This window comes from Cornus florida, unplaced genomic scaffold (assembly GCF_030987335.1).
Source record: "Cornus florida cultivar Cherokee Brave unplaced genomic scaffold, ASM3098733v1 CherokeeBrave_3.0.0_Hap2_Chr02, whole genome shotgun sequence".
Taxonomy (NCBI): domain Eukaryota; kingdom Viridiplantae; phylum Streptophyta; class Magnoliopsida; order Cornales; family Cornaceae; genus Cornus; species Cornus florida.
The window spans coordinates 1,006,164-1,150,342 of NW_026775572.1; the positions used below are offsets into that span (position 1 = coordinate 1,006,164).

At 34.0% G+C, this 144,179-nt stretch overlaps 12 protein-coding genes and 1 long non-coding RNA gene across 25 annotated transcripts; 7 read left to right on the top strand and 6 right to left on the bottom strand.

Moving 5' to 3' along the window:
• The first annotated feature begins 9,606 nt into the window (after positions 1 to 9,606).
• LOC132290836 (uncharacterized) lies at positions 9,607 to 17,625 on the top strand. 6 transcript variants are annotated; one of them, XM_059790161.1, is made up of 8 exons: positions 9,607 to 9,916; positions 12,272 to 12,552; positions 13,176 to 13,268; positions 13,923 to 14,067; positions 14,191 to 14,301; positions 14,426 to 14,508; positions 14,592 to 14,649; positions 15,047 to 15,311. In XM_059790161.1, exons 2-8 carry the CDS (start codon positions 12,289 to 12,291, stop codon positions 15,208 to 15,210), a joined length of 918 nt encoding a protein of 305 aa, XP_059646144.1. In that variant the 5' UTR covers positions 9,607 to 9,916; positions 12,272 to 12,288; the 3' UTR covers positions 15,211 to 15,311. The 6 variants fall into 6 exon arrangements, with proteins under 6 accessions (XP_059646144.1, XP_059646145.1, XP_059646143.1 ...); XM_059790162.1 differs by having other exon boundaries at positions 12,276 to 12,552; XM_059790160.1 differs by having other exon boundaries at positions 9,607 to 9,885; positions 12,276 to 12,552.
• Positions 17,626 to 19,345: 1,720 nt separating this feature from the next.
• On the bottom strand, positions 19,346 to 46,216 carry LOC132290805 (kinesin-like protein KIN-7O). 3 transcript variants are annotated; one of them, XM_059790153.1, is made up of 33 exons: positions 45,775 to 46,157; positions 45,556 to 45,645; positions 43,664 to 43,782; positions 43,006 to 43,119; positions 42,835 to 42,916; positions 42,434 to 42,501; positions 42,283 to 42,357; positions 41,992 to 42,137; positions 41,808 to 41,910; positions 38,092 to 38,172; positions 37,841 to 37,909; positions 37,680 to 37,739; positions 37,440 to 37,601; positions 32,383 to 32,439; positions 30,762 to 31,001; positions 30,624 to 30,689; positions 30,359 to 30,544; positions 30,118 to 30,222; positions 28,285 to 28,362; positions 28,029 to 28,175; positions 27,787 to 27,900; positions 27,612 to 27,698; positions 27,332 to 27,535; positions 27,065 to 27,253; positions 26,190 to 26,396; positions 25,958 to 26,047; positions 25,723 to 25,863; positions 23,741 to 23,835; positions 22,016 to 22,094; positions 21,747 to 21,911; positions 21,496 to 21,615; positions 21,344 to 21,415; positions 19,346 to 19,900 (listed from the first exon to the last, which is right to left on the bottom strand). In XM_059790153.1, exons 1-33 carry the CDS (start codon positions 45,896 to 45,898, stop codon positions 19,673 to 19,675), a joined length of 3,963 nt encoding a protein of 1,320 aa, XP_059646136.1. In that variant the 5' UTR covers positions 45,899 to 46,157; the 3' UTR covers positions 19,346 to 19,672. The 3 variants fall into 3 exon arrangements, with proteins under 3 accessions (XP_059646136.1, XP_059646129.1, XP_059646140.1); XM_059790146.1 differs by having other exon boundaries at positions 28,276 to 28,362; XM_059790157.1 differs by lacking the exons at positions 19,346 to 19,900; positions 21,344 to 21,415; positions 21,496 to 21,615; positions 21,747 to 21,911; positions 22,016 to 22,094 and adding an exon at positions 23,083 to 23,219 and having other exon boundaries at positions 28,276 to 28,362; positions 45,775 to 46,216.
• A 2,045-nt stretch (positions 46,217 to 48,261) lies between these two features.
• On the bottom strand, positions 48,262 to 52,370 carry LOC132290900 (uncharacterized). The gene is made up of 6 exons (XM_059790165.1): positions 51,935 to 52,370; positions 51,545 to 51,651; positions 50,058 to 50,166; positions 49,679 to 49,840; positions 49,410 to 49,583; positions 48,262 to 48,478 (listed from the first exon to the last, which is right to left on the bottom strand). The coding sequence occupies exons 1-6, from the start codon at positions 52,247 to 52,249 to the stop codon at positions 48,449 to 48,451; spliced, it is 897 nt and encodes a 298-aa protein (XP_059646148.1). The 5' UTR covers positions 52,250 to 52,370; the 3' UTR covers positions 48,262 to 48,448.
• Positions 52,371 to 55,706: 3,336 nt separating this feature from the next.
• Positions 55,707 to 61,061, bottom strand: LOC132290917 (protein STRICTOSIDINE SYNTHASE-LIKE 2). The gene is made up of 3 exons (XM_059790166.1): positions 60,661 to 61,061; positions 58,328 to 58,594; positions 55,707 to 57,125 (listed from the first exon to the last, which is right to left on the bottom strand). The coding sequence occupies exons 1-3, from the start codon at positions 60,963 to 60,965 to the stop codon at positions 56,552 to 56,554; spliced, it is 1,146 nt and encodes a 381-aa protein (XP_059646149.1). The 5' UTR covers positions 60,966 to 61,061; the 3' UTR covers positions 55,707 to 56,551.
• Positions 61,062 to 64,079: 3,018 nt separating this feature from the next.
• On the top strand, positions 64,080 to 76,058 carry LOC132290933 (uncharacterized). 2 transcript variants are annotated; one of them, XM_059790167.1, is made up of 9 exons: positions 64,080 to 64,258; positions 64,410 to 64,480; positions 65,282 to 65,465; positions 67,301 to 67,406; positions 69,342 to 69,524; positions 71,738 to 72,226; positions 72,477 to 72,563; positions 72,638 to 72,718; positions 75,571 to 76,058. In XM_059790167.1, exons 3-8 carry the CDS (start codon positions 65,418 to 65,420, stop codon positions 72,700 to 72,702), a joined length of 978 nt encoding a protein of 325 aa, XP_059646150.1. In that variant the 5' UTR covers positions 64,080 to 64,258; positions 64,410 to 64,480; positions 65,282 to 65,417; the 3' UTR covers positions 72,703 to 72,718; positions 75,571 to 76,058. The 2 variants fall into 2 exon arrangements, with proteins under 2 accessions (XP_059646150.1, XP_059646151.1); XM_059790168.1 differs by lacking the exon at positions 65,282 to 65,465.
• Positions 76,059 to 77,913: 1,855 nt separating this feature from the next.
• On the top strand, positions 77,914 to 82,140 carry LOC132290959 (uncharacterized). 3 transcript variants are annotated; one of them, XM_059790174.1, is made up of 2 exons: positions 77,914 to 78,499; positions 78,800 to 81,729. In XM_059790174.1, exon 1 carries the CDS (start codon positions 78,295 to 78,297, stop codon positions 78,439 to 78,441), a length of 147 nt encoding a protein of 48 aa, XP_059646157.1. In that variant the 5' UTR covers positions 77,914 to 78,294; the 3' UTR covers positions 78,442 to 78,499; positions 78,800 to 81,729. The 3 variants fall into 3 exon arrangements, with proteins under 3 accessions (XP_059646157.1, XP_059646156.1, XP_059646154.1); XM_059790173.1 differs by lacking the exon at positions 78,800 to 81,729 and adding an exon at positions 81,860 to 82,140 and having other exon boundaries at positions 77,916 to 78,499; XM_059790171.1 differs by lacking the exon at positions 78,800 to 81,729 and adding an exon at positions 81,736 to 81,951 and having other exon boundaries at positions 77,919 to 78,499.
• A 7,495-nt stretch (positions 82,141 to 89,635) lies between these two features.
• Positions 89,636 to 94,320, top strand: LOC132290992 (uncharacterized protein At5g39865-like). The gene has a single exon (XM_059790179.1). The coding sequence runs from the start codon at positions 90,021 to 90,023 to the stop codon at positions 91,227 to 91,229; it is 1,209 nt and encodes a 402-aa protein (XP_059646162.1). The 5' UTR covers positions 89,636 to 90,020; the 3' UTR covers positions 91,230 to 94,320.
• Positions 94,321 to 96,077: 1,757 nt separating this feature from the next.
• On the bottom strand, positions 96,078 to 97,447 carry LOC132291007 (uncharacterized). The gene is made up of 2 exons (XM_059790182.1): positions 97,151 to 97,447; positions 96,078 to 96,833 (listed from the first exon to the last, which is right to left on the bottom strand). Exons 1-2 carry the CDS (start codon positions 97,298 to 97,300, stop codon positions 96,189 to 96,191), a joined length of 795 nt encoding a protein of 264 aa, XP_059646165.1. The 5' UTR covers positions 97,301 to 97,447; the 3' UTR covers positions 96,078 to 96,188.
• A 4,526-nt stretch (positions 97,448 to 101,973) lies between these two features.
• LOC132284845 (uncharacterized) lies at positions 101,974 to 102,854 on the bottom strand. The gene is made up of 2 exons (XR_009472381.1): positions 102,604 to 102,854; positions 101,974 to 102,536 (listed from the first exon to the last, which is right to left on the bottom strand). It is a non-coding gene; the product is annotated as an uncharacterized LOC132284845 (long non-coding RNA).
• A 7,262-nt stretch (positions 102,855 to 110,116) lies between these two features.
• LOC132291034 (pyrroline-5-carboxylate reductase) lies at positions 110,117 to 122,375 on the top strand. 3 transcript variants are annotated; one of them, XM_059790196.1, is made up of 7 exons: positions 110,117 to 110,446; positions 110,985 to 111,033; positions 111,805 to 111,896; positions 112,587 to 112,659; positions 118,798 to 118,918; positions 119,164 to 119,269; positions 119,738 to 120,161. In XM_059790196.1, the coding sequence occupies exons 1-7, from the start codon at positions 110,246 to 110,248 to the stop codon at positions 119,783 to 119,785; spliced, it is 690 nt and encodes a 229-aa protein (XP_059646179.1). In that variant the 5' UTR covers positions 110,117 to 110,245; the 3' UTR covers positions 119,786 to 120,161. The 3 variants fall into 3 exon arrangements, with proteins under 3 accessions (XP_059646179.1, XP_059646186.1, XP_059646173.1); XM_059790203.1 differs by having other exon boundaries at positions 119,743 to 120,161; XM_059790190.1 differs by lacking the exon at positions 119,738 to 120,161 and adding an exon at positions 122,069 to 122,375 and having other exon boundaries at positions 110,119 to 110,446.
• A 304-nt stretch (positions 122,376 to 122,679) lies between these two features.
• Positions 122,680 to 124,613, top strand: LOC132291019 (UPF0481 protein At3g47200-like). Its single transcript, XM_059790188.1, has one exon. It carries the CDS (start codon positions 122,935 to 122,937, stop codon positions 124,387 to 124,389), a length of 1,455 nt encoding a protein of 484 aa, XP_059646171.1. The 5' UTR covers positions 122,680 to 122,934; the 3' UTR covers positions 124,390 to 124,613.
• Positions 124,614 to 127,398: 2,785 nt separating this feature from the next.
• Positions 127,399 to 129,379, top strand: LOC132284852 (UPF0481 protein At3g47200-like). The gene has a single exon (XM_059786991.1). The coding sequence runs from the start codon at positions 127,465 to 127,467 to the stop codon at positions 129,031 to 129,033; it is 1,569 nt and encodes a 522-aa protein (XP_059642974.1). The 5' UTR covers positions 127,399 to 127,464; the 3' UTR covers positions 129,034 to 129,379.
• Positions 129,380 to 134,268: 4,889 nt separating this feature from the next.
• On the bottom strand, positions 134,269 to 136,996 carry LOC132291057 (BTB/POZ domain and ankyrin repeat-containing protein NOOT2-like). Its single transcript, XM_059790210.1, has 2 exons — positions 136,271 to 136,996; positions 134,269 to 135,419 (listed from the first exon to the last, which is right to left on the bottom strand). Exons 1-2 carry the CDS (start codon positions 136,748 to 136,750, stop codon positions 134,415 to 134,417), a joined length of 1,485 nt encoding a protein of 494 aa, XP_059646193.1. The 5' UTR covers positions 136,751 to 136,996; the 3' UTR covers positions 134,269 to 134,414.
• Between the last annotated feature and the right edge of the window lie 7,183 nt (positions 136,997 to 144,179).

Sequence of the window (144,179 nt, forward strand, 5' to 3'; positions counted from 1 at the left end):
TTTAGTTCCAAGGTTATAGCTTGGACGTGCAGAGCAGATACAGACACTCACTCCTCCGGGTATGTAGGATTACTTTCTATATTTAGCTTTGGACTTGGTTCAGTTCTTCTCGTTATGATTTGAGATTTCATTAGGAGTCCACTAGATGGATTCCCGATTTGTAAATAAATTAAGGTTTTGGATTATGGGTTTTACAATAATAACCTTTGAGGATTTTGTACTTAGAATTCTTTTAGCTTTAATATTTATTTGTACATTCAGTTTTGTATTCTGTGTTCGTTTTACATATTAATTGTTTGGTATCTCTCGGATCTGTGCTCGGACTTAATTACCCGTGACTCTAAAATCGAGAGGTATCACATTAATTTAAACTATAAAATATAGTAACTTTTAAATGACATTTTTACCCTCAGTATATCACCCCTCACTTTTGTACATGTTAAACCCAGACAACCACCACAATCACAGAACCCAACATATGAAAAAACCAAAAAACTCATGGCAAACGAAACATCGTTTCTCAAACCCACCACCAAACCCACAACAAACGAACAGTCATTATCTCTCAAACCCATCACCAAACCTATGGCCTCTCCCTTAAACCCAGATTTTGCAAAGATTGAGCTTTCATCGGATCCGATTGAAGAATTTCTCGAGATTAATGAAATCCAGTTGGAACACACGGTCTTCGTTGCTAAGAAGTAAGCCTCTTGCTCTGAAGCCAATTTCATTTATGGAAAGATCTATCTGAACTCCACATCCAAATTTCTAGCCTTCTCTGCCCCTAAATCTCTCACCGTCGTTGTTTCTATCAACAGAATCATCGGATATGGTTACCGAATCAGGTGGGAAATTCGAGCACATTAAATCAGGCGTCAACGTCATTGCCGAAGATGAAGACGAACACGCGCGCTTTTTCGAATCATTCTCGCTTAGAAGCGAAGGTTGTGGTGGTGCCAGCGCTGCCTCTGCTGTAACCACCGTCAAAGTCGTACCTGGACGATTTGGGGATATATATATATATACACACACACACAGAGCCCATTTCTCTCTCCTCCACAACCCCTTCACGTACAACCTCTTTCTCTCTTCCAACACCACCTACCATCGCCACCACCGTTGCCTTACCCCTTCTCTCCCTCTCTCTCCACCACTCCACCCCCTACCACTTACCATCGCCGCCGCCACCCACCTTCACATCCACAACCCACGACAGTAATCCCCAATTTGGCATTTAAATCCACGCTCAGCTGGTGCGACAAGCACTCGAAAGGCGAGATTGTGGTGGTCGTCGAGTCCGACAAGAACATCGAGACCTTATACGATTACTTGGTTGCCATCATAGTTGATGAGGGCAACGTCGGAGCCGCCATCACCTTCTTACCTAAACGGAAGACGAAATCGACCAAGCCAAATCGAAGGCATCTAGTTCATTATCGTCATCTAATTCACCGGTGCGATTTATCCTTGATGACAACTATATACATATATATGTGTGAGTGTGTGTGTGTGTGTGCGTGTATTAAAAAGAAAAAAAATGGAAGGATGAAGAGGTGGTGGTTTGGTGGAATTAGTGCCAGCGATGTCGTGAGAAAAGAGGAGGCTGGTGTTGGAACAGCAAGAAGAGGAAGAGAGAGAACAGAGAGATAAGAGAATGTCATAAATGAGTCTGCCCATAATAAATCCAGAGGAAGTTAGAAAGGTAATTTCAACATTCAAATTGGTCAATATAAAAGTCAAAGGGTAACAATGTCAATTCATTACATGTTAAAGACCATTGGGATGTCTTTGTTGACTATATCAAACTTGAGGGAATGTATTTATCCAAACCTCAGGAAATGCCAGTGTACTTTACCTTAAAAATATTAGGATGAACACCACCGCGGCCACCTCAATTATTTAAACAAAAAACAGTGTTGAAATTCATGCACCAATAAACAATAGAAAAAAAAAATAAGTATGAGAAGTGTACCTTTGTCTTTGCGAAGAGCTCTTAGCTTGTATGCACCTCACTCACTCTTTGGTCCACTGACTTTACTAGCAAACACACAAACTGAACTACTGAAGCATATAATGTTACACCACAAGGCCAACAAAATCCAAAGGGGACTTTCATGCATACAATGTTGATATAAACATGAATCGAAAAGTTATCAGGCATCAGGCATTATGATTAAAAGTTGCATATATATATATATATATATATATATATATATATATATATATATATATATATATTACAAAATTATATAATTAATTAGCAGACAAGGATCAATCACAAGGGAAAAAACTTGTTTATATTAAATTGGAATCATGCAGCATAAATTCAAGCAGGATAGAGAGCGAGAAATAGAGGTGTGGTCATCGTCAACTCGGCTGAAATTGTTATAAGACAAAGAGCGAGAAATAGAGCCGCGAAGGAAAGTTGATGCCTGGTGTGATACCCCTCGATTCTAGAGCCACAGGTGATCAAGTCCGAGTACAGATCCGAGGGATATCAGACAATTAATATTTAATCGAATACAGAATACAAAATGAATTTAAAAAATAATAATAAGCTGAAGGAATACTAAATTAAAAAATCCTCAAATATAAATATTTAAACTCTGACAATCCAAACTTCATAAGTTTACAACTCGGGAATCCATCTCCAATGGACCCCTAATAAAAATCCAAACCGAACAAAAATAAATAATTGAAGATAAAAGCACAAATCGAATATCTAGAAAGAAGTCCTACATCGTCGGTAGAATGAAAGATCGTCTCTGCTCAGCTCGAACAAGTTCTAAGACCTCAAACATCCAATACCTGAAAAATAATAAGTGGGTCAGGCCTACTAACAAGTTCTATACTACTACTACCCAAGCAGAGACCCGATACGCGTGTACATCCTGACCAATCCAAGAATAACTAAATAGTCCTTAGATATATATATATATATATAATCACACTACAGGACTCTCACTGGACTACAGGCCCGTCTCAACCTGACTAGTAGGCACCATGCAAAACGCACCTGAGGTGGGCATGACTACCTAGACCTAACAGGGTACACATCCAACCATCATAGCCAGCTATGCATCCCAATGCATATATGCTCCCTAGCCAACGACTCTGAGACTCAGGCTCATATCGTGGCACCATAAAAATATATTTAAAATCCGTTCCAAACCAAAAGTGTCACTCAACTATTTAGTGATCTGACACAAAGTACGGGTATGACTTAACTTTTGTAGTTAATCCATCCCTTAATCCAGAGTAGGTAGGACTTAGCGTTTTTAAGCTAATCCCCCTAGTATGTCACCGTCCCATACCGGTGCATACAAACCATCCATCCAATGTTGATAATACAAATAATGAGATAAAATCAATATCAACCAATCCATAACAAGTATAACACCATCCATCCAACTGTTAATAATACAGATGATATTATAAATATCAATATCCACACATCCATAACAAATACAACAAGAATATATAAATTGCAAGCTTGTCATATATGAACAACACATGATTCTCTAACAGTTTAAGAACGCAGATAATAAGTGTAATCCATTCTTTAATCCCCTATCAACATACTAATATCAATATCAAAATTAACATGCTCGTTTAAACTACTCCATATCATCCAGTTAGTTGATTATACATAATGACTTATAAACATCAACTAATTTCCTGTTAAGCATAACTGACATTATATAAATTATGATGCTTAATCCTATACCACTGTCATATGATTTAAACCTAAAATTCCTAGTTCAAATGCTAATTTTAAAACAAGCAACTTGAATTATCCGCATCACAGTAATATTGATCTCTTTCCTAAGAGTTTCTGGTTGTTCCTTCTTTTAGCTTCTTATGGAAGATTATTGTAATACCCCTAAAATTAAAAAGGATAAAATTGGGATTTAAATTTCATTCTATGTGCATTTTTGTCTATTGATTTTGTAATTGTTGTATTTTGGTTGTTTTATTTAATTATTTGTAAATTGTTACTTGTGTATTTGTATTTCCTTATTTAGTTATATATTTTCTTTATTTGAATTATGGTTTGTTTAGTTATCTGAGTTATTGTATTGTTTGTTTTATTTTAAATTATATTTTAAATGCCTTATTTGGTTAATTATTTAATTGTCTTTAATAAGTGCTTAAGTAGAAGTTGAATTAACAGTTTTCAGTTAGGGTTTCTTGGAGCCGTCATACAAGTATTTAACGTATATGTGACTTAAGTTTATGGGCCGATTCTAGTTTAATTAGGGTTCTGCCTTAGCTCTAGTTTAATTAGGGTTTTCTAAAGGCCTATATATATACGTATATGAGTTTCACTAAGGGTTTTGGAAGAACCCTATTCACGGCACAGTAAAAATAGAACGTAACAGAGAGAGAGTTGAAAGAACAGAGGCAATTGTAAGAGCTACCAAGGACAAGAACAGAGATGGTCAAATGAGGGTTGTGGTGGATTAGATCACACCCATAGGAGGCTTGAAGGAAGTTAGTAGTTGCCGGAAACTTAGAGACGATGCCGGGATTTCATAACTGAAATCACAGGCAAGTTCTTCTTTTTCTCCTTCTCTTTGGCTCGTGTTCTGTGCACCTAGATAATCTCTAAGGATTAATTGGACATTAATTTAACCATGCATGACTATTATATGTTAAGTTTGGTTATCTGTTATCCGTGAAATTTATCTGTAATAATTGTATCATGTATGGTTGCATCGTCTCTGTTTTTAGAGTAAAAAGGTCGTCACTGTTTTAACATGGTATTGAGTTTGACTGCTATAAACGAAGATCTAATTTAATACTAGATGAGATTTAAAACCTTTAAAAATTTATATTAGAGGAAGAACAGAGGGGTTGGAGTGGAACTGTTGTTTCAAATTAATTTCAGTTTAGTTCCTTAAGCATGTTTCAGTTCAGTAGCAAATTTAGTTCAAATTTAAATTCCTGTAATTGATTCCAATGATTGTAATGAACTAATGGGATGCTACTGGGTGTTAATTAGACGCCTAAGTTCAGTTTTAATATCCTACAGAGTGATAGGAATAAGCCGGTGAAGGAGCAGAGAAGCTGAAACGGAGCAGAACGGAAAGAAGGCTCACAAGGGGGAAGAGAGCCAGCTCTGGAATACCAAGAGCCGGCTCCCACCTGATTAGAGCCGGCTCCAAGGTTGTATGGAGCCGGCTCTAGGCTGAAATGGAGCCTGCTCTAATTTTTCCAAGAGTAGGCTCTTTCTCAATTTGACGCATACTGTAATTTTTAGCTACTGTTTGGGCATTTTGGGTTATTGAACAATTTTAGAAATTTAATGGGTTTTTAAATAATTATTTTAACATGTAACTAAGGTCTTGAAATGCATAAAATAGCCTCTTGGTATTAACGGAATTAACTGTGCGCTATTTAGCCACTTTGTGTACGGTTAACGGCTGAAAGGAAATTTATTGTCTAATTTTAATTTGACAATTTAAGGGGCTATAATATAGTTCTAAATTAAAGTTTAAATGTGTGATGGAGTCTTTTGAATAACAATTAGACTTGTAGCTTATTGGGGCTCTGTGCTAACAGATTAAACAGAATATCAGTATACAACTTAGCACGCGGTTACCTGATGGAGAAAATTAAGTTGCTCAAATTAATCTAACAATTTATGGGACTATAATGTGATTTAAAAACTTATTTTTAATGCATGATAGAGTCATTGATATATTAGATGTGATCTACGCATGCTATAGATGCTAGTTGTTGAACCTTTAAACCGTTTCCTGCAAATACATGGTTTAACTCTTGGATTTAAATTGCTGAAACTATAAATAGTCTTCTGTAATTATTTGGGATGGTTTTGGATTGTAAATTGCTATACTGTTATTTATAGGTTGTAATTTACATGGTTTGGATGTTAATTGTGGGATCTTAGATATTATCATACAAGTAATTGGATTATGGTTTTGAACTATAATTGCTGTAGTGTTGTATAAACTATTATGCAATTACCTGGCTTTTGGTTTTAGTTATTAAATTGCTGTACTGTTATTGATAGTCTGTAATTTTTACATGGTTTTGGATTTAAATTGCTGAATAAATATATTCTGTCAATTACATGGATATGGAGGATTGTATGCACCGGTATGAGACGGTGACATACTAGAGGACGGTTTAGCTCAAAACGCCTAAACCTAACCTAATGGATTAAAGGAATGGATTTAAAAATATTGAATCCTAATTGTGTTAAGTCAAATCAACTGCAACTAAGTTGAGTGGCTTCCTGGATTAATGGATGATAGTTAAGTCATATCAACTAAATAAGTTGATAGACTAACTAGCATATTTATTGTATGTCAGTTCAATAAATATTTGAACTACATACCCTGGTTTTGGACAGACTTTATATATATGTTTATGGTACCACGAGATGAGCTTGAGCCTCAGACTCGTTGGTTAGGGTGCGTATATGCAGTGGATGCGTAGCTGGCTATAGTAGGTTGAGGTGTACCCTGTTAGGTCTAGGTCCTCATGCCTACCTTTGGGTGCGTTTTCGCATGTTGCTTTCTATTTAGGTTGAGACCCCTACTGTAGACCAATGAATGTCCCTTAGTGTGGATATATCTATATGTATGGACCAGATAGCTATTGTTGAGATATCTAGGGTGTATCTGCGTATCGAGTCACTGTTTGGATTGTAGTTAGAGAAGAATTTGCATGTGGGCCTGACCCACTCTTATTTTTACAGGTGTTCGTTAGTTCCAGACTTAGAGCTGGATCGTGCTGAGCAGATACAGTCATTCACTCCACCGATGACCAGGATTTTATTTCATGTTTTAGACTTGGGTTTCATTTCCAGTCTTTTGAGTTCAGTGAGATATTTTAGGGGTCCACTAGATGGATTCCCGAGTTGTAGTAGAAATGGAGAAGTTGGGTGTATCAGAATAATTCTTTATAAATAAAATTTTATTCTGAGGTTTTTGGATTATTTTTCTAGTTTCTTTTTAGCAATTTATTTATTCTTATTTTCTTAATTGTATTATGTGTTCGATTATTGTTAATTGGTTTGATATCCTCGGGTAATCGGGTGTGGGCCTGGCCAACCCACATCCAGAAATCCGGGGGTATCACAATTATGAATTACCAGGCCTTCTGAAAATTTAACACAGGTTTAGACCTTTCTGAATACCTTTAGAAACACTCTATTTTCAGCCTAGAATGTCAAGAATTCAATCCCCGTAGCCTAGGTCTCGCAAAAACTTAAAATTGGAAGCAAAAATCAAAGGAGCCGGCGCTGCAAAAGGTGGAGCCGCCTCCACAACAAGGTAGAGCCGGTTCTACCTACCTAAGGTAGAGCCTGCTCTACTCTAATTAGAGCAGGCTCTTCCCCTGTACTTCTTCGTTTCCAATTTCGGCGATGTCCGGCAACTGTATTCCTCAACCCAAGTTTATTATTGATTAAAACTCAGTCCTAGAGTGTTCCAAAGTTAATTAAATTTATTGTTCATTAATCAAAACTAATCGAAACAAGAATTTTTCCAAACAGATTTAAAACAAGCCAAAAACCCAATCGGTAACATACACGATGTTGAACAATTTCCATGCAACCAAAAATTAATTTAACGGTTTACTTCCACCTGGGATTGTATTAACGATGCACAGAAACATCTTCCAGAACTATTTAAACTCATTAGACATTAATCAATTATCATTAGAATAAGAGTTATGCAAAACCGTTTAAAAACGAACAAGTTACAGATACAGAAAACACATACTGTTTTAAAAACAAAAAAAAAAAAAAAACCGTACAAACCAAGTTAAAACAAATTAAATTAAATTTATTTCATCCTGGAATTTAATTAGGGATGCAAAGAACACAGGCCAAAGTGGTAGAGTTAGTATTAGAACTTGCCTGTGAGATTCGGTTCCAAAAATCTCAACGTCTTCCTTCTAAACTTTTCCGGTAACCCCTTTTTGTTTTCCCCTCTTTGTTCTCTCCCAGATTCCTCTACACGTCTCTCTGTTTTCTGTATGCCGTGAATTGGGTTCTCAAACCCTAAACTGAAATCCTACATGTATTTATAGGCCACCTTAAATCTAAGTCCACCTAAACCCTAAACTGAAACTCGGCCCGTAAAACCCAACTAGTTTATAATATCAATGTCGGCTACTTAAGTGTATACCATACATGCAACCAACCCTACAGTCACGTTAGGTTTAGAAAATAATTATATTTAATAAAATAAATACATTTAAACAATTCATCAGTTAAACTTAAATCAATTAAAACAACCCTCTACTTAAGTTAATTAAAACAACCAAATAATTACTATAATTACACTAACTAAAATAGAACAATTTAAATAAGTAAATTCAATTAAACTCACAACAAAGAACCCCAACAAAGAAAACAAGTAAATAATAAACCACAATTAAAGTAATAAAATTAACACATATGCACATCAACAAGTAAAAATGCATTAGAAACAATAAAATAAATATCAGAACTATCCTTTTAAAATTAGGAATATTACACCTAGTGGTTGATGGTCCACACATGACGGCAGTGCGCGTGACGGTTGAGAATTAGGGTTTGCTAATATAAATATATATATACAAAAATGGGTTAAAATCATAAAAACTCTCCTCTACTTTGAAAATCGTGCATAAAACCTCCAACATAATTAAATAGGTCTCTAAACTAACAAATTCATCATTTGACCCCTATATCCATGACCTAGCTGTTAACGCGTTGTGAAATGATAAATTTGACTTTATTATTAATTTTAAATTAAAAATTAAAAATTATTATTATTAAAAATAACAATTTTACCCTCACATTAAATAATTCAAATGACGTGGTTTCACTAAATCAAATCATCTCCTTCTCCTTCTTCCTTATATTTCATGCACAAAACACATATCAACATATATATAATTTATAAGGTATATATATATGGATATTTTTAATAATATAATAATGAATATATATAAGTAAATTCATCACAAAATATGACATTGGGGTCTTTGCAAAAAGCATGACAAATTTTAGATTTATTTGTAATTAGGCCAAACTTTAGAGGAGATTATTATAATTTATCCAAAAAAATCTTTTAAAAAAGATAGAGAACTGAAACGTTTAATTGGGTTGACCCAAAGCATATTTGACAATCTTGACCCATAAATTCTGACTTACATTTGACCCATTTGAAACCCACATAAACGAGGAATAGATTCATGTGAGGCCCAGTGGGGGGCACTTCGGATTTTAAATTTTTTTATATTTAAATCTTAGGTAATTATATAAATATTCCTGTAACTTTATTCTTTGCCCTCACTAAAATTTTAAAATTCTTATTTTCAACTAAAAATCTTGCATAATTATATAAATGCTCTCAAACTTTATCTTTTACTTTCATTGATTTTTTTTTTTTTCTCTCAGCACTCATTATTGTTTAAAATGCTACCGCTAAAATAAATTTCTGAGGGCCTTAGCCCACCCATATGCCAAGTTAATGCCGAGTATTTATTTTTTATGGTTTACGTTTTTTCAAAACATGACAGTATTTTTTTAGGAAAAAAAAAAAAAAAAAAAAACGTACTATATCCATATTTAGGGCTTTGCTTAGGCCCAAACACAAAATTGAGCAGCCAAATTTGTCGGTTATAGGTGCAAACAAATCAGTGGAACTGGTGAACCCGACCCATCAGAACTCTTCCCTCATCTCTCTAACTCTCAGTTCACCCTCAGCCGCCGGCGTCCGTCAACCATCAACCACCAGGACTCAACTTTCCTTCGCCGCTCTATTCGCGATCTCTCTTACAGCTATTTCAGGCGAGTCGACAATCACACCTTCTCTATCCTTCTTGAATTTCTGCTGGTTGAGTCCCATTTAAAGTTAGAAGGTCTTTTCTCCTTCTCTTGTGATTGATCCTTGTGAGTTGCAAATTATAATTTTGTACAAAATAGTTGCTGCTTTTACACATAATATATATATATATATATATATATATATATATTTTCACACCTATAACAGACAAATTTAACGAATCGTGTGCACCCCTTGCCCATATAATCATCGTCTATATCATCACTATGGATTACCACTTTATGGTTTAGGTCTGTTTCTTATCTCTCCTCGTCTAATGCTAAGTTGATACATGATTGAAAAGAAAAGAAACTAATGACTCGAATCTTGCACCATTCTTTTCCCATTCACAAAGCAACTTTGAACTTGGTATTAAAATTTGCTTTTCTTTTTCATTTTTGTTTATGTCAGTTGTCTTAGCAACCAAATAGAAGGTGAGGATTTCAGACAGCCGCATGTTAGCATTCTCGCGATTGAATAAACTAATTCTAAGTCGTAATTAGGAAATTAATTTAGATCAATAATAAGTCTTCAATTGTTTTTCCATACTCAAACTTTGTATGCAAGGTTCTGCCAGTATATGTGTTTGTGTGTATGTATGTGTGCGTGGCTTCAGACAAATGGGAGGAAAAGTAAACAAACTATATTTATGAATTTGAGATTTATTTATATTTAGGGACAGTAAAAGCGTAAATATTCACTGAATTAAGCCCAACACAGCAAACATATGGTTCTAAAGTTACGTTTTCTTCTGTTTTGCTCGATTTTATTTTGATTGGGAATAAATAAAGAAATACTAAATCGTCCCATATTGAATCTGGAATTTTGGTTCTTCCCAGAATTTTTGTTACTTTATAATATATATAAAATGAAACCATAAGTTATACCAATAAAATTGCTTCTTTTAAACTTGACTATAAATGAAAATTTTAATGAAAATAAAAACATCTACGGAAGGCAACAAAGGAATATTTTTATTCGATGGGATGACAGTTTCTCATTCCGAATCTGTAACATCAGAATTTCAATCAAATCACACATCGCAGTATACTATGCCTTCTAATTTTTTAAGAGGTTTATCTAAAAGATTCGTAATATAATTCTTTTTCTTAACAAAAATACGAGTATGGTTTTGTTGCATTTTTGTAAAGTCAGATGCACCTTTACATCAATTTCTCCATGTAAATGCTAATAAAATGTATACAACAAAACCCATCATCTATTAACTTGACTTTCTTAGTCTGGTTTCATATTGCCGTGCCACCCCTCCCCCCCGAATGGGTGGTTTCAAATCCTTTTGGTCAGTCATGGCGATGACACTGTAGTCTGTTACAGAGATGAACTTATTTTATGACATGCCCATTATTGTAGCAGATATGTTTATTAGTAACTTTATATGTTCAATACCCATTTTCTCCCATTTTTGTTACACTATTACTTTTTGGAAACAATTCATTCCTGTCCTTTTGCTTTATTTACTATTATGACAGCAACCAATGTTGTCCTTCCAACGAGGTTCACAAGCTTGCCACCCAACCCCAACCCCAACCCCAACCCCCCACCTTATTTTATGACATGCCTGTTATTGTAGCAGATGTTTATTGGTACCTTTATATGTTCAATACCTATTTTCTCCCATTTTTGTTACACTTTTGCCTTTTGGAAACAATTCATTCCTGTCCTTTTGCTTTTTTTTTTTTTTTTTTTCATAGTTGGTACTCACACACACGTCTCTACTAAGACTTGAACCCCTGACCTCCAAAGTAAGAGGCTGATACTGGTAGGCCATTGGCCCGTTGGTGCTTTATTTACTATTATGACAGCACCAACGTTGTGCTTCCAATGAGGTTCACAAGCTTGAGTATCAGCGTGCTCCATAAATTTGGGCAAGCATGGAAATCTATGCAGTGTTATCAAAGGCCCAAGGCGCACTAAGTAGCTACAGGTCCTTTGGAGCCTAGGCGCAAGGTGAGGTGCGCGCCTGAGTGAAACAAGGCACACAATTGAAAACTTAAATTACTATTAAAGTGTATTCATATTCCATATTAAAGGCGCAAATGTTGTCAAAGGCGCACCTGGGCACACAATAGGCACAAATGTTGTGCCTGTATGAACTTAGAGCCTAGGTGCATGCCTTTAACAACAATGGTTCTATCTATGCAAATACATTATTTTACTTTTCCAGAAGAACTTGTTTAATGGGAACCTACTGATAGTTGTAACTCCTATTCTCCCTTTGACTTTCTTGTGAGGGGTATGCTAGAATTTTAGATCTTTCGTTTCTCCTCTTATTTGTTCTACAGAATTTGACAGAACCTACCACAATTTATTGGTTTCATTTGTTCTTCCCAACGTAAAAAGTAAAAATGATGCATTCTTGCTAATCATCTAATTTTCTTCTTGCAAAACCTTCTAACTTCAAGATAGAAGTGAAACGAGAATGGTACGGCCTTATGGAAAAAAAGGTCATAAGCGAAAGAGAGAGAAGTATGATAAAGAAGAGATAGAACAATTAGTTGAGAAGGACACTGCAGGAACAACTGAAAAATCAAAGACAGCAGGTGCCATTCAGGACGAGGAGAAAGCAGATGAAGTCGTACATGAGCTTGCAGGTATTCCAATTGTCCCATGCGATCAGAACACCAAGACAGGGGTTATTTTCATTCTCGAGAAGGCTTCTTTGGAAGTTGCAAAAGTTGGAAAGGTATGTTGAAATTACTGACTTCTGGCTTACACCCACTCTCTCTCTATATGTGTGTGCGTATGTATGTGTATGTCTTTTTAGGGATTGCAATAGGATGGAGCCGTGTCATTTTCATGTGTCAAGGATTGCTTACTCCACTAGTCAGGGATTGGGTACTCTCCAAACACAATCATTATTAATCTTGTCATTTTTCTGAATCATAAATTGGCTTGTTTACTACACAATAAAGTAATTCTTTTAGGATTTTTCTGGATTTTATCACATGTTCTCAAAAAAAAATATCTTTTTTTTTTGGGTGGCAAAATTGTTAAAATGCCTTATTTTAACGGATTAAATAGGTGCTGGTTGAATTCTTGTCTGCATGATATGAATATTAAACCTATCAGATCATGTTTATGGTATTGACGTCTAAAACACTACTATGATATGTATAATATAGGTGTTAATCATTTCAACCTTTTTATGACCTTGAATCCGTTAAGATTAACTTAAATGTCTAATCCATATTGGGTCCAACTCATGCTCATGGGTCATGTCAAGAATTGCAAGGCTACAAACCCAGTGAGTATGTGCCTCTCTTGGGTGAGTGACCCTAATGCAATTGTCTACTCCTGTTCATACAGAGTTACCAGCTTTTGAACTCGGATGATCATGCTAATTTCCTGAGAAGAAATAACCGGAATCCTGCTGATTACAGGCCTGACATTGCTCATCAGGTAGGTAGATTTTAGAATTACAAGCTTGAGACTGTAATTGAAAAGTTTGGGTGTGCTTGGTTCGTCACTCAAAAAATAGTTTTCTATTTTTAGAGAATTGAAAATCAAAAAAGTGAAAATTAGTTATAAAAAGGCCTGTTTTAAGAGAACTCTAAAAGACAGTCGAGTTTTTTAGAACTGTTTTCTGAGTGACAAACCAAGCAGATCCTTTGGCTGAGAACTGGTTTTGATTCTTTGGCTCTTTTTATATGCTTCACATTGACTTTTATGTCTCGAAAACTAATTTTCCGATTCAAGAGTGCAATAAGTGTCTGTTGTCAACACTTCCTTCCTTGCTTGGTTGATAAATTCTAAATTTTTGTTTTATCTGAGAATCATTTTGAAAATGTTCGTCATTGGTTAAAAAATTTATTATAGCTGTACCTACTTTCTTGTAATTGGGATTTAGGCTTTGTTGAGTTGTCTCTTTGAAAAAAAATGTATTATTAATTGCATAATTTGATTATTAGTAGTCGGGTTTATGGCTCTGTCAGGTTGGGTTGGTTGAAACTATGGAACACTGGTCCTGTAATTTGTTGTAGTTAGTTTTGCAATTAGTACTATCTTTTTTAAAATATTTTTTGTGTTAAGTTTGCTAAATATTGATGTGTTCAGGCTATCCTGACAATTTTAGATAGCCCAGTAAATAAATCTGGGAGGCTACGAGCTTTGTATGTGAGAACAGATAAAGATGTTCTTTTTGAAGTTAAGCCTCATGTTCGTATTCCACGGACATATAAGAGGTTTTCTGGAATCATGTGTAAGTTCTACTGATATCCCAAAGCAATTATTTGTTGCACACTTGCACTGAATCTCAAGTACTTCCCTTTGCCTTTCAGGAACCCTTTTATGCTCTTTATTTACTCTTTTAACAATCCTGCAGTGCAGCTGCTACAAAAACTTAGTATAACTGCTGTTGGTAAGCGTGAAAAGCTTTTACGCGTGATCAAGAAACCTGTAACCCAATATCTACCCATCAACTCTAGGAAAATAGGTTAGTAATCATTTTTCTATATTCTCCCAATAACTTGACTGTAAAATAGTTGAACATTCATTTTTGTGTTCTCTTTTTAATCAATCAGTATCCGAGATAATTAAATTGTTTCCTTGTACGTCAGGCTTCTCACATAGTTCAGAGAAGTTGGTTGATATGAGGGATTATGTAGCTGCTGTTAATGATGATGTGAACCTCGTTTTTGTGGTATGCCCAAACTAATTCGTGCTCTTATATTTATGATATATCCGATTGAGGCTTGGATCTTACATGATTTCATGCATTCACAGGTTGGTGCGATGGCCCATGGGAAAATTGATAAGGAATATGTAGACGACTTTATATCAAGTAAGCTAATTCTGAACTATCTTTTCTCTTTTCTTTCATGAATATTGACATAGATAAATAAGAAGACATGCACAAAAATGTGTATTATATAATTTCTACTCTCTGATGTTTTACCAATGAAGGAATTAGTTCCTCGTGTATTGACTACTAAAGATCAAAATCCTATCCATTACTAACTATATATAGTGTATTATGTTTGGACTGCTTTTGATTGAATTTCATATACATTGTCAATTAATTGCTGGATGTATTTGAAAACACCCATCACTAATATTTTTTGTCCCAAGTAATCTAGTGTCTATTGCACGTCAACAATGTCATGCAGGGAACCCTGTGAATTTAAAATAATGTTCTTAGGGCTTATGGTTGGTATTATTTGTGTTTTTTTTATAATAAGAATCCAATGAAAGAGCTGAGGGGGAGCAACCAAAGTGCATGTGGAGTGCTAAAGTGTACAAGATAGCATGCTGCTTTGTTCCTCATCCTCCAAATGCATCAGAACATGCTAAGAGGAACCATACCCCAAATAGGCTGCACTATCACATGGTTATATCCCTATAACCAGCTAGCAAATGTATCACTAAACAATCTGGAAACACTGGATGCAACGGAAAAAAGAGATTTACCATAAGTCCCTCAAACCGGACAGTTCAATAAAAGATGATTAAATGTGTTTTCAGCTCTACCACACATGCAGCACCATTTCAGAAGGTATTTTCCCTCTTAATCGAATTACATATACGAGACTTTCTCCCAAACAAAGAACGAAATCTTCAATGGAACCTTGGATCCCCAATGCAGTCTGAAGGAAAAGAGGATGCAAGGCTAGCTGCTCAGAGACCGATATCAAGTTTCAACCGCTAAAGCTTTATTCTTCGAGGTCAGTTACCTCAAAGAATTCTACCTGTTCCATCCATATAAAAGATGTCAAAAGTCAATCCATAAACTCCCAACTCATGAGAAATATGGGCTGTGCTCGTTATCAGAGGAGTTAAACAAGATCGTGTCCATGCACTACACAGTCAATAGAACCTATTAGTTGATAGTTTTGAGTAGGCAACTAAACTATCTTATACAAAATTACAAATACTAACCTTAGTATTTTATAGTTGGATGTGTAAGATATTCATTTTTTTTTTTTTTTTTTGGATAAGACCAATATGGAATAGGAAGGTATTTTGGTGTTATCCTAAAAAGTACAATTTGGACCCTGGAGCATGAGAATACAAGCAAGGGAGGAGAGACAGGAGGGGGGTGGGGGGAACTGAAAATTGTTTTAAAATTTGTTCGGTTAACTGTTTTAAGAAAATTTCTATATGAAATGAGTTTAAAAGGTCCAATTTTAGAGGACAAACTTTAAAAAACTGTTCCTCATTTTCAAAGTTTCTAAAGATTATTTTGAGTGAATAGAACCAAACAGGCATTCCAGCACAATGCCTTAGCAGGACTGGATAACAACTGTTAATAATGGTTGATAGTAAACTTGTTTTGTACTATAGGGTTGCTTTCTAAATTGAAAGAAACAAAGGGAGCATGATATTTTAGCTTTATTTTTTATTTTTTGTTGATGTAATTATGGAAAAAGTGAGAAAAATTTATTGAAAACAGTTGTTTTTTAGTACTTTTTTTGCCTATAGTACTTGGACCCATTTCTTGAGGTTGGAGTACTCTTGTTGACACATTATGACCGTCATCCTTGTCTTTTGTCATTCTTTTCTATTACATGTCATCTCTCCTAGAATATTTAACTTTTAAAAATCATTTCTAATGATTTCCTCTCATGTTTGTACCTTCTATACAAATTAGTCTTCCTCTTCTTACCAATGCATTTATAAGTCTTTTTTGTATATGTTCATACCATCTGTAAGTCTACTTTATCCTACTCTTATCACTAATGGGGCACCACTCCTAATTTCTCCTTCGCATTTTGGTTAGTAACCTTATATTTTCTAGTAACTCTTATCAGTCACATTAACATTCTCATTGTCACATGGTTTATTATTATTATTTTTAAAGTCCAAATCCCTACACCATATAAAATAGCTAGTTTGCTTAATAATTCTTCATAAAAGTTTCCTTTTAATTTGTACATTATTATTTTATAGCATAAAACACTGTTAATCTGTCTCCATTTTGTCCACCATGCTCCAATTCTGCTTATTATGTCCCCATTTAAGTTGCCATCCTTTTGTGTTATTGATCATAAATATAAAAAATGGTTACTTTGACTAATCCTTTGTTTTGTAGACTGGTCATTATATTATCAAAATCAACTCTTTACTAACTTCATTCTATATATTCAGTTTGAGTCCACCGAATTTTTAAACTTTTTGATTTTAATGCATTTCTTCCACATTTTTTTTTATTGTCAACTTTTCTTTGGTAAACAACTTGCAGCATGGAACTCGCATTGACACATCATCATGTTGATATGGGATGTGCACCATGAATCAAAATAATATAAAATTGCAGATAACAGACAAATCCAACACTAGACAAGCATGCATTACCTATGGCTTACTCCCTGTAACATAGGTTTTTGCAAAGGCATTCTTATCTATAACTAATTGTTGTTGTAGATGATAGTGCTAAAATATTGCTGATTAAGTTTTTTAATTTTTTTATCTTTCTTATTGCTGCTTCATGTCTGCCATACCCTGGATATAATCATGGATCTTTGTATGTCTTTCTTCCTTTCATCCCATTGATTGCTATTTTTATTCTTGGCTCCCAAATATTGCAGTTTCCGATTATCCACTGAGTGCAGCATACTGTATTTCAAGGGTCTGCAATGCCATGGAGCAGAAATGGAAGATAGTGTAAACTCATCCTTTACCCTCCTTTTAGTCAACGTGATAAATTGTATGATTATATAATCCTTGAATTTGTTATTTATTTTATGTTTTAACCAGCAGCACATGTAGACCAGGCAGAGCATCTTTTGGCATTTTGATTTATGGAATGAGTTTTTCCATCCATGTTTTTCTATATCAATATACAGAAACTATTAAGTTAATCTTTTTTATATATATATAAACAAACTATCTATGCATTATATTAAATTGAAACCTTACTTCATGGTGGTTAAACTGTGGACTATTTTTCCTCACATGGGCCGTGGTTGATGTTTGAAATGGAGTTGTTCGGGTGGTACTGTGGTGTATAAAGCTGATCTATTCAACACCCAAACCATTTGACTGTCCGTCGTCTCTCTAGTCCAGTCTTGTTTCTAGAGGAATTGTTTGATTATTCGCGTTGAGCATATTTTGATTTATTAGTTTGTCCCCATTTTGTGAGGAATACCAACTCCCAATCATGGTAATTTATTGAATGCTAGATTTGTGCTCTGTTTGGTTGGAAGTAAGGATGGAGGAAAGATAGAAAAAACTTTCCATGTTTGATTGGAAGGAAAGAAAGAAAGGGAGGTGCTTCATCCCTTCTACCCCATAATTTTTTCGAAGTTTTTTATCCGTTCAAAATCTGGAGAAAGAAAAGTTAATCTATAAATATGTAATACCAATTTTAACCTTTAGGTATATATATATGTATACACACACACGCACGCATAAAAACTCTCAATCGGAGCATTAGTAAATAGACACCGCCACATGGTGCTGATGACATTCCGACCCTAAAAAGCAAAAAAGAAAAAGACGGCTGATGACATTCCGACCCTAAAAAGAAAAAAAAAGAAACATAGCAAGTTCCTTTATAAGCGTACATTCAAGGACTTGTAACCTGTATACAAGTGAAGTGGAAAAGGTTAAAAGATGACTTGCTTAACCTCCCAAAAAATAAAAATAAAAATAAAAATTACTATAATAGTAATTTTCACTCTTGTAGCTATTCTCCAATTTACATTGTGTCCATGTATGTTTTATAAATAAAATAATGATTATGATCAGTGCAACCAAATAGTCAAAGTTGGATGCATGAATTAGATGTTTTTTTTTCTCCCAACGCAAAGTGCTTGTTTTGTTATTGAGCCTCTTGATATTTGTGGTTTAATGGAAAAAGTTATTTTGTAAAGGGCAACAAATATTTGGCGATGGAGTTGAAGACGAGTGAGCAATCAGATATTCTACCATCACAAGGAGGCTAACAGAATATAGAGGCAGATTTTGACACCTCATTTGAGTCCAAGCTAGCAAATTATTCATCAATTTTGACACCTCATTCGAGTCCAAGCTAGCAAATTATTCATCAAAATTATCCATCAACACTGTCCCATCATCGTAGCTGAAATACAAATGATATATGAAGCAAGCCTACATGCATGCATATGAACTTAACTAAAAATCAAACTGGTACTGCCAAAATTAAGCTGCAACCCAAGCAAGAAGAGAATGGTTCAACATTGGTTTGAGAATTGCACCCCTCACATAGTAATTACACGCTGGGTGTAGCAATACATCATCATCTAAATGCATAATTCTATTAGCAATACCAATTACAGCAAATTTGAATTTGTCACAGCCACAGCCACAGCCACAGCCACACCAAGTAGGCAAAGCAAATATAGAACGAGCTCAATCCCGCAAAGCTCTTTCTTTACTTGAAAGCAAAAACACATCATTCTCATTCGGAGAGATTTTTTTCTCTATGTATAAAAATCTCTCAACCACTAGGAGCATGAACCTACAATTGCATTTCCGTACAATTTTCACAACAGAGTCTACTTTTTCAGAATCCAAAATCGCAAATACAAAAAGAACCATCAAACTCTTTATAGTAGGAAAAGCCGCTGAAAGGTTACATCATGTACATCTATATCTTAACTTTTTCAAAAGGAACAGTTACATAAGCCAAGTGCAAGCTCAAATTCCAAGGTTGATTGCTAAACCAAAAACGCCTAAAGATATACAAGGCTCAGCTTTGTTGGGCTTCTTTAAAATTGTGCAATCCTAGAAACATAAATCCCTTGTAATTTTACAATAGAGAAGATGCCTGGAATAAATTAAAATAGATAATAATAATAATTGTATATTGCCAAAGTGTTCGAATGAAGCTTTTAAAGTAGGATTCATTCATTGCCCTTTATAGCAATCTGTCTCTTGAGGTTGAGGACCTCAGTGCCATATGAAGCCAACTGATCCTTCAGCTTTGCTGAAGCCTCCTCGAATCTCCGGTTCATGAATTCTGTCTCATCTATTGCCTCTTTGTATCTAAGACGGTAAGTATCCAACTTCATCTGTGCCCCTTGAAGCCTCATTCTGAGCTTTGCCTTAACCTTATTGTTGTTGATCTCATCCTGTTCAGAGTACATAGAAGAGTTGCGTCAAAATATTTTTTACTCTTGTTCAAGTGAAATACTGATCACGAGTACATCTAAGATCTAGGACTTGGTAAGAAAAACCATAAAATTAAAGCTCAGATCCTGACTCAATTCCTTCGCAAATGTAAATGTGCTTCCCTTCCTATGGTTGACCGGATTGTCTAAAATCATCATTTGAGCAATGCTTTTTTTCTATAATTAATTAAGTGATCCTTCATTTGTTGAGTCATGCCCATACGGTCTATTTAACTGTAGAAATCCAACACTAACGGTATAATTTGATAAATGAATGGATTTTTTTAAAAAAGAATTGAAGTTTAAATAAAAGATTGGCAATTGAAGGTGGAATCAGAAGTTCAAGGGGAGGCTAGATGTCCTTCCACCTTATTTATTTGAAATCTATACATATAAAACTCTTAAAACAAAACTACGCATACTGATGAAACTTAATCCAAATTATTAAATCTAAATTTAATCCATACTCCTTAAAAAGGTTGGACCTAAATCAATTTATTTCAAATCCTTCAACAAAATGTAGCCTCAAAGTTTGAGGCGTTGATGTAATCCGCTAACCACTGAAAATAACAAAATTCAAGTTCAAGTTTTTCCACACCCCCCAGCAATGCAGAAAAATATTAAAGAAGGTAGAACAAAAATATATGAATTTTTTAATCCAAATTTAAAAAATATAGTATGACAATGAGTCAACCAATCAAGAAGAGAAACAGAATCTGTAATATTTACCCCTCAAACAAATTGAAAAACATGATTTGGATTCTCCTTGAGAGAATCATGTGAGAATAAGGTCTAGACCCGAGAGGTTTTCAATATAAAATTCATTTTTAATTGTAAAGACAGCACTGTCATATACGTTAACCTAAAATTAAGGCAAGCACCAGTCTGAACAGGGCTCGTTGTGGTCACATTTTAAACGAGGCTCAAAAAGACAGCAAGGTTGATATGAAAAAGGCAATTAAAGTCAACAAAGCCCGCTTAATTACCCTGTAATGCAAGCTCAAGCCTATAAAAGAACTCAATCATCAAAAGGTTTAAAACTTCCCTTTAGTAAACTTCGTACTTTAACTTTTGAATGCTGTCAACTAAATGTTGATGAAATCCATTAAAAGTTTCAAGGACATACAAGCTTAATGGTTGAGACAAAGGGACAAAAATAACAATCCTTGTGTTCAGCATGTAGCACACGCATTGCATGCTCCACTGCAAGCCCTTCCATGAATTGGGGGCCTATATGATGAGTAGGGCTTCACTGAGACTACATGTCGATATTAATGCTTTAAACCTTGCTGGAAATAAATCAGCAAAGTTTTAAAGGTGCCCACTTCATTTATTTATCTATTATTATTATCAAGAGATGCAAAACCACCCTGTACCAGAAAATTATAAACATAAGACACTTACATTGTGCATTTTCACTTCCAGTTTAGAAAGTCTCCCAGTCATCTCCTCCACTTTAGTTTTTGCCTTCAATAACTGTGAGTAAGAATTATCACATTATTATTACACCTCAGACAACAAAAGGCGCCAAATGTGCAAAGAAACAATAAACCTACCATTTCATCATAACTCTCCTTGCACAAATCCAATGCAATTTCATGGCTCTGCTGCTCTTCAATCTGAGTCATTAACTTATCCCTTTCCATTGTCATAATAAGGAGCTGATTTTTAATATTCTGCTAGAGGAAAACATGCAATCAATCAAACAAGACAACAGTTCCGTACGTCCTCAAAATCCACCTTGTCATCTTCTTGTAGAAAAAAATTAACTTTCTGTGAACACTTAATATTAAAACAGAGGTGAAACCTGGAAGTCATCAGTCAGAACTGATCCTGCATCTGACTCTCTAACCCGGGTTAAGAAATCTTCTCTTTCTTTACTGACCACACTCAACTCCATCCGAAGCTTATCCACTTCCTCACAAGCACGGCGATGCTCCAAAGAAGGCATCTCCAGATTTGACTTCAAAGTCTGAAGAAAGAACTAGTTAACTATGCATAACAAGCAGTTGCAGTTAAATGCTGTGTTGTAACCAATGAATGATAATAAGAGGATACTAATGCCAAGGAACTTACTTCTTGCGACCTTTCACTCTGATTGTCAGCCATTCTGAGGTCATCTCTTAGTTGATCATTCCGTAAAGACTTGTCCATACTGAAGCACAATAAAAATGGGAAAAAATTTCTATCAAGTTAATCCGAGAGAAGTAGGCTTTTTTCTTATTTTTCTTTTCTGAAGGGGGAATGCCAAAATCAGGATGTCTGTGAAACAAAATCTATATATATTTATATAGAGAGAAATGAATACTGATGGAAAGTCCAATCCAATCATAAGTTGCATAACATCCTATTTACATGAGAGACCATGAAAGCATAACAGCTAGTATATATATATATATATAATAAGCATATCACCTTAATAAATTTTAAGGACAACCATCAAAGAATTTAAAATTCTTCGAATCTTTAAATTGTAGTACTAGAATCAAAATAGCTTCTTAAAGTTTTTTCGTTTTTCATCTAAGTTCTAGAGCATAGTTATCATTTTTGGATTTCAGGTCCTGGTCTGGTCCAGCTGCATTCATGGTTCCTCCAAAAAGTTGGTAAAAGGGAAAACAGCAGCTCAGAAACATCTTAGACAGCAAAAAAACATTACAGGAGGAAGGAGTTTACGCAGAACAGTATTCAACATAAAAGTGATATTAAGTGTTATACGCGTGCTCAGAAATTGGCATCAATCTAATGAATTTCCAAAAAGAAGGGCTGATATTCATGTCAACCTTGCTGAAGATCAAGAGTACTTCACGAAAACTTTGAAAGGCTTGAAAATGAAAATTAGCAAAAGGAGGTGGGAAATGTAAAAAATAAAAAGTATAGCAAAAGGGGGCAAGTGAATGTGTTATACTGAGGAAGTGAGAATGAAGGTGATGTGGTTGGTGATATACTACAGTAATTAAGCTTGCACCTCATGTCAAAGATAAAGAAGAATAGCATGGTAAAAAGTGAAACCATCTTTCAAACAAGTTCCATAGCAGGTGGAAAACTTTATAATGTGATAATGATAGTTTAGAAGCAAAAAATTGGTTGCTCAAGAGACACTGGAAAAAGTGAAACTCAAGACCAAGAGCCACCTGCATCCTTACCATCTCCTCTGGTTACATAAAGGAACAAGGTTATTGTTTCTCCAAGGTGCCTTCGTAATTTTTCAGTAAGACTTCTCACAAACAATCAGTATGGCGTTACGTGCCAATGGATGCATGACACATCCTACTTGGTCGTCCTTGGCAATGTAATCGACAAGATCGTTTTACTAAGCAACTAGCAGCCAAGCCAACTGGTTTAGTGAGAAAATAGCATTAATGATCATTGTACTTCAGTATCATTCTCATTCTACACATAAAATAGATACCAAATTATTTGTTTCTGATTCAATAGATATTAAAAAAAAAAAAATTCTCAGTTAAAATGCAAAAGCGTATGTGCTCAAGATGTTGGCCTATTTGGTAGTATGGGTGTAGGCCTATGTGACCAAGCCTCATGGCTGATTTGACAATTGAACTGGTCCAAACACTCTAAATAAGTGTTGGATTTTAAAGCATGAAAAAAGCAGATGATTAATGTCACTCTTTCCTGATACAGGTTTGTGGTCACTCCCACAATATTCTCAGAGCAATATTCTGTGGAGTAATTTAAGGTTCCTATAATAATATTCTCCAACACACTGAAAGGAATTTAATAATTGAGACCAAATAAATTATACCAATGAACAACACACAGGAAAACCAACTTGGTTAGACAAACCTGCATTTCTCCAATTTCTCATTTTCCTCATAAAATGTCACTCTTTCCTCAAGGACCTTGCACTGTTCTCTGCAGAACTCCAATTCATTTTTCACCTTGCAGTTTATCAAATTCATCATCAAAATATTCAGATATCATTTGCAAATAACATTTCGTCTAGAAATCTTTTGGATCAACTTTTGTCAGAAAAATGTTCACCCAATTAAAACTTATGCATGGGCCTACTAGTCAAGAAATCCCTTTCATAATGAAACTATATGAAGCCGACAAAGAAAGTAGCAGAAACCTAATTAGAATTTATCTCAAACAAACTAAGTCAGAAACAAATCCATATTTAGTACTAGTGGGATGCTTTTGATATTCAGAACACAAAAGTAGTATAGATAGATTTTTCAAATGCTTTGACTTCTGTGGTGATAGTATAGATATTTGTACTCTATATACAGGCCATCATATCAATTATCTCCCTACATGCTTTTAGCCTTTTCATATAATATATTACTATTTTCAGGTACAAGAGTGTAATGTATTTTTGAAGAACCTTCTTCTTCTTTTTTCCTAGTTGGGACTCATACACACCGCCTCCACTGAGGTTCGAACCCCTGACCTCCCTTTTGGGAAGTAGGAGCCTTGTACCGCTAGGCCACAAGCCTATTGGTATTTTTTTTTTTTAATAATCTTATAGAAATTTGTAGGTTTTAATGTGGATATCTTTAGTAAAGCATAAACTTTTAATAAATACTATCTAGAACATTTATTAATGTAAGAAAATGTAGCAAAGTGTAGCAAAATAGACCATAAGCAAATACTGTGTTTTGTAATAAACTTTTCTTTCAGAAAGGATACACACAAAAAACCTCAAATTCACTTAACTAGTCCATTTGAGAGTGCTTCAATCAACCAAACGTCCCATATATATGGGGGTTAAAGCTTAAAAAGAAATAAGAATGGCAGGAAACCACATGTGGACACCATGGTTTCTAGGATAATTTAGTTGACTGTTGCTCCAACTCAGACAACACTGTGGTGGCTTGTTCAGATTGGCCAAAAAATAGCAAGATTTTTTCACATGATGTGGCTCTGGTACCTAACACGCACAGAGGGATAATCACCCTGCATTGGCAGCAAACATTGGTGATTTCCAGAAAACTGAAGGAGAGTTACACCGTTAAACACCAACATACAGGAACCTGTCACAATTTTTTTAATGTATCCTGATGGCGATAAGCGGGCATTGTCTTTCATTTGCAAATATGCAACCCAAGATTATTTCCTTTTATTCTTTGCTGAAAAAAAAAAAAAAAAAAAAAGGTTCATGTTTTTAGCCAGCGACTTCACTTCCTTTGCCTTTTTTTATTTATTTTTATTTTTTATTTTTGGTTCACTTCGCTCATTTGAATAAATGGGCAACTGATAACACCCAAATGAAACACCGCGTCGTGTCTTGTCATTTGCAAACAGGCAATGCCAAGACTGTTTTGTTGTATTCTTTGTCGAGAATAAATAATCAGTATTCCTGATTTTAGCCAGCAACCTCCTTGGGCTGCCTTTTTGTTTAATCATTACTTTAATGTGGCTCACCATGCTCATTTACCAAGAATAAATGGCTAATAAGAGCATCCAAATAATACATTGTGTCATGTTTCCAAATAATGCCGTTCATCCTTCAAATGATGATTTCTGTTACTGAAATAACTAATCATATAAAAAAAAGTAACACCTCGTCGAGGGCAGTAAGCACAAAAAAAAAAAAATAATAATAGATAAATAAATAAATATAGAGAAAGTAAAACCATAAAACCAATGGGTCAGTGGCCTAACGGTATCAAGCCCTTACTTTCCAAAGGGAAGTCAAGGGTTCAAGCCTCAATGGAGGCATGTATGTGTGAGTACCAACTAGGAAAAAAAGAAAGTAAAACCATAAAAAAAGCATGCAATAGTATGCTTCAACATTCACTGCAAAGCTGAGTTTTTAATGTCACCTGTGACATCTCTTTTGATAAAAGCATGATCTCAGCATTATATGACTTTGCTTTCTCTTCAATGGCTTCAATGGAAGCTTTCTCCTTAGCAGACCATATTGCCTTTTCTTCCTCCATTGCTAAAAGGGCATCCGTGAGTTGCTGTAGAACAAAAGACACAACAATCAATATGATACTGAAAAAAGAGAAGACTAAGTAAATATTTTATTTGCAATAACTCTGAACTCTCAGCTACCATTGCCATCTCTTCCTTTTGTTCTACCACCGTATTAAAAGAGCTTTCCAGTTTTTGATTATAGAACTTAAATTCTTCCAAATGTAGCCTCTGGAATAAGAGAAATAATAGGATAACGGTTAAAAAGATTGAAACAAGAAGCAACACTAGCCATTTAAAGTCCAACAGGGAAATTTATCAGAAACAAAAGGAAACCAGGAAATGTCAAGAGATTAGACATAGAAAAGCTTACTAGGCTGGAAACTTCCTCCTGCAACATACTCAGTTCTGAGTTTGACATGCTCAACTTGTCAGACAGGGCATGGAGTTCTGAAACCACACATTCATTTCTAGTTGTGGCCTGTTCCTTTTCCCCATTAGCAGCTGCTAATTCCTCTTCCAGAGAAGCAATAGTTGTCTCCATTTCAAATGCAAGAACTTCCAGCTTTTTGTATTCTTCCTTAACAACAGAAAAGCCAAAATTAAATTTAGAGAGTGAACACTACACTTGCCCATAACAACTTCAAAATATCAGACAGAAATCTGACACGCTATCAAAAATTGTATATCTATATGCAAAGAAAATGTAGAGGATGACATGAAAAAAAAAAAAATTAGTCACAGAACCAAACAAGCAGGCAGATTGAGAAACAAAATGTGCATCAGCAGCAAATAACAATATGCCAAAATATCTTAGGATGGACATGTTTCAAGGGAACAACTGGTGAACATTACGTAGGATTTCATTTAACAAATTATTGAAACTTAATCTGAAACAAGTTGATATGCTTATTGATGGAGCAATAATCACCAGATTAGTTCCTGAACTCAATACTTGCCACTAAAAGCACAAAATTGCATTCTAATCTTCGTTGTGCAGTAAGAATGGTTAACAGTTTCAACAAAGTAGCCAAAAAATATAGATCCGGCTATGTGGCTGATGTCCTAGAATAAAATTGATGTCGACCTTTTACACTACCCCAAAAAACATGAACCATATATGTTTCAGCTGTTGTCATGTACTCTTTCCATTCTATCATAACTCTCTGCATTTGAATTTACCAGAAAATTATTTACACCCCCTCCCCCCGGGGCACGTATAGCTACTTGAAGTCTACATGTCATCACCTGCATTGTTTGCTCGATGGCAACTGAAAGACCCTTTGCCCTTTTCGGTTCGAATACATTTGAACTTCTGTCAATAACGGAATCACGCCTTCTCCCAGTAAGTGAGTCACATTTGCTAATATCACGTTCAAGAATAGCCTTCTGTCCATGCAAGAGTTTTATTTCTCTGTTTGCACATGCCTTTTCACCCTACAAATCAGCATATATATCAAATATAGGTAATAAATGCAACAAGTCAAACAAGAAAATCAAAAGATGGTATAAAACCTCAAGTTTGGTTTTCTCCTGGATGGCATTCTTAAGCTTGAACTCTGTCTCTCTCAACCTTGTTCTTGTTTTCTCAAGATCTTTTCTCATAGTTTCCTTTTCCCTGGCCAAAGAACAATTTGATAAACATGATACTTCCTTTTCAAGAGTTCGAATTTGAGAAAGGAGGTCAGCTTTTTCCATTTCATATTCTTCTGAAAGTTCCTGCAAGAGAACTGAACAAGTCAAACAATCTCGTATAACAATAAGGTCATTAGAGGTGAAAGTAAAAGTAGCTTACTGTTAATGCCTTTTCAGAATTTTGAACATTGAGATTTAATTCTCGTATCTGATTGTCAAGATCCCCAGATTGATTGTACAAAAAAAGCTACATTTCATCCATCCATATATAGAAAACTATCAGAAATGGTCAGAGAAAATATTATCTCAAATATCCAGTGGCAACATGATCACACCTTCTCATTCTCAAGTTCAGTAATTTTGGAACTCATAAAACTGTGTAACGTCTCATGGTTATTAATAATATCTTTCAGTTGCACAGAGTTCTGGTTTATCAAAGACTTAAGATCCTGCACAACATAGATGATGAAGTCTTGATAGAAAACATATGGAAAAAGGAAAGGAAAAAAAGGTTAATCTGCAAACTAAATGGTAAAACAATATAATAAGCAATCAAAGATGCTGAGAGACTTCTCACAGCGAATAGGTTTAATATAGCAGAGAAACTCTCAAAAAATTCGTCAACAACTGAAGGGACACTCTCGACAACATTTCTTGAGGCGTGAACTTCCGAGATAATTTCATGGACTTCCATTAATAGTTTCATCGAGTCAAAAGTTTCCTCCTAAAAGAAGCTAGCGAAACATTAGTTTCATAGGCTTGGACAGAAGAATATGAGCTAATAAGTATATCATAACAAATATTGACAAGTAGAAGATGCATACATTACTTACTGTGGTTGATTCTGTAGAAATTAATTGCTCACAAGCCACCCTTGCATCCTCCCGTGCATTTAAAAGCTCTTCATAGAGCTGACAAAAATACAAAAACTCATTGTTTAAAACAATAAAAAATTATATCTAGAAAATTAACCCCAAGGGGTTGGCCTAGTGGAAAAGGCTTGGGCCCTGGAGCCTCATTAAGCTTCAGGTCTCAAGTTCAATTCCCCTTAGGCGCGAGCAATTTCTTGGGGCCACAACCACGGACATAGTCCGAGTTTTACCCGATCCGTGTGGGGGGGTCGCTTTGCACGGGTCCCGTGGATTAGTCGGGGCTTTGCCCCGGACACCCCGGTTATCAAAAAAAAAATGTCTAGAAAACATAGCCCTACAACACCATTACAGAGTGTTGGTGGACTCAACATAGGTGCTGAGAGGACAATAATGGAGACAGGTCCAATCTTTGGAATTAATTTAGTAGAAAGTGACTGCTCTCATACTCAAACCAGCAATGTCACATTCTTCAGCTCAAGTTTTTTACAATTGAACCAAATTCATGTGTGTGTTTCTTTTCCTTCTTTTTTTTCTATAAAAATAAATAGATAAATAAAATAAAACTCCTCACAGGCGTGCATGGGGGAGAGAGAGAGAACCTGAAAGTTTTTAGAGAACTACTAACAGAACTACATTCTCAAAACATCAAATAAATATCTGTATCATCCTAAACCTTCATCCATTAAAAGAGGTTTTGGATATAGCCATTTGGTTACTATATGAAGAAAATGTACTAGAAAAAAATTAAAGATATGTGGAAAAGAAAAATTGTAAAATTTGACGGACTATCTCTTTCAATGTATTCAGAGGAATTACATCCTTATAATATAAACCCAACCCAAAGTTGATAAATTTCTGAAAAAAAATTTACATCAAAATTAAAAATCAAACCAGAAGGAATAAATTTAATCACTAAACTGTTATTAAAATCATAAGAAGAAGAAAAGAGAATTAACCCAAAAGAAAGGCAAAAAAAGAAGAGAAGAATGAAAACTTTACATCACGAGAATGCCACTGAAGTTCAAATGTGCATTGGCAAAAAATCTACCCAAAGGAGACATGAAAATTATATATCTTTTCCATTCAAATAAAAGTAACATAAGCAAGAAGTTTCAGAAATATTTAGCAGAAAAAAAAAAAAAAAAAAAGTAGTTTCAGAAAACTTGATGATGCTAAAAGAAATTAAAAGAGCCTAAAAAGTTTACTTAATTGAAGTCGGAAAAAAAAAAATTGCCCTCTATTATGATCTTCAGAAACACAGATCAGAAAACTAATAATAACAGATTAAAATATAACAGATTTGCCAGAATAAAAAAATCTCCACCCCTAGTAGAATGTTGCTTCTGATAACTCACGAACACTTACAGAGACTGAAGTTTTAAATCCAACATATAATCAAATAACCAGCCTAACTAAGGCAAGGTGATGACTTAATTTGAAAAATAAATTTACAAGATCAGCGGAGACTAAACAAACTTGAGTTCATTGAGGAACTTAATTCCATGTGGATAGATTAATACAAATAATGCTGAGCAACAATGTTCAAGTTCCCTAATGATTAGTCAAATTCATTTACAAGTAACACTGAGCAACAGTGTTCAAGTTCCCTAATGATTAGTCAAGTTCATTTACAAGTAACGCTGAGCAACAGCGTTCAAGTTCCCTAATGACTAGTCATATTCATTTGATTAGTTTCCAGAAATAATTGATAAAGCAACCCATGAAATTAATAGGGATTCATAAGCATATATATATTAGAAAATCCAGAGCTTGAACTATTCAAACTGTAATTACCTCTTCATACTTTTCCCTAGCACATATGTTCTGCTCTGTTGCTAACTCAACAACACAATCCAAATTTTGTTGGCTTGAAAATTTTTCCACCTCTAACATCTTAATCTGCAAGACAGAGTATAGAACGAAAATGACAAATATTGCAAAACCAAAGAAAAAGGAATTCATACAATAGTAGTAACCAGATCACAAGTGAGAGAGAAGAAAAGAAAAGTAGAAGAAAACACGAAGCAAAAGAAACCTTTTCTTGAAGTTGCTTTATCACAAGAATAGCTTCAGAATCCCTTAAACTTATGTTTGTGTCCCCATGAGTGGTAATTTTATTAGGATGATATGTGGAATGGTCCTTACAAGTCTCATCCAGACCAAAATCAGCCTCAGACAGTTTTCTTGTTAAGTAATCAATTTGTACCTCACTCGTGATCCACTGCAACCAGGAAAAGATAATAAATATAGAGACCATTGTGTTCTATAGTTCCCCAAAACAAGGAAGGTACAATAATAACCTGAGTTTCAAACTTTAAAAGCAAATTCTCATATTCTGCTTGTGCATCTGCCAGTTCATCGTCCTCCTGCCAGAGAAACAATTAATTGGGTGACAGAAGTTAATACAAGAAATGAAGAGAAAAAGGCATTGTACAAACCACGAGTAAGCTTTTCTTCCTGAGTGGAACTTTTCTCCTGCTAGTAACATGCAACAAAGCTCGTGCATCAGGAAGAGTACAGTCCTCCACTGCATTACTAGCACAATCTTCCTCATGCTTGCAAGAGGCATTAATGGTAACTTCATTTACTAGCTCCTCAAAAGGAAGAAGTGGTCCCATGTCACGCCCAGCTTTCACAGGTTTAACAGCAGAAGCCTTTGCTTGGACTGTAGAGTGCAACTAAAGTGCCAAGGAACAATATCAATTTATATTCGTGACTCGTTAGTTTACTACATACTAAGAAAAGATAGGAAAGTGCATGAAGCATTAATACTATATGTACTTTATAATATTTTCAGAGCACTATATCTCAGTTTGTAGAGCTAGAACACGGCAACATTTACAGCATAAAGAAAGATCTTTTTTTTTTTTTTTTTCCAAAATCAGGATTTAAAATTTGCAAAACTAGAATGTACAATAGAATTCAATGTCTAACTAAGGAAATTTCCAAAATCAATCCTCAAACTCTAGCAATATTGTTTTATCCGTGTACACTCGATAACATATAGCTTAAGTGAACTCAAAAGAGCATTACATCCCGACATAGTCAGTAAGGTCAGTAACACATACATTTCCACCATTCAGCAATAATTAGAGACATAGTCTATTACATAATAAACCATTTCTGTCTTTTTTTTTTATTTTTTACACTACCTCTGTGCATATTTGCCCTTCCCCTTGTCCTTGTGATATTCTTAAATTGAATCAGATGACTAATGATACTTTCGTCATAAGTGAGAAGGAGAGAGAACCAAAAAAAAAAAATAGAAGAAAGAAAAGAAAAAGATGCTCTATCTTTTAATGGGTCACTGGAATCAAATGTAAGCTTTCAAACGGATGACAAACAAAACACAAACTTCAATATGAAAAGAATCCAGCCTCAACTGATACTATGACAACAAGCTAACAATTTTCTCTCTCTATATATATATACAGAAGAGGAATCCTCTTGTAATTCAACCATTTTAAGGGCACCTTCCTCTGAGCAGCGTAATCATAGAGAGATGCTAGTGACCAAACTTCCGACAGGCAGCCCATGAAATTCAAGCAACAGCACAAGGATTATCCAGTTATTCTCTGACCCTCTTCCTATCAAAATTCACCACCAACTGAAATACAGCTGTGAAGCGTGCAAAAATATATATATATATTTCACTGGAGTAAATTTGCTCATGTATTTTGCAGCATTTATTTTCCGACTTCAAATTTTCCAACTTCCAACAAGAAATTGATGCTTTCATCAGTTGCCTGGAAATGCTCAAATCACTTTTTTCAGATGTACAAAGTATATCTTAGTCTGGAAATATCCTATATTGTTCTTCTTGGTGCTTCAAGCTAGTTAATTATGGTAATTTCGTTAGTCAATCCAACCTCATCACAACAGAAATGCTAGCCCAAAAAAGATATTTCATGGTTGACAGAAATCTACCCTATCAACCTTACAACAGACTGAAATTATTCAGTAATACTACAACAAACTCTTTCATTTATGGTTATGCATCAGTAAGATGGACAAATGATGCATGAAGCATAGATGTAGTTGTCATAAATAACTTGTTACCTCCCCAAGAGTCTCCCTTGATAGATTGCCAGGGCACCAGGTATCACGCCTCTTTGCCTGCAGTAGAGAGAAAAAAAAAAAAATCCAAATTAAGAGAGAGAGAGATGGAGGGGGGGGGGGGGGGGGGGGGGGGGGAGAATTTCACTAGAATCAGATAATAGTAATAGCACAAAGCGGTCGTGAAAAGAAATTGTCATCTACAATGATACATAATTAGTAAACAGCCAATGCAATGAACAGAAAAGGAAAAAGATTTATGCCATCAAAACAAAAGAAAAAGGAACAGCTTTTGTTTGATTCTACTGAAAACTTGCAGCAACCACACCAAATAAATCACAAAAATTCATTAGTATACAAAAAGGCAAAACATGTTGTCCATAGTCTTAATATGCAGCATGTAGGCATTTCAGCTTAGATAACTCTTGAGAAGAAATTGGCCTGGTACACTATCTCCTCATCCAACATTATATTACCATTGACGGGTTTGCAATTGAATCCATTCTTGTAATTTAAAAAACAGGTTACACATGCACACTGATGGGCCTACAACAGATGCTCAAAGTGCTATAGCATCGCACTAACCTGAACTTCATCATCATACTTAAAGTAGATGTGAAAGACTCTCTGTTTATGGGGCATTATCTTCTTGAGCATCCTTCTTCTCCATCTCTTTCAATTTAAAACACTACCAAGTTGCTCATGAAGCCAAAGGTAAAGCAATTCTTCCCTTTTAACCATCTTTCTAAAAAAAATTCTATACTGATGAAGGTTCCTGACATCAGCACAATAATACGTTAACAATATCAAAGGTGCTTCTAAAGTTTTTGCTGTTAAAAAGGTTGATTTAAGAGTTTCTTTTCTTCTTCTTTCTTACAATTCCCAAGTAGATGGCAGCATACCCTGTAATTAAATGTTGATATCTACTGTCTCATAAGGGTTATGATGCATGTATATGGGTCATGTTGAAATCGAAGAAGCACAAGAAAAAGAAAAAAGAAATTTTGATAACTCTCTGCCGTCTCCAAGGAATCTCAACTACCAGGGATCAGTAAAGTTTCTATTACTAAAAGGATACAAGAATCTAAAAAATTTCATATTGATTAACCTTCTCTAACTGTCTTAGCATGATGTATTTATCTAGAAGCATAGTATTTTTAATCATATGGAGCAAAGCTAACAAAAAAAATTGGGATTTATGAACTACATGAAAACAAAAAATTCCAAATTATAAAAAAACACTAATTCCCAACAAGAAAAAGGACTTGATCAAACTCATTACCAAACACTTGCAAATTTATACGCAGACGAAGTAAAATACTGAGGTATCCCAAAATTGGAAAATGCCAAATAACCTTGATTATGAGGGAAAGAAAAAAATAATTTTCCAAATCTATAGGTGTTGGGCCATCTGGGCCTTGTTAGTCATATAAAAGCATTGGCAATTTCCTACTCAAAAGCTTGATTGTAATGTGCACAAGTATCAATGATTCATGAACCGTACCAACCATCAAAGACTATGCAGGCAAGATTCGCAAAAAACACAAGGAACCTGCAGCCTCAATCACCACAATATATGGGCTACTTATGTTGGCTATAAATATGGGTTTATAGTCAGTCAGTCTAGAGGATGATTAAAGCCTCTAATCATTTGGAGAGAGAAAATCCTTGTGTGTGAGAAGGGGAGAGAGAGAGAAATTCCCAATTACTCATTGTAGGAATTGCTCAGATGATATCATATGTTATTAAGTATTCATCAAGGAGAAATTCATCAGCATATCAGGGAGATTCATTTCAACCGATCAGATTTATGAGCAAAAGGAAGGACAGCCATTTTGAGAAGCAGATTTGTGAAAAGCAAAGTCTGTTGATGGAGCAGACGGGCAGTCAAGAGACTTGAGTGGAGAGTGTGGTGTCAGTCTATGTCGAGAGATAACTGTACCTTTTAGGGTGTGGGAATCATTGACCTAGTTGTAACTTCTTTATTGTAAAGTGGATTGTTCTTGGCTGGGTGAGGTCCGTAAACTTTCCCAGTCAAGGATTTTTCACAAAACGATTTGGTGTTTCTGCTCTTACTTTACTTATTAAGGATGCTTGGTTATGTATGTCATGGTTGGATTCAAAAACTAACAGATAAAAACTAAAACTCAAATCATAATCAACATAACTACCTGAGGTCCGTAATTTTCCCCCTTAAGGTCTGTAATTTTTCCCCTCTAGGTCTTATTCACCGCTTACACTGACATATATGTCAGAGATTTGGGTAAAAGTCCACCAATCAAACAGGCTTTAATCATACAGAATTTTAAAAAAAATCCTCATTATCTAACAATTAAGGTGGACAACCATTTGTAGGGCCGAAATTGACATTTCTCACTTCCTCCTCCAATGACACAATTTAAGACGCCAATCTCATCAATTCAAGACTAAAGTCTAGAAAATTAGATGCTTGTTACAAGTCATACATTATCCATATGAGTTATTTAAATCCATCACCATAATTCGTGTGCTCCACAAAGTTTGCCTTATTTGTCTCACAATTACATTAATTGACTGAATTTGAATCCATGGACACTTGTTAGTAACTTTCTAGGCCACGCCAAAAGGAAATGATCATTCAACAAAGTTGTAAACATATAAAAGTGCCTACCAAAATCCAGAGTTCTTGTATCACAAAATCACATAAGAGGTTTCCAGAGTAGGGATGGCAATTTGTCCCGCCCAGGCGGGTTCCCGTCACGTCCCACCCCTAATGGAACGGGTATGGGAAGTTGGAACCCTTTTTGTCCCATAGGGCAAAACACACACACACACACACATATATATATCTCATGTTAAGCTACCCTAACCTAAATTCCGTCAGCAGCATTTCAGACCTACCCAAAACCTAATCAAATGGCACATCTCATTTCTCCTCTCGCTCTCTCACAAACCCTAAGCTATATCCTTCTCTCTCTCATATAGTTTTTCTCGGCAGATTTTGTATTCTGAAACAACCATTTTGAAATGACTCATACCACCACTACTGCCCTCAACCGCCGATTGCCAGTGACCTCGGACAACCAAAAGATTGGCATCATCTCTCTTCGCCTCTCTCCGTTTCTCTCCCTCCTCTCTTCCTCTCCTTTTCTGTTAGAGGTTTCTATTTCTTCAGTATTAATCTTTGCTTGATTATTATTTATTTTTTTCTTGTAGCATTCGGGAATCAGAACAACCATGGTGAAATTGATTGTTTCATTGATTAATTTTTCTTTGTTGCAGTCTTCTGAAATCAGAACTCTCTCTCCCCCGGACCATGGTGAATCGGTGATTGGTGGCTAGATGGGGTGGGGACGGGTTACAAGCTTCAATCAAGTTGCGGCAATGGGATGGAGAGTACCAACCTGTACCGGGTTCGGGGTGGATATGGGATGAAGTATTTGTAAACAGGGTGGGGACGTCCATAACACCCACCCCCCCCCCCCCCCCCCCCCCAAAAGAGTTTGCCATCCCTGTGCCAGAGCCTTTAGAGTTGGATATTCTCTGTATACTGTATCACAGGCCACGCGATAATACCGTTGCATTACTTTGACCATCAAACAGAGAACAATCGAGCTGCTCACGAATTTGGTTTGATCATTCCTCCTTTTCTTTGATTGAACCCTCACATGTCACCAAAGCAAAAATAATTTTGTTAGATTCACTTCTTCACTATGTTTACCGTCTTCAAAGTTTGAATCAGATTCAGGTGTTGACTCTTCAAGGCAAAAATGCAGCATCTGTTCCGACACATGGTGGCAAAGTGACCTTGACCACGATACTTGCATCAACTTATTTTCTGCCATCACCTATGGCACATAGGACATTTTCCCCATCATCATGGCTACTAGACACAACAGAAGCCAGATGATTGTTGCCTTGCAAACTGATTAAATTCATGTTCATTTAGAGAACATCATCACATCATATTTTTCAGGAAAAAAGTGTAATTTCATCATTAACAATTTATTCAAACCCACATATTTGTACATGGTTAGTCAGTCCATATTTACTAAAATTCCACAATTTATGATCCAAATTATATAATTTGAATTCGTTTCAACCCTGTTCAATACAAATTCCTAGGAAGTTCAATATTTTAAAGAAACTTAATGAATCTATGTGAATAGTAAGAGATTATATGATTCAGGATTCAAAAATGATTTGTGCAATCAATAAAACCCATTTAAGGACTTCACATTTAAAATATGTCACTCTTCACCTCTCTTCTTCTGAAATTGAAGATCCCCGTACTCTTTTGCAAGAGAAAAAGAATTTAATCATTAAAACTAATATAATGTTCTACAGAGATGAGCTAACCGAATAAGGATGTTGAATTCAACATGGAATTGACACGTGACTTGAAAGCATAATTTCTTTATTAAATTATAGCATACTCCAAAAATTTTATACCTGTCTATGCCCACATTATGATGGACTGGCACATCAACAAATAAAATGTTGCTTTGATCTCTCTAATCCTTTCCAGTCTCTATTTTTTTCGTTTCTTATATCTTTTTTTCATTTCTCTCCTCTGCTTCTTGTTCTCCTTCCAAAAGTTAATTTAAGGTGCCCTGAAAAACTAATCTGTAGTTCATTGAGGAATTCATTTTTCTTATCCTTTTCTTAAATCCTCCCATATTCTTACTTATTTCCCAACCAAATTTATATAAATATATATGTATCGATAATCTTCCTGTATGAACAGACTCAATCTGAATCCCATCAAATCCATAAATTTTTCTTCGTATAATAAGAGCCTAAGCTCTCGTTTTGCACATTGAAATAACTCAAACCTCATCTAACTGGGAAAAAAGATAAACCAAGCGTATGTGTCAATTTTATAAATGCAGAAAACACAATTTCAGTTAGTATTAAGCATTTTCAGAAAGACTAAACAAAGATAATAATGACAAAGGGATAGATATCCTCAATCAAAAAAGATTTACTAGTAACCTATAAGTGTCACATTTATCAAGGGAAATAAATAAACAACAACAACAACAGAAATGTAATGAAAAGAAACCAATTGTAGTTCATACCTTCTTGTAATAATCACGGTTCTCATCCCTATTTGAACACAATACCATTGAGCTCAAGTTCTCAATTTTCTTGGCCTGCTCTTGCAACCTCTTCTCGCGTTCAGCTTGAGCTTTCTTTTCCTCTTCCAGCTCCAAAGCTATCCGCTCCCTCTCCAATTCAGTCTATACAGTCATTACTAAAGCCTATAGGATTCAAATGGCATTGTTCTCTATAATAAATCACAAGCTGAACATTGTTACCTGTAATAATGTATTCCGTAGAATGAGAATCTCCTCTTCTAAATGCTCTGAATGAGGACCCTTAAACACAAACAAGATAAAATCAAATGGTTGATCTTTCAAAAACAACATCCTAAGACAAACCATCGGTGTGATTATATCTATTAAAACATATGGCTAACCTGCAATTTGGCTCGAAGCTCCTCAATTTCTTTCTTTTGACGCTTTAACAAAGCAGCATCTGTCAAAATCTGGCATAAAGACCAAACTTGGTTAAGTAAGTAAACAGATAATTATGATAGGCAAAAAAGATTTAGACAATATTTAAGATGCATGTTGTTAATAAACACTTCAAAAGAGACTTCTGAAAATAATTGAAAGAGAGGACACAAAACATAATTAAGCGGAAAAGCAAGTTAATTTAGAGCAAAACCTCATTAACATGAGCACAGTTTGTAACACGTAATGCCCTGCTTGCAAATTGGAGACTACTTCTTGTCTCATCAGCATGAATCTGCCATCAGATAGGAAAGAAAGTAGAATAAGAGAAAACAGAAACAAAAGAAAGTGCATGCACAAGAAAGCATAAACTAGAGAAACCAGGCTGAAGAACATCAAAAGCAAACACTGAAGAAGGAAAAGAAGCTAAAATTTGAGCTGATATGATCCTGATATAAATCCATTTTTGACTCAGACACAAACTATAATCTCACTCACTGTATGCACAGATCCTTGTTAAAATTGAAACACAATTTAATCTTTTCAAAGTACTGTAATCTTTTCAACCTAGTTACAATAGGTTGAAACTTAAAATGGCTCAAGATCACAAGAAAATGACAAATATTCCAGAATTTATTGGACTTTGAAAAACCATATGACTACTGCACAAGCTTTTCACCAGAACCCTGCTTCAACTCTACACAAAATGCTATAATGTCAGCATACGAATTCATAAACGAATCTGACAAAGGTTATCACTCGTTAGCATATACATGGGTTGTGATTCCGAAAGTGATTATAGCATAAACTAGTCTAAGAGATCCAACAATGAACTGAAATCCATTTCTAAAACCACATATGCAGCAGTCCTAGGACGCCCACAGCAAGAAAGAACCTTGGATTACCTCCTAGTCCATTTTTACAATATCTAAATTATTACTTACAGTAATATGACCATGTCAGTATCCTTGAACCAGATCCCAAAATGAGCTCTAAAACTTATAAAAGAAAAGGAAGAGAATATCAGTTCATTTCAACACATTTAATTAACACCTTTCTTTAGCATGGATTTTGTTTTGGGTTTGTTGCTGACAGGCTAGAGGTGTTGCTGATATTTCTTCAAGATGGTTCATCTCATTCCTTTTAAGAAGACTTTGGATGCAACCCAAGTAAATCTCCCCTTCAGATAAGATAATGTGCAAGACACTATGACCGAGTGAGATACAAGGTTGCTTAGCTATTCTTGAAGACTTTATGGAAGTTATCGGCAGCTACATTGCAGTGGACAGTACATATCATCCCCAAATGGATGGCCAAATAGAGGTAGTATTGTTGTGATGCCTTGCAAAGATAAACATTAGACAATGAGATTTGAATTGACACAAGCCTAATTTTCTTTCAATAGCACCATGGATAGGTCTGCCACTAAGAGTCCTTTCCAAATGGTGTATGACCAAAATCCAAATCGTGTTTTTGATCTTGTAGCTGTAGATGAATCAAATCAGCCACAAGTTAGTGATGGTGTTATTACTTATTGCGTATAAATAAAATCTGAGGGAGGTTTAAGAAGAAGTCCAGCAGAAGCTGATAAATCAGTTGATTACTGTTACAAAGGTTCAAAGAGAATCAAGTTAGTCATGGGTCATGCATGGTGTTCCATCTTGAAAAAATACCACAAGTTCAAGAGCAAGAAGATGGGAACTGCAAAGTGTTGTGTAAGTTCGGGGAAAATGCCGACAAAGTGAAATTTCCATCATCCATCCTAAACATATCTCCCATGGTGAGACATCTAATCAGATATCCACCCAGAGAAGACAAAGTTGAATGAGTCCTTCAAGTGAAGAACCTAATACTAGAGGTTGTACATATTCTCAATTCCTCATCAAATAAAGCCTAAGTATGGGAATTCGTGGATAAGCATAGAAGGTTATGACTTGTCAATAATCAATATTGATGCTGAGAAGTGCAGAGGCAAGTTCTCTCACACCATGGGTGCAGAGGGATATACACACACATTTGCATATTAATAAATAATTAGTACTATTAGCTCTTTCATCCAAGTAAGGTTGATAAAATTTTGTCATTTTGGAGTTTTGGTCCTAATTTGGGCCGGAGCAAAGCGCTTCTATTGAGTTCCCAACAATAGCTTAGCTTAGTAGGTCACTTTTTTCTACAGATGGCCCTTCTGGACCATCTAATAAGGAAAATACTTGCCTCCAAGCCTAATAGAGGAACCTCTCATGATTGGTGACGTAGCATATTACTACATGTGTCCTATGATTTTGAAACTCAAAAAAAAACAAACAAACACAAAAACAATAAACTAAAAAAGGAGAAAAAAGAATGATGAAAACCGCATTAATCCATTTTTAGTCGCACTACCCTATCCTTTCCTCTAAATATATCGCTCCATTTTTTATTGTGTTACCTGTAATTGAGGTTCATGTATGGTGAGACAAGAAAGGATAAAATTAGAAATGAAAATATTCGTGAATGTTGCAAATTATAAAACGGAAGTGAAGAGATAAATAAAATAAGTAGAACACACAAATATTACGTGGTTCAACCACTAGGGCCTACTACATCCATGGCACAAAGAGCCCAAAGGACTACATCACTTTATAATATATTCTCTCTTAATCTTTGTATACAATGATCACCTCTATTTATTGGTGAAAGAATAGAGGTGATAAATATGGAAAATACATTAATGGAAGATTCCTAAAATCAATACCATAAATCACTCCAATCAATATTCTATCATAGGCTAAAATCTCTCCTATGATATTCTCATATCAAATATTCTATCAAGGAGTAATTTAAGGGTTCCTATAATAATATTTTCCAAATATAGCATCTTCTAACACTCCCCCTCAAGCTGAAGGGTGTATGGACATAACGCTCAGCTTGCATATCAAATCATGAAACAGATCATTTTTCCAACGATTTGGAAAAAGACAATAAAACTGCTAGAGACACGGTGAATGCAAAGAACAATGTTACGGAACACACCGGTAGCCCAAATAAGTCCAAATAGCACCGAACACATGGCAAAGATTACAAACAATGCTACCGAACACACCAGCAACCCAAACAAGTCAATAAAAACTGCCGGAAACACGGCAAAGACGAAGACAATGCTACCGAACACACCGGCAGCCCAAATAAGTCACAAATAGAACCGAGAAACCCTTAGCAACATTTCAGATACTAAGGGAATGCCCCAAAATAGGGGTCCAAACCTAGGAAGAGAAATTAGGCTCTGATACCATATTGTAAAGCATAAAACAGAAGGGAAGAGAGAAATGAAACACGAAGAACACAAGGATATTACGTGGTTCAGCCACTAAGGCCTACATCCACGGCACAAAGAGCCCAAAGGACTACATCACTTTATAATATATTATCTCTTAATCTTTGAATACAATGATCACCTCTATTTATAGGTGAAAGAATAGAGGTGACAAATATAGAAAATACATTTATGAAAGATTCCTAAAATCAGTACCATAAATCACTCCAATCAATATTCTATCATAGGCTAAAATCTCTCCTATGATATTCTCATATCAAATATTCTGTCAAGGGTTCCTATAATAATATTTTCCAAAAATAGCATCTTCTAACAGTGAACAGTTGAAGTAGTATTGTTGGAGATAAAATGAGAGAAAACTGATTAAGATAATTTGGCTATTTGCAGTGAAGACCAGTAACAAAAACAGTAAGGAAAAGTGGCATGGTCCACATTGAAGTTTATGCTAGTGGGAGACAAACATCAAAACAAGGTTTGTGATGGTAGAAATATGATTTGATACCACGTGATTTGACTACTATGGTCTTAGAGCAAATTGGTGAAACAAGATTTTAATAAATCTCAAAATGTTGGGAAAAAAAAATAAAATAAAATTTGTTGAGTTGACTTCAATTTACCTGTGCAAGTGTAATATTACATATGATTGCAGTATTTGCATTCCCCCCTAGTGCAGGTTGCAAAATACGTGTGAGTTTGCTATCTCTATAGGGAACATGACTCCTGCATCGGATATTGTGATGTATAGTAAGTATAGGAAGAAAAACTCATTGTGTACTAGAACTGGAAGAACTGCAAACCTACCCTTGGCTCTCAGCGCCTTCGCTCAATTTCTTAATTACAGTTCCAAGTGTCATCAGGCTTTTATTAATGTGAGAGCCCTCTTTCAAACGAACACCTTCTGCACCGGTCTTCGCAGCACGCTCTGAGCCAGCAAGGTCCACCAAATTCTAGAAATGGACGGGCACGGATAAAAAAATAAGCAGGGAAACACATGCAAAAAATTATCATGCAATAGTGAATTTGACAAAAAGTAGTGATTCATAAGGAAAAGAAACAAGAAAGAGGAATATATAATTCTCAATGATTGCATACCAGAACAGATACACGGACAGCATCACAAGAAATGCCTGAATCCTCACCTTCAGATTTATCCCTGCTCTCAATTATCTATGTGACTATAAATTAAGGCAGGTGACTTATATATTCACGAACCATAAGAGATTGAAAGGAATAGTAACTTTACCATACGAAAAATTGTATGAGACCTACTGCTGTATAAGTTCATATTTGTCTCTCCAATATGCCTATGAGCTGTAAAATGAATTCCAAAGGAGGAGTATAAAAATAATATCCCTTGGATAAAATATTAGCAGTTAGACATCAAAAGAGGGTAGGAAGTTGGATGTATGTGTGAGAGATAAAACCCTTCATAACAATGAGAATTGGCGTGGATGTGAAAGGAATTTAAATTATTTTAATAAAAAATTAAAAAAGAACTACAAAGTTTGAGGTCGAATCTGTTTAACAAGCCTAAGCATGAGACCCACCAATATGGTTTGAAGAAAATGTGCCTTTGAAAAATACTTACAAAAAGAATATTAAGATAGAGAGAGAGAGAGAGAATAAATATGCCCAAAATCTTACATTCTCCAAACTCCATAAGTTCAAGGACTTGCTCTGGAGAGGCAACAATTTCTTCTTTTAAGCCAGCAACAAAAATTCCCCGCTTCATATTGAACAAAATGAGAATAACATTGACAGCAAGTATATATATCAGAATGCCCCTATGAGTTCACAGTGCAGTAAATATATTACCTCAATACTTTCATGAATCTGCAGTTTTCGATGCTCAGGGGCCAACAAGTCATTAATTTCTTCATTATAGATCTCCATATAGGACATTCGTAAAAGAAACTCCCGATCCATGTCCTAAAATATAAGAAAAAGTAGGATTGTACATAGATATTCAAACAACAATTTTTAGTATAAATCTGTTATTAGATGACCAATCCATTAAGAACTCAACAAATGTAAAAAAATTATTGGAGTGCGTAGTAGAAGAATTGACTTCAAGATCACTACTAAGGGCCAAAAAGACTTTGTTACGGTGATCAGGCAAAAAATATAGAGTTATATTGGTTTGAGGTGCAGGCCAAACAACACACAATAACCAATATAGTTGCTTCATCTATCCTTATCTTCTATGAAGGCATGCCTCACGGACTACCAACTGACATCCTAAGACCTAATCAATAGGTGCTACCCAGTCAGTTACTAAGAGCCACCCTCAGAGTGCTCAAGTGACAGGATGCCTCGTCAGGTGACTTGATGAAAAACCAACAAATAATTTAATTATGTGACAAGTTAAATTAAAAACAGTTTGAAAACTGAAAGCATTGACATGCCTAGGAAAGAAAAGAAAAAAAAATGTTATTAGCATAAAGGTGCTAGAACAGTAACATTTACCTCTTACCTCTTGTATAATGTCAAACAAATCATACACCGCCAGCGGGATGACTCCTGGTTCAGTAGCCGAACCTCGCATTGTATGTGTTTTTCCACTATTGGTTTGCCCATAAGCAAAAACAGTACCTACAAGAGAGCAACTGTTTAGAGAGTTTAAAGTGCCAACGCCTCCTATAGCTTAAACAGGAGTTAAACATAACCCCATGAACCTAAAATACCAAATACATGGAGCTTAAGCAGGAGAGAGATTGAAGTGCCAAGTAGTTAAACATAAACTTATGATCTTGAATACCAAAACACATGATATTTCCGAACAACTTACTACTTGCAAACAGCAATACATTCCAGTTTTTACAATGATATTGACAAGTATTGAGAATCAAGCATTAAAACATGTAATGCAAGTAGTTAAACATAAACGCATGAAACTTGAATACCAAATACATGGGACGTGAAATAATAAAGAGCATGTTAATCAGTAGTCATTTAAAAAGTAAAAAGAAAAGAGAAACATATGGTTTCTTAACTAAAAACAGTGCAATACTAAAAGAGCTCGTGACTGAACAAGCCTTGCCTGTCATAAAATAAGGTAATACGGCTTAGCCTTCAAAAGTTTGGAGCATTCTCGGTTGGCCTGTACAACTAAAAAGTGGAGTTTTAAAACTACATCCATAAGAGACAAAGTACTAATGATATCTCAAAGTACCAGGACAGCAAGAACAAGTGCCAATGTGCCCTAGGATTCATACCTCAAACAAAATTCAATAAACATCGACAGTATCAATAAGGTTATAAAAATACGGGCAAGAAGGTTCTATGAGATCCAAGTACACCTTTATCTATAAAATTTTGGTACCAGAATCAAACAATATGACTATAAAATAACATATAAAGATCTCAAATCACTGCATCATAATAAAAGGAATTTTGCATAACCCACGTCTAGTTTACACAAAAAGTTCACTGCAACTATATTAATCTACATATAAATGAAACATGCTCACATTTTTTAATAAATGATCAACAAACCTATGACACTCAAATAGATCATTGACGTTGCCAGTTAATCAAGTTTTCTAAAGAACCGATCTTCCTGGATTGGCATTGGTAGCCGCTTGCAAGAGCAGCAAATTCCCGTAGACTCTAAATTAAGTCAAATTTGATCTCAGAGTACCAAATTATTAAGTCTACAAACTTTTCCTTTGTAAACTTAATTTGTCCAAGATCAAAATTAAGTAACAAATAAAGGAAGATAGCAATTAAATAAAGTTAACAAGTAATCTTCTTTTAATTCATTGCTAGCAACAATGTTTGTAGATAAATATATAGAATTCCTTTTAAAGCTTAAAACAGCCAAAATTTTAGTCTTTATGAGGATATACAATTTTTAATAAAGTTAATTCGCTTGATATTTGAATATGAGAGGAACCTAACCATCTAGGACCTAGGCAGATTCTTGTTTGATGATGGTCTACGAAAGCACTATCACCAATGCATAAGTGAGTCAAATCATGCATTTTTCATTCTACCTCTATTATTTATTTCATTCGAACTTGAACCCGAGTGTTGAAGGTGTTGAATCCAGCATTAATATACAAACAAAGATTAACTGGGGGAAGTACATAGAAAATAATTACAATTCACCCATTAATTGGCTAAACATATCCCAACACAACCACAAAGACTTGCAGACACACAATAGCAATTCTGAATTTTCAAAAAACAACCATCATGGGCACCAACCAATGAACATCCTAAATAGTCTACCCTCAGAAAGGGTATAGTCAGCAGTCACTCCGCAATAAATTGATATAACAAAAAGTATACACACATAAAAAGTGAAGCATCATATATTGTTTATACTTTAATGATATAAATGAATGTATGAACTCAGGCTACCGTTAAATCCACGAACTGCGGCAGCAACAATTTCTTTGGTCCGAGCCTCGTAAACCTCAACCGTTTTACATTCCTCCCCAAAAATCCGATCTAAGGGCCAAGAAAATGAAATGTCAACAAAGATACACGCGTATATATTTATATATATACACACCCTCCCCACATAGACAGAGGTGTACCAAATTTGAACTTGAAAGAGTGGTTAGGGTTGAGGTGTACCGAATTCGAACTTGAAAGAGTGATTAGGGATGGAGATGGAGTTGCCGGAAATTCGCCAAGGGCTGTTCTTGGCATCCTCCACACAGAGAGGCCTCGATCTAACTGCTACATTTATTCTCTCCATTCTCTTTTTCTCCTATCGATCGATTCACGGAGGCCGCACTTCCAAATTCACCATATGGAAGCTTTAGCAGAATTTTCCCGCCTTTAGTAAATACTCTACTGTATCGCAACGAATTTACTGGAATACCCTCCCTTGCATGATTTCCAGATGTATTATCTCTTCAAACTTGTCAGAAGCACGTTACACACACTTTTGGTCCAAAATAAGGCCCAATTTGTTTCCTCCTATCCTCTAATTCCTCCCTAGATACTATATGATAGTTTGAGTTAAGAATGCAAACTATAATGACCTTTATGTTAGATCTAATTACAAATAAATTTAAAATTAGTCATTTTGTTACAAATAAATTTAAAATTAGTCATTTTGTTGCAAATATATCACACCCTTTTGTGTCATCAAATTACACAAAAAAATAAAAAAATCTTTGTTGTAAGGTACAAAATTGCCCTTTTCTCTCTCCCTCTCAATTTCTCTCTCCACTCACCCACCACCACCACCAACTCCATCAATTTCCAAACCCAAAAAAAAAAAAAAGGACAATCCTAATTTAAGTTTCAAAAGTTGCCCTCTTATTCACTACCAATATACAACTACGACGCAAAAAAGAGAGCTGGTTTTGTGTGTGAGGGTTTGAAGTTCTAGTCCCGTTTTGCCTGTAATGGAAGCTGCAAAATGATGATGATATTGACGCTGAAAATGCTGCATATTGGGCATCATCCTGCAAATGTTACATAACAACTTTAGTTATTAGCGTGTGTGTTGGGGTAAGGTGTTTTGACGGTCACACAAGTTTATAACACTTTTATTTTAATATAAGAATAAGAATAAAAATAAGAAATAAGAAACTACAGTATCTCGAATAAGAATAAAAATAAGAAATAAAAAGTATAACACTTCTATTTTAATATAATTTGACATTCTATAAAGAAGACATCCTGGTCAACAGAAAAGGTACGACACAAATTTCTATAAAAGTCATTTTACCTTTTGCAGGTACGACGCTTCAGGTCACCGCGGAATCATGCATCATCAATATGAAAGGCTGGGATATATATAGTCAGTCTTGGGCCTCAGTTCTGGAAGCGGTGGATCCATTCCACGGTGCCTTAAGCGACAGACATCGAATTGATGCAGGGTTTGCTAAGATGGTCGAAACGATGACTAAAGTGGGGGATTCGGGTTGTCTCACCGTAATGATTGTTCGATCTAAGGCACGTTAAATGGAGATTGGATCGCTGCCAGATTCGACAGCCAGGTGGGTGAGTTCCATCACCGGTGCCAGCGGCCACCAAATTCAGCAATCCTACTTCTCCCTCTAACCCCAATTCGACGGCTGTTGGCGTGGCGGTGATGGGGTGGTAGCCGGTGAAGGTGGTGGAATAAGGTGGCGTGGGTCTAGGTTGACAGAGAGAAGATAGAGAAGATGAGAAAAAAGAGACACATGTGTATGTATATATAAATATATATATGTGTGTGTGCTTTTAGATGTGGCTGTGATGGGGGATCGCGGCCGGTGATGGTGGCGGAGGAGGGTCTGGCGTTGGCGGAGAGGAGGAACAGGATAGAAGGGAAAAAAAACAAATTTAATATGGGCAAACGTGTAATTTAATGTAGCTAGATATTTTAGGTTTTACATAAGTAAATTCACATCAAAATCTGACCAAGGGAGTCTCAAGTTTACCAGCAATTAAACTAAATTTTAGAGGAACGCGTTGTAGTTTACCCAAATTAATTTGTCCAGTTTCTCCATCATTATCTAATATAAATATAATTTAAAAATAATAATTTTAACCCAGAAATAGAAAAAAGAGATGCCAAAGACCACTAACCCATTGTTATTCATCCTAACAAATCGAATACGCCCAAAGTCGGACAAATGCGAAAAAGAAAAATTAAAATACTGACACGAGTTGTTATGTTATTTTTTTAATTTTTTTTTAGAAAAAAAAAAAGAGGGGACTTTTTAGAGTTTGAAAGGCAAACCAAAATCCGAATACATTGGAAGGGTGGGAAAGTGCATTAACCTGAGATTCAACATCCATTATGGCTCCTGTATGGATAAGAAGGGAATGTGAATGCGCAGGTCCCATTTCCTGAATGTGATTCTCTTCTATACCAACTCTATTCATCTTTTTCTTTTTTTGGGTAATCATCAACACTGGTTGATAACAAGATTGTCAAATGTCAATCATCCAATTTTACTTTGCTCATACTGCATGTTAGCAACTTCAAAGTTTTCTTGATATCTTGAATTATGGCCGTACTTTTATTAAAGGTCTGTCTCAAAAGGAAATTCCTTTAATAAAGAAACTCGCCAATCAGATGGACAGAAATCATGAAAAGCAGCAGCTGGATGTAGAAGGTGATAAAGAAACCAAATGGTCTTTGCTAATGCCATCATTTAATTGCTCTACATTGCACTATCAAATTACTCGTACCATCACCTCTCTGATCTCTCTCATATATATTACAAAAGACCAAAATATATACAACTCATAAGAAAGCACTTTATACATTGAAAACACCCTTCCGATGTCGCGCAATGTTTATTCAGATCTGCACTCCTATCCTTTGAGCCACCTGCATCAGCGAACGCACCATCACTAACCTACAACTTGTCAAACTATTCACAACAGGAAAATACTATGCATCCCTTGTAATAAAAGGTGACTCGGTAAGTTTGAAACTAAACCAAGTGGATTACCTTAAATCAGCCAAGTTTCTAAGTAAGCAATTTTAGCTAAGCCATAAGTCAAACATGATTTAATATGTGACAATTGTTTAAACAGTTTCTCTAATATATATATATATATATAAGACAAAAAGGGAAAAGAAAAGGAATCATAACGTTCCACCATGCACTTGCAAATATAGCCCAGTGGAAATCACAATCAAATATTGGAATAAAATACCAATACCAATAGGCCCAAGAATACACTACCAGTTGCAAAAGGAGTTCATTACGCTAACAATTTGGTTGTTAAAACTCATCCATTAGTAATGATGTTCCAAATGTATCTCACAACAATTATCCTAAAAAGGCTTTGAAAATAAAGGCTAGAGAACTCTGCCTTGTATTTATTAATATGCAGTGGGAAACAGCATGTATGCCAGCAGTCCAGTAATCACTCCAATATATTCCTTCTTTTTCTTTTAAACCATTATTCATTGAGCTTTATCAAAGAGAGCTTGCTAAATTTGTAATCACAATAAGTTGGTATGTTAGTTTCGTATGTATAATACAATTATAGAATGAAATACCATTCGACTCTACAAGCGCAGCTGTTAAACAACATATTATTTAAACATACTGCCATGTCTAGCCTTTGCTGGAAAAAACAGGAGAGAAAAATCACATCCATCAAATTTCGGTAATTAGTATCCAAACCAATGCAGCATGAGTAACATAGAGAAAAAAATTCTGGAATAGGGCAGAAGAAATCTTCCTAGCAGCCATTAGAAATATGCAGGTCATGTAACAACTAGCATGAGATGTAAATCCATTAATTACCTCCTCCAAGGAGTGGACATCACTTCCCCAAAGCCAGGCATCACAACCTGCATCTCTGGCACCCCATATATCATTTCTACGATCATCCCCTACATGAACAGCATCCTCTGGTTTAACTCCCAATAACTCGCAAGCTTTTATAAATATCATGGGATTTGGCTTCTCTGCTTCAACCTGTAAGAGAGCGATAAAGAACCAAGGAGATATTCACCCATCACAGAAGATCTAGGAAAAGAAGAGAGTGGAGTGGATAGGAAACTATTACTTACTTCAGCTGAAACTGCCACAGCATCAAACCAGTGATCACAATTCAGAGCCCGTAAAAGAGGTCTCAATCGAGTGTCAAAATTTGACACAACAGCCAATTTGACACCTGCTTTTCTTAGAGCTTTGAATACTTTCTCAGCATCCTGATCACAGAGGTGCCAAGCCTTTGGATTGAAAAGAACATCAGAAAAGGATGGAAAAAAAAGGACCATGTCAAGATATATTCAAGAGTTGGCATTATTTATTATGTTTTACAAGAAATAGTAAAACAGTATATTGTTAGCGTTTTGGAAGGATTTTACAGGCTTTCTATGCAAAAATCCGATAGTAAGAAAATTGCTTCAAAAATGCTAACCAATTGATGTCTTAACCCTACCGTACCTTTTCAGTAGTATAATAGTTATATAGCTCCTCAAAATACTGAGAATCTGAACAGCCAGTGGAAGAACTAACAATAAATTGCCAGAAAGGTCTCCCATCATCAACATATCTGCAATTTAATCAATCTTTTAGTCAGAAATAGCAGAACAGGACAGAGAATAAATTCTTGCCAAACAAAAATAAACATATAATTCTCCCTATGAAGCCGGAGAAATGTCAAAGGTTATATATTTAGATTATGAGAACATTCAGAAGACGTACCAACTGTGAAAGTGCAGTAGATCAGATTGACAGGAGAAGATTAAAAGACAGGTACAATTTTAGTAAGTTTAAACAATTTTAAACGTCTTGGGCCCATCATCTTGTAAATTTGTAGAAAGTTAGAAACCCAACATGCAACCATGACAAAACATAAATGAAATTAATAATCAACTTAGGGGTGTGGTTGTTTTAGAAACGAGAAGAAAATAAAAGCCATCTCAGTAAGTGCAAGTTTGTAAAGTAAGAATCCGGAAGGAGTGGCCATGTGCACATGGTTTGACAGATAAAAAAAGGATAATTTTGATTCCAACACTTTTAAATAAGGGCGTGACCACAAGCACATGGTTTGACAGAGAGAATCATTCTTCTTAACAAAGATATTGGTAGAAAGATAAAATCTTTTTCTTTTCGTTTTTTTTCTTTTTCATAATTGAAAGACAAAATCTTTGAAATGTCACAAAATAGTTCTTGTCAAAAAAATGAAAATTAACATCCAAACTTCCTTCATCTCTTGAATTTTTTTTCTCAAAAAAAATCATACAATTTTGAAATATAGATTCTTTTTCCCCTTTTGAGCGGTTTTTTCAATAAAATTTACTTATCCAAAAATATATTTATATAGGTTCTTTAGACTAAACATTCTCAATTTCTAACTATGTTTTCATGTTAAGATTGTTTAGATCTATGACTAAATCATAGTTAAAAGATTATGCAAATATTACATGTAAGATTGGTTATGCTAAGGATGAACTTTATAATTCCAGTGCCGTACAGAGAGGAAAAGGGAGGGGATTTTATACAAGAATTGATGTGTTACAGGTTACTGATTTACCTGTGCAAGTGATAAAAATTAAGAAGCAAAGCATGTAAAAGAAAAAATATAGATACATCCACATATAATGCCAAAAATGTTAGATGAACAATTAAAGGTGGGTCAAATCACAATACCCATTAGTGAAATAATCATAACTTTTAACCCAAAACAAAAAGAAAAGTAGTCATCAATTAATAGGAACTTCTTGGATGGCACTTAGAAGTTACTTTATTCTTACTCTTCATTCATATATCAACAAAACTGATCGTAAGAAATCATACTTAATTTCTGCATCGTCTAATTTAATTCCATAACCCCTATGTATAGATTAAATTAAGGTCCAGACATTCATTAGAAAGACCCAAAAAAAAAAAAAAAAAAAAAAGGTTAAACTGGGTAAAATTAATAGTACCTGAGTCGAGATCTACCCCAAGGCTGCTCATAAGCCCTTCTATATCTGTTTAATATCTCAGCTTCGGAGTACTCCACCCCATATTTCTCACCAATCTTTCTGTATATCTACAACACAACAAACAACACTCCATGTATCAAGAAAGAGGAAGTAAACCGAAAAATTGAGGAGAGAGTAGAAGAAATAAAAGTGAAACAACAAATGACCCGTCTTTCTCACCAATCTTTCTGTAAATTTTCAACGCAACAGAACAACATTCCCAAAAATTGAAGAGAGAACAAAGACGAAATGGGTTTTGCGTATAATTGAGAGAGGATAAAAAAGACTACGATACAACACAGCAAAGAATTCTAGAGAGAGAAAACATTAAAAAGAAGCAAATAAATCGACCTGGGCCATTGGCTGAGAAGGAACAAGAAGAGTGCCAGCAACATCAACTAAGAGAGCCTTGTGAGTGATGCCACCGTACAGAGCCCTCCTATAATCTTCGTAATCTTTCAGTCCCAGCAGTCTTGAACCCACCAACTCCGATTCCAAAGGAGTCGCCGAGGCAGAGGACGAGAATGACCCGAAACTTCCAACTGGGTCGACCAGAATCTTGGGTAAAACGCCATTGGAGAGAGACCCAGAAAGGATACTCGAGTTTTTGTTGGTTAGGCTGCTCAGAACCCTAGTGATCTTGGCCGTCGTTGCCATTAGAGCCATCTCCGAACTTCATTTGCTGTGCCCGCTCCTATAGCCAAGTTTTTAATGCCAGTATTCTCTCACTCTCGAATTCTCTCTCTACTGCTTTTTTATAATTTGGAGTTTTCGACTCGGTTGAATATAAATAACTATATAAAGCGGTGTTCGGCGCAATGAAATGGCAGCCAAGAAGAAAGATTCAGACCCTGACGTGGAAGGGAATATGCAAATGCCTCGGGAGTTCGTAACTATTACTACCAGTGCCCCTTTGTGGTCTTGTAATATGATAATATTCTTATAACTTTAGGACACGTGGATGCGTTGTGGTCAGCACCATGATTTGAATTTTATCATCTTGTGTGGATTTAGGAAATTTTTAAACTTATTCGATAATATCGGAAACGATGGATGATGTGAAAATCCAGTTGTGATACTGATTATGAAAAGAGAGAAGTTATACTGAAGTGCGACTTATTTAATACTGACTACCCAGTGATTGGGAGGGATGAATTAAAAATCATTTACAATAAATTAAAATTTTATATTTCATTTTTTTTTAATCAATTTTGAGGGCATTGAATTGTCACTTTTTTTTTTTTTTTTTTTTACATTTGTACGGCTTTCATTTTTATTTATTTAAATTAAAGGTTATATCATTGGACTAAATAGTCTCTTATATCATATTATTTACTATCTCTATCCCTTTTTAATTATCCACCTTTAATTTTATAACTTTTTTAGAGCACGTGCAATTAATTCATTATTTTCTTTTTAAATTATCAAATTGTCTTTTTTAATTTAAATATATATAGTTACAGAGTTTGAAATTTTTTAAAAATATAAAGGACAATGATAAAAATATAAAGAAAAAATGTTTTGACTTTTAAAAGAGAACAACTAAATTGGGACATATAAAAAAATAAAAAATAAAAAAATGGACTACTAATAAGGAGGGAGAAGTAATATTTTAATATAAACAAAATATTAAATACCGTTTAGGCATTTGCTACAATTGTCCGAAGAATACTGTATGATTGACTTGCTGTTAAGAAAGCCCCAAAAAATACATTGTAGCATTAAAATTACTTATATATTTTGATAAAAACAATATTACTTACGTATTTCAATCCTTGTATTTTAAAACTTTCACCGCAGACTTGTTTGGTTCACAACTTGAAATGATATAACTAATCTCAATTGTCTATGAAAAAAACTATAATTTGGAATTTTGAATCTTATCATTTTGTATGTCTGTACACAAAACAATCGGATTTGTTGAAAATGAATAGGTAAAAATTTAGTTATGAAATTGATTGAGAAAAATAAGAAAAAGATAAAAACAAAAGTTTCCAATGATATCTACCCATAAAAAAATTCTAACGAGAAGGAGAGAAAAAAACCAAGAGTTACATGGATCATGTTTCAAAATTATTTTTAAAATTACTTATACATTTGAAAATCATTGGATTATAATAGTTGATATATATATATATTAATTAACAAAAAAACACACTCACAATGTCTTTATAGAAACTTGAAATATCAATCTTCTCCTTTAAATAGTTCAATGATTATTACTGAGCAAAAAATTAAATTTTGATTCACTTGGTTAGGTAGATATTTAATATTCATTTGTTTCCAACTTTTTTAAGTAAAATATTTTTTATCGATATTTGACAAAAATTTAGGTCAATATTGAAATATAATAACATAATGCAGGACATGTAAAATAATTTAAATCTAAACAAGCCGTGTGAATACAATTTAAGAGTGAGTTTAATATCTTCATTTGTTTTCAACTTTTTAAAGTAAAATATTTTTTATCCTTTTAAGGGAAGCAAACGAAGCGCTAATAAACTTTTGTCACTACTAAATTATACTTGCATCTCCAAACTGTAATTACTTCTAAGTTCCATATTTACCTGAACTGAAACCTTCCTTTAAAAAGCCATGGACCCCACCCCATGCAAACAATCATCTTACTTTTATGAGCAACGAACATGGGTGATGACGATGATAATACTAGTATCTCTGTCTGTGAAGTGTGAACAATTAAGGGAAGCAAACGAAGCGCTGCTGATGTGGCGCGTGAGGAAGTTAGTTGGGAGACGCGTCAGCAAAATTTTCCCATCCTGTCCATGTCAAAACAAGTGGGACCCATAGTCAACATCACCATACATGTGGGTCCAACCTCGTTTGATGAATCATCGCCGTGTCCTCCTCAACTACCAGTCTCTCCCACACGCTAGAGCCAAAACACAACCATGGGCCATGGCCATATGTAATAACCTTTTCTTATTTTTTGTTTGTTTTGTTTTGTTTTTTTTTTTTTGTTTTTTTTTTAGAAAATTCCTTTTCTTACTTATAGACAGATTCAAAGGCATAATGTTAGTTGGTAACTTATTTTTTTATTTTTTCAAATATGATAATATTAGTTTAGGTGGTGTGATGTGTCGTAAATTGTTGCATTCAAAAAAATGCATAAAAAGAAAATTTTATAGTACGTAGTTATGTTTGAGAGTACAAATCGACGTTTTGAATTTAAAATAAAAAAAAAAAAAAAAAAATCTCATAAGTGAAAGGAAATAAAATAAAATAAATTATTTTGGGGTGGGGCAAAATGCCAAGCAAAGGTATGGGAATTTCAGAAGTCTGAATGTTTTAACTAGAAAATTGATGCTATGGAGGAATTTCGACCGACTATGAAAATATAATTTATTTTTTATTGTATTTTATAACTTTTATACACTGACTTGTACCAACCCCATGTCTAGGATACATCTCATCCACCATTTTGCATTGTCTCCACATGAAGAATAAATTAATGCATTAGAATGTTTGGTTTATTTAGAGCAATGTTGTTAGAGTACTCATGTGGAGGGAAAAATCTAACTAATTAATAAAAACAAGCCAAATAAATAACGAATATATATTAAATAGCTATTTGACATAGTATTCGATGCTATGCCTAAACAATATTAATTAAGAAGTTTTGATCAATTGTTTGAGGGTTTTTATTCATGTGCATCTGTTTGTTTGATTTACTTTGTCCATCAGTATATTTTTGTACCTGCAAGCACTCACTTTGATAGTATTTTTCTTTTTGTTTTTATGAGAGATATATCTGTCGGTTATAGGTGATGCAATGCACTGTAGACAGGACCATTCGCTATACAAATCACAAATATATACTCCGTATATATATATATATGGTCTAGCTGATATGATTTGATTACATATATTATTGTAGTGAAAAGAATTCCTAACAGTTTCTTAATTTATTTCTTTCAATTTTTAATTTTTTTTGTGTAAGTAAGACGGACGGAATACTTGGATCCAACCTTTCTTTTTGTGAGTCAAATGAGATAACCCTATCTCTTCATAAAATGAATAATGAATAGATAAATTGTGTATTCAATATTATTGAGAACCGGATATGCTTTTTTTGTTTTTTTATGATAAAATTGACTATTAAATATTATTTTAGAAATATTGTCTTGTATAACATCATATCTTGGCCATAAAAAAATAAAAATAAAATGAATAATAAAGGCAAGCCACATGATTAATTGAGGATGGAAATTGGTGGAAGTACAAAGTAGGTTGACAAAAGTCGTTTCTTGTGGAAGAAGATTTTAACGGACCCACTCCAATTACAACTTGTGGACACAAGGCTACAAAGGTGGCCCGTAAGCGTTACTCCGGAGTTATCAACACGGAAAGAAACCGATCCACCCGGGGCCCAGGCTGATGCTGATGCTGATGCTGATGATGAGATGAGATGTGTGGTCCAACTTAATAATGTAGTTTGTGTAGTTTTCATCTACTGTATTTTTTCTAGTGGTATGTTTGGCATCACAGAAAAAGTAGCAGCATCAATGAGTGAGACCACTGTAGCAACCAGCAGGGGATTAATGTCAGTGTTGAAATTGATGTCTACCCAAAATAAGATTACCTTATCTGATCGGCATAGATGTTGAAATTTTTTCAATGTTGTGCATGGTCAGTGGTCACATTCTATGTGGCAAGATGTTAATGGCAGAGGGACACTTGTCAACTGTACATGAAGACGTACATGTGGAAATATATATATATATATATATATATATATATATATCATATTATCTTTAGCCTCCCTGACAAACCTTAACCCCTCATTCTACAATACCTCGTTTTGATTGATGGGAGTATTCAACAACCGCGATATGGAATGACTTCAAAATAATTATGGACATAAACTTCCAGCCCAAGATACATATATATATATATGATTTTGCATGGGCTTAAAAAAAATAATTGTATTGGCGATGTGTAAGATTAATATTATAATATTTGAATTGCCGCAAAAGGCATTTTAACGGATCCAATCCACAAACTTCCATTCCTCTCCTCTACTTCACTAATAAACTTCCATTTATTTTCCTCCAACATTTCCAACACATCACCTTGGCTGCTCAACTTCACTCCCAACCCAAACCCGGCGCCTCTCAAAAAATTAGCGACTACATACGAGTGTAGTTTTGTAATGCTAAAGGGAAGTAGTCTAACCATTGCATTTCCAAGCCAAGGAAATGACACTAATACCCTTCTCACTAACTTTCCTCTTCTCGAATGAATTCCCACCCAAAACTCATCTCCTTTTCCGTGAATCCGCTTGATATTATCTGGGAATCCGGGGAGTTCAGCCAAGACTTGGAGTTTGGATGTTTGGAGCCAAAACTTGAAGATTCTACAGTTGGCTGTGTCTGCAACAAGGATGAAGTCGCCGTTTTGGCTTAATGCCACTCCATTTGGAAATGAGAGATTGTCCAGAACAACTGTTACTTCTTTGCTTTCAGGGTCATATTTCATTAGCCTCCCCGTTTTATCACCACTGACTATCACAGAGATGTGGTTCCTGCAAATTTATAAATATATAGTATTACCACTTACATTAATTAATTTTGTTGCCACTAATTTAATTAAAGCCAACTTAATTGGTTTGTTTTTTTGTAATATACTACTAATATTTACTACGTCAGTAGTATAAAATTAGTGAAAGTAGCTGACCAGACTTAATTGCATGTGACGAGGATGACAAAAAACATGCTTAATATAGGTAGGAAAAAAAAAAAAAACAAAAACCAATAACAGAGCACAAACACATACGTCTAGTGTTCTCTCTACTGGAATGGTAATGCGATGCTACATCAAAATCTAAGCCTTCTGACCTTATCCATTTCTCTTCCCAAGACTTGTGCGCCGCATGGGAAGATAGCCCTTTGACTTTTGCAAATTTCTACTACAACTTTAACTTTATCTCAACTTCCAAGTGGGTCACCTTTGAAATTAATTCAGCAGTGTTTTATCTTTTCAAATATAAATTCAATACTTATCTCAAGTATTGAATTCGGATCACAATCATATATATATATATATATATATATGTATAGTGATTGATGATGCTTATCCCATGAACACATAAATTACATGACTTCTGTGATTACACAAACGTGTAAACTACATTTTGAAGTGTGGCCTATCTCAACCGTTTCTGGGCTGGTACCAAGCTCAACCTAGTAATTAAAGCCCAATCCATGAAACTCAAAAGTACTAATAAAATATAGTAGTATGGAATTGGCTCATTGCAGGAAACACACTTGCTTCGAAATTTAACACATATCTAAAAACAATACTATTATTTATTTATTTATTATTTCTTCATTCAAATTTCAAAGTGGATTCTTATTTTATTTCCGTATTCTTTATAGATTCAAGGACTAAATAGATTTCTACATACATTGAATGATATGAATTGACGAATCATAAAATGCTATGAAATCATGAAAACCGGAAGGCCCAATTAACAGTACAAACGCCTTGCCCCACAATAAAAAGTCTACACAAACAAAAGGTGTGTATAGTCTATCAAATTCAAAGGAAATGTAACTGTGGGCCATGTTAAGCCCTTGCAGCCATTTTAGGCCCATGAAAACTTTTCTTAATTGTTCAGTTAAAATTTCCAATTTGGTCAAACCTAAAGCCCACGTGAACGTACACTATCAAATTTGGGCTTGAGCTTATGTATTATTCATTGAAAGGAGAGTATATGTTTTGTACCTTCTCTGGTAGAGTGAGCTGCTGTCTGTAAAATACACAACTCCAGTAGTTGGATGGATGTCCAAAGCGTTGGTGAAACCGAAAGGAATGCCTTGTGCTTGTGTTGCAACCCTAGTGGCCAAACCACCATCAGGACCCACCACCACAAGGCCCATATATGCATCCGCAATGTACAGATCACCTGTCCTTTCGTTGAACCGTAGGCCCAATGGACGCCCACACATGTGCTCCGTTAGATCATGATCGTGTGATCCCTCACACCCATCTCTGCTCACAAACTCGATGTAATGTTAAAAGTGTTAGCATGATGCATGAGCCTGCAAAGCTTTAGTTCATACAAGTTCATTTTATGGACAAACCTGGTGCAAAACAAATGACATGCGCAAACTTATGCATCGTCCTTGGTAAAAGGACCTTGATAGTTCCCATTATACACACATACATATATTTCATAATTCCATCCTTAATTACTATAATTAGTTAAGAGGAATAACTGTAATTAATATTTCTCCTAATTTTTTGGGACTATAAAACATGCTATTTTAAGACGAAGCTACCCTTTTATTTCATTCATCTTTCCTCTTTGTGTATATCCATATAGTTTATATATATATATATAACTAATTATCTCATAGTGAATTCTATCCCTTTTTTTTTTCAATAGATACTATGTAATAAAGGAATTTTTTTAAAAAAACGTAAAAAATTCACAATGAGATTATTAGTTATATATGTGTATATATATATATAGGGCTGCAACTCGGGCTGGGCCAGCCCGAATTTACTCGAGCCCAGCCCGAAATTTTTAGGGCTTGGGCAGTGTTTTTTTGTTCTAGGTCTGGACTTGGGCTAGATATTCTGAGCCTGAATTAAATTCGGGTTGGGCTTGGGTTGATGTTATATAAAGCCCGAAACCCAGCCTGAGCCCGAAAAGAGTATATTTATTTTAAAATTATGTTATTTCATAAGTGTATAATAGCTTTGTTGATAGTGTTTGAGATTTTTCTTGGAGGAATGTTGTTCGAGTCCTTGTAGCTACACAATTTTTTTATTTTTTACATTCAGAATATAGGCGCGTGGAAAAGTTAAGTATGGGCTGGGCTAGAGCTCGGGCTGGACTTGGGTAAAAGATTTTGTACATGGGCTGAGCCCGAATTAAGTCTCTAGCCTGCCCAACCCGCCCGAGTTGCAGCCCTATATATATATAAACGTATGTGGATATATATACGGTGAGGAGAAGAGGGAAAGTGAATGAAATAAAAGGGTAGTTTGGTCTTCAAATAGTATATTTTTATAGTCCCCAATAATTAGAAAAAAGTTATTAATTACCAGCAGCAAAGCAAGAATTGATTGACAATTGTTATTAGCATTCCTCATTAATTAATTACCTTGTCTGCCCAATTTGACAGCTAATTCTACACAAAAAGGGGAAGAAAATCATCAAAACACAAAGTATGACTAATTATCTCGGTGGCTTGATGCCGTTGAGAGACATTCACAAAATCTTTAAATTGATACCTTCTTGTTAATACTTAACAAATAATATTAATATTTAATACTCCTTAATTAACACACCGTATATCCGAATTAAAATTAGCTGGATAGTCAATTTTAATATTTTTTTTTAAAAAAAAAAAAAAAAAATTAATAGAGACGGAATGAATGCACGAAGAAGAATCTGTTTTTAAAACTCAAAATATGCATGCACACAAATAACCGAAACACCACCTTTATAGCCTTTAAAGTGGAGCATCACGCAGAATGCGTTCTCAGGACACTTGATAAGAATTGTGATGCATTTTGCATGTTGGAATATATACAAATTTGGGAAAATTATAAAAATAATGGATTTTAGGAGGTTTTATTACTTTGAGACTGAGCCAATAGTCTAACACTATTCAAATTCATGAACTGATATGAAAAAATATTATTCATGTAGTAATTATGCTTCGCACAAAAAGTGATATATTTGTGCACAAAAGCAATACTTTTGTAATATATTTGTACAAAAGTGGTACTTTACTTACGTAAAAATAATACCTTTATGCTAAAAAATAGTACCTCTAATCACATAGAGCAGTATTTTTTATCACACAAATGTTACCTCTATGCACAAAAATAGTATTTATGTGTATAAAAATAGTACCCAAAGACACCGAGGATAGTTTGGGTAAATGAATAATATTTTTTAAATTTCCATATCAAATTTTGATCAAAGTCAATAAATTTGAAAAGCGTGCATCAAAACCTCCGAGAGTCCACTTTCTTATAATTTTACCTACAAATTTGGTATGACACAACACATGCATGAAATTGATGGGCTGATGGCTCACCTGGCCTCAGCCGGAGAAGTTACGGCAAAATCGATCCACCGGCGTTGTTTCCCTTGCCACTTGATAATCCTACCATCCGATACGCCCGTGTATGGACCTTCACCTTGTGGGTCGAAGGCAAAGCTCTCGGGTCCAACCGCACCGGTGATCGGAATAACTTCCGAGTACTGGTACTGAAACTGTTTGTGATCATTGGACAAGTACTTCTTATCAGCATCGAAAAACCTAATACGAATAACCGAGATCAAGGTTGATATAAGGAGAATTATGGAGGCACTTAGAAACAGCTTTGAACTCCTCCTCATGGTTTTAGAGAGTGAAAGAAAAGAAGCCACGGTACGTTTGTGAAAGGCATGTGGATATATGGTGGATCTTGTGGTGGATTTATCTTCAATACGATGTGTATAATTTATTAAAACCATACACATGAAAGTCAATATATGTGTCATATCTTGATGTGCATATATAATTCTAAGTAAAGCTACTAGATCAGCACTTATGCACCCTAAAAAGGTGTCCGATTGATTTTTAGTGAATAATTATAAGTTATTAACCTTATTAAGGTGCTAATTTTTTTTGGTAAGTTATTAAGTCCTGTTCTTAAATCCACATGAACTGTTAATTTTGTCTTACCATGCATGTAAATCTGCTTTGTAAGCATCCATGCAACCAAACCAACAGTAATTTATGAAATGAAAAATCAAATCATGGAGGAGAACTCTTGTTTAAGTCCCAATTTATTTATTTATTTTTTTTTTCCATTATTTATTTTTTTTTTCTTGAAGAACCGTGTGAATTAATTGGCTAGAAGATTGGTAGACAAGGTCAAATGTTTTGTTTTTATTTTTATTTTTTATTTTGTTTCATCACGTAAACATTTACACACATTTTTACCCGCACCGAGATCAAATCCCCCCTTTCCTATTTAAGTATGATTAAACAATAACAAATTAAGTATGATTAAACAAGGTAGGAATTTGAGATTGAAAATACTAAAAATGCTAGCACCTCATAAAATGTTAACCATTCTCGTAAAGATTGGACCACGAAAATTAGATATGCGGCAACCAAACCAGCTAGGATGCCTTAATTTGTTAAATTGTTTTTTCTTTTTCCTTTTTTGTTTTGCAACTTTTGTATTTGGAGTGTAGTAATAGTCCAAGCTAGGTATGGCAAGTGGTCCTTCCCACCCAAATGACCCATAACAAATTATAACTGGTAAATCATATTCAAAATATTATTGATTTTTTTGGTTGCATACTTGTATCCTATTGGAGGAGGAAAACTTCCAAGACCAAGATAAGGGGATAGAGCATCATTGGCCACCTTTGTTTGATAAATCAATTTAGTATTTAATTCCCAATTAATTAAGCACTTATTTAATTAATTAGTGCTTTTTTTTATTATTATTATTTTTTTAAGGTAAGAAAGGTTAGAAGTTAGAATAGTAGGTGCAAAGAGTCGAAATCTGACACTCCCAAAATCTACCGAAGGCACTAACCACTAGGCTATCAAGGCATCTGCAATTAATTAGTGCATTTGATAACTTGATTTAAATATCACAAAAGAAAAATATACGGTTAGCACAACTTAAAATAAAATAAAATAAAATTTAAAGTGAAAGACACATTTAAATACTAAACGTTAAAATTTCAAAAGATATAAAAATATTTATTTATTTATTTTTTAATTATCACTTAAATTAAATTTCAACACTTAAAATTTTCAGTATTTAATTTCCAAATTTATTAAACAACACTTTAGTTTTGAAGTTCTAGTGAAGCAATTGTATTTGCTTCATGAATGGAAGGGCATGAATCAATAGACACGGTCACTGGAGCCTTATGCGAATTAGGCGGTCACCTAAACTCCAAGCCTCCCACCAATAGAATGGTTCTAAATTTTTTATTTTTATATATTTATAATCTTTCTAAAAATTTAGTTCCTTGAAAATTTTAAATGTGAGCCCAAAAGATTTCTCAACTCAACTTAGCCCAAACATTTTTAATTTGTGACTTGCTAAACTTTTGAGCATATAACTTAAACTTTTAAGTCAGCATATAACTTAAGCTTTACTGAGTCCACAAGCACTCAACCCATTGACATTGCGAGTTCAAATTGACGATTTATATTTACAAAGCTGAAGTAAATATTCAAAATTGAGATTATTTATTAACTTTGCGGAGTTACTTGTTAATAATTTTTTTTTGGTAAGTATAAATGTTCTCAATACATTTTAATTTCAAATATTCATAGGATACTGTAGGGTCTTTCAAAATATTCGGGATTTAATTTTTTTTTTTTTTACTATTTTTAATTTCAAATATTTTAAGACCCTATAATAAGATTTTTTTTTTATATAAAAAAAATAGGCTCGCCCTTGGTCCAAAAAGATTTTTTTTCCAATGAAAATCAACTCTTTTTATTTAATAATTGAATTGAAATGATTATTAAATTATTCATTTGACTTTTCACATATCTAAAATTTGTATCTCAATTTTAATGATTAAATAAGAAGTGCTTATGAAATATCCAAGCAAATTTAAAATCATTTTTTAGTTTTGGAAGTTACAAACTAAGGAAGGACCAAACTCTATTGCATTGTTCTATGAGTTTTCTTTTATATAGTCGAAGTTTCGTACCAAAATTCATTTATAATAGATTACATGAATCAAACAAAATTTTACCTTCTCTTTCTTTTTTTCTTTTGACCAAATTAAACTATTAAATTTGACCATCTCATATATTTTTATTTTATTACATTTTAAATTGATTTATTTTAAATTTTTTACAATGAGATCACTCGAATATTAGGAACATGATCATATAATTTATGTATTATAATATGCTAATTTAAAAGAGAGCTCGTGAAAAATGTCATGAACTAGAATTCAATAAAACATTACTCTTTTATCATATTATATATTTTTCATTTGTTTGGTAGTTTCAAATTTTTTATAACACTTACTTGAAGGTGTATTATATTCTCATTGTTGATTTGGATCAATAACAAATGTATACATTTTTTTTGAACAATATTGTTCTCATCAGTGAGGATTTCTAATGTGTATCAATAATAAATGAACATATTCTATTTTAATAACCAAATCACCATCTCTAATATGATAAGTGAATTATATTTACTCGTTATATTAAATTTGATAATTAAATATAAAATATTTATTTTTTATTAGTTGAGTATCTACCCATTATATTAAATTTAATAATTAAATATGAAATATCATTGTGTGTTTTTTTTTAACACGTTACTCTCAAATGGTTAAGTCGGTCTCTATAATTGGATCTCAGGTGGGTCCAGTTCTGTTCTCCTTTCGAGATTGATACGCGTCTCAAGAGTAACCGGTAACGTTTGTAAAGTGACGCCTAAAATACCTACCAAAAAAAGAGGAGGGAAAAAAAAAAAATGGAGTTGGTAAGTAAAAAACAAGAGAACTACTAACCAGAGGATTTAAAGAAAAAAAAGAAAAGAAAAAAGAAAAAAGAAAAGAGGAGAGAAGTTGTAGAAAGCAAATAGAATCACCTTCTGTCTCTCAAGTTGCAGAAAGCAAGGCTCGAGGTGTCTCCGAATCGAAATCAAGTAAATATCTATCAATCCCGATAATCTTTCAACTTCCATATGTAATTCTTCAATACACGTGTATATACACAGTACCATATTTCATATATATACATAATAATTATAAATATTCACCATAATCTGTATGTTCATTTTGATCCGCTGGTTGCAGGAAAAGACATAAGGTTATATGTCGTGTATCTTCTGATGATCACCTCTTTTGATTTGTACGACATCGTGAAGGTTTGATTTTATTGCATAGCAGTTGCGCTATTTTTCATTTTCAGTATTATTTTTTGATCACTGAAGTATCAATCTCTATTGTATATTTGTAATTCTAAAACCCTAACCCTAGTAAAAAGTACCTAATTCGAATAGAAAGCCTAAGCTTTTGAAAAAGTGATCACATGTTAATTTTTTCTTTGTTCTCTATATTTTGTAAAAAAAATTTGGATGGAAAACTAGATTCATGAGATGGTGTGAAATTTAATTATTGAAGGGTCTGTACACTTCAGTGAACTTATTACGTTGAAGCTTTGCCCTGGTTGTTTCTTTATAATATTATTGAAGGGTCTGTATATTTCATGTGTCCATAGGGCTGTTATGTCCTGTTATGGGCATTTACAGCAGCTACTAACACTCATTTTGAAATATGTCAGCTGATAGAAGGGTAGTGATGACCATTACTTGATTTAGCAGCTGTTGTTGAAAACTTTTGTGCTGTAACATGACGATCATTCAACCTCCTATGTGCTTTATTTACAAACTTGGAACATTTTCAATAAAGCAACCAATGCCTTTTTTATGTGCAAACACGAAGTAACATGAAATTCTTGTGACTAATCTAATAATAATTCAAGTAAAAAGAGCAACAGAGTCTGCTGGGTTTGTTTGTTGCCTTATGGTTTCTTTTGATAACATGCCGTAAATTGTGCAATGTTCTTGTTTTAAGGGGTGAAGCTCATTGTTTTTGGGCTTCTTTTTGGTTTCTAATGTTTGGAAGTAGCTAACTGCATGGACATATTTTGTGATATCTGGTGTCAGGTGATATATATTGCTTATCCAAAATTCCAACCAAAATGATGGAGCAATTTTTTGGTTTGCAAAGTACAGTAGCATGAAAAGTGAACCACCATAAATTTCTTTTGCAAGTACCTCTTTGGTTTGGAACCCTGAAAAAATGTCTAGTGGAGAGGTCAGGGAGGTCTCACTTCAAGATATACAACTGGTAAGCTTTTGAGCTTGAACTTTGTTGCTGATGTCTTGTTAGCAATTTTATTCCATATTGGTAAGTCTGCCAGCTTAGGATACCATACAAAAGAATAGACTGCGAAAAATATGAAACACCAGCCTCGAAGCATTTTATTCCTCATACTGTCCATATTTAATACCATTTCCAAAGCCGTAATCCTAGTGAAAAATACACTTTGGTAGGTACTATACCATAACTGAGGACCATCGACTGCAATCCAGTTGCATCATCACCATGCAATATTTTATAGAAGGATTTCACTCAAACTTGTCCTGCTTTTATCTTTTGCCCTCAGTGCATTATTAGCTCTGCTGATGGGACGGGATCACCGTACGGCATTTTAGAAAAAATATCCATTGACTTCAACATCCAATCCTGCAATATCTGGATAAATGTTGGCTCCCACATAGTTACACTTTCAGCCAACCTAATACAATCTGCTATTTAATCAACTTTAGAGGTGATAGTAACAAGGACCGGGGACCTTTTGTTAGTGAACATGAACCATACCATATATCATTCCAGAAATGCGACCTTAGACCATTCCTCCCCCCTCTCTGTTTTTCTCCTTTCTTTTTATCTATCTGTAGTGGTGATATGTAATGGTGATCCAATGTTGAAAAGGAAATAATTTATTGTCCATTAACAGAGCTGTTTTTAGTCCTCACTTAATTTAACGTCAAAGTTATTTATGTTCTTAAATTATGCTACAGAATAAAGCCATCATGTTTGACTATATATTGATTTTCTCTAAAAGTGCATACGATAAAAACATTCATCAAAATGCATACAAACAACTGATAAGTCTACTCATCGAGTTTCAGATGTCTCTCTTTTATAGCAAGTTCTTTTAGCCTTTTCTTGTCATGTTAACATGCTAATAATTCCTTGAGAATGTCATGCTTGACTACTATTTGGTTTACAAGTACATAGAATAAAAACTTAATATAATGCATTGTCATATGTACAAACAATTAATCAACCGAATCATTGAGTTTTAGATATTTCTGGCCTGCTTGGTTCAGTTTTTCTGAGAACTGAAAACCAGAAAACTGTATAAAAATCTGCTTGGTTGACAGTTTCTGATAACTATTTTCTGAAAACCCAATTAAAAAAAGTTCTGTTTTCTAAGTTCTTGAGTACCATTTTCTGAGTGACAAACCTAGCAAGCCCTTCACTTTCATGTCTTTTTAAATATGCTGTTCATTGAGAAGATTGACAAGCCTTCTAGTAATAAATGAAAAATTACTTTTCATGTATCCTGTAATGACCTTTATGAAGATTGCATAGCAAATTATGAAAAAAAAAAAAAAGAAAAAAGATCACATAGCACTAATTCAAAAAAATTGCAAAAGAGACTCTGGTTGATGGTTCTGTTGTGCAGTCCATGATGCAAGGATTATATATCTTCTTTTAGAATATAAGCTAATGTCGTAAAAAATGATGATTACAATCTCTTTATAGAAATATTTGATACTAATTTGTTATTTTCTTTTTATTTATTTTAAATAAAATTAATTCATTGTGTGTTATACAATACGAACTTACGATTTAAGGATCTCAAAACTCACATCCATGGTTAGTCAACTCAACCAGTCAGTCTGGTCTTTGTTGAGCAGACTGGCACAGGTCAATATCAGGTTTCATTTCATTTCATTTTATTGATCGTCTCATTGATTTGCTTCTAGTGATATTTGAGTAAACTTTCCTGTCAAAAAGGTAGTTTAAGTAACTTTTTTTTTTTTTTTTTCGTAGAAAATCTGTTTGCTGGCGCGATCAATCAATTTTGACTTATCTGTTACCAATTTCAGGTTCAAAATCTTATTGAACGATGCCTCCAGCTTTACATGAGCCAAAAAGAAGTTGTGAATACCCTATTGATTCAGGCAAAAATAGAGCCCGGTTTTACTGAACTTGGTAACTATCTTGTATTTTATCCTCTCATATATCTCCCATTGGGATGTATTCCATGGGACTGTGACATATGATGAGTAATTTTATCAAGTCATATAATCTTTGTCGTTTGTTGATAGTTACTATTGAATAATGTTAACTTTTTTACATCCCTGGACTATAGTTTTCATGTCACTATTTAAACCACAGTAAACAAAAGCTATATGTTAAACATGTTTAAACTACAGATACATTATATGTGACAATGGTGACCGATGCTCCACATAATTTGGTCAAGGACTGATTCTTAAACTGGGTGTATTATTGGATGGCAACCTTGTGTCGTATGTTAATCGTTAATAGTTAGGTAGACTGGTTAAGTACTTGTATTAAGTGCATAATGGATAAAATGAAACTTGAATTTTTACGCACGTTTTTTCTTTTTCTTTTCATATTTTCTCTTGTTCATTGGAAAGTTGAGAGAGTTAACTAGGTAAAACCATTTAAAGAGTTTGGGCAGTTGTTTCAATGTTTTGCGTCTTCATATTTGGTGTTTTGTTAGCAACTTGGAACTTTGAGAATGATCGAGATTTCAATAAGTAAAACACAAAAGGGAATAAAAGAAGAATGTGAATCAAAAAAGTTTTGATAGCTTTGGGAAATGGGCGCAGACTTAGATTTTTAATTTTTAACTACTCCATACGTCTCCAAAATACTCGTTCCTTTTTTTCATTTTTGGCTGTCTCAAAATTCATCTCCCATTTATAAAGTCATTGTAAAAATTGTATATTTCCGAAAATATTCTTAACTCTTGAAAAATTTCCTAAACTAACAATTTATGTTTTTAAACTTCATATGGGTAGTTTTTGAATTTCAAAAAGTTGTTATCCCTAGAAGGGTCAAGAATTTTGGGATGGAAGGAGTGCTATTTTGAGGATCTTGTTATGCCTCACTCTGCTCTTGCTTGGTCGTTTCTTTATTCCTTTCTTGATTTTATGTACTTTCTTGACACCAATTCATTCATGAGATATCCAATAAGGTGATGGGGCTTTTTAGACGCCAATACTTTTGTAGCGGTCACAATGGTAATGATATGAAAAGCTTTGTAACACTGTAATGGCCTTTTCTTGGCCAAATCCTTTTCAAACAGCTGAATGGTTCGGAGAAAGTGGAAATTTCAACAGACATGGTGTGGAGTTAGTCCACTCCTAAAGTTCCCTTTTCTATTTTGGACCATTAGTAATGATTCCTAATAGGTGTTGCACGTGTAATGTGAAGAATCTTTATATCATCTCTAATTTCATTTTTTAGTGGCTTGGATCTGCTGCTTCATTCCTTTCCTTGTTTGTATTTCCTCATCATTCCTAAAGTTGTGGTATGGATGCTTAGTGGTAAATGAATTCAAGGGAAAGCAATAGCAATAATAATTGGAATGTGGCATCTATTTCTTTTCATTGGTTTGTGTCTAGTGGAGAAATTTTTGTAAATCTAGAGCCTCCTATGCAAATTTTTATGATTTCCTCCCTTTCTTTCCATTATAGTCTTTCCTTCATGGGTTACTTGATTACCTAGCTTCATGAATTTGAAGTACTTCCAACATGTAGGGCCCATTGCTTACCTATCCAACAAAAAAAGAAAAAGAAAAAGAAAAAGAAAAGTAAAACCAGTTCTATTGCGATGTAATAGTCAATATTACGCCCACAAATATTTTAGGAACTTATTACTCCTTTTCTTTTAGAAAGATGCACATTTGCATTTCTTGTGCGTGAATATTTTCGATAAAAGAAATTGTAAAAGTTGTGGAGGTTTCCATTTATGTTGCACTAACATAATAACATTAAGGTAGACTTCTGGAATCTGGATACTGCTGCAGCTAGTCAATATGTCATGCATTTGTAGTGGTCATATATTTCTTAGGTTTCTTCTCTTCAAAGAGTGTAATGTCTTGCTTTTTTCCAGTTTGGCAAAAGCTCGAAGAAGAAAATCAGGAATTTTTCAGGGCATATCATCTGAGATTGATAGTGAAGGAACAAATAATGAGATTTAACAGGTTGCTTGCGAGACAGGTTGAGTTGATGCATCAGGCATGCCCAACTGGAGTTCCTTCCATAGCTATGTCTAATGGATCTCATATTCCACCAAGTAAGACTGCTTTCTAGTTGGACATTTTTATTGTGCCTGACGTGTTGTGGGATTTATTTGCATTAGTTAGAACTATTTTTGTGCGATGAATTGATAGCACCGTTGAAAGTAGTTTGTACTGGAAATTTGTTATATTTACAGTCATGGAGTTTTAATGTTTAAATTGAGCAGAACTTGTTGGAGCCTGCATACTGATAGTCAATTACTCAATTGTTCATATTCAAATCTGATGTTGTTTTGCTTAGTGATATTGAATTGATTATTTTGCATTTTTATTGGATTTACTTCGAGGGTCTTACCCATCCATTCTCTATCAACAGTTGATGCTATCTTTGAAAAATAATTGTTTCTTGTTGTTTTTTTTTACCTGAATTTAACTTTATCCTACACAATCAAGTGGTAGCATATTATGTCTTGAAATCAGTGAAATCTCTTGATTTATTTTTTTGATGTGTGTGAAATCTTTTTGATATATGGTGGAAGGATCACTATATAAACTAACTAGTGAAGCATAGAGGAAAATCCAGATTTTATGGCATGTACTTAGTAGTGGATTCTCATCCTGGTGGAGTTTGGACGTCTTCTTCTGATCACGAGGCAGGTTTTAGTATAAATTTAATCTTGCATCAATGATTGATTTTAACACTTCTAAGAAGTTGTCTCCATATTAGATGCATGTTCATTAATGACACTTCTTTGGCACTCCCAGGCATACTGACATGCCTTGGATGTGTCCACATTTTAAAAATAAAATCTTAAATTTGGGCACATGGCTGACACATCTTGGCATGTGCTAATACGTGAGAAATAAAACTCGAATGTTGATGACACCTTCATTTAGCCTGGAAAAGAGTGTAATTCTAAGAAAAATTAAGGAATTGTGTTAAATTGGACATAAATTTATATCATCATAGAAAAACTTAAAACGAAAATAGAAAGGTTTATAGAAAGAGTGGTGGTAGAGAACAGTGGCAGCAGCCTTTTAAAGAGTATAGAAGGTGTGGCAGGAGGGCTCTAAGGCTCAAAGTTTAATTTGGCACGTGCTAGATGAAGTGGGGTCTGCTTGGAGTCTTGCATAATTAGGGGGTTTGGTCAAAATGCATAGTTATGGGAAATTGCATCATTTATGGTCAAATAGCATCAGTCAAGTTTTTGTTACTTTATTTTGCTAGAGTCAACTATTGATTACCTCAGTTTGGCAGTTTTCCAGTTTAACCTGCAGTTCTAGTTCAGTTTTGATAACGATGGTTTTGATCTTTCAACTATGAGATCATTGTGAACTCAATGATTCATACAACTAATGCTTCTTTCTGGAACCTAGATAAAAATTATATTGATAAGCTCAGGGTATGTAAGAAATCAAGTTACAAATAAAGAAAAATTATTTAGTTTTTTTTTTTTTTTTTTTTCCCTAGTTGGTACTCACACACACATGCCTCCACTGAGGCTCGAACCCCTGACCTCTCTTTGATTTTATTTAGTTTTGATACAATAAATATTATACATTTTTATTTATATTAATTAATTAACTTTCCAACAGATTGACAAGAAACTAGTATAATTACATGAATTGGATTAGTCCTAATTCCTAATTGATTATTTGTGGTGATGGTTTCTGCAAAAACTTAATTTGTGGGAACACAAAGTTAAAACAAAATAAATATGTTGAATTTCCAGCACTAAACAAATTGTATTATATGACCTTTCACAATACAAGAATTTTCTGTTTTTATATTTAAAAAAGTCTTATACTGTGTCCATAGGGAGAACAATCTACGGTAGATGATAATAATTCTAGTACTTAATATATATATATTTTTTGGAAAAACCCTTTTATTGTATTAGTTATTAGAATGGCAAATACTTATAAATATGTATATGTTCAGGTATGCCAGTCTATTAATCATATAAAAGGAGCTCAAGAGATATCTTATGGCTTAGATTCTAATAAATAGTCTTGTGTGAAAAGGTCCACCACCTTGGAAATATGTATGCATGTTTTATCTTTGTGGTGAAATAATATAATTGTGATGTGTTTCTCATGGTAAACTCTTTTTATAATTCTGTTAATTAATAATTTCTAGATCTCCTTAGATTATTAATTATGACTGATGAGAGGGTTGACTATTCACTGTGCTGTATTGTGTTACACATCTGCTTTAAAATTTTAACCTTGCTTTGGCAACTCCTAGACTCAATCAATGTACTCTCAGTGCACCAGAACTCGTCATGCTATGGGCCAGAACGTAGAGGACCTGCTCTGAAGCCGGAGAACATGTGCCAGCCTATTGGTAATGGTTTACCTAATGCATTCAGCAATGGTGGGCCGTCACTGCACTCGTGCATCCAAACAGCTGTTGATTTACCTACTCATGCCAGGAGAATTGATGTTTCACCAAACATGTTGTTAGCTCAGAGCTCAAATGTGGGAATTGTACAAGGAGCGAATGGGGGATTGATCAAATCAGAATCTGGCTATGCGGGCAGTTCCCCATTTATGTTTGGTGCTGATAGTAATGTCCTGGAAATGCGTCCTGCAATTGGGGATGCATCTGTTTCATCTTTCAACAATGGAGAGTCCAATTCACAACCTATGAATGAAACTGTCTTGGATGCCGACGCTTCTTCATTTGGTTTTTTGGGGCAGATTCCTCGAAACTTCAGTCTCTCGGACTTGACCGCAGATTTTTCTAATAGTTCGGGTTTGGTCTCTCTCTCTCTCTCTCTCACCTCTGTGGTATAAAGTTTATATAGAAACTGCAAGGGGAGCCAATTATTTAAGTGCATGAGAAAGGGTTCACGCCAAGTTACTGGTTGGATTGTGATTTGTGAATAAATATGGGAGTCAGTGCAACATTCAGTCCTGTTGTGCACATATATTTACTTGAATCAACCAACTTCCCAATGTAGAACCGTGCTTAATATTAGTCTTTCTGTTCAAATTCTTTTCAGATATATTGGAGAGCTACACTAGGTCACCCTTCTTAGCAGCAGATACAGATAATTTTCTCAACCCCCATGATAGGGGAGAACACCAAGGTGAGGTTTTCAGCCTCACATTGTTTCTCATATCACAGAGGATGGTAACTGATACTCGTGTCCTGCTGTTTCAGGGGACAATAAGAGGTTGGACACTATATCCGAATGCTTGAGTTATGAGGATTGTGGCAGTGAATGATTGATTATTACCAATGGTACTTCTTTGTCTATCCAATAACAAATTAACTATTAACTTTTATGGGTGTAGTTTCTGTACAGTATTAGTAAACTAAATGAAAGTTAACTTTGAAAAATATATATATATATATATATATACATGCATGTATATATAAGGGTCTATGCAAGTATTGGTAGATGAACGGTTCTTTAAGTTTGTTCTCATTCTCGTTTCTAGTAATGATCACGTTTATGTTTTGGTAACTTAATAAGTGTGCGTATGCTCCTCAAGGTGCACTAAATGAAACTACCAAAAAAAAGAAAAAAGAAAAGGGAGTTGATATATGAAATAATGCAATATATACCTAGTCATAAAAGTATGTTATAGGTGGTATATTCATAGTAGGTGATTTTAATGGACATGTAGAAGTTGACCAAAGAGGCTATACACAATATGATGGAGAACATGGTTTTAGAGAGAGAAATGAAACAGAAGAGACACCCTTAGAATTCACAAAGCCACATGACCTTTTTTTTTTTTTCATAGTTAATACTCAAACACACATGCCTCCATGAAGGCTTGAACCCTTGACCTCCCTTTGGTAAGTAAGGGCCTGATACCGCTAGGCCACTGGCTCATTGGTGCATATGACCTATTTATAACAAATATATATATTTTAAAAAAGAGAACCTTTAATAATATTTAAGAGTGGAATTAATAAAATACTAATCAATTATTGTTTATATTGAGGAAGAGAATGTGACACATGTAAAGATTGTAAGGTGATCCTTGAGTATAAGAAGCACAGATATATATACGGACAAATTTGTGACATCATACGGACACGACAACACGGCAAAGAATTACAAAAAACTGAAAAAAGGAGGATTTAGAGAAATATCATAAATTAAAAATGAGTCACAAACAAAACACATTAAATGACTTATATGGAAAATTAGGTACTAAAGAGTGAAAAAACTATTTATAAATTAACAAAGAGTGAAGATGGGTTAACTAGAGATATATATATAGTTAAATGCACTCAGGGTATAAATTAGGAAACTTTAGTTTAAGAAAATGACATCATAGATATTGGAAACATTACTTTCTACACCTAATAAGTGAGGAATATACTGTATTAAGTAAGTTGAAAATAATGACATCGTAATTAGAGAGATTATTTGATGGGCCTTACAAAGAAAACAAATCCCCATACAACTTATAAAGACTATTTAGAATATGTATAGAAATATAGAGACTTGATTTCGTTCTATATGTGAGGAGAGATTAGGAATTTTTAAATAAAAGTAGGATAGCACCAAGGGTTTGTCCTAAGTCTATATCTGTTCACAATAATTTTAGATGAAATAGCAAAAGGCCTACAAGGATACATTCCATGGTTCATGTTGTTTGCTGATGACATATTGTACTTCTAAAGAAAATATAGGAATAAAAATAGAAATGTATTAAAGTCAAAAGGTTTTAAAATTACTAGAACTAAAATAGAATATATGAGATGGAAATTTAATAAAATGTCTGGAATCGATATTATAAGGTTGACAATTCAAAACCAAAGGATTACCTAGATAATCATTTTCGATATTTAGGATCAACAATACAGAAAGATGGGGAGATAGATGATGCTATAATCAATAGGATTGGCTCAGGTTGGACAAAATGGAGACAAATTGGTGGTGTTTTATGTGATAAATGAGTATCAAATAAGTTAAAAGGCAAATTCTATAGGAAGTTGTTTGGCCAACTATATTATATGGACCAGAGTGTTGGGTATTGAAAAAGAAACAACACAAGACGTTGATGTAACTGAAATAAGAATGTTAAGATGAGTGGTGGGTATTACAAGAAGAGAGAAAGTTACTAATCGAAGTGAAGGGAAAATTGGGAGTGACGTGTATTAGTAATAAAATAAGAGAGAACATAATTAGGGGGCATGGATATATAAAATGAAGACCTATAGATGCACCACTAAGAAAGGGAAGATTAGTTTGCATAGAAGATAAGAGACAGATAGGCAGACCAAAACTCAGATGGGATGAAGTACTAAGAAATGATTGCCTAAAATTAAATGTAATAGGAGAAATGACTTATAATAGAGTAGGACTAAGAGATAACTCAGGTGGCCGATTCTGTTCATATTGGATTTAGGCAACAATGATGCTGATGATGTTCAGGTAACTTAAGCATGTTGCTTAGTATTCATACTTTTGTTTTAACATTAGATTGATATATGATGATATATGTGGGTTAACATTCTTTCAGAATTTCTGTTTGTGATTCTTTCATTATATCTGGGTTCCAAGAATATATAAATAGAGTTTTTTTGCCCAAATTGTGTTAAACAAGGGTATTGCATAGTCTCTCTCCTCGTTAATCCAGGGTTCTTGGAGGGGCAGACGTGGGTATAGACTTAAAATTTGGCATTATCTGCACAGTGCTGTTAGACTCAAGCTTGTGTTTGAAACGATTAAAAGCCTGGAGTTTTGTCTGGGCCCCTTTCATCCAAAATATGCTATGATCTGCAGTTGAAAATATTTTTAGACAACGTGGTACTTTATTGGACCGCTTTTAGCTCTTAAAAGATTCTAAGAAAGAAATAGCTAGGGGAAAATATATAGTTTGTGGGTTTTATATTTTCTAAAAAGGACTTGCAACCTAGTCCTCTCTTGTACACTGAAGTAAAATTTAGGTTTTTACTACATTTCATTTCCGTTGTGTTTGATCTAGGTAAATTGTCTCCAAGAGAGTGGGGACTTATGATTCCTTAGCAAATTGCACGATAAGCTATAGTGGTGATTTGCAAACTATTTTTTCCTTTGAACTCACCTGTGATTATCCTATTCATATCCTTTGTTTTGTGATGTGCTGCAGGTACTGTGCCTTGCTAGCACAGAAGTTTTTGTAATAGCTTCTTAGAAATGGAGAGGCTCTAAAATTTTGAACGTTTTGAAGGTACTGATTGGTGTGTGCTGTGGGAATAATTTATTCTTGGTGGATTTGGTTCTAGGAGAAAAGAGTAGGAAACAATTCAACAAAAAAAAAGAAAAAAAAAATTGTTTCTTCGATGCCATCGATAATTCTGGATATGATCCTACTCCTATAGTTGATGTGGTGGCGAGGTTGGCAATAGGTAGGATGGGGTTTTTAATTATGTTTTTGTCTGAAACAGTTTAATTAATTATGAATAAAGAAATTTGGGAACAATTGTCATTTGGAGAGGATAAAACTCCCGCATGGGATTTCTGAAACTTGGATTTGAAATTGTGTGTGTGTGTGTGTGAATTGCTGCATCTTACGATCAAGAATTTTAGGAATGATAACCAACTTGGATTATTATTATATCATTGTCTTTGATGCCACATTGCAGGTGTATAGTCAGTCTTATTATGTGTTGCAGTCATGGATCTAATCATAAACATAATGTTGACATACATGCCTGAGACCGTTGGGCCAGAAGGCCCTTGATTGGCAGTGTGTTAGTTAAAATGAAGCTTTTGTGCAGAGACACTTCCATGCTTATAAATTTGAATTTTATCCATTAAATTGCGTAATGGCTCCTTGAAATTGTACAATAATATGAATATAATTATACTTAGGTGAAGCAGAGAAACTCCTATAATATAAAAAGAGCCATATTATTATTATTATTTTTTTTAAAATGGAGCTGAAATTGCCGCTTCAAAATCATACTTAGGCGCTTCACTCCAATATATATATATATTAAGAAAATGACAAGAATAACCCCTTATTATCCCAACATCCTGTTCTCCTCTTTATTTTCCTTCTGTCATCCTTAAATATCTTATATAACTCTTTTGCTTTCTCTATAAATTCTTCCTTTTTTACTCCAACAAAACCATCAAAGATCATATATATTAGCATTGACACAGAAACGGGTAAAGAAAATATTCAGATTGCTCATCTTTTTGTGAAATTTAGATTCACCAGTCACAATGAAATTTAAAGCAATGCTATAAATTCTCATACATTCTCTACAGTAGTACATAAATAAATAAGAACAATAAGAAATTTAAAAAAATGAAGCTCGATTCAGGAGAATAATTGAAAAAATGTTAGAATTAAGTTTTCAGCAAGTGGAACAAGCAAATGGTTGAGTTATAGAGAGCAAAAGTGGAATTTTCTATTGCAATTTGCCACAATGGTTGTATGCTGATTAAACACAAAGGTTGTATGCTGATTAAACACATATGAGCAAAAGTTGAATTAATTAATTTTTTTGTTTTTAATATGGAATTAACAGCAAAACTAGGAAAGTTTTGGAGCTGTCAATAATGATCAAATCTAATGATCTATCTAACTCCCAAAAACAATGACAAGAAGAGAAATTTAAAAAAAAAAACTTGTATATTGGTAGTAAGTATGGAAAAATTATAAAACATTGCAGTTTTTGCTCTAGATTTTGTACAAATCAAATTATTAAATTCGAGTACCACGAAACTTACCGTGAAAAAAAAAAAGAAGATGATATGGCTATGGAAAGGAAATGGACTAAAGAAAACTGAGAAAACTGAAAAAATAAGGAAAGGGAAAGGGAGTATTTTATGGAAACAAATAATGCATATTTAAGTTGAAATTTTGAATAACTACTTCATTTTTATGTCTGTTGGTCTTAAGTTGGGTATTAAAGTCGTCAATAATATCATTTTACTTTTTGTGAAGGATCGATTCACCACTTATTAACGTTAAAGTTCCAAAGTTTCTCAAAATTAGAATTATTGAGTTAAAACTTGTAATTTTATATATTTCGTTGAAGCTCCAACGTTTCCTAGAATTATTAGGAATTTGACTTCTAATTGATCTCATCCAAAAAGTATTTGAAACTATATATATGTTTATATATTGTACCATAATTATATATAGTACATATCTTTTATATATTTAGAATTGGAGAGAATCGAGGAAAGAGAAAACTACACTTTTTCCTATAAATATACTCAAAAACGCCCTTTTTAATATAAAAATATTGCAATGCCACATATCATTTAGTAAGAGTGCCAAACAAAAATCATGTAAAATCTATAAAAACCTACTGTAAGTCTGTAATATAAATATTGTACATAGAGCCGCCCAATATATTTGTAATATGGAGTCTCATTTTATTATATTCCATTGCCTTGTAGCGTACTAGAAGTGTCTAATAAATAAATAAATAATTTATGAAATTATTAAAAAAGAAAAGAAAAGAAAAAAAAATGAAATAAAGAAAGCGAAAGAGATGAGTTTTCGGAAAGCTTCACCTTTGGAAAAAGTTGGATCGTAGAATTCCGAATGGTGGTGGGCTCCAGCAACCACCGTCATCTCTTTTGTTCGGAATTTCGGCGAGTCTACGTCGGCGGCTGAAAGAAAACCGTGGGAAGTGTCAGCCATTCCAAGAAAAACATACTCCGTATTAGGTAACACGAAAACAAATCTCTCACTTTACGATATATATATACATATATTGGTATGTTGCAAATAACGTTTGATCCTCAAATTCAAAAGGATTTTCTTTAAATCCGAAGAAGATGGTATGTGTCTTTTGATTAGATATTCATTCTGAGGAAGAAATTGAAGCTCAGAAAAACAAGTGGAACCATGGCTGTGCCATGGAGTATGACCTTTTGGATAGCAAAGATGGTGTGGGTGGCTCTGACTGGGTGGGTCACATCATGCTTGACTGTTGCTGATGAGATCGCTGGTTCTCTCCGAACCGGCGAGATCGGTCCTTTCCATGTTGGTTGATTGAAGAATTGCACATTAAATTAAGCCCATGTTCTGGTTTGATCCTTTGAACTTCCTGGTTAGTGGTTCATTAATTTTATTTTAACATCAATTTCCTCTGAATACCTTTACCTATGATCTGAATTGTAAATGTCCGTTTGATGATCTGAGTTTCCACTTGCCCAAATAAAATGAGTGATGGTGCTGTGCTATATTGAGGATTAATGTATATATCTTTCTTTCACATGACTCTTTATTTGGTGTAACAATTATGACATAGTATTTTTTTTCCTAATATATTGTTTCCATTGTGTTGCTGCATGTTTTGGAATCTTTGTTGGGCAAATTGGCAATATCAATTCTAACTCATTGCTTCCAGCCAAGTTAGGATGGACGGTGAGATGGCAAATTAAATTAGTGACAATTAGAATAATTGGTGAAGAAATCTTTGTCTAGTTGTGGTTATAGTCCCCACAAATTTAATATAACTTTACTCAGTTCTGGTGAATTATGGTAAACACATTATAATTGCGGAAGACCCTTTGGACATGTTTTAATGTTATTATAGAGCCACTAACTTGTCTCTGAATGCATCGACAGCATTAAGCTTTCAAAAAAATTCCTGAGTTGTTTCCACTTCTTGATTAATGGAACTCGGACCTGAAGCTGAATTTTCTAACCTTGATTTGGATTGCTTAAGCTCATATGTGTGGTTGGCAACTCATTTGATGTTCATTTACAGATGATATATTGTAATTGTGGTTGATGACACAAATAGTGTTGGGATTGATAAAAGAGAACCCTATTATGTTTTACTGGAACTCGTATAAATTAGTTTTTAGTTTTAGATTCAATGTAATGCGGTACTTGCAAAGTTATCCCAGAACTATATATGTAAATGATAAATGCATAATTTTAATGAGCTTGTCAGCTTCTAGTTCCGAATCCCACTACCCTCCTCCTCCTTAGCTTCTCCCTTCTTCTAAATTTTTGTGTGAAGAAGATTTATCTCTGGTATTAGTCTTTGAAAAGTTCAGTATTATCGAACTATTCACTTGTAAATTTCAATTTAGAGTATGCTTTGTACTAAGAAGTGAAGGGTAACTTTTATTCATACATCTTATAGAAGAGGGCTTGGCTCTGCTAGTAAATTTGGGGGGTGGGGTTTGGAGTTTAATTATTTCCCTTCCTGTAGTTGATTAAAGTTCTATTATTTAAAGGCATGGACAATTCACATGAATTTGTAGTATCTATTAAATTTGGAAGTAATAAGAATATCATATGATAATGTAAGAAAGTTCTAGAACAGGACAACAGTTTGAGATCTTTTTTGTTGTTCTAAATTAGTTTAGGACCTTGGAATCCGCTAGTGGGCTGGTGCAGTTAGATTGATCAATAAGTGGGGTGTCTCATCTTATTTAAGCATAAGTTCATTTAAAGTTTTCTCTCTATGACAAATCAAGTAGATCTCTAAAGGCATCCTTTATTCCCCAATGCTTGGTGCCCATAGCAATTAGGCTACAATGGTCAAAGTAGGTTTTGGTTTTTCACTAGTTAAGCCGGCACTTAACCATTTCCATCATAGTGCACTTTTTTGCTTAGACGTCTTCTATTTGCTTCTGATTTCAGTGCTTTCCCCTATACTCAGAACCAGGGGAGGAGCTAAAAATACTCGGTTGGGGGGCTGACGTAGCATTATATAATTAAAATTATAAAAATAGTATGACATATTTTTATTCAAAAAAACATAGATCTTAATATGGATTATCACGGGTATGTCTAATGTCTATCATGAGAACACTTTTAGTGGGTTGCATCCATGTAACTGTTACATGTTAGGCTGACCTTTACAGCTTTGCAGCTTAATGGTCAAAGTGCGCAAGCTTAGTAAGAGCACTCAGCATAAAAACTTCTCTTTTTTTTTTTTGGATTAGTAAGCATAAAACTTTTTTCAAGCTGAATAATGAGGTACTTATAACCTAAAAAATTAGGATAAAACAACTGAAATAAATAAGATGAAAAAACTAAGACGAAAGGCAAAGAGAGAGAGAGAGAGAGAGGAGCACGCTTGTAACTGATAAATGAACATCCATTTTTCCTCTCTTGAATTCATATAAATAATATATATATATATATATATTTGAATGTAGTATTGATATGTTGTAGTAAGGACTACCACTATAACAGAATTAATTTTTAATTCACTAGATTTGAATGTAGCATTGTTAGGCTGATGTACCAACGTCTTACTGCCAATTTATTTAGTTTTTTCCTATTTTGTTGTAGGATGCACTATCATTTTCTTAGGTTAATGAGCTTTTCTTGTAAGCTATAATTGCACCAACTTTGTTAGGAATTTATTGCAATTTTCTTGTTTATAAAGTCCCTTCTTTTGTAGATGTGTCAAATACCACAAAAAGCTGATAGAAGTTTCAAATGACGGCCACATATAGTTGATTTTTCCTTTGTATTTGGTAGAAACTTAGTTAACAATTAGAGAATCTTCCTAATGCTAAAATTTCTTCACTAGAAAGATTGTTGTGGAGAGAACTTCGTTAGAATAAATTTAAAAGGGAGAATTTGTTTGGTGCATTTTTGTAAATATACTTTAAGTTTAAGAAATTGTTTTATTTATTTAGTAAGCACATAGCCGAAGTCTTTTAACTACTAGAATAAGTTTCAATTGACTATGTTACCATTTGACTTGATGACTCCCTCCCACCCCCAAACAAAAATAGATTGCCATGCTTACCATGACTGGCACACACTGATCCTTCATGAAAAAAATGCAACTGATAAGCAAAAAGAAGATCGTAAAAAGATACATGCCTAACACAACTAAGTGTAAACACAGCATGTGTTTGTGCACGCGCGCGCACACACACACACATGATGTGCGGTGATCTTTGAACTGAGATACGCTCTGAAGGGTACTATGGATGTTACTCTTGTGATCTTCAAGATGCAGTCTTCTTGACAAAGTCAGGGATAACAGCCCTATAACTAGAATTATGCAAAATGGTACAAGGGCTAGGGTGCAAATTCTTTTGCAACGACTGCTTGTAGATGGAAATGTTAAAAGCAACAAGTTTAGGATCCATTTTGATGGATTTCAGATCAATGTGATATTAATCATCTCCTTCTGAATAAATTGTGACAGTGGTTACTGGGTTCAGCCAGTGTGTTGGCCAACAATTTGTTGGAACATACTATGCTATTCTCCTTCCTTTGCATAACAGAATGATTATATAATGATATTGCAGCGAATTTGTGATACCTCGCTTTTACCCTGTGCTTTTCCATTTTTCTTGTTAGGGATTGCTCTTTGAAATAGTTGACTATCTTTAAGAAAGGGACTTACCTGTGCTGGTCCAACGCGAGGTGTTGAGAGGAAAGATTGGAATAGAGATTGACCTGACATTTGGTATTTTTTGTACAGAGTTGCTGTTTACAAATTTGAACGTCCATCCTCATGTTTGTCGGCGCGATCTATTACCATTGCATTCTTATATGTTTTTTTTTTTTTTTTTTTTGAATTGAAAAAACTACAACTGAACTTCCAAGCATGATTATTCAGATCGATTATATACCGTCTTATTCCCCAAGTAGTTGGGAAAAAAAAAGCTTGGTTGTTGATGTTGTATTCTATACGGTCTTATTCTATTACTATCTGTGGATTTTGAATATAAGTAATATACAAGAAACAATTAGGATGCTCAAGACTAGTGCCTTCAAATTTGCCTGGTGGATTATGTTGGTAATTTAACTTTACTTTCTCCTGTGTTGTATCCTTTTCACGTGTTGATGGAAATTTTATAAAAAAATCAGTTGCATTGTGGATTGGCTTTAGATGCTTCAGTCCACTTCTCCTCGATCGAATCGATTTCTTGTGCAGGATTCAGTACCTTTCGTTTAAGTGCCCATGTCATTCATTTTATATTGAGATGAAAAATGATCTTTTTGTATTGTCTAAAACATTTATATAATTTGCGTGTTAACTCTAGTAAACTACTGTACCTTTCTGTTCAATTACAATTACGAGAAATAATGGGAATGAATACAAACTGGTGATGGTAATGTACTAATTTGGAGAAGTTTACTTTATCAAAAAAATCTAACCTCAATTGTCCAAAAGATTTTTAGTCCTTTTGGCTTGCTTAGTTCGTATGGATGTGAAATTTCATATGTCCTTGTTTAGTAAATCTCTTGCTTTGTCCATTTAAATGTTTGTTTCTGCACTCATCTGGTTATATCATATCCCATGTCTAAGTAGCTGTGGTGGCCATTTTTTTTCCGTCTTCTCTCCAACTGGACCCCTTCACTACTTAATTTTCTTTATATTTGTTTATTTTATTTCTGCCAATTCCTATTCGTTATACTCTTCAGTTGATTTCAATCTCTCTTGTAATTTTTTTTTTTTTTTATCTTGAATTTTTGTTGATTTTACCATTACAGAATTTTTTAAGAGTGCAGAACAGTTTCTCCACTAAGATATTGGTTGGTTATTGTTTTATTATGTGGAAGAGGTGCCCCGGGAGCTACCTGAAACCTCAAAAAGCCTTTCCAAACTTGAAAAGTACATTTGAAAAAAATTGTAACCTTCGGTAACACATGTGTAAAGGACTCTCGAAAAGCTCATTTAAGAGAAGTAAAAAACATGGTACTTTTGAAATCTCATTTTAAGAAGCCAATTTTTTTTAAAAAAATAAATTTTTCATTGTACTAATAATCAATTTGTCATTTTACTAACTTTACCCATGTGTAGTTTTTCTTTTATTAATTTTCCCATCTATTTTTCATAGATTGATTTATAGGAGTTTCTTTTTTGGTCATTCTTTCCACCACCACCATCGCCCTACCACCATCGCCACCTTCACCGTCGCCTTCCGCTACCACCTTCCCACCACCGCCATCGTGACCTTCCATTATTGCCACCGCCACCACCCGCCACCTTCCACCACCACCGTGACCTTCCACCACAGTTGCCACCGTGACCTTTTATCACCACCTTCCACCGCTACCGCCACCACCCTCAACAGCCACCTTCCACCACCACCACCATAGCAACTACCTTCTACCACCACCAACATTGCCATCGCCTTCACACTTTTTATTGGAAGTTTGCAATTATTGTTAAGGATAAAAGATATCATTGTCAAGAAAAAATAATTTAAAAGTTAAAGTAAATTTATGAAATGTGATCCCCGTCTCTTTCTTTTGAATTCTTTTCAACAAAATTCCTTTCAGAAAGGGTTTATAAATAAATGACTTTTAATTTGAGAGAACTCCCCCAAATGGAGTTTAACTCTATTTTATTTATTTTTCTGATTTAAGTGTTGTGGGGTTTTTGTAAATTTCAACTTATTTATTATGTTTTCTCGTCCTCATTGTGGCATTTGGTTGTATCTCATAATCTCACTCCTTTTGACTCTGCATCATCGTATGACTAATGTCTAATGATAATAATCAAGGCTGTGTTTGGCGTGGCTTCTAGAAGCTCCAAAACGGGCTTTTAAGCCCAGGAAGAAATTCTACAAAAAAAGTGAGTGTTTGGTAAATATTTTTAAAAAGGCCTTATAAAGCCCAACTCTTCAAAAGTCTGTTCTACCGAAGCAACAAAATGAGGCTTCTCAAATTTACTTCTCGGGAAGCAAGGAGGGTTTTAAGTGATAAATATTGTTGTTACAATTTTGACCTTATAAATTATAATTTTTTTTCCAAATTAACCTTCGTTCTCAATTTTATTACAAGAGCAATCTATGTCTACTGGGGAGATGACGAACTAATAGGAAAAAGAAAATTCGCGTGCTCTCCTTTCTCCCAAAGTTCCACAGAGATACTCAGCCCACAAGTGTTGGTATTTTAACCGGAGAATATTATGTATTTAGGATTTTGAAGATGAATTTGAGTATTGCTACACTCCTAATCATAGTATTTTTCATCAAATTCTCCATTCCTAATTTGCCACTGCCCTGGAATCCATTATCCAATCATCGTTTCTGTAAGTTCACCTCTATCAATCTCTAGAATTTCTTTGACCAATGAAGAGTTTTGGCATGTTTCATCCCCTATGGAAAGTTTAAAAATTCCTATGGAATTTGCGGGAAAAAAATTCCTATGGAATAAGCAAAAAAATTTCCTATCCTACAAAAAATATTTGTATGGAATAGGCGGGCAAAAAAAATTCCGAGAGAAAATTTAGGACTAACATTCCTATCCAACAAATTTCCAATTCTCTAAATGCTACAGCTATATATATTATCTTTCTCCCTTTCAATCTTTCGTAGCTCTTTCAATTTCTGCAAATTCTTTGCACGATTCATAAGTTGCAAAACTCAGGTTAGACATGATTTTTTAAGTGCATCATAGCACAATTCATTTCTTTTGCAAAATTATTCTCATTTTTGTTGAATATGTTATTTTCCTTCTATATTTAAATTATTGATCATGTTTACTTTATATATAAATGGAAATTTATTATCTTCTTTAAATAATATTTAACATATCGAGTATCCATTTTAAGTGGTAGAAGTGTTCTATCTAATTGTTCATTATATTTTTATGTTAATTACAATTTTTTTTTTTTTTAATTACTAAATTGTTGATATGATTCAATATTTGTGTCAAATAGAATATAGAAAAATATTATGTAAGGATAACACATATCGTGTGAGTAAAATCACTTTTGTACATAAAAGAAGTTCTCAAAAGTAAGGTTAACCAAACGCCTTTTTTATTTATAAATTCATTTGTATAAGTGATTCTTGAAAGTCCGTTGTATTGAAAGGACTTTTCACAACAGGAAGCTTATCCAAACACAGCCCAAGATTATAGACAACGTTTGAAGATTTTTTAGCTTCCTCTTTTTCATTTATTTATTTTTTCGACAAGTATGAATGAGTAGGCTATTCCATTCTAGTGCCAATCTAGTAATGTCGGATGAAAGTCCTAAGAGGAAAATTATTACCACAATTTTTTATTTTTATTTTTTGTGTTTGTTAAATTCTGAATTTAAGATTCTTTTTCCCAAGTTTGTTAACCTTTTTTTTTCATTTATTATTATTATTATTTTTTATATATTTACTTTCTTCAAATTTAGAAATCCAATTCGAATGGCAGCTTACCTATTCTACTTTGTTGTTTCTGTTTGTTGGATATCATATCACGTAACGTGTAGCTAATTAATGGTACTACTTAAGGGAGATGTATTTGTAAGAAAAGAAAAAATAAATAAATAAATTGAGTGAATATGTGTGTGTGTGTGTGTGTGTGTGTGTGTGTGTGTGTGTGCCGCGCGCGCGCGCATGGTACTACTGGCTGAGTGTGATAGGGTGATAGCAACCTCACCCTTTTTTGAAAGGAAAAAAACAGTAAAGTGGTTGCCATGATGAAGCAGCTCACATCCACATCTTGACAAAATAATTGTGTTGATTGTGGTCCTCCATATTTTATTACATGTCCGTTTCAATTTGTTACAGGTTTGATGACAACCATTTGTAGTATAAATAATAATGGTAATAAATTAATAATATGAATAATACACTTCATTCATCATTATGATCATTATTTATAGGCAATGTACATTTGAAAATTTTTTTCTCTTATAATTCCAATTTAAAGGTAAAAATAATATTTATCATCTTCTTGTCACTAAACTTGTTGCACCAAACCTTCTTTTAGTGTTTTAGAGGCTTGAGCAAAGAAAAAATCCTCACACTGTTATGATCTTGTAATTTTATCATTTATATAGAATCTCATATATGTATTTATATATACAATGAAAAATGATATTCATATTAATTTGTTAGATACATTGCCAAAATAAAATAATTAAGATCATTGTTGACCTCAAGTCAACAAGTAAACTTCACAAGTAGCTCTAGATATCATTACTCATATATAATTGATTAACTTTCTAGTGCAAACAGTGCCGTGAAATTAGGATAGAATCGTCTGAGGGTGGCCTTTATTTGAAATACATTGAACCAAAATATTTTCCTAAATTATTTTTCAACCTAAGAAGCATAGATAGAGATTAGAGACACCAAATAAAAGTACTACAATTCAACAAATTTTTTTTTTAATATATATATATATATACATCAAAAAATAATAATATAATATAATTATTATCATGAACGGCTCTGGTTAATTATCGGTGGGAGCAACTGACCCCATTGAATTTTCTTCTTCTTTCCTAGTATTAATACTAGTGAATTTTCTTTTTTTGAATTATATATCTATGAAAATCACGCAAATTCCTGAATTCATTTTGTGATTATTATATTTAATTAATTATATTTTGTTATTTTATCTATATAATCATAAATGAAACCACTAATTTAAAATTGTATTGAATCTAATTCTTATAAATTCATAGTGTCCAAAATACTACGTATATAATTATCGTGTTATAACTTATATGTCATCTCACACAATGTGTCTTGTGTAACTTTGGTTAATCATGTAACCCATCACTACTACTATTGCCTATTTGCCTGTCTTTCTTAATATTTTATGTTTAAATTGCTTGACGTATAATTTATTTATTTATTTTGATTGATAAATGTAAAATTGACTAATTGTAATTATATCTTTTTACTGTAATTGAAGGTCAATTTTTTAATAGGTGAATTAATAGCAAAATAGATTTTATTTTTTAAAAAATTGTGTTAATAGATATGCGTTATGTTATATGTTTTCTACTTCAAAACTATGGTAATATAAGTTGTTGAGGGTGAAATTCACGCGGTCCGATACGACACCGTTTTTCTATAAAAAACGAGAGTAGAAGATCGATGAATCTATGAATCTTGACGACACCGGTGTGATGCCTGCCAAGAGCTCTCTGACGATCAAGTTAGTCACCGGAGGTCTAAAAGAAATATATGGATTTAATAATAGTTTTTTGTCATACCTTTATTAACCGGTAGGATCTCATTTTTATAGTCACTCTCCCTCAGTTCATTTGCAGGATCAGAGTAGATCTGTTTGTGCGAGATCAGAAGAGATCCGTTTATTGCCAGATTATCGGGAATATGATTTAACTCTTTTTACTTCCTCCAATTGTGCCAGGATTATCCTTACCCTGTTGAACCACGTCAGATTTCATTATAATCATTCTTATTCAATGGAAACATGAGGTCTGACAGCTAGTCACTGCTTAGTTGCCTCTATGTTAAGGTAAGGTAGGTTTATTTTTCCCTATCATAAGTGTTAATAAACTTTTTTCTAATTAAAAAACAAAAACCGAGAAAACTTTATGAAACGCGCCCCAAGTAATGCAAAATGATATAGAGTAATATGTGAAGTCCAAATATAGAGTAATTGAAGACTCAAATGCATTTTCATTTTCTATTTGTATAAATGAGTTAATTATGGTTTCATTTTAAACATAATTATTTAAAATAAATAGAAAATGATGAGTGAAAGTGTGAGCCCACCACATGATACCATTTGACCTGACATTATATGGTGAGACTCTCGCACTAATTTAGAGTCCATTTGAAATTACTATTATAATGTTGAAAATGCTTTTTTTTAATAGAGCTGTTATAAATTTATTGTCAATAAAGTGACACATTGTATAAAACATTTTTATACTCTACATACTTTAAAATTTGTTTGGTATAATATTTTATTACTAATTCTACTATATTACACTTATACTAAAATTTTGTTAATTTCTTAATATTAAATATTATAAAATTTCATTGATTTAAATAATTTATAAATATCAATTTGTATTTTTTTTTTTTTTAAATATCACATATTTTATTTATGATATAGAATTTGTATTTCATACTAAAATATAAATGGAAGCTGGTTGGAGAATCCTAGAATAAATAAGAATATTCCTTGTTATAGAATTCCAAAATAACTAGGATATTGGTTGGTATTTATTTATAGCAGGGACAAAATTGTATTTTTAAAAAATATAAAAGGATTACATTATCTAAAAAAAATTGGTTACCTAAAAAGATAAGAGTTTATTGTGATAACGCTCTCGTAAAAAGTCCAAAGAGCTCGCACTTATAAACCACATAATTCTTATATTTAGGGATTTGTGATCTTAATAATTAATTAAGAAAGAATTATTTGCAAGTAAGGGAACAAATCAAGCTTTTTTTTCTCTCTTCTCTCCACTTCTCTCTTTCTCTCTCTTGGTTAATCCTCAACCAATCTTCCTATTTCTCTCTATTAGTTTGAATGCATAAATTTTTTAGGATGAGGCTATTCTAAAGCTCAAAAACATGAAAATAAAAAAATATATATCAAAATATAATTAAACAACATGTAAATTTTTGTGATAGAAAATAAAAATCTCAAATAGAAAGACAAAGGATTATCTATGAGAGAGAAAGAAACAGATTCTTTGAGGGTTAACCAATAGAGAGAGAGAGACATATTAGTTGAGAGTGTTAACCAAGAGAGAGAAAGAAACACCGTGGAGAGAAGAGAGAGATAAAAGCTTGATTTATTTCCTTAATTGTGAATGATTATTTCTTAATTAATTCTCTCCTAAATCCTTAAAAATAATATGACTCGTGTGGCATATAAATGCGAGTTCTATAAACTTTTTGCTAGTCTCCAAAACAGTTTTAAAAACTACAATTCCTAACTTCACTTAAACGCGTTTTTTTTGACCTAACATCTACCACATTTAAATGGCAATTAACTTTTTGTAATGAAAGTGCTTTTGAATAGTAGAGAAACAATCCCAAACACTTATCTTCTATCTAGCATCCTCAAAAGGATATATCATTTTAAAAAAATAATAATAATAAATAACATAAATAAGAAATTCAAAATTTGCTTATTAAAAAATTCCTCATGTGAAGAATTAAGGCAGATGATTTATTTATAAAATTATGTTATTTGAGCTGAATGACAAATATAGGTAAGACAAAATATAAAGAATGTGTTAAATATTATTCAAGTTAAAATGATAATATGAAAACAAAGAAAAAATAATGAGATTAAAAATATGCCAAGAACTCAGTGGTATTTTGATTTTTTTTTAATTATAAAAGAATAATACAAAATTGATATTAAAAAGTTTTATTTACCTCCATCCACCTCCCCCGCCCCTTTTTTTTCTTTTTTCACAATTTTAAATTCCCAAAAGAACCCATTAAGAAACTATCATGATCAAATTGAAGCAACAGCTAACCGTATATTATACTTCTACTGAGCATTTAATTCATTTCATCGTCTTTCCCACTTCCCTCGATAGTTCCCTCCCACCAACGCACACTCTTTCTCTCTCTAGCTTTATGTATATACGATTATATTATAGTAATATACAACGCCGTTAGGTATCATACGCTTCTCTCCGTTTCCCTTCCCCTCACTCCTCTATCTCCTGTTCCCTTCTCTCTCTATACACGAAAATCAGATTTTATATCTGCAGTCCGTACTCACTCTTATTCTCCGGTGACCGGCCGATTGCTCCATCTATCTCCTCCAACTGAACTCTTCTCTCTCTACAATGCAACACAAAATCCCTCAAAAAGGCGGCCGAGAAGACACAAAAGCAAAGCAAAAGTAGGAGAGTCGGAGAGCAAAAAGGCATTCGAAAGTATCCTATTCCTTTTATCATGGGCTGCTCTGCTTCTCGTTCCCGTGCCCTCGTCACCGGACGCACCACCGACGAACAACCCTCCAACTCCTCTTCTTCTTCTTCTTCTCACTCTTTATCTTCCTATTCAGATTCTTCTTCAACCCCAGTCTCAAGAACTCTCTCTCTTCCGACCCCTCTCGTCCACCACCCACCGCTCCGCAAAGGCGACACCAACCACTTGGTCTCTCTCACCTCCACCACTTACGGCTCTCTCGTCCTTGTTGACCCCATTTCCAACCCTAACCCTAACCCCAACCCCAACCCCAATTTGAAAGGTCATGATCGTACCAATCGCTCCCCATCTTCGACCCACATCACCAAAACCCTAACTGACCCAAATGAGCCTTCATCGCCAGACTCTGTTATCAATACATGGGAACTCATGGAAGATCTTGATGTCTTCGAGTATGACTTCATCCCCTCCACAGAACCAAATTCATCGATTTATGATTGTCCAATCAAGTCCCCTCAAAAGGAGGCAGCTTGCGACTCGTCTGAGTTGGTGGAAACTTTCGAAATAGTAGAACATACGGATTCGAAGCCGTTATGGAAGCATTTATCAGAGGAATCTTTGCTAGCGAAGATGGACCCGGATGTGGTCTTGAGTTACAGGCAAGCATTGTCTTCTAGACAATTGGGTTGCAAAGATACAAAGCCCAAAACAGTTCGACCTTTGGTATGTAGTAGTGATGTGAGTTCTATGTCATCTAATAGTCAATTCTATTTACCGGGGACAGAAGATAGAATTGTTTTGTATTATACCACTTTGAGAGGAATTAGAAGGACTTATGAAGATTGCTGTGCGGTTCGGACGATTTTAAGGGGCTATTGTGTGTCTGTAGACGAAAGGGATATTTCAATGGATTCGGCATATCGGAAGGAGTTGCAGAGTGTGTTTGGAGGGAAGGGGATGAGTTTGCCTCGAGTATTTATTCGAGGGAAGTACGTTGGGGGCACAGATGAGATTAAGCAACTTCATGAGGTTGGAGAATTGTCAAAGCTTTTGGAAGGTTTTTCAATTCGGGATCCAGGGTTTGTGTGTGAGAGCTGTGGGGATGCCAGGTTCATACCGTGCCCAAATTGTAATGGGAGTCGAAAGGTTTTCGAGGAAGATGATGGGAAAGTGAGGAGATGTCCCGACTGCAATGAGAACGGGTTGATCCGGTGCCCCAGCTGCTGCTCTTAATGTTGCTACCTATGAGTTATGCATATGTTTTGGCATTTATCACGAGGCTTTTTTAAAGAACACTACAACTAAGGCTGTGATCCCTCTTTGCTAGGGTTTTATTTGAAACTTCTTTAATTATTTTAATTTTTAGATTTGTCTATATTATCTAGCTTTGGATTTTCGATATTCTTGTTCTCTGTCTCTCTGAACAAGAAGAAAAAAATAAGAAAGTAGCATCTTATGCCTGTGGCCCTTTAATGGAGAAGTTTGTGAAGTTTCTGCATGTTCATTGCTTAGTGACATTGTCTGTCAATTTGGGAACATAACTTGTGTGACTGGTTATGGTCAACTAGATGACTATTTTGGGTCGGTAACATTTAAGTTGGATTTTGTTATAATGCATTCTTCTATGTTTCTAACTTTGTTCCCCTTTTTGTCCTCTCCTTGCATTATTTATGGTCTATTGAGTTTTTAGAGGTAGGGATGGAAAGGAAAGCACAAAAGAAAAGAGAGAAAAATGAAACGTTCTCTCTTGTTCGGTTGTCCAAGGAAAATTAGAGTGATTAGTATTATTTTTTTTCCTTCCCCTGCTGGAGAAAGATGAAGAGAAAATAAACTACAATAGTAGCCAAAATAGGGTTTTTTTTTTTTTTTTTTTTTTTTTGAACTTCCTCAATATTTCTTTCAATCCTCTTACTTCCAAGAACTGATAAGAGTCGTGGCCAGATTCTCTTTTGGTTTGAGATGATGTTTGACGAACGACAATTCTTATCTTTTTGATGATAAACCGTCAGGTTGTCGTTGCATATCCGAGTTAATTGTTATATTATTTTGTGAAATGTCCATCTGTTAGATTATTGATTATGACAAAATCTCTGTTTTAGAAGAAATATGAATACTTATTATGAGATGATTCCTTTCCTAGATGCAATTGTTTCAACTCTCTGAAATGTATTAAATAAAATGACATTTGAAAACGCCTTTGGGGTTTGAAGGCATGAAAGGGAGGCCGGGAAAAGTAGTGTCCTTGGTAGTGGATGCTATGCAAGCACCAAGTGAACAAAGATATCACAACACCTATACAGTTGCTTTGAGATGGATTTCTTGCTGAAGAATGTTATTATTGTAGTAGTATGAAGAATGTTATTATTGTAGTAGTAAAGACTAAAGAACATGCTATGTCATTAAATTTGGCTGAAGCGTGAAGGTATGCTATTCCACTTTCATCCTTATGATTCTTCGTGTAAAGCTTTTCAACTGGTTTCACTTTGATATTTTTTTGAATGACTTTGTTCTAATTTTCGACCAAAGAGGAAAATGGAAGTCCTTCTTATGCTTTCTTAAGTTCCAGATTTTTAGTAGATATGCAAGTTGTATCCTTATGAGTTGATTGTTTCTATGATTTATCATATGGGTGAAGCAGAATATATGATTTAGCATTCATTATTTTCTGGGACTGAAATCAAGTCCTTCTCTGGTTTGCATTTTTGAGGTCATCATAACATGACGATAGCTGCGTTGTATTCTTTGGAATTGTTGCTATGGTATCTCGTTATAGGAATTTGCAGAATTCGCCATGTCAAGAATCTTTCGGATTAAGAGATGATTTAAGTTCTATCACTAACATCTATTATTTATTTGATATAATCCTTGACATAGAACCCATCTTTTGTACACGCCCTTGAAGAACACTTCGTGTACAATGGAGATCTATCATAAAAAAGGGAAACAATGGGGATTATGGGTACAAGAGGCAGTATGCTGCTGCTGAGAAGTAGCTTGAAGATGTATTGGAGTCATTTTTTTGCCACAACAGAGTCAAATCTTGCTGGTCCTTTTCCTTTTCTATCTAATAACATTTGGGAATCAGATCTTTCGGATGGTGATTTTTTAAGCACAGACTTTTATAATGGCTTGATTGGACTATTTACATACTTCTTCATGGCAGAGAAACTGAAGCCTGGAAATGAACTAAGGATCACACCTTCTGTAATTTCCACCATCTTCATTGCCTTTGCCATTCTAGGAGTCTCTTCTTTTTTGCACATGGCATTGCGACTTCCTTTGGCAGCATCTAATTTGGAACTTATATTGAAACCCATATTTTTACCAGGACGTTCTTGGATTCATTGCTGCTAACAACCAACGCACAGCAGTGATTTCCAATGTATGGATTTTAGTGCGAACTAGATGAGTTGATTTACCTAACGTTGAGGGGCTCATTTCTTTGACCACTCCCCATTTTTGTCGCGTTGCTTATCCTGTTATTGCAAAAGGCTTATCAGGAGCATTTCTTTAAGCTCCCTGTTGTTACTTTATTCACATCATTTCTTCATTTCTATGATCTGACCCTTATCATCTTCATGATTCAAATTGTATCTCATGGTTATCATTTTATCTTTCAGTTCTAAACTTTATAATATTCTGCACGTTTGAATGGGCTGGTCAGAGCTGATTTATTATGTAATGCCAAATACTCCTGCTGATGTAGGTGAGTTTGCGACTGGTAACAGTTTTTTATCCTCTTCGCATGGCGTTAGTTTTTGTTTTTTCTTTGTTATTGTCATTAAATGGACAGAGATTGGTCTATTATCGCACTGAATTTTATGATGATTTCTTGTTATTGTCTACTTTAATCAGAGTATAATATGCATGGGACAGCCCGGCTGTACTGAAAATTTCCTTGTTTTCTATTAATCTTATTTTTTAAACTAAGATTCCTCTATATGTAAATCATTGCTCAAAATTACATATTGCTAACTAGAAGAATACAATTGCGTGGAGGAAGGTGAGGAGAAAGTAAACTGTAATAGACTAGGAGTTCTAAGATCATCCCTCATTGTGGAAAACCTTAATTGCTGCAATAACAAAGTAAATGAGGGAATATAAAATCTCCTGATGTTTTTGTCAGTGTCTTTCCCATCACTTTTCATAGCAACTAAATCAGGGAAAAAAAATGAAATTCCTTGATATTTCTTTCCATCTTCCTTATTTCCAAGAACCAATCAGAGTCATATAGACAGGTTCTCGCTTCGCTTTATGATCAAGTTTGATGAACTACATTTCATCTTTTCATTGTCATGTTATTATTATTATTTTTTTTTTTGTATTTTCAATTGTTAGATATTGTTTTTGACAAAATCTCTTTTTTAGAACAAAATAAACACTTATTGTGAGATGATTCCTTTCCTAGTCTCACTTGTTACAACTTTCTGAAATGAACTGAATAGATTGACATTTAACAATAACACCTTTAACAAGCACCAAGTGAACATCGATATCACAACACCTAAATGGTGTATAGTTTTTTGAGATGGATTTCTTGCTGAAGAATGTTATTATTGAAGTAGTTAAGAACATGCTATCTCATTAAATTTGGCTGAAGGTATGCTATTCCATGTTCATCGTTGTGATTCTTCATGTAAATCTATTCAACTGGTTTTAATTTGATATTTGTTTGAATGACTGTTTTAATTTTCGCAAATTGGAAAATAAGAATTTCTTATTTTGCTTTCTTAAGTTAAAGACTTCTAGTAGATTTTCAAATTGTATCCTTCTGAGTTGATTGTTTCTATGATTGCTCATATTGGTGAAGTAGAGTGTATGGTTTAGTATTCATTATTTTACTGGGACTGAAATCATGTTCTTATCTGGTTTGTCTTTCTGAAGTCATCATGACATGATGGTAATTGTGTTGTTTTCTTTGAAACTGTTGCTATGGTATGTGGTTTTCCTTGAAACTGTTGCTATGTTATGTGGTTTTCTTTAAAACTGTTGCTATGGTATGTGGTTATAGAAACTTGCAGAATTCGTCATCTCAAGAATCTTTAGGATTAAGAAACGATGTGAGTTCTAACACTTAAACCTATTATTTATTTATTGTCTCCACTGATGTAATCCCTGACGTAGAACCTTCTTCCGTACACGCCCTTGAAGAACGCTTTGTGTACTACAGATCTGTTATAAAAAGGAAACATCGGGAACAAGAGGCAGTATGCTGCTGCTGTGGAGAAGTAGCTTGAAGATGTATGGTAGGCAGCTCTTGCCACAACAGAGTGAGATCCCATTTCCCTGTGTTTGAAAGTAATTGTTTAATTCACTTTTTTTTTTTTTTTTTTTTTTTTTTTACCCTAGTTGGTACTCACACACACGTCTCTTCTGAGACTTGAACCCCTGATCTTCATTTAGGAAGTAAAAAGCAGATACCGCTTTGGTGTTTAATTCACTTTTTATATACTTCCCTTTCTATTTGGATCCTATTGAGTGATGAATTCTTTTCCGTTTTCTTTATTTATTTATTTCTGTTGGTGATGGTTCCTTTTGGCTTTTATTTTGTGTAAACCGACTATTTAAATGATATACAATGACATTAAGAGGGTAATTTTATTTTGTGAAAACATTCAGCTCCGGGTCATCAGACTTCTCATGGAAATATCGTTTCTCATTTTATTCGAATCAAAGCTCGAGTATAGTTCATGGTGTTTCTCATTTGGCTTGGGCTAGTATAATTTCTTCTAGAGTACCCTATTAGAAGAAAAGAACAACTAGTGTCTAAGGAAATTGAGATCAATTGGAAAAATGGTGAATTGCGGCTTGTTGGGTTTGTGTTATATTGTACTACTCGTTATCAGATGAAAGAAAAGGAGTAAAGTCAATACATCATGTTTGGTTCATGAATCCCTTCTGTTTATCCCTATTAGTTCATTAAGTTTACAAGTGGCATTATTCATTCTAGGGGTATCTTCTTACCTGAGAAATGTTCTGGGTTCAATTTTCTATAGAGGCAAGGTGAGTGTGCAAGTTATTTGTCAAATACTCCACGGTCAAGTAACAAAATATAATTTTGAGATGCAAGATAGAGTATCATTTTGTTTTCTAAATCAAGTAATAATTCCATTAATTTTATAGAGGATTCTGCTGATACAATACAACAATGTTATGAAAAACAGAGTAGCTCCACGGTCAAGGATGCATGCTTTATTTTAAATTTCCTACTTTTCCAATCCTTAGATGAACTGGATACGTGACAAGCTTTTGATCATTGGCGTCTTCGGTCCAGGCACGCTTAAAATCCTCAATAACATCATCTCTCAATAGTTCAACACCCTTTTCTTGAGCTGTTTGATATGCGGACCACGATCTTATGTATGTAAAATACCTATCCAAATCCATCAATCTCTGTGTTTTGAACAGGAAAGGCCCGGTGTGGTCGGTTCCATCCAATGGCTCAAAGGGGAAATCGATGCTTCTGTACTGGTCATCCACCAACTTGCGAGCAGGGTCCCAGTAAGGATCGGAATCAGAGTAAAAGCGTCGGAAGACCAAATCGACGGTGTCATTGACTTGAGGGACAGTGTAGCACCATGCAGCGATGACTCCATGGGGTTTCTTGAGTACCCACCTCGCTTGCTGGTAGAAGGTTGGGAGGTCAATCCAATGGAGGGCTTGAGCAATGGTGATTAGGTCAACGCTTGCTTCTTCTGCAACCACGTCGCGCTGGAGCTCGGCCATGGACATGTTGGGCGCTGTACATATCCATCGCACGTTGGGCAGCTTGGGTGCAAAGTCCAGTTGCTTTTGGCTGGTGTCTGTAGCTATCACATTCCTGTACATCCCAGCTAACTGAAAATAATGACTTGTATTAGTAATTATTATTACAGAATATATGTTTAAAATGCTTTCTTCATTAATTCATGGTTGGATGATCTAGGGGCGGAGTCAGGATAAAATGAGGAATTCCAAAGGAAATCAAAGAAATATTTAGAGCAAAATAAAAATTTAGAATATAATTTTAGAAATTTAAAATTTTAAAGGTGTAATATATAATTTTTTTTTTATAAATATATAAATTAAATTAAAAATTATTATATTTTATAGTAAGTGATACAGCGCACATACTGACTCCGCCCTAGATCCTACATGTAGAGAGAGAAACTTACGGATGTTGCAGCTTGGCCGCTGCCAGTCCCGACATCCCAAGCAAGGTGGTGATCGGGTGTTTTGGATCGAATGAATTGGATAAGTTCGTCGGGATAACTGGGACGAGTTTCCGAATACTGTTTCGCCTGTTTATGGAACAGATCTGCCATCTCTCTGGATGGTGATATGTATGCTTCTTTTTCTTCCTTTTGATATAATTATAATAGTGTAGAACTTGAGATCAGATACTGATATACTACTTTCTGCGATGCACACCGTCTTTTATAGACGTGGTAGTCTTAACGTATTGAACGCCACATTTGATGATGACGATTGAGGATGAAATTATTGGGATTAAAATATTTATTCTCATCTTGTGGTCCATAACAATCCCGCCAATCCCGAACGCACATTTGATGATCACGATTGAAGCATGAAATTATTGGGATTAAAATATTTATTCTCAATCTTGTGCTCCACGACAAATTTTGCCACTTGAAGTCCCAATATCTCCGTAACAATCTCGCAAAATTTGTTTTTGCCACTTGTAAGTCCAAGTCCCAATATGTCCGTAACAATCTCGCAAAATTTGTTTTCGCCACTTGTAAACAAAGCACATACACTAGACGCCGAAGCGACGGACACATGGATTGGGGAAATTAGGTACAGGGACTTAATAGTCTTAAATAACAAAATAATCTAATTTTAAAATTTATTTTTTAATTTAATTAAATTAAATAAAATAATTATAAATACAGCAACAATTATTATTAAAGTCCGAAATGCCTCTTAAACTTTAATTCTAAAATACTAAAATATCCTTATAATTATATAGGAATAATGATACTTGATCCAATATTTTAGAGCCTAATTTGGTCTGATTCGTACCCGGCATGGACACATCATCGCTCTTACCATTTTTTTTCCTTTCCAAAAGGACGTGTCTCTCTCTCTTCAATTAGATTGGGTTCCATTCTTCGTTCCGTGCCCCTCTCTATCTTCATCGTGTCTAACTTTTTTGAACAACCACTCTTATGAGGGAGCGACCGCCATGTCGATTATTATACAAACTTTAATTGGCTTGACTTTGTTGTCTTCTTCATATCTCTTATACAGTGGCTTAAGCTTCATCTTTTTATCCACAATGATTTGTTTACCAAAGAGGGAGAAAATGTCGTGTAAAAAAAAAATGGATTTGTAAGATATTCCCTAATCTTTTGTCATGCTTGTTGCAATGGATTTGATTTTCTTCACAAATTTTCTCACTCAGGCTCCTTCCAAGCTCATTCCAAACTTAGGATCCATAGTGAAGATTCAATAGTTTCTTAATTGACATCTGGTATTTTGAAATTGTATAATTGTAAGGATATTTTAGTATTTTAGAATAAGAGTTTGGATGGTATTTTGAACCTTAATAATTATTATTGATGTATTTGTAATTATTTTGTTTAATTCAATCAAATTGAAAAATGAACTTTAAAAGTAGACTATTTTGTTATTTAAAGATACTAAGTCTACTTATACGTAGTTTTCCCATTATAGATTTATATAAGTCTCTATAAATAAAAATTAAATTTAGCATTTTTAATATAAGTCTTTTCGATAATCTTGAAAATAATATGAACATATTTTAAAGTATATATATGATATTAAAATTATTATAATAATGACATAATTTTATTTTTTAAATCATTTCAAAACAATTCTTAATATATAAATTAAAAATAAATCAAAGTTTTATAATATCATTTTTTAATAAAAGTATATAAATAAAAATTTATATTTATATATAGTAGTATTCACGCCATACTCGTGTCTTATTTTTTAAAAATTTGACATGTTAACCTATCAGTGTTTCGTGTCTATGTCCATACTACATATTTGTCCATACTACATATTAAATATTCAATGTACCTATGAGTATTATTTAGTGGCCTAGTTGGTAAATAACTCAACTGTCCGGGTAGGTATGTTTGTGTTTTGAGTCCCATCTCCTCTTAATTTACCAGAATAAAAATAATAATAATAAAAAATAAAAATAAAAGCCCAATGTGTCCATACATATTAATCTTTCAATTTTTTTTTTAATTTTTGATAATAATACGGATATATCTATATCTATACTATTATTAAATATACAAAGTGTTTCAGTATTTATTTATTAATTGATATAAATTCTATAACACTCAAAATAACCTAATAAAATAAAAATTAATTCAAATTAACAAAATATAAAAAAAATTTAATTCTAATTATTTTATCCCACCATATAAATTCTATAAAACTCAAAATTACCTAATAAAATTAAAATTCACTATTTATCTATTTATTATTATGAATTTTTTAATAAAAGAAACTCTAATTAGCCAAGAATTATTAATATAAAAATATTTATTAATTGATATATAAAATGAAATAATTTTTTTAAAACTCTACCATAAATTAGCTTTTATTATGAGTTTCTTAATAAAATTAAATCTAATTAGATAAGGATATATTTAAAGAAAATAAAATAATTTCTATAAAACTTTATCACAAATTACCTATTTTATTTTCAATAAAACTATATCACACTAGATAAAGATATATTTAAAGAGTTTCTATAAAATTCTAACACAAATTACCTATTTATCTATTTATTATGAGTTTTTTAATAAAAGAAAATCTAATTAGATAAGTATTGTTAATATAAAAAATTATTTATTAATTGATATAAAAAGAGGTTTTAAAAGAATTTCTATAAAATTCTAACACAAATTACCTATTTATCTATTTATTATGAGTTTTTTTTTAATAAAAGTAAATCTAATTAGACAAGAATTATTAAAATAAAAATATTTATTAATTAAAAATTACCTAATAAAATCATGCAAAGTGTTTCAGTATTTTAGTATTTATTTATTTATATAAAAAAAATATTTATTAATGGATATAAAAATAGTTTTTGTAAAAATAGTTTCTATAAAATTCTAAAAATTACCTAATAAAATCAATCACATCCTATATAAAACTCTAATTTTTAGTTCAATATAAAAAGAATATTTATTTTTTATGAATAATTATCACAATATAACCAGTCCGGCCCAGTTATGATTATGTAATTATTAGAAAAGGACACATGACATTATCCTATTAATTCAAGAAGCCATTAAATAGAGGCATGGAGGAAGGAGGAAAGGGTACATAAATTGATAATTTTATAAATCCAGAATTTTGGAGTAAAATACAGAAACTCTGGCAAAGAGTTTCAGTATTTATTTATTTATATAAAAAAATATTTATTAATTGATATAATCTATTATTAGATGTGCAAAGAATTTCAGTATTTAAGTACAAATTACCTATTTATCTATTTATTATGAGTTTTTTAATAAAAGTAAATCTAATTAGACAACAATCGTTAAAATCAAAAATATTTATTAATTAAAAATTACTTAATAAATTCATGCAAAGTGTTTTTGTATTTCAGTATTTATTTATTTATATAAAAAAATATTTATTAATTGATATAAAAATAGTTTTTGTAAAAATAGTTTATATAATATTCGAAAAATTACCTAATAAAATCAATCACATTTTATATAAAACTCTAATTTTTAGTTCAATATAAAAAGAATAGTTATTTTTTATGAATAATTTTCACAATATAACCGGTCCAATTATGATTATGTAATTATCAGAAAAGGACACATGTCGTCATCTTATTAATCCAAGAAGCCTGTAAGTAGAGGGAATGAGAAAATGGTACAGAAATTAAGATTTCTATAAATCCAGAATTTCAGAGTAAAATACAAAAACTCTGCCAGAGTTTCATTATTTCAGTATTTATTTATTTATATAAAAAATATTTATTAATTGATATAAAAAAAAGTTTTTATCTATGCTACTATTATATGTGCAAAGAGTTTCAGTATTTAAATATTTATTTATTTATATAAAAAAAATATTTAACACGCTAAAATCTACATAATAAAATTTAAATTAACTTATTTATCTATTTATTATTATGAATTTTTTAATAAAAACAATCTAATTACTAAAATAAAAAATATTTATTAATTCATATGTAAAACAAAATAAATTTTCTAAAACTCAACCACAAATTAGCTTATATTATGAATTTCTTAATAAAATTAAATCTAATTAGACAAGGATATATATTTAAAGAAAATAAAATAATTTCTATAAAACTCTATCACAAATTACCTATTTTATTTTCAATAAAGCTCTAGCACACTAGACAAAGATATATTTAAAGAGTTTCTATGAAAACTGTAACAAAAATTACTTATTTATCTATTTATTATGAGTTTTTTAATAAAAGAAAATCTAATTAGACAAGTATTTTTAATATAAAAATTTATTTATTAATTGATATAAAAAAATGTTTTAAAAGAGTTTCTATAAAAATTCTAACACAAATTACTTATTTATCTATTTATTATGAATTTTTTTTTTTTAATAAAACTAAATCTAATTAGACAAGAATTATTAAAATAAAAATATTTATTAATTAAAAATTACCTAATAAAATAATGCAACGTGTTTCAATATTTTAATATTTATTTATTTATATAAAAAGTATTTATTAATTGATATAAAAATTATTTTTGTAAAAATTATTTCTATAAAATTTTAAAAATTACTTAATAAAATCAATCACATTTTATATAAACTCTTGTTTTTAGTTCAATATAAAAAGAATAATTATTTTTTATGAATAATTATCACAATATAATCGCTCGACCCAATTATAATTATGTAATTATTAGAAAAGGACACATGTCATCATTCTATAAATCAAATAAATTAAAAATTCTAGAAGAGTAAAATACAGAAACTCTGCCATATAAAAAGAATTTTTATCCATATTATTATTAGATAGTCTTAGTCACACAGTTCGTGTATGAGGATCAGACTCCCAAGCTCCGCACGCGGATCGGCGGATTGGAAAGACTATAGGGGCATTCCGGGCCGACGTAAATACAAGTCATGAGCGATAGCGAAGCCAAGCCGGATAGACTTTTTGATTTCGAAAGCCCCAAAACTAGCTATGGCAGACAACTAATGCAAGCCTACTCAACTAATCTAATAAGTAAAGGCCTGTTCGCATCGCAACTAATAGAAAAAAACTACAACTAGGCTAGACTAGTAGTTTGGGAACGAAATCGTGCAAAATTCGCGAATTCATTTTTCTAAATTCGCGAACTCGTTTTTTGAATTCGCGAAATTCTTGAAACCGCATAATCATAGTTCTTCTTCTCTTGCAGCTCTTGCCCCTTTACTAGACCGATTTAGGCTTTCTTGTAGTCCAAATGCAGATTTCAGGTGGCTCATCTTCCTTGGGAGAACTTCATCAGCCGAGCATCGCGCCATTGGAGAGGTCGAAATATATGCAGAATTCACCTAACAAATTAACTCATCAGATTGAGGTTTGAGTATTATGATTTTTAGATGATTGAAGAGTACATACCTTCCTCTTCACTGTTATCAACCGGATCTGGACAAGGTTGCTTTCTATGCAAGTGACTTTGTCTTCCCAAGGAGACTCATCCACCGGAGCAGGATTGAGCGTTGGAGGCTTTTCCTCTCTCTTCTAGAATGTTCAGTAACTTTGCCTAGGGTTTTCTAGACTATAATATTGTAAATTGTCTTTTGTCTCTTGGACCAACCGTGGATTGGGGTTTTTGGCATTGCCATCTAAGTTTTAGGTTGGGCTTTAGTCATAGCCCTTTGTTTTTGTTCATATTTTGGTTGGGCTTTGCCATATGAAGTATATTTACTACTCCATAAAATTTATTTAATCAAAGTAATAATAACTAAAAATTTGATTATTTTTTAATAATTTCATAATAAAAATAACAAAATATAATATTTAATAATTAAAAATAATTATATATTAAGTGAAATAATTGCATAAAAATAAATATATAGACGCTCTCACGGCGCTCCCGATTTCAGTATTTAAGTATTTATTTTTTTATATAAAAAAATATTTAAAAAACTAAAATCTAAATAATAAAATTTAAACTAACCTATTTATCTATTTATTATTATGAATTTTTTAATAACATGAAATCTAATTAGACAATAATTATTAATATAAAAAATATTTATTAATTGATATATAAAAGAAAATAATTTTTCTAAAACTCTACCACAAATTAGCTTTTATTATGAGTTTCTTAATAAAATTAAATCTAATTAGATAAAGATATATTTAAAGAAAATAAAATAATTTCTCCAAAACTCTATCACAAATTACCTATTTTATTTTTAATAAAACTCTATCACATTAGATAAAGATATATTTTAAAAGTTTCTATAAAACTTGTGATACCCTTCGAATCTAGAACCACGGGTGATCAAGTCCGGGCACAGACCCAAGAGATACCAAACAATCAATATGTAATTGAACACAGAATATACAATAAAAATGAAATAGCTGATATGCTGAAAAGAATTCTAATTGTAAAACCTCCAAAAATAAAAGTTTTAATATAAATTAATTTTCCAATCCGTACAACTCGGGAATCCAACTAGTGGACCCCTAATAATCTCAACTGATAAAACTTTACAGAATAAAATCCAAAACTAAAACCAGAAAGAAAAATCCTATTTAGTCGGAAGAGTGAGTGACTGTATCTGCATCACCACGATCAAACCCTAAGCCTGGTACTCACGAACACCTGAAAAATAAAGGTGGGTCAGGCCCACATGCAAGTTCCATCCTCCTACAATCCGTACATAAACCCGATACGCAGATACATCCTAGATAGCTCAACAATAGCTACAATAGTCCATAAATATATAAATACACACTATAGGATGCTCACTAGCCTATAACATAGTTCAGCCTGGGTAGAAGGTGACATATAAAACACGCTTTTCAGCGGCCAAATACATAGACCTACCAGGGAACATCAGCTATATCTAGCTACTCAACCTTTGCAATATACGCACCCTAACCGTGATCAGGAGACTCAAGCTTGTATCACGGTACCGTAAATATATATATAAATTCTTTTCTAATGCAGAAAAATAAAACAAATATCCGTTATGTCGTTCAACTGTTTTAGTTGACAGGACATGCATCCATGTAGGATTTAACTATTTTAGTTAATCCATTCCGTATGTATGAAAGGGGTAGGACTTAGCTTTTTGATCTAATCCATCCCTGATATGTCACCGTCCCATACCGGTACATATAATGCATATGATCCACACATGATGCACACTCAAAATGAACATCAAGTATATCCAGAACCAACATAATAGAAATCAGATATAGATAAGCTCCTATCATGCATCCAGTATATGATTATATTCATAGATCCTCTTTTTAAATTGTTAAAATAAGAATAAACAATTTAAACCATCCATTTCCATGTAATTGACAGAACAGAAATTAAGACAGTTCAGCAATTATCCTTCGTAACATAATATAATGAATATCAGAATTTTAAACTGCACATTATACTAGAATTCCAAAACAACACATCCATACTAGTTCGTTTAAAATGTTAAAATGATGACTATCATTTAAATCCTCCCATATCCTTTACGGCATGCAAATTTATAATTAAATCTCATGGCATCTATGTAATTCCCCATTATAAATTCTGTGTCGGATATAATGACACTCCAAAGTTTAAGTACATCATATGAAACTTTAAAAAGTATTTTATATGAGTTCCATTTAATTTGCTAACACAAAACTAGCAACTAATCTTCCACTACTCCCGACAATATGCAGCTTATTAGATAAGGGTACATGACGTCATAACCAACATTCCTGGAACTGAACTATGCTAAATATATCATTGATATAAATTCTAACAATAACTACAATGTCAGTCCAAATTAAGTTGTCAAAACAACTTAGCAAAACAAGCATTCCTCCTTCCTTGACAGTAGGCCTATTATAAGCTTATGTTTTAAGACATGCATTTAGGTTTAGCACCTTAGCATAAACCAACTATTTGAAGGCTTTAACAAGTTAATTTTAATCATTTAAAACCCCCCATCACTTTCCAGTAATTACCTTTAAGCCCCTGAACTTCAGAAAAATTACAGAAAACACCCGTAGGGGTTTTTTTTCCATGGGAGCCGGCTCCCCTTTATTGGAGCCGGCTCTTAGGCTTCTAGAGCCGGCTCCCCCTCATGGAGAGCCGGCTCTCTCTTCATGGGAGCCGGCTCTCCCCCCTGAGAGCCCCTCTGCCTTGTCTCTACTTCGTCCGATGATTTTTCTGCGTTTCCGGCGAAGTCCGACGTTCCTGTCCCAAGTATTTTAACATTCCTAGGGTTCAATTTAAATTCTTAAAGCCCTAGAAACTTTTCACAATCCAGCATGCATTAATTGACAAAAATTTAAAACAAAAACAAAACCGTATCCAAAAACGCCAATCACAGTTAACTGAACATATGAACAATCTAAAGTCTGATCACATGTGTCAAAATTCCATTATAAAGGTTAATTAACTTCCTAACCATCCTAACAACACCTCACATTCCATTATAAATTAATTTACAGAGGTTTAATACATAATCTAACAATTTATGCAAGGAAAGCCATCTTCAGTTATTATACGTTAACCAAATTTCAGATTAAACTAATATGCATAAAATTTGTTTTAAAAGTTTTAATTAAATTCCTGGAGTCTATTTAGAATGCACAGAACACAAGTTTACAGGAAGGAGAGAATGAAACTTGCCTTTAGATTTCGTTTTGAAACCTTACAGCCGCATCGTCTCTAAGTTTCAGAATTCTCTTATACTGCTCCCACCTCTGACCATTGTTCCATTCCTCTGTTCTTCCTCCTTAGCTTCATAGATTAATACTACGTGAATAATGTTTTATTTTAACCCTTACAGACTACACAAGAATATACACATTGAAGTGTATACAACCCTCTCTATGTATCTCTGTTTTTCCTCTTAAATTACCCCTACGCGAATAGGGTTTTATCCCAAAAACCCTTGCAAAATATATCGTTATATATATATAGACTCCTTTGAAACCCTAATCCCAAATCCAGTAATCCTAACCCTAAGTCCAGCCCAACTACAAGTCGGCTACCTAATTACTTAATCATAACACCCTAAACCTAATTATCACCCAATATGGTAATAAACAAGTGACCACAACAGTTACATTCATTATACATATATCTGGAATAAAATTAACTAACTAATTAATTAATTACCCTTACACATAATTAAGGAAAATAAATAAATAATTATGACTAAAAACCACACAGAACACACATAAAATTTCAAGTCAAATGAAAAATAAAATAAAATACACTTAAACAATATTAATTTAAACACACAATTAATCAATCAATTAATTTAAACAAATACAATAAACACAACTAGTCAAATAAGTACATAAGTCACTTAGATAATCAAAATTAAATTCCCATTTTATCCTTTTGAAAACTAGGGGTATTACAAAACTCTAAAAACTCTAACACAAATTATCTATTTATCTATTTATTATGATTTTTTTAATAAAAGGAAATCTAATTAGATAAGTATTATTAATATTGAAAATTATTTATTAATTGATATAAAAGGAGGTTTTAAAAGAGTTTCTATAAAACTCTAACACAAGTTACCTATTTATCTATTTATTATGAGTTTTTTTTTTTTTTTTTAATAAAAGTAAATCTAATTGGACAAGAATTATTAAAATAAAAAATATTTATTAATTACAAAATTACCTAATAATATCAATCACATTCTATATAAAACTCTTATTTTTAGTTCAATATAAAAAGAATAGTTATTTTTTATGGATAATTATCACAATATAAACGGCCTGCTCTGTTATGATTATGTCATTATCAGAAAAGGACACATGTCATAATCCTATTAATCCAAGAAGCCTATAAATAGAGACATGGAGGAAGGGGTATACAAATTGAGAATTCTAGAAATCTAGAATTACAGAGTAAAATATAGAAGCCATGCCAAAGAGTTTCAGTATTTATTAAAAAAAGTTTGTATCTATACTGTTATTAGATGTGTAAAGAGTTTCGGTATTTATTTATTTATATATATAAAAAAAATATATAAACACTAAAATCTACATAATAAAGAGTTTCTATAAAACTCTAACACAAATTACCTATTTATCTTTTTATTGTGAGTTTTTTAATAAAAGAAAATATAATTAGACAAGTATTACTAATATAAAAAATTATTTATTAATTGATATAAAAAGAGGTTCAAAAGAGTTTTTATAAAAAAACTCTAATACAAATTACCAATTTATCTATTTTTTATGAATTTTTTAATAAAAGTAAATCTAACTAGACAATAATTATTAAAATAAAAATATTTATAAATTGATATAAAAAGAATTTTTAAAAGAGTTTATATTAAACTCTAACACAAATTACTTATTTATTTATTTATTATAAGTTTTTTAATAAAATAAATTCTAATTAGACAAGAATTATTAATATGAAAAATATTTTTTAATTGATATAAAAATAAAATAATTGTTCTAAAACTCTATCACAAACTACTTTTTATTATGATTTTTTTTTTTTTTTTAATAAAAGCTAATCTAATTTGACAAGAATTATTAAAATTTAAAAATATTTATTAATTAATATAAAAAGAGTTTTTAAAAGAGTTTATATTAAACTCTAACACAAATTACTTATTTATTTATTTATTATAAGTTTTTTAATAAAAGAAAATCTAATTAGACTAGAAAAACTCTACCACAAATTACTTATTTTATTTTCAATAAAATTATAATACATTTGACAAAGATATATTTTAAGATTTTATATAAAAACTCTTTTACAAATTACCTATTTATCTATTTATTTTGAGTTTTTTAATAAAAAAAATATAATTAGACAAGTATTGTTAATATAAAAAATTATTTATTAATTGATATAAAAAGAGATTTTAAAAGAGTTTCTATAAAACTCTAACACAAATTACCTATTTGTTTATTTATTGAAATATAATTAGACAAGAATTATTAATATAAAAAAATATTTATTAATTGATATAAAAATGAGTTTTTAAAAGAATTTTTATAAAATTGTAACACATATTACCTATTTATCTATTTATTATGAGTTTTTTTAATAAAGGAAAATATAATTAAACAATAATATATTTATAGAAAATAAAATAATTTTTATAAATTCTACCACAAATTGGTTGTTTTATTTTTTATAAAACTCTATCACATTATCTACAAAATATTTAACACGTGCATCGCACGTGCCTTTTCCTAATATATATATATAGTTAAACTACTTTGTCATTACAATGTTTTTGTAAAATATTTTTGTTTTACATAAACAAGTACATTTTGTTGTGACCAGACCATATAATCCAGGTTAAAAGATTAAGTCAACTTTTGTCAAAAGAAAAGAGTTACACTTTAGCATGTGTTATATTTTAAGATTATCGGACAAAACTAATTTATATTGGGTTAGAAATGTCCGCTAAATATTTGACGAAGTGTCTATTAATAATAAAATTTAATTTTTAATTACGTACATATATATATATATATATTAAGTGTTGGATACTAGGAGTGTCCCTAGAGATTGAGTGTTGATTTTAGACAAGAACATAACATATAAGTGTCTCTATTTTCTAACAATTACCTTTAATCAAATTTAGAGTAAAAATGCGTGACATGATATTTATATATGACAGGAATTAAAAAGCAAAGCTCTTGAGGAATTATCAAAGAGCTCTTACCTTTCTGATAATAAAGACCACTAACAACTAAAAAATTTCAATAAAACCAAAATTTATCAAGAAGCTCACCTTTCTGATTTTAAAGACCACTAAAAAAAAAACAAATGTTTAAATCAAACCATTGAATCCTACTTCTAAAACCTTTTCTTGACATAAGTTTTAAACCAATCAATCTGTTAAAATTGATAAGACTTCTTAATCAAGGATGGTCGATAACTTTTTTCTTCTTTTAATTTTTACTTTTAAATATATATTTTTGGGCTTCTCCTTTTCACAGCAATGGTAAAGTGTTAATAGCTCATGTATTCATGGACTAAAATAACCCAGCAGCTGGTAGGAAGAAGCACCACGCTATGCTGGTTTTACTGCAAAGAGGGAAGGCCGCAGAGAGAGAACGCGCAGAGGAGAGAGGGGCGAGGGAGAATTAGGTTTATTTTGGTTGGACAAATTTACACATTGATACTGGGTAGTGGGTTCCTAAAAATAGAAGTTGGGCTTGCCAATATGCCCAATGCAGTGGGTTGGGTTTGTATATTGAGAAGTCAAGCCCACTGGTCTAACCCAAATTAAATAATGATTGTCCAAACCAAACCTATGGAAATTGGGTTGAGTTCCCAACATGCCCAGCTCCTTTTGGATGTACAGGAGGAGAAAAACAAAACAGAAAGAAAGGAGATTATAGTAGTATTATTAGTTATGGGAGAAGAAAAGAAAAGAATGAAAAGACGATAATAATCTCTAACTCACTACTAGATATCTCATTATATTTTATATCTATCTACTTATTTTTTCATCTAGGTTTTTTTTTAAATGATTGAGTTTTTTTTTTTTTTTTTTTTTTTTTTTTTTTACCAGGGGCACGCAAGTTGAAAAAATGCATAATTCTTCGTCATAAATAATCCGCTTGCCTAAAAAATAGATAAATAAACACATCCCGCATGATTCCAAATAGAAAAACGTTTGGATATATATGTGAAAAAAAATAAAAAAAATAATAATATTCTTATTTAAATATAATAAAGGGGTGAAAAAAAAAAATAATAACATTTAAATTATCATCAAGGTGAAATAATAATTTTCTTCTTTCAATTATTAAGAATAATTTTAAAATTATGAAACTACTAGTTAAATATTATTCTCTCTCTCCTTATCTTCTCATTATTTATTTATTTATTCATTTTTCGGTATCCCTCCAAATATCTCACTGCAAACGTACCCTAAACTAGATTAAAAGGGGTTCGTATGGTATTAAATAAACAAGTTGGGCGCAAATCAGAATTTATTTCCCTCCGAAAAACACTCGCAGGGACGTACCATCCCAGTTGAAGAGAGAGAGAGAGAGCGACACAATACGGTCTTGAGACAGAGACACCATGGCCAGCGTTGTTCCGATTCCGAGCGATGGGTACAAGTTAGGGTTTATTGGAGCGGGCAAAATGGCGGAGAGTATCGCCAGAGGCGTCGTCAAGTCGGGTGTCTTGCCCGCTTCCAGAATCCGAACTGCCCACCTCGGTTCCGCTCGCCGGACTGCTTTTGAATCCTTTGGCGTTAAAGTTCTTGATCAAAACCACGAGGTATCTCAATTTTCCTCTCTCTACACACACATCTATACACACACACATGTACGTATGTATGTATGATTGATCTTTCATTGGCTGAATAAATTGGATTTTCAAATCTTGCTTCCTTTTTCTTTTCTTTCTTATGCTATATTCGGGAATCAGATCTTTCGCTTGGTTATGCTTGCTGCATAAACTTTTCTGTTTGTTTCAATGCTAATAAAATTAGAAAATTTTACAATGGATTTTTCATTAGAGTTAACCAATCCCATGATTTTCAGATTTTCCAACCATTTAAGGAGGCCTAAGATTTTGATATTGCAATCTTTCTTTGTTTTGTTGTGCATTTTCAAATTATTTCTACATCTGTGATTGATTCATGATCAGAATTTTGTTAATTTCTTGGATTTGTTTTTTTTTTAGCTTCATTTTTATTTTATTTTATTTTCTCAACATCGATCTAGTGTTTCTTTTTACTCCGTCAAAAACATATTTACGTTTCATTACTTGTGTTGTTTACTAATTTTATACTTGAATTTTGTCTCGTGAGCAGGTTGTTGAAGACAGCAATGTGGTGATTTTCTCTGTGAAACCTCAAGTTGGTATTGCCTGTTCTCGCCACACTACCTACCACACTACCTGCTACTCATTTTCTTAACCAGATATTTTTGTTTCCTTTGATGTTCCTTGCTTTGGGCAATCCCATTTCATCATATTTTCTAATTTCCTTTTTGGTTTTCCCCCCTTATTCTCCTGGGGTGTATTTCAATGTGAAAATGTAAACCCTACATTGGAAAGCAAGTATAACACAGATGAACTTCTTTGACATGTAAATTTATGAGTGTGTTGGTTATATAGATTTACTCGATGCTTAACTCTATGCAGAGATGGACTAGATACTTAACTGAATGATTTAATGCTTCTTAGGTGATTTAGTTTTTGTGGACTAGCTAAAACCAAAATTTTACTTGTGGATGTCTTAATTAGGTATAAAATCAGGTGAAAATTTTATGCCATCTATTTCACACCACCATGAAGCCCGTGCAGTAATACTACCAGCTTTTCACGTAATTTTCTCATACAACAATTTGATTATGGAGAGAATGAGACTTCTTTGAAGTTTTAAACATTCCATGCTATAGTACAAATATAGAAATTGTTGTTTGAAACAGCTCTAGTTATGTTTGTTGAACATTACGATTTGGTTTGACTGCTACACAGTGAGAACTATTAAATCATATGAGGTTGTTGTATGTAGAGTAGCAATCATAAAATTATAATTCTATGGGTTTCTGCCTATTGACCCTGTTCTTCTTTATGTATTTGGTCTTTCTTTTTAACCTATGATCATTATGACATTTTATGGAATGCAGTTAAAGATGTGGTCTTGCAATTGAGGCCAAAACTTTCAGAGAAGCAGCTTCTTGTGTCAGTTGTTGCAGGAGTTAAATTAAAGGATCTACAGGTTTGTGTCTAGAGCCCTTTGCTCCTCACTGTATGTAACGTTCCTGAATAGGTGAATTTATGGCTGAATTCTCATCACTTAAGTTTATTTTAACTTCTTTTTATTTATTCTTACCTTTTATTTGGTTCTTTCGTTAGTCTATACATATGTCACTAATTTGGATAGTTTCCAAACTTGGTCTTTATATGTTTTGTTGTTAAACATTTTGTTCCCTTTAGTTTTCATTAAAGCCTCGTTTGGGGATGCTTTGTTTTGTGCAAAACATAAAAATGACAACAAAATCATGTTGGGTACACCTTTTTGGTTTGTTTTGGTCTCAAACAAGCCAGTGCCACAATTGCCCGGATGTTTTTGGACGCGTGCTGCTAACAACCAAGAAATGGCAGTGATATCCAATGTGTGGATTTTAGTGGGAGCTTGATGAGTTGATTTATCTACACGTTGAGGGGCTCATTTCTTGGACTAGTCCCCATTTTTGTTGTATTGCTGATCCTGTTATTGCAAAATGCTTCTTAGGAGCACATCTTTAAGCGCCTTGTCATACTTGATTCACACCAGCTCTGTATCTCTATGATCTGACCCTTATCATCTTTATGATTGAAACCGCATCTCATTGTTATCATTTCATCTTTCAGTTCAAAACTTCTAATCTTTTTGCACGTGTCTTGATGTATCCATTGTTTTATACAGGAATGGGCTGGTCACAGCCGATTTATTAGGGTAATGCCGAATACTCCTGCTGCTGTAGGCCAGGCCGCATCTGGTAACTGTTATTTCTCCCCTTCTTACGGTGTTAGTTTCTGTGTTTTCTTTGTTATTGTAAAATGGACAGATATTGGTCTATTATCACCTGAAATTTTGTCATGATTTCTTGTTATTACTTTAAACAGTATGATATGCATGGGACAGCTCAGATATACTGAAAATTTCCTTGTTTTCTAGTAGTCCTTATTTTACACTAAGATTCCTCTATATGTAAATCACTGCTCAAAATTACAAATTGCAAATTAGAATGCAATTACGCGTCATTACAATTTAGAATGTGTTGAACAAGAGCTTAATTAGTTTTTAAATATCGTTCTTTTTTTAATTTTCCATATTATTTGAGCTGGATGACTCATAATGCAAATACATTGGATTATGATGAATCCGGACATCTTATTGTTGGCTCGTAATGATGGTGCATTTTGGAAATATCAACTATGCTGGAATAGACGAGCGGCAGTTGAATAGTTATTTTTAACAGACCCTGTCAATATAAATATTGACATATACATTTGTTAATACAAAAAATAAGCAATGTGGCAGTTTTAGTAAGGTTCATTGGAGTAAAGGCTTGCAACAAACTTGAGTTACAAAATTACTTTTGTGTGAAAATATGCTGGTAGCCAAGGACAGCAAATCTGATAATTTGAGGTGTGGTTTCAGTAACAAATTGATCATCTTATAAATTTTTTTTCCCTCCATAAATGGGATGTTTTATAAAGATAAGACAATGAAGCACAAGAGAAAGGAGGGTATACCCTCACTGTACTGAAGTAACAAAACAGAAGGTAGAAATTAGAACAGAATACACCCACTTCCAATACAAATGAAATAAAATGCCCTTAACTAAGAGCACCTTCTGAATACATACCGGCAGCATCTAACACAGAAAACCAAAGCTCTCTAGCAACCTCTGAGCTGGATCTAGAAACTCCACCATGGAATCTAAAGTTCCTCTTCTTCCAAATACTCCAAATGACTGCTGTAAAAATCATTTTTGGAAGCTGATCAGTGCCAAACCGAGTAGAAAACCAGATGGCAAAGCATAAATCATGTACACGAAGCCAATGTCAACCCAGAAGATGAGCAAACCAGTTGCATACTTCAGTAGTAAAAACACAATTTAAAAACATACTGCCCCACCTCAACAAGTTGATTCTCCACATCTAGTAGCTTGAGCCATCAAATTAGAGAAGCATTTTTTTTTTTTTGATAAGTAATAATAACATAAAAAGGCGTTCAAAAGGGGAATGCGTTCCTTTTACAAAAATGGAACCGGGACTAAGGCCCCAAAGAATCCAAAAAAATAATTAAATCATCAGAAGAAGAGCAAGAACTCCTCTTCACATAATTGAATAGAGAACAAAGAATGTGATGTTTCACCATTGCCGTAGACGACTCTTTATCTTCAAACATTCTACTATTTCTCTCCTTCCAAATACACCACCAGACACAATGTGGGATAACTCTCCAGAAATCGCGTACATCCCTTCTCACGTGACAACCTCTCCATACATGAATCAATTCCTTAGTAGATCGTGGCATTACCCAACACATGCCAAACAACCCAACAATAAGATTCCAACAGTCATTCGCCACAGGGCAATACATAAGGAGGTGGTCAACAGACTCCCCATCTTTCTTGCATAGAAAACACCGATTAACAATGCAATTGCCCCTTTTCCGTAAATTATCAATTGTCAATATCTTTCCCCAAACAGCGGTCTAAACAAAGAAAGCCACCCTAGTTGGAGCCATGGATCGCCAAATAGTTTTCCACTGGAAAACATAATTAACAAAATGAGACAGACATAAGAACAGGGATCTTACTTCGAAACGACCGTGGGAAGAAGGAACCCAAATCAAATCATCATTTCCTCTGCCAACACCCTCCTGCCGATACAGAAGATCCAAAAAAACACATACCTCATCTATCTCCCAAATAGTTTTCCACGGGAAAACACACCTTTGTCTCAATCCCCTCCCAGAACTGAAAAATCCAACAGTAGTACTATTCACCAAAATAGAGTGTGTAGCAGAAAGACATTCAGAGACCCAAGCAATCCAAGAAGAGCCAAAACCATAACTATGAAGACGCCTAACCAGAAAGTTCGATGAAATGGAATCATAGGCTTTCTGTAGGTCAATCTTCATAGCCGAAGTAGGATGCTTCTTAGAGTTAAAATTCTTTACAAGCTCATGGGCCATGATGACATTATCTTGAAGCTTCCTTCCCTTGATAAAAGCACACTGATCCACCCCAACAAGTCTTTTTAAGAATGAGAGAAAGCCTATTAGCCATGAGCTTAGTAATAATTTTATAAGTGAACTTGCAGAGATCTATAGGCATGAAATCTTTAACCTTTGAGGCTGCATTCTTCTTAGGAATAAGAGTTAAAAAGGTACTGTTGATGTCTGTAGGAAGAGTAGAAGTTTGGAAGAAATATTGAACTACTTTAACAACATCCTTGTCAATCAGTACCTAAAATTTCTGGTAAAATCTACCTGGAAAACCATCTGGTCCAGGAGATTTATCAGGAGCAAACCACATCACAACCCCCATAACCTCATCATAGCAAATAGGAGCTTCCAACACTTCAGCATTTTCTTTTGAAAGAATTGACCTGGGCTGAACTAAGGATTCAGAACTGACATCCCCTCTCCTACTGAAGAAATTTAGGAGTAATTTATTTATTTTTTTGATAAGTAAAATGTATTAGAAAGCGTTCAAAAGGGGAATGCATCCCAAGCTATACAAAAAAACAAAAAGCAAAACGGAACCTATGAACTCAAAGAACCCAAGAGGTCCACAATATCCTCAAGAGAAGAATAATCTCTCCCCCAACCCCAACAAAAAAGAGTACAAATAATAGAAAATTTCAGCACCCCAATGGAGGACTCCATCCCATCAAAAGATCTTCTATTCCGCTCTTTCCAAAGGCTCCACCAAATGCAAAAAGGGGTCTCCCTCCATAAGTCACGCGCCTTGATCATTCTGTAACTGAATAATGGAATTGACATTTCTGTGTTGAACCAGCTTTCTATGAAATTAATTTGTGCACCTATCCTGCTCCTCAAGCCACTGAACTCTAGGCTTCTGGGCTATTAGAATCTCTTGATTGGAGATAGCAGACTCCAAAAGAGACCTAGCCTTATTCTCCTCCTCTATAACTGTACCATCCATAGGCTGCGATTGAAGTTGCATCTGAAGACTATCACGATGACGAAATTCTCTCTCAAGGTCTTGGCTGCTGTGATGACCGGCAATTCAATGCTTCCAGTGGGTGTTACCCGCTTCCCATCGTACCCTACCAAGGGACAGTATAAGAGCATCCAAGCAGGGTGAAGACCCCGTTGCGTATCTCAGGCGGCTTCCTTTCGGTCTCTTTAGATTGAGCAGGTAGGACTTGTGGCTTAGCTTTGGGAAGTGATGGTCAGGGAGGCATGATTGCAGAAACTTCCTCGTCCTTCCTTGTGGTCCTTTTGGGAATATTAGCTCTAGCAGTCTCCTCCTAGTTCCCAATATCCCTAAATTTTTTTTATTCCAGGCCTTAATTGCTTGTTTAACATTTCTCAGCTTCTTTTGAAGTTGGTGCAAAGGATTACTAGAAACCTCTTCTTGCCAAGTCTGAGTAACCAAAGGAACAACACAATCTTGAAGAGACCAAACCTTTGAAAACTTGAAAGGTTTAGGATCATTCATCACATTTATATCTAAAGAAACAATCAAAGCATGGTGATCCAATAGTCTAGCAGGACACATAGTTGCTTTAGAAGTAGGAAAAGCCATCAATCAACCACTCTGAATTAATAAGAGCTCTATCTAAAGCAGCATAAATTCTTGAATTAACACTTTGGCATTTGCACCAGGTCCAGGTACCATTAATCAGAGGCAAATCCCCAAAATCAACTGTATGAATTATAGCATTCAACTGTTTTAAACATTTTGGGGAATAAAAACACTACCTTTTTTCTCCTCTTGAGTTTGAAAATGATTCCAATTACCAATGGACATCCAAGAACCAGATATCAAATTATTCCATTTCGCCCAAGAATTCCATTAATAAATTGTCTCCCTTGGCAAATTAGCTGCGTAAATAGTTAAATAAAAAACTTTCTGAGAACTGAGAATAGTAACTTTAAGCATCAATAAATAGGGAGATTGATCCAATATATCAAAACTAAACACCAAAGGATTCCACCCAACCCAAATTCTTCCCAACCGACAGAGAATTATAATTATGAGTCCACACCCAATTTTTCTGAATTTTAGCAGAAAATTTAGACAACTTCTCCTCTCTAACTCTAGTTACCTGAATACATACCATTTGAAGAGAAAAATAAGCAATCCAACTTTTAACTTCTCTTTGTTTGCGAGCCTTGTTCAGCCCACACGCATTCCATGATTCAGTCATTGGGAACTAGCTTTATGAGGAGGTAGACGCCTATTCTTACTTCTTGTGACCCTTTCAGTCACCACTGGAGCCTGCTTCTTTTTATCCTGTTTATCCTTACCATTAGCAATATCCTTCTCAGAAAGTTGACCATCCTCCCCTGTGGATTGAGACGATTGTGACAGATTTGGAGAACCATGAACTTGAGAGCCAAAAGACTGACAACCACCAGAAGATGAAGAAATATTGAGAAATACATTTGCCATTACCATCACCCCATGCAATAACACTGGATACAATCGCATGTTCAGCAGCATCCTTCCCCCACATTGCTATCCAAATTACCTATACGATTAACCTCCTGATTTGTACGAGATAATGGGTTGACTTCTTGAAGACATTCATCATCCCTTGCAGCAGCAACATTTTCACTTAACACTGCAAAATGATTTGCAGAAACGACATTTTCTCCCACCATGACTTGAGAAGGTTTAGGATAATTTTGAACAGTCTCAACAAGAGTATTATCCTCCTCTATCTCCTTTCCCTTCTTCTTGATCACCCATCGGTCAACAGATTTCAATTTAGTTTTATCAATCACCTTCTTAGGGCAATGCCTCTCCTCATGATCTTCCAGTAATTACAAACTGTAGGTTTCCAGTCATATTCGAAAGCAAGCGCACAATTCACACCATGCACAACCATTTTGAGGGATTCTGGAAGAGGAGTGTGCATGTCAACCTCCACCATCACACACACAAACTGACCACAGTCCTGAGCATAAGATTCATCCATGAATAGAGGTCTAGAGAACTTTGAAAAAAACGTTAGAAGGAACAGTCTTATTATAGCAATGCATAGGGAACCCTGAAACCTTGATACGAATAGGAATAGAACCCATAACATCTCTCCCTAAGGTGACATTCTTATTCCATTTTTTGATGATGATCGTATGTCCCTCGTAGGTATGGACGCGTTGCAAGATTGTCTCTGCAGCAACTTCAGAATCAAATCTCACCAGGAAAAAACATCCTTGAGTTGCACCACTTGAGTTCTTTTCCCCATCTATGATGAATGAAACCTTGGAAGAATGGAAAATATGGATTTTCCCATTACATACCCTATTAATGAATGTTTCCAATACTGTGCATCCACTTCAACATCCTCATCTGTAATAGCAATATTTTCTTCTGATCTACTCTACGCATGATACGACAGATTAACGAAGGAGCCTTTCGAGTTTTTCTCAAACATACTCCTCCATGTTTTATGTGTGGGAGATGAAGAAGGGACTATAGTCACTCCCAATGGCTGTATGGAGGAGGTAGAGCCCTCCTCCATGGAGAATTTTTGTTGTCTTCCACACGTAAACCCAAGCTCTCACAAATCGCCTGAACCCTCTTTTTATTAATTTACCATCTTATAATTTCTGTATAAAGAAATATGTGCCTTTTTTACATTTGTTGTCTTTTAAAAATGGGGTGATCAAATAAACTGGTAGGATCCATTTATATGTTTCTGATAAAGTTGAAAATGTTTTTACTTGCATATTATAATGTTCCCTGTACCAAAAAAGTTTATGTCAGATCTCATCATATGTGTTGTGGTTTTCCACTTCAAAGTTCAAACCAAATTTATGATTTTTTTCTTTTTAGCTTGTGATTACATTTTTTAATTTGTTTGTTAAGTGTGTAAAAATTGCAAAAGATGTTACCGTTCATGACCCAGTTGCCTTTGGACAGTTATGAGCTTAGGGTCAGATGCAACAAAAGAAGATGGAGAGCTAATAGAGCAGTTATTTGGAGCAATTGGCAAGATATGGACAGCCAATGAGAAACTGTTTGATGCAGTTACGGGCCTGAGGTACGTGGCTTCCATCATTATTTCAAAACCACACCAATTAATGCCCAATATATAAAGCCATTTCTATATTTTTATTAACTCTAGACTCTGCTATTAATTGAGGTTGTTGACTTTTGGTTCGTGGTAGATACTCTCCCTCTCATTCGTGGAAAATACACATACTTGGAAGTGCCCATGTTTGGATAAATTAGAGATGGCAAATTGTAATCTGTTGTAACAAGAAATTCTTTCCAAAAACTTTTCAGTGGCAGCGGCCCAGCATATATGTTCTTAGCAATAGAAGCTTTAGCTGATGGAGGGGTTGCAGCAGGTCTACCACGAGAACTTGCATTGGGTCTTGCTTCTCAAACCGTAAGTTGAATTGCTAGCTTATGGAACTTGTTATCTAGTATCCACACACATGCAGTATGACTTTGTTTCTATTAGGATTTAATATTTGAATGGTTACTTGATAAATACTCTCTATAAGATTAGAGCATCAGTTATACATATATCTATATATTTTTTTGCTTTTCTGTAATAGCACGCCCTTTAAGCAGCTAACTAGTACATTTTAATTTCTGACTTCTTGGCAGTTAGATGCATGCTAAATCTAATGAATTCGATGTAGAATTTGTATATTGGGTTATTAAAACATCATTCAAGATCCTATCAGTAAATGATAGGCTTCAACCAACTCAATAAATGACCTAGAATATAAAAAAAACGTTAAAGCCTTTATTTTTAAACTTATCTTCAGTGTTCCCTCTCTTTAGTACATTATTCTTCTTAGTATTTCCAAGACTGAATATAACGAAACAAAGTTTGCCTCATTTGAAGGGAAGTGTTCTTGCTTTTATATTTAAGCGGAAGGTATCAACCAAGTAATGCCTGGGTGAACATCTTCGTACTTGAGTCTGCTTGATCTTGCACTAGGGCCAGAGGAGCAAGCTTAAGATCTTGGTTGCCTGGATTGCCACTTATGATTCTGTCAGGCACTGGTGTGATTGCCTATATATCAAGCTTGTCTGTAAATAGCAGAAATTGTTTTGTGTGATTCTTGAGTTTCTTTAATTGCTGTCAACATAATAAAAGCAAGAATAGCACAGTTGAGATGGATGTGCTATATGACTAGAAATGATAGAATTAGAAATGATCACATTTGGGTGATGGTTGAAGTAGGCACAAATTGGTAAGTAATTTTTAAATTTTCTCCCATAAATGCTAAGTTTTTTGTGATATACATGTTACATATGTTATGATTCATAATTTTTTGGTACTTTTGACTTGTATTATATATTTCATTTATTTTAATCTATAAATTTATTTTTTATTTTTATTTTGTGTTTTTCAGTTCTCAGTTATTGTTATTTTTATTAATTTTATAACGATAACGACTTAAAATTCATAAATAGGTCACTACTTGTGCTAATTATTCTTCAAAAAATCAATAAAAATCACTAAAATTCATCCAAAACTCATCTATATTGAATGTTGTAAAAAGTAGTGTATTAGTACGTTTTTGGGGCTTATGTGTGAGATCTAAAAATATTCACGGTTGCGATAACCGATTCCATTACGTTATACAAATAATGGCCCGAGTCCATTACACTGCATCCACGCCCGCGACTGCGAAATGGATGCTGATTAGTTGCAGTAACAGGGGGAGTGAAAAAAAAAATAATTGAGCCCAGGACCTGACACCTAGAATTTGGCTAGACATTGGAATTGTAAATAAACATATTTCAACGAGAGAGGAAAGCTTGTTAGTTTTATGGATGTTATGATTGCTGAACGATTAAAATTCTAGCTTGTGTTAGTGGATATAGTTTGTGAGATTTAGCTGCACCTTCGGCTGTGAAGAGAGAATTTCTGCCAACCACTAGTCCTTTTAGAACCAACTTTTGGATCCGTAACAACTTTATGTTTGATGAGATCGGAAAAGAAAGTAGCCCTTGTGAAATAAGCTATTGGGAAAATGAAGAGTTCTACTTTTCCTCTTCATCTTTTTATGACGTTCTACAGGGTATGTAAGGGATTATTATTGTCCTCTTCCTACCAAGCTCGACTAATAACCATCGCCAGCCGCCAGCCTATTTTAAGATATTAGATGGCACATTGATTCAATGCAGTGTTTTGATTTTCTAATTTATGCCTTGATTAGGGTCATCATTTTTTTCTTTACTTTTCTTTCTTTCATTTTTTTTCTATCTCTCTGATTGTTAATGGGTATACAGCTCAATTGGCCTTCAACTGTTAATCGAGAATCTTAAATCCCTATGCATGTGATGTGGCCAAATTCTATCCGTGGGTGTACATCCTGGAAGGCTTAATTCTGGTAAAACAATTATTCTGCAGCCATGGGCATATGGCTTGCTGGGTCTTTGCTGTTGCTGGAGTTGCATGGTTTTGCTCCATTTCCTTATTTAGCAGGCTTGTACCTGAGCTGTGCTTCAGGAGAAGCAGAACATGGTGTGTGGCTTGCTTCATTATTTGACCTCTGCTTCTCTGTGACTGAGAATAATGACAAACTCGCTATGTACCACAGTAGCACCTAGTTTGGTCTACAAAGCTCACACTTTCTCACTGGTTGAGATTGCCATTCCCCGGGCCTTTTTTACTACTTTGACATAAAATGTTATCACTTCCGAATGAAGTTCCACCCTGTTGTGATTCACCTAACAGCTTGGCAGCAAGCTATCCCATCTGTTTTCGGCTTTGCTTCATGGTGTGATCAAGATAAAAGGCACTAGTTTTAGTGGAATGGATGATTTTTAAGAAGCATGACAATTCCCTAAGAGTTCATAATGATGTTCGACTTGTATAGACAAGTGCTAGACGTAATAATCTTTTTCTATTTTTTATTTTATTTTGTAAAAACAGACATTTTTAGTACACATGGAAGACAGGTGAAGAACGTGCACTACTTTTTAACCGGTTCTCTTAAATTGTTACTTACTTTTATTTAACTTCCTATCCAAACCACATTGGACCCTGCTGGTCATGATTGTCTCTCTCTTTTACAAGAGAAAATTGGACTAGAATATGTGACTTTCCTGCATACATGTGTCTACTTGTAGCCTTCTCCTCAATGACTAATAAGGCATCGCCAAGGCGCACTTCTCTTGATATTCTGACTTGTTTGAGGAATTAAATGTATTTCTTTTACAGGTACTAGGAGCAGCAACTATGGCAACCAATGGAGGGAAGCATCCAGGTCAGCTCAAAGATGATGTTGCATCACCTGGTGGAACTACCATTGCTGGTATTCATGAGCTGGAGAAGAGTGGATTTCGTGGGATCTTGATGAATGCTGTTGTTTCTGCCACCAAGCGCAGCCGAGAACTTTCACAAAGCTAGTTTTGATTTTGCTTGCTTGGCCAACAATAAAGCTAATGTTCAGTCTTTTTAGTAATGTAAGGAGGAAGTTTTAGGCTTTTTGAACTAAAAACAGTAAAGCTGAACACACTTTGTTTTATCCCTTGCGTAAAGTGTCTAAAAACTAAAGAGTTCTAGTTTACTCTCTCCTGCAAAATCATAGACGTGGCAACAATGAAAATGTTCTTTCTTCTCTTGATGGGGAAGAAAAAAAAAAATCGGAAAAGCTTATATACCAAACTTGTCATGGAGTTTTGCGAGGATGCTCTCCAATTCACCTTTGTAGATCCTGCTTTTAGTCAACGTCAGTCCTCAAATAATGGTGTGTATAAAATTTATTGAAAATCTTTGAATAATGGTGTACTTTAAATATATCGCAGATGGAACTTGGTAGATAGAATCTCTTCTTGTAATATACTGTTAATGCATTCCGTTTCTGAACGAGAAAGAATAAAGAGAAAGAAAACCTACTTCTTCATGGATGAATACAATACCAAGCTTGATTATTAAGAAAAGTTTCTCCAAATAAATTAAAGAAAAGCATGATAGATAGAGATCTATACTGTTGGTGTAAGCTTTCATCCTCAGTATTTGTATAACACCATATATATATATATATATGTAATCTGTGTGGCTGCTGCTGGGGGGGTCATATATACATGGAGGAGCCTTCCATGAACAGAGAAGTACCGATTGGAAATGAAGCCCATCGAGGGAGCTCTAACGGTAGCTGCCGCAATGAGCTGATCAGCATTAATGTAATCAATCCAGATGCGAGTGCTTCACATTCATGCAGTCGCAATGATGACGAGCTGCTAAGATCAATGGTTAATGGTGCTGATCGGAAGTTCAAAAATAAGAAGCGGCAGAAGCCCAAGATACAGAAGGTTCCTCTGATGCTTCGTGAGATTGAATCTAACAAAAAGTGTTATGATCCCCTGGTGGTTTCGATTGGTCCCTACCACCATGGGAAACCAGAGCTCGCGCCTACGGAGGAGTTGAAGATTTTATTGGCAAACCAATTTGCCGATAAAAGTAAAGCAACTATCAGTGATTTATACAGAAAAGTTGCAGAGATGGTAAATGAAGACAGGAATTGCTATGCTGAGGGCTCAACAGACGGCTTTGATGATGAAGCGTTTGCCCTGATGATGTTTCTTGATGGCTGCTTTATTCTCCAATTCATTTACTGCATTGTATACGGCCAGTCCAAAGATTTAATGATGAAGAGTCACGACATAGCTTTCGTGCGCCGTGACTTTTTCTTGTTTGAGAATCAGCTTCCTTTTGCAGTCCTGAAGCTATTGATGAGCATGAGGTTTGAAACAGTTGAAGGGGAAGAAATGATCAACAGGTTCATCTGGCGCTCTAGGCCGGAGCATCCTCATGAATCTAGGGCGGCACAAGGCAGTCTGGAGGCAAAAGAGAAGATACGACCAGAGCAACAGCCTTCTCATCTGCTTGAACTTGTTCGGACACAACACATAGATGTTGGTGCTTTTAACCAAGGAGGGTGTTATCTGAAGGGTGAGTGGTGGTCCTATCGGTCAGCCATGGAGCTCAAGCAGGTGGGAATCTACTGTAGGCCTAGCAACACGCGCCGTTTTTCAGACATCACATTCAAGCCCAACCGTGGCTTCTCTGCTCGACTCATGCTTCCTTCAGTAACCATCGATGACTCATCAAAGTCTCTCTTTTTAAACTTAGTAGCCTACGAAGCCTGCCCGGATACTCCTGATGACTTTGGAGTCACCTCTTATATATGTTTCATGGATTCATTGATTGATCACGCTGAAGACGTGAAGGAGCTCCGTTCAAAGGGCATACTCCTCAACTTCCTCGGCAGCGACCAGCAAGTAGCAGACCTGTTCAATGAGATAGCCACCAATTTGGTGCCGAACCCTCATGGATTTGTGGGGGCTAAGCAAAGCATTGAGGACCATTACAAGAGCAATATAAAAGTGTGGATGGCTGAATGGCGACATATGCATTTTAGTACTCCATGGACAATAATAGCCTTTGTTGTAGCTATAATTGTCATTAACTTGGGTGTCCTTCAGACCATCTTAGCTGCCTTTCAGACTTACCTCACAGCCTATCCACCTAAAAAATGAAGCAACCTTACCTTATGTTGTTGTACTAGTTGGAGCCATATTAATTTTACCCATCATTATGTATGATGAGTCAATTATTTGTAATGAACATGAACTATATTGTCTTACAGGTTCGTATTCAATCCATGTTTTATACCAGTGCTTGAGCTGTGAAATAGAATTTATTGTAACATTTTTATAGTCAATACCAATGACTATCTAAATTTATGGTTGGCTAGAATTGGTTTAATCACAAAATATGTGTTGACGAACTTTGCATCTATATATAGTACAGAGAAGATGAAGATTCTTACGTAATAAATATTTACTCATAGTGTAATACAATCACAACAGAACGAGTTGATACTCTCATTCAATTCCATTTGAACACGCTTGGGATCGGAGTTGGGAATACATAAAGAAGAAGAAGATGAAAAGAAAGAAAAAAAGAGAACCAAACTCTTGGTAGCATCAAGCAATGCTAAACTTTAATTTGCATAATAGAAGATGAAGTTTCTCCTTTAAAATTGTTGTCTGTACTTCATAGAATGATATATGGTAAGTAAGGGCTCAGTCCATGATTATAGAAAAGAAAGTGATAAAGTAAAAGATAAAGCTATCCTAACTCTTAGAAGCTTGTAAGCAATTAATTAATGACGAACTTTGCATCTATATATAGTACAGAGAAGATGAAGATTCTTACGTAATAAATATATATCCATAGTGTAATACAATCACAACAGAATGAGTTGATACTCTCATCCCATTCCATTTGAACACGCTTGGGATCGGAGTTAGGAATATATAAAGAAGAAGAAGAAGATGAAAAGAAAGAAAAAAAGTGAACCAAACTCTTAGTAGCATCAAGCAATGCAAAACTTTAATTTGCATGATAGAAGATGAAGTTTCTCCAATCCTTTAAAATTGTTGTATGTACTTCATAATATGGTAAGTAAGAGCTGAGTCCATGATCATAGAAAAGAAAGTGATAAAGTAAAAGATAAAGCGTTTTTAACTGTAATGTTTACAATTTTTATAATTTTCCATTTTTTTGGAATTTTTTGATTTTTTTTAAGAGAATTTTCGTCTTTTCTCGTTTTGTGTGCCGGACACAGTGGGGTGTGCCGGGTATGTGGATTTGTTTCATATATTATGTGCTTAACATGCTAGATTATGTTATTTGGAAGTATGATATATTCTTTGTATTATTGTAAAGCATGTCAGGTGGTTAAGCTTAAATTAAAATCATGATGATGAATATTGACAGGACATGAAATTGACATGATACATTCATGCATAAACATTGGGAAGAAATGGAAAAATGATTTTAAAGGAAATGAAAAAGGTTTTGGGGAAAAAGTTTTGAAAGGGTTTGCGAAAACCCGGCCGCCTAGGGACCACGACGTTGGTGAGGCCTGGAGGGAATTGAGAAGATTTTCCTAGCATGGTTGAGTTACCTGGGCCCCAAATGACGCCATGGAGTTGCCATGGGTCAGGGACAGTTAACCAATCCTTCTCTTGTGCCGCCATGGAGCAGCCATGGGACGGATTATACTAACGGTTTGGAAATGATGATGGGAAAAGTTTTGAAAATGGGGAGCGACATTGTATGACATTGCATTTCATAGCATGATATTGTTCGTTTATGACTTGGATTATTGTTGTTGATATTGTAGTTATATTTTTTTTTTTCCGGAAATGGCATGATCTCGGTTCTTTTTTCTATTTCTCGTTTGAATTCACGGGGTTACAAGAGGTGTGTCTTAGGCACCTCCTACCGAGCCATTGTGCTCACCCCTTTATTATTAATATTTTTCAGGATATGGAAAAGAGGTGGCGGACGACCATCCACCACAAGTTTAGACGGGATTGGAGATTTATATTTTGCTATTTTTGTTTTAGAACTTTAATATTTTGTAAATGTAAATCTTGACTATTCTGTAAAACTTTAGTATAATTTTACATTAGTATAACTTGTACAATGTTGTAAATTATAGACTTTTGATTTCAGCTGTATTTCATGGACTGTAAATTGACATAATTAGAGTATGTTCCTTATAAAGGAGTATGAGACTAGGTAGTGGATTGACGTTTCCATATTTTTGAAGGAATTAGAGAAACGGGACTCTTTTTATATGTATATTATTGTTTTGGGAATATTTTATATTATTTGCATTGTGCGTTGGGACATGATAGATTAGTTTATGGCTAAGTGAGGCCATTACATTTTTTTTTTTTTTGGCACTTCAACAGGTTGTGGTAGGACCATTTTTAGCAGAGGTCATGCCAAATTTTTTTTATGACTCGTATCATTTTGGGTCGTTACACTAACTCTTAAATATTTTTTTTAGAAGCTTGTAAGCAATTAATTAATGACCACACTTTGCATCTATATGTAGTACAGAGAAGATGAAAATTCTTAAGTAATAAATATCTACCCATAGTGTAATACAATCACAACAGAATGAGTTGATACTCTCGTTCCATTCCATTTGAACACGCTTGGGATTGGAGTTAGGAATATATAAAGAAGAAGAAGATGAAAAGAAAGAAAAAAAGAGAACCAAACTCTTAGTAGCATCAAGCAATGCTAAACTTTAATTTGCATAATAGAAGATGAAGTTTCTCCTTTAAAATTGTTGTCTATACTTTTTTTTTCCTAGGCTTCTCTTTGGAAAGTAAAAAGCTGGTCACTGGCCCAGTTGATTGTTCTCTGTACTTCATAAAATGATAAATGGTAAGTAAGAATTCAATCCATGATCATAAAAAAGAAAGGGATAAAGTAAAAGATATAAAGCGATCCTAACTCTTAAATTTTCCTTAGAAGCAATTAATTAATGATAATCTTTGCATCTATGTATAGTACAGAGAAGATGAAGATTCTTACCTAATAAACTTACCCACAAAAAAAAATATTTACCTGACAAGGCAAAAAAGTGAAGTCACGTAAAGTGCACACTAGTTATGAAGTACTCAATTTAGTGGTATAAATTATAAACAATATATATTGTACATGTGTAGAGAAGCATAGACAAGATATATATATATATATGGTTAGCAGCCTTAGCTAGCTACTTGATTGCCAATTAATTAACAATGGCAACTGAAAATGATTGGGTTATTAACGTTGACGATTCCAATGACTGGTTGAAAGCCATATTGGGTAACGAAGGAAAGTCGTTGCAAATGCAAAAGCTGCTGCTGCCAAAGGTTCCCCAATTGTGTCGACGATCCAACAAGGAATCCAACAAGGAATGCTACGATCCCATGGTTGTCTCAATTGGTCCCTATCACCACGGGAATTCAAAGCTCCAGTCAATGGAGAAGTTCAAGATTGTTTTGGCTCGACACTATGTCGAGGCAGGTACTATTTATGCTATGCCTTCAGAAAATGAATTTGCAGCTGCATGTAGCAAAGCCAAGACATACTACACTGATGAGGAGCCAACAAAAAAATTCAATGATGGAGACTTCACTAGGATGATGTTTCTTGATGGCTGCTTTATTCTACAATTCATCATTGATTGTGTTCCGCCACAACATAAGGATGATCAGCAGCAGATCAGTAGTGGTCCTGATCAATCAACATCGAAGATGAAGAGTCATGACATGGCTTTCGTACGACGGGACTTATTCTTGCTCGAGAATCAACTCCCTTTTCACATCCTGGAGTTGCTTATGAGGGTCAAGTTTAAAGATTCAGCTGAAGGGTTAAAATGGATGGATATGTTCATCCAGCGGACATGGGCAAATCCTGCTGCACGAAATACCTGTAAAGACAAGGTAAAAAATTTCTTCAACAAGTTCAATAGCCCATCAGCATCTGTAGCATATAAGAAAGCAGCAGCTGCAACAACTCCTCCTCCTCCTCCTCCTCATCTTCTACACCTTATGTGGGCAAAACTTATCACCAATGCTGATGCGCATGATGCAACGGCAAATAAGCAGATTAATGAGCATCCAGATGATGCAACGGCAAATAAGCAGATTAATGAGCAGCCAGATGATGCAACGGCAAATAAGCAGATTAATGAGCAGTCAGATGATGCAATGGCAAATAAGCAGACTAATGAGCAGTCAGAAGATGCACCGAATGGCAGTGATTGGCACACTTATCGCTCTGCCCAGGAGCTCAAGACGGCAGGGATCCACTTCAAGCCCAGCGGAAGTCATTGTTTCACAGATGTCAAGTTTGAGCCTCAGCTTTACAAATTAAAAGCCGTCCTAAGGCTTCCTCCAATGACCATTGATGATTCAACCAAGTCCTTGCTACTGAATTTGGTAGCATATGAAATGAGTCCCAGTGGACCGGACTGGAATGGGGTCACTTCATTCTTGTGTTTCATCGATTCACTCATTGATCTAGTGGATGATGTGAAGGAGCTGCGGCATAAGGGCATACTTCTCAACTTTCTTGGCAGCGACCAACAAGTGGCAGACCTCTTCAATGAGATAGCCAATGATTTAGTGCCCGACAGTGATGCTTACAAATCTATTAAAAAGGAAATTGAAGACCATTATAGGAACAAGGTAAAGGTCTGGCTTGCTGAATGGCTGCACACTCATTTTAGTACCCCTTGGACTCTCTTAGCTTTCATTGCTGCAATTTTTGCGCTTGTCCTAAGTTTCGTTCAGACTTACCTTGCTCTTTTTCCGCGTACATGATCAAACCTAGTTATAGATATATATATAGCAATTAAGGTCAGTCCATCTTAAGGTATAGTTTGTTGGGTGCAATAAAGATTGCTTTCCCTCAAGGAGCAATCTGCTGCTGCTAGCTAGAATTCTGTTTTGTCTTTCTGTTGGCTCTTTGTTTGCTGTTGTTGGTTCTTTGTTTACTGCTGTTGGTTGTGGTTCTTCTCTAAAGCAAGCTAATTTATTTTTGCACACAAATAAAATATGATTGTGCAAGAAATTAGTTGTTGGAATGTAATTAATTAAATTTGAATATGGTGTGTCCAACCTTGTTTGTTGTGGAAGAGCTAGCTCTCTCCTTTTCTTTTTCCTTGTATATAACTTACATCCCATATAAATATTAGGACTTAAGTGGCTAAGAATGTTGATGGGTTAAAACAACTCCATTCCTTACATTCCAAAAGCTGGACAGCTTAATTTGGGAGTACTTAGATGGTCCATTGCCATGTTGCTGCATCAAAAGCAAAGCCCAGTTTAATTGAGCCTACTTTTCTTTAAATAACACTAAACAGAAGAGTTAGACCTAAAACACTAGTCAAAGTCTTATTATTTTATCTTTAGATATGTTTCAAGTGGAGCCTATATTTATCACTTAAAACATATCTATAAGAATAAAAGACCCTCAGCTAGTATTTTAGGTCTAACTTATTAGTTAGAGTGCATTATTAGTAAATAAGGCACAACTTGTCCTTTGGCTGAATTGCAATCATTAATTGTCTTTGGCAACCAAAGAGAAAAAGAAAGAATATAATAACATCATTCTTTACTTTGCCCTCTGTTAAGGTTTTGGAACATAATTTATGCCTCCATGCGCTTCACGTTGGGCTTCTTTTCGATGTGGTACGTACCTCAAGTGAAATTGATAGCATGTCATTCCAAAATTTTCAATCAAATTTAACATTGGAGTAAACAATCCATTCGCTGCCTTAATTAGCCGGTCTAAATGAAGTAAAAATTGGTCGAACCAATACTAGATTTGGTGGTATTAGCAGCCCAATTTTTGACCCATTAACTGATTTGATTGGGTATTTTGTTTTTATGCAAAACGCAGGGTACCTAATTTCAGGGAAAAGTAAATCCCTAACTGGGCCTATTATATTTGGTGGCAGAAGCTTCTTCTACATGATATCCTCTATCTTTATGCCATTCATAGGAGAATATGTTGGAGAAAAGATTGTCACTTCATGGGGTAATTACAACGTAACTTTTCAATTTTCTTATTCCTTAGTACACTGTTTCACTGCAGACTCCTTATGCTGCAAAAAAATTTAAGAAGATGGAAAGCAAGTTTACTAAGTTCAAGCTTACATTAGATAGAATGTGTTAATAGCAATAACTGAAAGATTTATTAGTATTATTTTTGGTTAGGTAAAGCAAACTTGCACACATATTTTATAAATTGTCCACTGTAGAAACCCTCAGTACCTCACCTTTGAGGGAGAGGTTGTACTATTGGGCTAGTAGCCCATTGGTAATTAATTGGAAGAGCTTTTGCTCCTCTCTTGAGATTGTCCAGTATCTCTTTAATATTCTCTCAATTTCCTTGAATTAATACTCCATCAATCATTTATTCCTTTGTCTTCCTTCCCTCCATTAACTATACAAGGATGGGTTTAATAAAGAGAGTATATATGGAAGGAACCAGAAGCTATCATGATTAATGAACTTAATTGGATCCTCTCCGATGTCACGTCAATATTATGCATGTGCTGATTATAATTTACTGAAAAAAAGAAGTAGTTTATTGCACTAGTTAGTAATTTACATGCACCACGGGATCCCGAATTCATCACCAATGTAGTTATAAAAGGAGAGAGTAACAAAAGGAAATATACACTGAAAAACACCAGTTCAGTAGTCCAACTCTAGTTATTGGAGTTTTGCAAAATTTTCTTTCTAACTCGCAGAAGTTACGTCTCTAACAAAGAGCCTTTTGAAATGAACTACAACTATATATTCCTCAAGTTTGAATTCGAATAATGCTAAAATGCCTGCCTATATATATATGATTTTAAGCACAAGTTAGTTATGTTAAGATTGTTTTTTAAATAATATTGAGAACCATATCAGCACAAAAAACATGATACCTAAACACATAATATGGAAACCTCATTCTTACATATCCACAACCTGATACTTTTGCATCTTCCAAATTAGGGGGCATGCAAGCCATCTTTAATTAGCTATAATGATGCCAGAAAAATGTACGGTAATACAATTAATGCAAAATATGACCAAGTATATTTATAATACCCCAATTGTATTTTGGCACATGGTACCCTTCTTAATGAAAACTCTCTATTTTTCTTGATAATAAAGAAGTGCATGTGGGAATTTTTTAAGAGAAATGAGGAGTTTTCATTGAAAGGAATACCACATGCATGCATGCCAAGTAACGCAGTGGTATCGTATACTTTCCCATGGTTTCAACCAGACTCTAAACTAATCCGCTCTTATAACTAGCTAGTTTAGTGTTCCTCTTATACCACTCATGACTCAACTAACAAGTCATTGAGTGAATTTTCTCCCAACGTTCTTCTCATCCCCTCAAGATACATTTTTACAAAACCTATCCATAGTGTAGATGGTACTCTCATTCCATTAATCCATTTTGGTACTACCTAGATAAAAGGATATTAATTTCATTAATTATATGATATTTGTTGACGCACCATCAGGTTGTTATATATTGTTCACAAGACCAACGAAAAGAAAAGAAAACCATAGTTTCAAGTTTCTACATTATTAATTATACCTCTGTTCTTTTGGATAACTAAATCTCTAATGGTAGAAATGCTCAACAAGTCCGCCATTACCAACATATAGCCGATAAATGCCACGTATGGTTGTAACCCAAACCAATACATTTATTTTATTTTTATTTGAGTGAGGGTTGATTTGATTAGGATATTGTAGAGCTTCTAATGTCCATGTCATCTATTTTCAACTTTCTCATGAACCATTCTTTTCTTTTTTTTACCCGAATAAATACGTTACCCCGCTATCAATCAGCTTAAGTATATATAGCATCATATAGAGTTCATGTATTAGAGGGTAAAATCACTTATATCATAATTAAAGTAGTTATCTAATCTCTTATTCATGGTTTAGCCTAAAGAAAGAAACAAGAGTTCCATATGTATGTGAAAGTGTATAATCACATAATCATACATTATATTACATGGGCTTGGCATAGGTGCGTCTTCATGTGTCGGACGTGTCAAACCTCTAAACAGAAGGACATAAAGACACGACTAAATATTTATTTTATTAATTATTTTCTTTTCTTTTCTAGAGTAAAGTAATATTTTAATGTAGGCATTTAACTCATTTTAAAGTAATAATATAATGTAATTAAATGATATGATATGTTTTTTTTTAAGTACATATCCAATCAAAAAATGTTGAACACATATTCCATACCTATATTCGAGGAATACGTGTCCGAATATTTCAATACTTTTGAAGAGTCCATGTAACTGAGATCATACATACTCAACCCATGAAAGGAGATACCTGATGATAAGATAATATTCATGGCTTTATTTCAAAAACAAATTAAATATTCAAATGATATAATAATTTTTGATCCACTGCTATGGCAACCAATATATATATATATATATATATATATATATATATATATATATATATATTTATAGTTATAAATAATGACTTTGTTTTCTATCTTGACAATCCAAGTAATAGTGACAAGAGTGCATTTAAAAAAAATTTTAGGGCATGTTTGATTTGTAACTCTAAAAACAGTTATCAGAAATTCAGATAACAGTTTTAGGAGAACTATAAAAGACTGCTATATAAAATAAGTCTTTTTATGACTGAATTTTCACAAAACAATTTTCAGGAAATTGAAATAAGCAAAATTTTTTGTACAATTTTCTAAGAACAAAAAACTGTTTCCATAGTTAAAATATGTTTGATTTGTAATTCTGAAAACAATCCTCAATACAAAAAACTTTTATCATAAAACTACGTAATAAAGTTATTTGAAAATAAGTCTATTTATAACTTAGTTTTGAAAACTGAATCAAGAGTTTAAAAAATTATTTTGTGAGTTACAAAACAAAGCAGTTACAACTTCTTTATTTCTTAATGACTCCCTTATATACATGCCCATGTTTTCATAGCTAGTCTTTACCCCAAAATAAATAAATAAATAAATCAGAACTATGTGTGAGTGTGTGAGAGAGAGACACAGTGATACTTGTAAAAGCAGAGGAGCTAAAATAGAGTAATGTACGTACCAAGTAAGTAGTTTAAATGACACAGCCCTAGGGTTCATCAAACTGCTAGACTGCTAGTTATTGTCCAAGTAGAAGATGGAGCAGGAAAAAAGCAAGAGGGGACAAAAAAGAGGATTACATGGAGGGAATCCAGAAAATGACATTACCACTAAAATAAGTTCTTGTACATGTATGTATGTGTGTGTGTGTGTGGTCACATTCAATGTTGCATTCATGCAAGACAACAACCAATCCATTTGTCCATACTCCATAGCCAAACTGCTGGTGTCATTTTGGAAAATAATTAGCTAAATAGAGCCCTATCAAGTTTCTCTAAATTCCTACAAATTAAAGCAACACAATAAATTCTTAAGGAATAATGGGAAGAGACAGACAGCTCATTGGTTCATTAGAGTTACAGCTACCTATATATCCATGTCCATACAACCTCCGTGTTTCCACCACCACAAGAAACCAAATCATCCATTCTTCTATATGTTCATGTTTATGATCATCAAGTGTATTAAATACACACATATATAGATGAACGCGTGTACACGTTAACACGTACCCACATAATCAAAAGTTTTACATATTTATAAATTGGAATTCTATTATATATATATATATATATATATATATATATAAACATGAAAGGTAGATGGGGGACATGAAAAATATATATAGGTCACTATAAATAGGCTAAAATGACACAGATATACCAAATAAATAAGCTGACAGGCAAGAGGTTGAAAAATTTGACCTCCATCACCCAGAGCAAAAGCTGATCAGAATCTATCTGTTTCGTTGTAAGAGAAAAGTTATTCCATTGGTCTCTGCAGTGCGCATGACGATCACTGAAACACCCTACAAAAACTAGAAACACACAGCACAGAGAACAGATAGACAACTAGAAAGAGCGACAGAGATATAGAGGAAAATAAAACAAAAGCAGGAGAAATTAAGGAAGACGAAAAAGAAGACACGCACATATATATATAATCTATTTCAAATCTCCATGATTTTTCATCATATTTTGCTGTCTAGCCCAGTTCGATCATGAATACATAAAAAGAAGATTATATATATAGAGATGGAGAGAGTACGTTAATACTCGTGATGATGATGGTAAATTGAAGGGTCACAACCACCTTGTGATCCATGTGGATTCATGACCTCTCTCTGATTATTATTCTGGCTATTAGGAACGTCTCCCTCGTCCATCTTACACCCCATCTGACCCTGACCCGAACCCAAATGGAGATAATCCAGCCTTGAATCAATATTAGCAATGTTACCACTGCTACCGCTGCTATTATTATGATCTTCACTCATTGGAGGATAAATGGGGGCCGACGAAGGAGCATTCCCATTCCCATTCCCTTCCTCGCGAGATATAACCAAAGCCGCGGATTGAACCAGCTCCAGGCAAAGCCTAAGCTTGTTGGGTTCGATATGGGTTAGTCCCGGGACTGCCCCTTTGAAGAGAAAATCTGAAGTTAGGGTCCTAAGCACGTCCAGAGGGGTGATCCCATCAATGGTCCTCACATTTGGGTCCGCATGGTGGTCTAGAAGAACTGATACCATGTCTGGTGACACCATTTCAGCTGCAATGTGAAGCGCGGTTTTCCCTGCCGGACCAGCTGGGTGGTTCACATTGGCTGCCCCAAGCTCCAGCAACGCTTTCACTACTTCCCGGCTACAATTCTCAACTGCGTAATGTAGGGCTAATGCCTCGTCAAGATTAAGCCCCTCACCCATCACCATCAGCTTCACAAGTTCAACATCCGAGGAGTTGAGGGCTCGTCGCATTCGACGAATTTTTTGGTCTTCCAGATCAAGATCATGATGGTGTTGGTGGTGGTGGTGGTGTTGGCGGTGGTGGGGCATGAGGGTTCGACGAGCAAGAGATGATTTGAGGCGGAGCTCTTCGATCTTGGCCACAACGTCGATGGGGAGGTGCTTGGCTAGGACTTCTGGTGGGAGGCCAGACTTTGCAACCAAATGGGAACAGGTAGTCCATAGTTGGTGCATGTCTTGCTTTCTTGAAGCTATCAGAACTTTCATTACATCTTCAATTGAGGCCTTCTCTACCATGATTGCCAATTGCTTCTGCAACCAACATATATACCCAATCAATTAAGCACAAGGAATTCTTAGTGAATATAGAATATATAAAATTCATACTGATCGGATATTAATTTATGGTCTGTACTGCATATATATATATATGGTGTGCTAATATTGCACTTGTTAATAATTGGTGTGTTTGATCAAAATTGTGATTTGGTAGTCCTCTTGTAATAGTTTATTGTTCTTTTTCAATCTGAACCCCTAATGAGGAAAGTAGATTGTTTGGAAAAGATTTGATGTGATCACTGTGGAAGACAAGGCTGGAGATCAAGATCTAAATTTAGAAAGTGTTGGGTTTGTAATCATAAAGATAAAAGAAACACAATTCAAGAAACTCAAATTAATGGTACATGAAATCAAAGATATGAAGCTTCAGTGAAAGAAAGAAATTAAGGAGGAAAAAGAAATCTCTTTCTTGTCAGCTGTTGAAGCTAAACATGGAAACTGCAAATGATTACAAGAAACTGAAAAGGAAAATTCTAGTAATAGTAACAGATAAAAAGAGATAATAGTAGATATATGTAGTGTGGGATCAACCCAACTACTTCAAATGCAGAAATCGAATAACATATAAAAATTTAATGGCCGAAAACCAACCCACCCACTCCATCACATGATATCATAATAAAATCCCCCAAAGAAAAAACCCACCTCAAAATCTTATCCCACATCCCAAAAATTAAAAAACCCAATTAAGAAATGAGCACAAAATCAAAATCCATAATCATATGAGATGACTAGAGCACCTAGCTAGAGACGAGAAGAAAAACGCAAAGAAGTGTTATATATATAGTGGTGGTGATGAGAACACAATGGAATGGAACCTCAACCTGTGTGAGCAAAGCGAGCTGTTCCACACCAAAGAATCTAGCGGCAGCGAGTGTGTCAAGAGCAAGATCAACGGCTGAGGTGCAATGTGTGTGCCAACATCCTCTCTCACCACAATTGGGCCTCGGCTCATGCTTCTGGGGCACAATTGAGACCTGCCCACTATACAAGAACTGCAACATCAAAAGGAACACCTCATACCCAACTGAATTCACTGGTATCACCAGCTGAGAATTGGATGCCCTCGGCGACGATGCCAACGACCCCATCCCTAAGCCTGCCGGGTCGAGGCCCACCGGCGACGGCGTTTCGGACGCACAGAAGAACTTCCTGAAGAAGAGGCTCCTGGCTGCTAGGATGCATCTGTGGGCATGGACCAGACGACCCTCAACACTGAAGGTCACATCACTGAAGGCTTGGCCATTGATGAGAAGGTTCAGATAGTCTAGAGAGAGAGATTTCAAAGAGTCCTCAAGGGACATGGTTAACTAGTCAGATGAGATATCTATCTATATATGTGTGTGTTTGAGTGTGTGTGTATATATATAGTGAGAGAGATGATGGGTTTTCTTTTTGGAGGTAAAAGCTAAGAAAAGGATGAGAATAGGGAATAGCTCGGTGCTGCTTTCATCTTAATTTCTTCTTCTACTCTGATGATGTACTATTGTTATTTCTTGTGAGAGATTCTCTTGATGGTTTTGTGGGAGATATTTTTTGAGAGGGGGGCGGGGGGCAATTTGAGTGGCTGTTCTGGGCGGCTCAGGTATTTAAAAGGAAAGGTACATAATTTGATCAAAAATGGAGACAAGCAAAATAATTTGATTAAAATAAATTTCTATGTTTATGCCACTGTTAAATGTTAGTAGATGTCTTAATAATTTAATGAGTTAGTATTTTTTTTGTAAATTTTAGAATCTCATACTTAATTTCTAACCATTCGTCCTCGGGGAAAAAAATGATGATTCGAAAATTTTAGATCACAAGTTGACTTTCTTATCACCATAATTGACATAAACGGATCGGCTATTGTATAACATGATTTATAATTTCTGAAGAATACTATATATAGTGGATGATATGAAAAGTCTTAGATACAGTGGCATAAAATGATAGTCGTAAAACTCTTTTTTATGATCTATAATATGTGTGGACAGGCGTCTGTGGCTCTGTGGTGAATAACCAGAGTTTTATTATCGGATTGACATAACACAATGACATAAAGAATTCCTATTTTGTCAAGCTAAAGGACTCTGAATTTTTATTACTATATTCCTAAAAAATTCTCTACTAGCACATCAACATGAATGAAATGTCATGTTTCAAGTGATTTTTCTTGGTGTGTACAGCAGTACTCAAAGAAATGGACCATAAATAATTTTAACTTTTTGGTAGCTGTAAAATTATATTGACACTAAAACAAAAATCTTAGACAGTCTAAAATTTTAAAAATTGAAAATCTGATTGATTTGTAATTTTAAAAATAGTTCTTAAGAATTTAGATAATAAAAAATTATTTATAACAGATAAGTGTTTGTTTTCTTTTTTTGACAGCAGTAATAGCATGTCCTTCAATAAGATTGTAGAGATATATATTAATTGTTTTAAAGGAAGGGAAAAAAAAAAAACAAAACAAAAGGCTTAAAAGAGTAAAACATAAATAATACATTTTGAAGCAATATTGTTTCTTGATACATAACACATGCCATTTCTAAACTAATTTTGGACTAGTATCTAAGATGGCCTGGTGAACCGACTCATCCCATATATGTTATCTCCATTTTCAGATCAACTAAGATGTGCTAATTGGTTCTGTCCTTTTGTAGAAGTAAAATCAATCAACTTGTCTCACCATTATCTAAAGCAATTTTTCAAACTTAGGAAAGACGGATACAGATATGACAATATGATAAATCTAAAAAAAATATGAAAACGGTGAGATATCATAAAAAAAAATAAAAATAAAAACATTTTTATATACAAAAAAATATATATATTTTTTATTATCAATTTATTATAATATTATGAATCTAAATACAATTATTATTATAACATAAGAGTTCGTTTTACAACACATAAAACAAATATTCTTAATCATCACTTAATAAGCTTTGAATTCTTCTTAACAATTATAAAGTTATTGTTATTGACAAAGTTATATTTTAATATTGAAAATTTGTTAAAAATGTGTTATGAAGTATTTGAGAATTATTAGATACGCAATACTAGTCAAAATATATACGTGTCAAGAATTTAAAAATATATTTAAAATTATGGATACATTTAAGAAGTATCGGACACGTATCCAAAGAGTATTAATATCCAATACGGGTACATTGTTCTTGTAGAAGAATCTGTGCTTCTTAGATTTGAACTAACTAGTGAGAGCTCAAATAAGGTTGGAAAAAAATAAATAAAATAAAATTCTTCCTAGAAAGACTATAATGGTGCGTTTGTCATCACCATAGTCAAATATAATATTGTCCGTTTTTGGCTATCTCAGACCAGAGAATTCTCAGGGGATCACTCATCCTAATACTACTCCACCCCATCCTAGAATTACTCCAGGTAAAGTATGCTTAACTTCGGAATTCTGATAGGTTCACGGCAATCACGGTTTTAAAACACATTGTGTCATAGAATGGTGTTGAATTTACATATAATATTTGCCTTTTCTACACCTAGGTAATGTGGGATTATGCACATGTAGCTCGTATAGTGCGGTAGCCTACTGTTGGCACCTACACACACCCACCCACAAGGTCGCCACAATCACCTCCTCCCCTTTGGGACCCAATGTCCTCGTTGGCCACACTTCCTGCTAGGTCAGGTTTCGATACCATTTGTAACAATCCTCACCCTAGTCAGACATAATATTGTCCGTTTTTGACTCTTCCGGACCAGATACTTCCCATGGGGTCACCCATCCTAGTACTACTGCAGGTTAAATACGTTTAACTTTGGAATTTTAATGGGTTCACAGTCATCACGGTTTTAAAACGCGTTGTGTCATAGAAGGGTACTATTGAATCTACATATAACACTTGTCTTTTCCACACTCACACGATATGGGATTATGCACATGCAGCTCGCTCAGTGTGGTAACCTACTGGTACTACCTACACACGCTCACATGTACATATCTACCCACAAGGTCTCTACAATCGATCACCCCCTCCCATTTGGGGCCCAACGTCCTCGTTGGCCATACTTCCTATTAGGTCAGGCTCCGATACCATTTGTAATAACTCTCACCCTAGCCAGACACAATATTATTCGGTTTTGTCTCCCCCGGACTAGAGATTTCCCATGGGGTTATCCATCATAGTACTACTCCATATTAAACATGTTTAACTTTTGAGTTCTAATGGGTTCATAGCGTTAAAACACGTTATGTCATAGAAAGGTGTTGAATCTACATATAACATTTGTCTTTTCTACACCCACGCGATTTGGGATTGTGCACATGCAGCTCGCCCAATGTGGTAACCTACTAATGCCGCCCATACATGCTCGTACACACCCGTCCACAAGGTTGCCACAAAATCCATTCCACAATTACTAAACCTATAAAATGACCATTCCATTCCCAAGTATATATATATATTTTTTTTCTTAAAAAAATTATCTTCCCCAAAAACCCTTATTTCTAAGTAAAAAAATCACCACCACCATCGCGACCAACACAATTGCCTTTAACCATTATCTTCCACCAAAACCACCACTACCTTTCATCGCTTCCGCCACCTCTGACTTTCATGACGGCCACCGCCTTCTACTGTCGCCACCTTCTACCACCGCTGCCGCCACTGAATTTCACCACCTCCACCTCCATCTTAACCTCCACCTCCATTACCTTCCCCCACCACCACTACCGTCACCTCCACTGCCTTCCACCACCACCACCGCCACCGCCACCGCCTTCCACCGTCACCACTGCCTTCTTCCTCCACCACTACCGCCTCCGCATTCCACCATCACCAACACCGTCGCCTTCCAATCCCACCACCTACACCATTACCACTTTCCACTGCACCACCGTCACCGTTATCCACCACCACTGTTGTTTCTTTTAAAAAAATTATAAAAGAATGTATTTTGTTAATTTAATTTATTTGTGAGTAAGAGGGATATTTTAGAAAATTCAATTTAAAATTTATTCCATTCTAAATTTTAAATTAGTTCAATCAAACACTATAGATATATACGGAGACTCCATTTTTTATTTTTTTTTCCCTTCTTTATGGCAACAAGATATATATGTAGATTAATATGGTAATTCAAATTTTCAAAAAGACAACACCGAGTATTATATACAAGCCAAATATTATTAAGTCTGACTCTCTCACAAAAGATAAAAATTATAATAATGGAACTCGTGCACCTTGTGAGATGGTTCTTGAATCATGCCCAATCGACATTTATTGCAATAATGTTAGACTATTTAATCTGCTTAAATCCTTTAAGACTAAATTTTATTTTCTTAGAAAAGAAAAGAAATTAATAGTGGACATATATACAGTGTGCGTGTGTGATAGAGAGAGAATATGTGTGTGTGGTGATGGTGCAGGGCCTGCAAGGTTTTGGAGCGTGGAAAAGCGTGTCGGCCGGGTCTAAGGGGTCATACCATACCATACGGAGAGCAAGTTTAATTTTGATTTGGACTGTCGTGCACGTGAGACAAGACTTGACACGTGCAGATTGAGAAAAATTAAATGAAACTGCGAGTGTCAATAATAATTGTAACGTGGAAGTAGCGAAGTGTTGGTGAAACCAACTGTTGTTTTGCCCTTTCTCACTCCAGAAAACTCACTCAGAACTCGTTTCGAAAAACAAAATCCAATTGATTGACAACACATCACTGACTGTCTTATGATTTAAAGAGCTCCGATTTGACACTTGACTAGTCATGTCATCGCTCTCTACCCTTTCTCTCTCTCTCTCTCTCTCTCTATATATACATACATACATACATACATATCACACACAGCACAACTAGTTGTATTTTATATACGGAGTATATACAACTACTTTAGTGTACTACTACGTAATTAATTACGGAGTAATCTTCTTTGCTCCCCCAAATGAGTATGCCTCTATCCCTCATTTTTCTAATTTGTCAGAAAAAAAAAAATAATAATAATTAAGTTTCCTTCTTCTTTATGTGTAAATTATATATAGATATACTTTGATACTATATATACACACACACTTAACAAAGAAAATTTACGTTATAACTTGATATTTCCATATTAATTCATACTGACAATGTGCACTCTTAAGTATAATAAGATTTGTAAAGTTTTATTTTCTAAAATTGGAATTCCAACTCAACTCTGGATCAGATGGAATTGAAATCATTAAGAAAAAGTCTGAAACGAGATATTTTTGGAAGCCAGTTGAAGTGACTTCAAGGGGATTATCGGCTATATATGATCCATCTTTGGCAGTGAGGTGATGAGGGTTACTACTGATTTTGAAGTAAAAGAGAGAGATGGTCATGGATTGGATCTTTTGAGATTAGACCTAAATGTCTCATCGCTGAAAGAGACGGTTCAATTATTGACATCCGCCCTTTTTTTTTTCTTTTTTTTTTTTTAGATTTGAAAGTTCAAAGCAAGCAAACTAATCCATAGTTTTATGATTTGCACATGTCCTTTTGTGGCATCAACTTAATTAATGCCTGTTGGAATCTAGTTAGCTAGCTGCATCATTCTTTCTTTCATATTACTTGAAAATAACAACATTTTTTTTCACTATACATTTATTTATATGATGTTTATCTATTTTTTCGTAAATGGTAAATTTATTATTATTGCCGTTTTGGTAATTATTTAGACACACGTATGCTATATATATATATAGAGAGAGAGAGAAAATTACTTCAATTCAAGAAATAGTGTCTTCAATATTTAAATTCAAGTCCATATCTAATCAGAAATAAACACTTTTCAAGATTTGGAAATTCCTCAGCAATGTCACTCCCATCTTTTCTTTCGGTGTCGTGATAATAAATTTTGTTAATTGTAATTGTCTATATATAATGGGCATTACTCAATGACCTAATTACAATAATGTCCAATTCCCCTAACGACATGATGGTACAATATCTTTAATATTTAAATTCAAATCGGTATTTAATCAGAAATAAATTTACTTCAAAATTTGAAAATTCCTTGGCATCGTCACTCTCATATTCTTTCTCTTCGTGTCATTATGATCAATTATGTTCACTTGTTAATTACAATAGGGCAAAGTGATAAAAACACTCCTAATATTTAAATTATGGACAAATATTACCTTAACGTTTTGTTTTGTTTTTTTTGTTTTATTTTTGTTTTTATATATATATATATATATATAAGTGTATTAAGTTTGAAAAAAATGGTTAAAAAAGGATTTAAGGTCACTGTTTCATTACAAATTTAGTCATGTGCAAACATTTTTAAGATATAAAATTTCGAAGATACCTTTTTTTCTTCCGATAATGCCTTTATATATATATACACACACACTAAACTGACCTAACCTGACCCGAAAAAGCTACCTACAGTCTAGCAACCTGGTGCGTCCCAAGAGAGGAATAACAACCAAGGTTGTAGCAATGACCTTGGGTTGCGATATGGAGGAGTTGGGTCGCCCAACACAATTGGAGAGGGAAGGCGACTTAATTGGGTCATCTATGGTGCTCACCAGGTCGCGCTTCGATGACCTAGTCGATGCAGCGACCTTAGGTCGTTGCCGTTAAGGAATAAGTAGTAGGTCGCTGCTTACATGTAGCGATCAAGTCACTACAAGGTCCGGCGACCTCATCGGAAATAGAGGAAGTAGGTAACGACTGGCTTCATCGTTGGCATCATGCTTGCCAGCAGTGATGAAGAACGAAAAAAAAAAATAAAAAAAGGGACACTTTAATCATTTTATATTTAATTATTTTTTTTTACCATTTTTTATTTACTTATAGAAGTATACTTTAGTCTTTTCAGGATTTAAGTTCTTGTTTGCTCAAAATTTGATTGTTAGGAATTTTTTAGAACATATAAAGGGTTATACATTCTTTCATATACGTATCATAGGGGTATTTTTCGCTCACAACCCATTACAATATCTAAAAGTTTAAACTATTAGAGATAATATAAAATTAATTAATAGTTATATTCTCGGTAAGACTCCATATATGTGAGCTTTTTATATATTTATTTAACACCTATTTTTAGTATAAATATTATTTAACCTATCATCTATAATAAAAAACCAAATATTCTAGCATATTGGTACCCCTCAACTTTTCAAATTGGAATGTCTCCAAGTTCACGCCGGAACTCATGGGTGGGTGGAAAAAAAAAAAAAAAAAAAAAATTTACCACATCGTAATATCTTCCTACCTTTTAAGAAAATATAAATACCTCCTCTCTCTCTCTCTCTCTCTCTCTCTCTCTCTTTCATATGGTACACATTGGATAGTTGTGAGTCTTGTGACTTGTGGGCAGTAGGAAGTGCAGTTGTCTTAATTACCAGATAAGGTCACAGGTGGCTAGGTAGCAAAAGTAGCTATATATATATATATATATATATATATACACACACACAATGGTTGTAGTACGTAGGTAGGAATAGTTGGTTTATACATAAGGCAATAGGCAGGTCCCAAATATATTGGTGTGTTAGGGCACGCATTGGAGTGTGAAGATTCGTAGGCATTCTCCACGAAAGGATGTGTTATTCGGTCCTTTTTGTCTGTTGAGAAGTCCTTTCAACCTTTTCCCAAGTAAAGAGCTTTTCACTTTCACAGTGCTATTAGCTTTTCTTTTCTACTTACTCAACCTCCATCTGTGAAATCCTTTCATATATATATATACATACTCTTAACGTTTAGCTTCTGTTCTTTTCTCTTCTTCTGTTATGTTGTTATGT

Bases quoted from the DNA above. Each gene is read 5' to 3' on its own strand.
- LOC132290836 (XM_059790161.1), top strand. From the start codon at position 12,289: ATGGTACGGCCTTATGGAAAAAAAGGTCATAAGCGAAAGAGAGAGAAG. The intron at 13,269-13,922 runs GTAGGTAGATTT...TGATGTGTTCAG, and splicing joins GGCCTGACATTGCTCATCAG to GCTATCCTGACAATTTTAGA. The intron at 14,302-14,425 runs GTTAGTAATCAT...CTTGTACGTCAG, and splicing joins CATCAACTCTAGGAAAATAG to GCTTCTCACATAGTTCAGAG.
- LOC132290805 (XM_059790146.1), bottom strand. From the start codon at position 45,898: ATGGAGAGAATAAATGTAGCAGTTAGATCGAGGCCTCTCTGTGTGGAG. The intron at 45,646-45,774 runs GTACACCTCAAC...CTTGGCCCTTAG, and splicing joins CTCTTTCAAGTTCGAATTCG to ATCGGATTTTTGGGGAGGAA. The intron at 27,901-28,028 runs GTGAGAAGTCTC...TATGTTGTGCAG, and splicing joins CTATATTAAACCTATTCGCT to GATCTTAAGTCTTTGATAAA.
- LOC132290900 (XM_059790165.1), bottom strand. From the start codon at position 52,249: ATGGCTCTAATGGCAACGACGGCCAAGATCACTAGGGTTCTGAGCAGC. The intron at 49,841-50,057 runs GTACGGTAGGGT...TTCAATCCAAAG, and splicing joins ACTATTATACTACTGAAAAG to GCTTGGCACCTCTGTGATCA. The intron at 49,584-49,678 runs GTAAGTAATAGT...GCTCTCTTACAG, and splicing joins CTGTGGCAGTTTCAGCTGAA to GTTGAAGCAGAGAAGCCAAA.
- LOC132290917 (XM_059790166.1), bottom strand. From the start codon at position 60,965: ATGAGGAGGAGTTCAAAGCTGTTTCTAAGTGCCTCCATAATTCTCCTT. The intron at 58,595-60,660 runs GTGAGCCATCAG...GTTTGTGAGCAG, and splicing joins ACTTCTCCGGCTGAGGCCAG to AGATGGGTGTGAGGGATCAC. The intron at 57,126-58,327 runs GTACAAAACATA...ATAAATTTGCAG, and splicing joins AGCTCACTCTACCAGAGAAG to GAACCACATCTCTGTGATAG.
- LOC132290933 (XM_059790167.1), top strand. From the start codon at position 65,418: ATGTCTAGTGGAGAGGTCAGGGAGGTCTCACTTCAAGATATACAACTG. The intron at 67,407-69,341 runs GTAACTATCTTG...GCTTTTTTCCAG, and splicing joins GCCCGGTTTTACTGAACTTG to TTTGGCAAAAGCTCGAAGAA. The intron at 72,227-72,476 runs GTTTGGTCTCTC...AATTCTTTTCAG, and splicing joins AGATTTTTCTAATAGTTCGG to ATATATTGGAGAGCTACACT.
- LOC132290959 (XM_059790174.1), top strand. From the start codon at position 78,295: ATGGCTGTGCCATGGAGTATGACCTTTTGGATAGCAAAGATGGTGTGG.
- LOC132290992 (XM_059790179.1), top strand. From the start codon at position 90,021: ATGGGCTGCTCTGCTTCTCGTTCCCGTGCCCTCGTCACCGGACGCACC.
- LOC132291007 (XM_059790182.1), bottom strand. From the start codon at position 97,300: ATGGCAGATCTGTTCCATAAACAGGCGAAACAGTATTCGGAAACTCGT. The intron at 96,834-97,150 runs GTAAGTTTCTCT...CATTATTTTCAG, and splicing joins GCGGCCAAGCTGCAACATCC to TTAGCTGGGATGTACAGGAA.
- LOC132291034 (XM_059790190.1), top strand. From the start codon at position 110,246: ATGGCCAGCGTTGTTCCGATTCCGAGCGATGGGTACAAGTTAGGGTTT. The intron at 111,034-111,804 runs GTATTGCCTGTT...TATGGAATGCAG, and splicing joins CTCTGTGAAACCTCAAGTTG to TTAAAGATGTGGTCTTGCAA. The intron at 119,270-122,068 runs GTAAGTTGAATT...TTTCTTTTACAG, and splicing joins TGGGTCTTGCTTCTCAAACC to GTACTAGGAGCAGCAACTAT.
- LOC132291019 (XM_059790188.1), top strand. From the start codon at position 122,935: ATGGAGGAGCCTTCCATGAACAGAGAAGTACCGATTGGAAATGAAGCC.
- LOC132284852 (XM_059786991.1), top strand. From the start codon at position 127,465: ATGGCAACTGAAAATGATTGGGTTATTAACGTTGACGATTCCAATGAC.
- LOC132291057 (XM_059790210.1), bottom strand. From the start codon at position 136,750: ATGTCCCTTGAGGACTCTTTGAAATCTCTCTCTCTAGACTATCTGAAC. The intron at 135,420-136,270 runs GTTGAGGTTCCA...TGTTGGTTGCAG, and splicing joins AGCTCGCTTTGCTCACACAG to AAGCAATTGGCAATCATGGT.